General features: G+C 44.7%; 1 protein-coding gene across 1 annotated transcript; it reads left to right on the forward strand.

Annotated features, from left to right (window-relative positions):
• The first annotated feature begins 18,849 nt into the window (after positions 1–18,849).
• On the forward strand, positions 18,850–116,002 carry CROT (carnitine O-octanoyltransferase). Its single transcript, XM_029588808.1, has 17 exons — positions 18,850–19,181; positions 35,786–35,938; positions 37,996–38,120; positions 39,302–39,483; positions 39,660–39,784; positions 53,635–53,743; positions 55,518–55,611; positions 55,716–55,841; positions 64,679–64,780; positions 67,148–67,231; positions 67,612–67,719; positions 68,708–68,838; positions 77,710–77,833; positions 93,043–93,121; positions 93,224–93,317; positions 93,455–93,574; positions 113,535–116,002. The coding sequence occupies exons 2-17, from the start codon at positions 35,824–35,826 to the stop codon at positions 113,653–113,655; spliced, it is 1,839 nt and encodes a 612-aa protein (XP_029444668.1). The 5' UTR covers positions 18,850–19,181; positions 35,786–35,823; the 3' UTR covers positions 113,656–116,002.
• The last annotated feature ends 7,480 nt before the right edge of the window (positions 116,003–123,482 follow it).

Raw genomic sequence — 123,482 nt, forward strand, 5'->3', positions numbered from 1 at the left:
ACCACACACCTTATCATGCCAGATATGGCACACATTATGTGATGGAGTTAGTGATCAACACAGTGCACCAGAGAAGCAAGGAAAAAGCCACCTGGGCATGCATGCTCATGGAAAGCACACACACAGGCCGTCAGACTCTTCATGATATAGATGTCCCCTGTTGGGACACACAGCCACCATTTAATGCATGCTGTACATCTCCTGTCATAACATGTCACTTGTAGAAAGTGTTGCAGTGCTGTCTGCATGAGCTGTGACATGGGGTACCCACCCACATGTCACATATTTTACTACAAAGGTGATGGCCTGACTGTTGGCAGCCACCTCGCGGACAGGCCGTACCAGCAGCACAGCTGATCGGCCAGGCAAGCAGAGGGAGGATGCATGCATGTGTATACTGCTCTATTGAGTGATAGATGGCCATTACTGAGGAGTGAGCCCTCACAAGAGGACTGACAGGTGGATGTGACAAGGATGCAATGCCCCTCAATGTGGTGTCAGGTGCCCTTCGAATGTATATAAGGTGCGCAGAAAGTAGCTGGCTGCAATGTATTCAAACATGGAGATCTGTGCAAAATGGCCAATGCGGCTCTCAGGACTGTAACAGAGTGCCTCTTCGGCCAGGGCCTCAACAGATGGGCTGCGCAAGCGCCCACAAAAGGGTCACAGCGGCACAAGGCGCTGATGTGGGTGTGGCTGGTACCACGTAAGCCACTGCAGTTGGTTCAATAGCACAGAAGGCATGTTGTGGACAGTGGAAGCACCTCGGACCACCCATTGTACCCTATAGCACGCTCCTGGTGAGCAGACAAACAGTCATTGACGCTCGTGCAAACACAGCCCATCAGAACTGTATAGGCTCTACCAACGCCCTCATCATAGCAGCCATACTGATGAGTATGATGACTAATGTCACTAATGACAGATGATCACACAGCCCTCCAGCACAGGTCCTGAGGTGCAAATAAAGGGCGTCAATATTCACATGTGAAAGTGTCCATAGAGCCCAAGCCTTTGGCTGAACCCACATTACCCATGTGTCGCCCATATGAGGTAGCAGAATGCCGAACGAGGTTGCACAGGGTGCAATGTATGCATGAAGTGGTTCCGATGTACAGCTAGGCAGGTGATGAGGTATATTGATGTACGGGCCACTCTTCTTTCCTAACAAAGCTGGGTGTGGCATAGGAAGAATTGTGATCAATGAGCAGGAAACAATGACTGTATGCTAGGTGTCCGGAGATAGGCAACTAGCCTTTCAGCACACAACCTATGCATACCATATTCCAGAGCAGTTTGGTAACAACCAGCACGTGCATGGGTGTGGAGTGATAATGCACTAGCTGACACCCATGACTGCACAGCAACAGCGGTTTCCATGCTTGCTACTTGCAGTGATGAGGATGACAGGGGTTCAGACAGGGTGATAACTAATGTCTGGCTCTATCATAATACTGGAAACATTTGTGGCTCATAAGGTATGTAGGATTCCCTGCACTGTTGCCCTCATACTGTACAGTACAATGTACACTGGGCAGGGAAGGTGAACATTTGGGAGGATGTTCGGTCTGCACTCTGACCACAACCCTATCTCCACCCAGTCCGCCACAATATAGGCAAGCCCATCCCACCCAGCTTGTGTAAATGCCACGGGTCGGTGTATGTCGCAGCCATTATGACAACGATGTTGCTGCCCACTGCACCAGCCCATACCAGGATGGCATCTCAGGGTACAGGTGGTACCTAGCCTCTGCGTAACACACCCTCCCTCTGCACAACCGCTCTCAGGTTTGCCCCTCAACCATGATACCATGCAGATTTACACATAGAGCGTCCATGTACTGTACCTTATAAGGGTCCACCCTTCTGCCAGCATGCCACCTGGCTGCACCCAGAGATGTTCCTCCACAAGGGTATATAAGGAGGGCCAACATTGCCATGAGCCCCTGCCATGGCCGGCCCACAGTGTTGTAATACCTCACACTTGGCCAAGCACATGTGCATCCTTAACAATTGTGCTCCATGCTGCGCCACAGTTGTGTGGTCCAGGAGTTCCACTAGCTGGATGCGCAGATGTTAAACTGGCTGAACGCTTCATGCTGTATCCTCAGACATGGCAACCTGTCCTTCATGAGGTGGAATGTGCCAGGGAAGCAAGATGTGCCTAAGGGTGCTGACAAATAGCATTGCAATGTTCAGTGTTGCACTTGGCCTCTGAACCACTACATACACAGGCCACACAGTGGCGTGGACATGTAGGCAACAGCTTACACCATGTATGGCAAGAGGTCGACAGCTGACAGCTTCCTGATATCCACCTACAGTGGCAGACCATCAGTCAGGGATTGTGTCCTCTATGGGCGCACAAACTGAGTCATAATTGAGTACAGAAGTGTGTGACACCCGGTGATACAAATATTCATTATAATTGACTGACTCATAACAGAACAAACAATCATTAACATGCTGCAGAACCCCAGGGTACTTTCCTCCCTACAGGTGTGCTGTTCAGATGGTTACTTCTAAATACCATCATATTAGACCGAAGATGTTTGCCATAGCCTGTGTTATTTATGGACAGTGAGACCTCATATATTGTGGCGGGCTTGTAAAGCAATTGCCCCGAACGCCGTTATCAGAGATATGCGGTGATAAATTCAATGATACACCGTCTGAATATTCTAATCATTGGTCTCTCTGTCAAGTTTTTGAAGTCTTGGTAATGACAACTTATGTCAGTTTACACAATGTTAAAGGCAGTAAAAATGCACTTATCGTAGCGAGGTATGCAGCAGGGATATAACACTGGCGTGGCCCGACACGGCTCGTGTTTCTGTGAACCTTCTTCAGGGGCCGTGCTATGCCAATACGGTAAAATAATGAGAAAAAGGTTAAAAATCCTTGAAGGAACATTCTAAACACAGACGATATGCTGCTTGATACCTACGATTCCCAAAACTGCCTACTGGTTCTGCTACTTGGCTGCAGCTATACTCGGGCAGCAGGATCCGCCATTTTGGCATACTGGTTATGTACCTACCGCTGTGGGCAGAAACAATTAATTATGACGTCAGGATAATTAACTTGAAACAGATGCAATTACTAATTGAATTCGTCCAGTTTGCTGTTGTTTTTGTCTATAATCTCTTGAAGGTGTTCAGCCGAGAATTCTTGGGTGATCTGCTCTTTTAATGATGTTATTTTATCCGTGGTTTCATCAATAGATGCCTTTGTGCATTCCACTATTAATACCATCAAGTCTATGGAGCATTTGTTTAAAATTGAAATCCAGCGGGCTACAAATACATCATCTTCTCTGAAGACTAAAGGTGATTTATTCACCCGCAGACCGCGGGGGATAATCTGTTGATGTAGATACTGTACTCAAGTCGCTGAGTGAAGTTGAGATCTTATCAGTTTTTTATTGAGCTCCATATATTCCGATTCAGTGTTGAGTATAGAATGTTTCCTTCAAGGATTTTTAACCTTTTCTCATTATTTTACAGTATTGGCATAGCGCGGCCCCTGAAGAAGGTTCACAGAAACACGAGCCGTGTCGGGCCAACGCCAGTGTTATATCCCTGCTGCATACCTCGCTACGATAAGTGTATTTTTACTGCCTTTAACATTGTGTAAACTGACATAAGTTGTCATTACCAAGACTTCAAAAACTTGACAGAGAGACCAATGATTAGAATATTCAGACGGTGTATCATTGAATTTATCACCGCATATCTCTGATAACGGTGTTTCGGGGCAATTGCTTTACAAGCCCGCCACAATATATGAGGTCTCACTGTCCATAAATAACACAGGCTATGGCAAACATCTTCAGTCTAATATGATGGTATTTAGAAGTAGATTTATATAAGATTACATCATAATTTAACAGTTCTTATTCATACGTGTAAAATATTACTGTTCTATACAATGGATCCCGCCAAACTTAAAGACACGTTCAGCTACACAGCTGATTACGTGACTACATTAGTGCAAAGTCACTCATTATTATGTGAAGATGCCGGTGCGTCTAAACTCAACACTGAATCGGAATATATGGAGCTCAATAAAAAACTGATAAGATCTCAACTTCACTCAGCGACTTTAGTACAGTATCTACGTCAACAGATTATCCCCCGCGGTCTGCGGGTGAATAAATCACCTTTAGTCTTCAGAGAAGATGATGTATTTGTAGCCCGCTGGATTTCAATTTTAAACAAATGCTCCATAGACTTGATGGTATTAATAGTGGAACGCACAAAGGCATCTATTGATGAAACCATGGATAAAATAACATCATTAAAAGAGCAGATCACCCAAGAATTCTCGGCTGAACACCTTCAAGAGATTATAGACAAAAACAACAGCAAACTGGACGAATTCAATTAGTAATTGCATCCGTTTCAAGTTAATTATCCTGACGTCATAATTAATTGTTTCCACCCACAGCGGTAGGTACATAACCAGTATGCCAAAATGGCGGATCCTGCTGCCCGAGTATAGCTGCAGCCAAGTAGCAGAACCAGTAGGCAGTTTTGGGAATCGTAGGTATCAAGCAGCATATCGTCTGTGTTTAGAATGTTTCCTTCAAGGATTTTTAACCTTTTCTCATTATTTTACAGTATTGGCATAGCGCGGCCCCTGAAGAAGGTTCACAGAAACACGAGCCGTGTCGGGCCAACGCCAGTGTTATATCCCTGCTGCATACCTCGCTACGATAAGTGCATTTTACTGCCTTTAACATTGTGTAAACTGACATAAGTTGTCATTACCAAGACTTCAAAAACTTGACAGAGAGACCAATGATTAGAATATTCAGACGGTGTATCATTGAATTTATCACCGCATATCTCTGATAATGGCGTTTCGGGGCAATTGCTTTACAAGCCCGCCACAATATATGAGGTCTCACTGTCCATAAATAACACAGGCTATGGCAAACATCTTCGGTCTAATATGATGGTATTTAGAAGTAGATTTATATAAGATTACATCATAATTTAACAGTTCTTATTCATACGTTCAGATGGTTACAGCTAACCATGTTGGTCACACCTCATTATCAGCAGAATATTAGTGTTTCCACATACTGACAGCCTATATGTGGAGAACACCCCTTTACCTCGCTTCCCAAGTATGTATTCCACAGGAGCTGGCGGACAGTGGTTTTCCCAGTACTGCTAACTGCGCTGTGTGCAAGTATAGAGGGAATATGGGCCACACATGGGCCTACCTGTCCCTCCGCATGATATAGATGCACCCATATCGCTCCGTTGGGAGGGTAGACATCCCATCCACATGATGTCCCTCAAGAAAGGCTTGCAGGTACTGGAGCTTCACGACAGAGTATGTAGCACAACAGGGGTGAGGTGGGTATATAACCTGATGGTGACACAGGTCACACAGTTTGTGGAAAAACTCTGCTGATAATGATGTGTGAGCAACATTGTTTACCTGTAACCTTCGCAACTGCACACCTATAGGGAGGAAAGTCCACTGGGGTTCTGCAGCATGTTAATGATTGTTGTACTGTTAAGAGTCAGTAAAGTATAACGAATATCTGTCAACAGTGACAGATACCTGCGACTGCCCTGTACTGGTTGTCCAAACAACATGCGCTATCAACAAGGACACTTAACCTTGCAGAGTGGCTTGTATATGTGTGTGTGGCGAGCTGAAATATGTGAAGACACTGTAGGACTGTGGACCACACAGTGTTGGCCGTCAGATTGTGGGCCACATCTACCATGTGAACAGTTAACAGAGGCTCCATGCACACCCCACAGCTGGGAGACGGCACCGGAGGGATGTGTGTCACAACGGATGGTGACCCCTTCTTGCAACCCTTGCCCTTTTCTGACCACCAAATTATGATACTGGTGGCTAACACTGACTGCACACCAGCAGTCACCACATCTGTGTGCACATGGACACCACGTCAACACATTTTATGCCTGTTGAGCATGCCTTACATCGGTTGCACCATTTAAACGGGTATGACACATTAGCATTAATATCTTCACCTCTCCGTATGACTAGCAACAGCCTAGTTATCTGGCTACTGACATTCTGTGCAATTCCTTGAATACACGGCATTCGGCTAGCAACATTTATTTATTTATTTATTTATTTATTTAATACATTTCTATACCGTTTTTTCAGTAATACTACTGTTCAAAGCGGTTCACAATGGTCTTGTAAAATAGGAGTATAGTTAATATTAAACAAAAAAACCCCAAAAAAGCAAATAAATAAATAAATGAAGCAACAATAACAATAATAGGATAAAGTAAGAATAAAAATACAAAGGGGAGTAATATCAATAATATAAATTATAATGATAGAAAAAACAAATTGGCGATTATTTTATAAAAACTCAAAAGAAAGAAATCACTTAAAAATAATTGACTTAGAAAAACAAAACATCCCAATAATTAACAACTAATATATAGACTAAACTAATATTGGTTTCCCAAACTAGGAGTAGCCATGTCTTTGAATGCTATTTGGAATAAATGGGTTTTTAAAGCTTTCTTAAACTCCTTTGCGTTAGGTATTTGTCTTAATGAATTCGGCAACGCATTCCAAAGCGTTGGCTTCCCATGCCTCACCTTTCAGTGGCCCACAACGTTAATGCTAAGACAGTAGCTATAGGAAGCCTTCCCTGACACACAACAAATCCATGGACAGGCTGCCATGGTGGGGATGTACACTGATATATCAGTATGCACAGGGTACATGCTTAGCATGTGCAGCTGGGAAGGCCTACACACTATTGTATGGCAATGGTGCCTGGAAATTAACCGTATGCATGAGCCATCATTATCATGGATGTGCTGCATGGCACCAGAGGTTGGCAACCTCTCGGTCAGTCACCCAGCATTGGTGAAAGGCATCTTCCGTTTACCTGCACATGTGAGAGACCAATCTAGGAAGCAAACTCGGTTAGTACCTTAGCATCGTGTGTGTCAGGCAGAGATAGCTATCATACTGAACCCTGGTAAGAAATACGTGTCTGGACTCCTCACCGCCAACAGTGCCTGACATGAGCACTGCTATTGCAATAGACTGCTGGCCACCCCTTCCCCTTTCCACACAGATCAGGACAGCAAGCATACATCACAACGCTCCATTACTGTGCCTTCCCTGTACTGAGGAACAGTACCTCTTCTCCTGTCAGGGACATGTCATGTACTCCCCTAATGTTTACTCTGCAGGGTCCCCCTTAGCATCCTCCTAGTACATGAAGCTAACTGTACGGTATATCAATGGCAGGTGCAGATGTTGCTATACTGAACCTCAGACAGGGGGCAGTTGGGAAACTCTGCATTGGTGCAACGTGGGTTGCAGCATGCAAGGTGTGGCGGGTGTACACCAAGGACACATTAGGAACATAAAGAGGACACAAAAGGTGGCAGGTTAACCAGGATATTTATTCCTGACAACATTCTGCAGGGTATAGTAAACATTTAGGTCAGCAATTTAAGCAGACGTTTGATGTTCCTAGGTAGTCATTATCTGCAAGTACTAGATAGCTAATAGATCCAAAGTGGTCCAATTTCATGCTACATCACTCCACCATCAGCAGTATATACACATATGCAGGTAGTGGGTGTTATCAGTACTGGCAAAGCATGATTACCTAGGAACAGAGAAACAGGAAGTGGCACCCCAATAGCTTAGATACTGCAATACACAGATTACCGCTGGTCAGTATACAATGTGTAGACAGGCATAGGCCCCAGGCAGTCCATGTTGAAAGAGTGCACTGAAAGGGGACAGCCTGAGAGGCCAGCCAGCAGAGTGAAAGTTCAGGCCCCAGGCGGTCCATGTTGAAAGAGTGCACTGAAAGGGGCAGCCTGAGAGGCCAGCCAGCAGAGTGAAAGTTCAGGCCCCAGGCGGTCCATGTTGAAAGAGTGCACTGAAAGGGGACAGCCTGAGAGGCCAGCCAGCAGAGTGAAAGTCCAGGCCCCAGGCGGTCCATGTTGAAAGAGTGCACTGAAAGGGGACTGCCTGAGAGGCCAGCCGGCAGAGTGAAAGTCCAGGCCCCAGGCGGTCCATGTTGAAAGAGTGCACTGAAAGGGGACTGCCTGAGAGGCCAGCCAGCAGAGTGAAAGTCCAGGCCCCAGGCGGTCCATGTTGAAAGAGTGCACTGAAAGGGGACTGCCTGAGAGGCCAGCCGGCAGAGTGAAAGTCCAGGCCCCAGGCGGTCCATGTTGAAAGAGTGCACTGAAAGGGGACTGCCTGAGAGGCCAGCCGGCAGAGTGAAAGTCCAGGCCCCAGGCGGTCCATGTTGAAAGAGTGCACTGAAAGGGGACAGCCTGAGAGGCCAGCCGGCAGAGTGAAAGTCCAGGCCCCAGGCGGTCCATGTTGAAAGAGTGCACTGAAAGGGGACTGCCTGAGAGGCCAGCCAGCAGAGTGAAAGTCCAGGCCCCAGGCGGTCCATGTTGAAAGAGTGCACTGAAAGGGGACTGCCTGAGAGGCCAGCCGGCAGAGTGAAAGTCCAGGCCCCAGGCGGTCCATGTTGAAAGAGTGCACTGAAAGGGGACTGCCTGAGAGGCCAGCCGGCAGAGTGAAAGTCCAGGCCCCAGGCGGTCCATGTTGAAAGAGTGCACTGAAAGGGGACTGCCTGAGAGGCCAGCCAGCAGAGTGAAAGTCCAGGCCCCAGGCAGTCCATGTTGAAAGAGTGCACTGAAAGGGGACTGCCTGAGAGGCCAGCCGGCAGAGTGAAAGTCCAGGCCCCAGGCGGTCCATGTTGAAAGAGTGCACTGAAAGGGGACTGCCTGAGAGGCCAGCCAGCAGAGTGAAAGTCCAGGCCCCAGGCAGTCCATGTTGAAAGAGTGCACTGAAAGGGGCAGCCTGAGAGGCCAGTTGGCAGAGTGAAAGTCCAGGCCCCAGGCAGTCCATGTTGAAAGAGTGCACTGAAAGGGGCAGCCTGAGAGGCCAGTTGGCAGAGTGAAAGTCCAGGCCCCAGGCAGTCCATGTTGAAAGAGTGCACTGAAAGGGGCAGCCTGAGAGGCCAGTTGGCAGAGTGAAAGTCCAGGCCCCAGGCAGTCCATGTTGAAAGAGTGCACTGAAAGGGGCAGCCTGAGAGGCCAGTTGGCAGAGTGAAAGTCCAGGCCCCAGGCAGTCCATGTTGAAAGAGTGCACTGAAAGGGGCAGCCTGAGAGGCCAGTTGGCAGAGTGAAAGTCCAGGCCCCAGGCAGTCCATGTTGAAAGAGTGCACTGAAAGGGGCAGCCTGAGAGGCCAGTTGGCAGAGTGAAAGTCCAGGCCCCAGGCAGTCCATGTTGAAAGAGTGCACTGAAAGGGGCAGCCTGAGAGGCCAGTTGGCAGAGTGAAAGTCCAGGCCCCAGGCGGTCCATGTTGAAAGAGTGCACTGAAAGGGGACTGCCTGAGAGGCCAGCCGGCAGAGTGAAAGTCCAGGCCCCAGGCGGTCCATGTTGAAAGAGTGCACTGAAAGGGGACTGCCTGAGAGGCCAGCCGGCAGAGTGAAAGTCCAGGCCCCAGGCGGTCCATGTTGAAAGAGTGCACTGAAAGGGGACTGCCTGAGAGGCCAGCCAGCAGAGTGAAAGTTCAGGCCCCAGGCGGTCCATGTTGAAAGAGTGCACTGAAAGGGGACAGCCTGAGAGGCCAGCCAGCAGAGTGAAAGTCCAGGCCCCAGGCGGTCCATGTTGAAAGAGTGCACTGAAAGGGGACTGCCTGAGAGGCCAGCCAGCAGAGTGAAAGTTCAGGCCCCAGGCGGTCCATGTTGAAAGAGTGCACTGAAAGGGGACAGCCTGAGAGGCCAGCCAGCAGAGTGAAAGTTCAGGCTCCAGGCGGTCCATGTTGAAAGAGTGCACTGAAAGGGGACTGCCTGAGAGGCCAGCCGGCAGAGTGAAAGTCCAGGCCCCAGGCGGTCCATGTTGAAAGAGTGCACTGAAAGGGGACTGCCTGAGAGGCCAGCCAGCAGAGTGAAAGTCCAGGCCCCAGGCAGTCCATGTTGAAAGAGTGCACTGAAAGGGGCAGCCTGAGAGGCCAGTTGGCAGAGTGAAAGTCCAGGCCCCAGGCAGTCCATGTTGAAAGAGTGCACTGAAAGGGGCAGCCTGAGAGGCCAGTTGGCAGAGTGAAAGTCCAGGCCCCAGGCAGTCCATGTTGAAAGAGTGCACTGAAAGGGGCAGCCTGAGAGGCCAGCCAGCAGAGTGAAAGTCCATCCAGCAGACAAGGTATCCAGCAGTTCAGCATGTAGGCAGCAGGCAAACACATGACGGATCTGGCAACAGCAGTGACAGCCCAGGAAGACACAGCAGCGGCATGGCAACGGCAGTGACAGCCCAGGAAGACACAGCAGTGGCATGGCAACAGCAGTGACAGCCCAGGAAGACACAGCAGCGGCATGGCAACAGCAGTGACAGCCCAGGAAGACACAGCAGCGGCATGGCAACAGCAGTGACAGCCCAGGAAGACACAGCAGCGGCATGGCAACAGCAGTGACAGCCCAGGAAGACACAGCAGCGGCATGGCAACAGCAGTGACAGCCCAGGAAGACACAGCAGCGGCATGGCAACAGCAGTGACAGCCCAGGAAGACACAGCAGCGGCATGGCAACAGCAGTGACAGCCCAGGAAGACACAGCAGTGGCATGGCAACAGCAGTGACAGCCCAGGAAGACACAGCAGTGGCATGGCAACAGCAGTGACAGCCCAGGAAGACACAGCAGCGGCATGGCAACAGCAGTGACAGCCCAGGAAGACACAGCAGTGGCATGGCAACGGCAGTGACAGCCCAGGAAGACACAGCAGTGGCATGGCAACGGCAGTGACAGCCCAGGAAGACACAGCAGCGGCATGGCAACGGCAGTGACAGCCCAGGAAGACACAGCAGCGGCATGGCAACGGCAGTGACAGCCCAGGAAGACACAGCAGCGGCATGGCAACGGCAGTGACAGCCCAGGAAGACACAGCAGCGGCATGGCAACGGCAGTGACAGCCCAGGAAGACACAGCAGCGGCATGGCAACGGCAGTGACAGCCCAGGAAGACACAGCAGCGGCATGGCAACGGCAGTGACAGCCCAGGAAGACACAGCAGCGGCATGGCAACGGCAGTGACAGCCCAGGAAGACACAGCAGCGGCATGGCAACAGCAGTGACAGCCCAGGAAGACACAGCAGTGGCATGGCAACAGCAGTGACAGCCCAGGAAGACACAGCAGTGGCATGGCAACAGCAGTGACAGCCCAGGAAGACACAGCAGCGGCATGGCAACAGCAGTGACAGCCCAGGAAGACACAGCAGTGGCATGGCAACAGCAGTGACAGCCCAGGAAGACACAGCAGCGGCATGGCAACGGCAGTGACAGCCCAGGAAGACACAGCAGAGTGAAAGTCCATCCAGCAGACAAGGTATCCAGCAGTTCAGCATGTAGGCAGCAGGCAAACACATGACGGATCTGGCAACAGCAGTGACAGCCCAGGAAGACACAGCAGCGGCATGGCAACGGCAGTGACAGCCCAGGAAGACACAGCAGCGGCATGGCAACAGCAGTGACAGCCCAGGAAGACACAGCAGCGGCATGGCAACAGCAGTGACAGCCCAGGAAGACACAGCAGCGGCATGGCAGCAGGAGGTGGCCCAGGACGACACAGCAGCGGCATGGCAGCAGGAGGTGGCCCAGGACGACACAGCAGCGGCATGGCAGCAGGAGGTGGCCCAGGACGACACAGCAGCGGCATGGCAGCAGACGGAGGCTCCTCGGGGTGCTTGGGTGCAGAGCAGTGGGGGAGGTCCCCCACTTGATATCCTCCAGGGCCTCGCTCAGGGTAAGGGGGCTGCCTGTGGCTACTATTGTGGGCCGCACCTCTTCCTCCTCCTCCGATTCCGAACACTGTGTCATTGCGTCCATGTGAAAGGGCCTGGTTATCATCGGTGGGCGCCTTAGCCCTGGTGGATCCCTGCTGGTGCCTGGGCCCTCCCAGCTGGCATCAGAGGTCTGCTGCCTGGGACCAGAGCGCTCTGTAGAAGATTGGGGAAAAAAGGAGATACAGCATCAGTACCACAGCGTTTGGTTGAATTAGAGTAACATCAAACAGGGACACATAATGTTTGACCAACATGTCATTCTGCTTATACAGTAGAGTTATGTTGTTTATATGTACCTAGTGGCATGGGGGGGGGGGGGGGGGCTGGGAGATGGGCCCTGAGTGCTGGGCTGTGCACAGCACATGGCCAAACTGACACTGTGAACTGTTGTCAGCAGCGCTTGCACAGCTCAGACTGCCACTTGCTGACTGGGGGGGGGGGGGCAATACTGTTCTGGGGAGCACATGGGGAACGGAAACAGAAAACAGGACTAAACATTGTGTAGAAACCTTGAACAGGACAGGGGCGTACAGGGCAACTTACCATCTTCGAGGTGGGACGTATCAATGCGGGGATCCAATCCCTCGAAGACGTCTGGTCCCAGCCGCTGCATGAGTCGCCTCTCCATCTCCGTGAATCGGATGGGGCATGGTGACCTTCCTCCTGTGTCCCTCATGTACTGGTTCCTCTCGGCAATCTTCAGTTTCAGCTGCGCCTTTATATCTCTGTACCGGTGGTCCACCTGCTCCCCGGTCCGAGGGATGCCATTTTGCCTTCGGATGTCCCCATCTATAGTGGCCCAGATCTGTGCCTTGGCTGCCTTGCTGGTCTTCACTGCCAAATTCCCGAACAAATGAGCATAATGACGCAGGACGCCCTCTATCAACGGGTCATTGTCCTCCACGCTGAACCGCATGGCATGCTGCCTGACCCTGGCCTGGCTGCCTGGTTGGGGTGCCACTTCCGGAGGGGTCTCCTCCCTATGCTCTCTCTCCGACCCACCGGATTCCCCACTCCCCCCCCCCCCCCACCTGACCCTGCTCTTCCTGCTCCCTTCCCCTCTGCCCTGCCTGTCTAGCCCTACCTCTTCCCACCATTCTCTCCTGCCTCACCCTGTCCCCCTCCCCCTCCCTCCTATCACTTCCCTCCTGTCTATCTCTCCCACTACCCCTGTCCCTGCTCCTACTCCTTATATCCCTACCACTAGGTCCCTCCTCCTCCTCCTCCCTCCCCCTCTCCATCCTCTTCCCCCTCCCCCTCTCCCTACTCTCAACTCCCCTCTTCTCTCCTCTCCTACCACTCCTCTGACGCTCCATCCTCCACCACACTCCTCCTCCTCACCACCACCACCACCACCACACTCCTCCTCCTCCTCACCACCAGTACCACCACCACACTCCTCCTCCTCCTCCTCCGCCACACAGATAGGGATAAACAGGTAACTGACAAACTTTCACTCCAACACAGATTACAAAAGACACAGGTAAAGGGAAACAGATGACAACAATTAAACAATACACCGCACTCAGTAATCAAATTCTAAAGAACTACAACCTCCAACTACAACCTCCAACTCCTACCTCTCCAAAACTCCTTCCAAACCCTCAAAGGAGGAGGGGCAGGAAGTGACCCTTTATACATGAAAAATTATTGCGGGCCGCAGTACTTGGTTTCACTTTGGTTCGCGTACCGCGAAAACCTTGCGCACCGCGATGAATTTTTGGTCTTTTTATTGCGAACCATGAAAATAGTTTCGCGAATCGCGAAACTATTTTCACGGTTCGCGAATACTTCGCGGCACGCGATATTGGTAAATGAGGGCCAAAGTTAGAAACAATCTCGGGCAACTTTAGAATTGAGTCAGATTTTTATTTATATTTATTTTATGTTGACTAATCACTGTGTACAATTAAACTCATAGATAGTATTTACACACAACACTGCAGTAAGCACACTAACTTAAGACAATTTTGTTTGTAATTTTATTATTAGTGCTGGCAGCGTATCGTTTATTTACATTGGCTTCTAAGCACGTCCGTTAGATTGACAGTGTGTTCCATCTACCTCCTTTGTAAAGGTTCAGTTTTTAGTTTTTTAACATTAAGCCCTTATCATATAGGGGTAGATCTTCAAAGGGGTATGCGCGTAAGATATGCGAGTACCCCCCGAAAAACTATCCCAATCCCCCCCTGCGCGCGCCGAGCCTATTTTGCATGGGCTTGGCGGCACGCGCAAGCCCTGGGACGCGCATAAGTCCCGGGGCTTGCATAGAGGGGCGTGTCGGGGGCGTGCCGGGAGTGACGCAGCGTTTCGGGGGCATGTCGGGAGTGACGCGGCGTTCCGGGGACGTGTCCGGGGGCGTGGTTCCGGCCCGGGGGCATTCCGGGGGCGTGACAGTGGCCCCTGGACCAGAACATGGAGTGCAGCAGCCGGCCCGGCGCGCGTAAAGTTACGCCTGCTTCCAGCAGGCGTAACTTTCCGGATAGAGGTAGAGGGAGGTTTAGATAGGGTTGGGGCGGTGGGTTAGGTAGGGGAAGGGAGGGGAAGGTGAGGGGAGGGCGAAGGAAAGTTCCCTCCAAGGCCGCTCCGATTTCGATTTCGGAGCGGCCTCGGAGGGAACAGAGGCAGGCTGCGCGGCTCGGCGCGCGCAGGCTGCTGATTTTGGGCAGCCTTGCGCACGCCGACCCCGGATTTTAATGGATACGCGTGGCTACGCGCGTATCTATTGAAATCCCGCGCATTCTTGTTCGCGCCTGGTGCGCGAACAAAAGTACGCGTGTGCGCAGATTTATAAAATCTGCCCCATAATTTTTAGTATTATTCGTACAATCAAAGTCCATTCAAATGAAAATATAGATAGTGCACAGTTAAGAATGATGATATGGTCTAAAGCAATTCCATATAGAATTTGATTTTTTAATTATTTTTTATGGGGTCATTTAGCAAACCAGCTGCATCTTGTATGTACACCTTCTCTCGTTGGAGTCTGGAGCTTCTTTATTTGAAATTGAGAAATTCTAATGGTGGACAAATATAGACCATTTGAACAGTCACTTGGATATTGTGAATATGAAGGCTTACTAATTGTTTGTAAGGTAATTATCTTTTTACTTCCCATTATATTTGATTTTTTATTAGTATTAATACCAGGTTTTATATTGATATCATTTAATTTTTATATTGAAGTCCACCTATGAACCTTCTTGAACAGAGCACATCTATGAATATGCCATTTTAGTCTAAAATAAGGTATGACCATTTGGTATTTACATTCTGTTATTCTTTACAATTCATATTAATTCTTTTAATGTATGAAGAGTTTGTAAGACACAATTTGTTTTTCCATATGACATGATTAATTTTATTTGTGTTTTTATTTTGCTGTAATTGTGTTTGTTCTCCTTCTGTTCTCCTCCTGTGTTTTTTAACACACACATTTTTTAATTCATAATGTGTATATATATTTGTTTTTTGATTTGTTCTTTATGATTACCATTTCTCTGTAAGCTTAAATTGCTTAGGTTGAGCTGTTTTTGCGTCTGTTTTTAATCATATTTCTCAAAAAAAATTTTAACGTAAATTATTAATATGTATTATTTATCTATTTTATAGCCCCTGAAGCAGCCCTTTGTTGGGCGAAACTCAGGCCTAGAGTCAGGCAACTAATAAACGGATTTTCAAACGACTTTTGGCTATTCTTTGTTTTGATTCCTCACGGCTTTCTTAGACCGTCTTCCTCTCTGTTTTTTGGGTCCGTCCCTTGTAGCCATATAGCAGAACTATATATACAGATAAAGATATAGATCAGCGATTCTCAACCGATGTGTCGCTACACATCAATGTATCGTCAAGCACCAGCTGTGTGTCGCGGCTCCCAGTGTCCCACAGCCCCTTTACCTTTTTCCTGCCCCCGCGGGCCAATGGGAAACCTCCTCCCTTCTTCCTGTCCCCCACGGGCCAATCGGAAGCCTTCTCCCTTCTTTCTGCCCCCACAGGCCAATCGGAAGCCTTCTCCATTCTTCCTGCTCCCGTGGGCCAATTGGAAGCCTCCTCCTCCCTTCTTCCTGCCGCTGGGAGTAGGAAGAAGGGAGGAAGCCTCTGATTGGCCGGTGGGGCAGGAAGAAGGGGGGCATCCATAGCCTGGGGGAGGGGTGGCTTTAAGGGGGGGCTGGGAGGAATGGCGAAGAAGCCTGACCCTGTGGCTGCCACAGGCTGGAAGTGTCGAAATTAAACACAGCGGTGAGCCACAAAGAAAAGAGGCCAGCCGCACCAGGATTTCCTGCTTCCAAAGCGGCAGGGAACCGCGATAGAGTAGGGTTTCCCCAAAGTGGCAGTGAGTCGCAAGCACAAAGAGGCCGGTTGCTCTGGGGGTCCCTCCCCCCCCCCCCCATGCAACAGTGAGCGTGGTAGAGCCGCAATTAAAGTAAAAGTGGCATTCAGCCATGCTGATTATAGATGGGGCAATTGGAGCTCCCAGCGGCCATAAAAGCAGGCAGATGGGGGAGGGGGGGGAGGGTCTGCGGGAGCCTAGAGATATCCCAACAGCCAGAAGAAAGGCTTGAGTGCCATGGCATATTTTTCTAAAATAAATATTTGCTGCTTCAGTGCAGCTGAGAAGGCAGTGGCAGCACTAGGAAATCTGCCACTGCAAAATTAAAGGGGAACACAGCATTGGGGCTCTAAGCAAAGTGTGTGTGAGAGACAGAGACTGGGCAGGGAGGTGACTGGGGTGTGTGTGAGAGACAGAATCTTGGCAGGGAGGTGACTGGGGTGAGTGTGAGAGACAGAGACTGGGCAGGGAGGTGACTGGGGTGTGTGTGAGAGACAGAGACTGGGCAGGGAGGTGACTGGGGTGTGTGTGAGAGACAGACTGGTCAAGGAGGTGACAGGGGTGTGTGAGAGACACAGAGGCTGTTTAGGGAGGTGACTGGGATGTGTGTGAGAGACAGAGAGAGATAAGACTAGGCAGGGAGGTGACTGGTGTCTGTGTGTGAGACAGAGACTGGTTGTAGGGTTTAATTGGGATATGTGTGTGTGAGTGATTTGTTGTGGGCCCTAAAGAAGAGGACCGTGAGGACAGAGCTTCAGCAGCCACTGCTGCTCCTGGTATGTGCTTTCAAGGGAAAGGAGTAGAAGAGTTGCTGTAAGTAAAGGTAGCATTTTAAGTTATTTTTTTAATTTACTGCCATTTTAATTATTGAGTATTATGTGATGTGTCTGCTGTTTTGAAATATTTTATTGTTATTTGGTCAATTTTTATGAGTTTTAATTGTTTGATGTTATTCTGTTCATCAGTTGTTTTGAAACATTTATTAATATAGTTTTACAGTTATTTCTGTGTGGGAATCTATAGCAGCTTGGCTTGTTCTGTTTTCCTAATAGGAGGTGTATTAGTGTTTAGGTCCTGATTTAATATTTGTAGTGTTGCCTTTTCATAGATAGGGTTGTTGTGTGTTCCATAATGCAGGTGTAACTCTGTGCAGATTAGTTTTGTGCATTATTGCAGATCCTGGGACTGTGTTAGGTGCTATATTTCTCTTTCCATTTCTCCAGGTTTGCACTGCATGCAGAATGGCTTTTTTTTGTTGTTTTCCATTCAAGTTTGTCTCCAGATTTATAATGTGTGGTCTTCCTGTACTCGGTGAAGGTCAGTTCTGTGTGTGTGTGACCAAGGTGAGGTATTTTACTAGCGTGTAGGCATTTGTATCAATTTCATTTGTTGTGTTTTCTCAATAAGATATTTCAAAAGGAGGGCTATTGTGCCTGGTAGTAAAGGGAGTTTGTTTTGCTTTTACTGAGATGTCATCAGAACCAGAATATATTTATTTTTTTTGCATGGTGAGTTCTATGGGTAATACCCTAGTTCTGCTCTGCATCCATTGTTGGAGGTCAAGGGGGTTCCTGTGGATGCAGAGTGTATGTTTACATTTAGCCCCGTGATGGTCACATGTTCAGTGTGTCACACATGTGAGAACCATCTGTCAGGTGTGTCCAGGCCGAAAAAAGGTTGAGAACCACTGATATAGATATAGGAGAAATATGTAAATAGAGAGAGAGATTATGTAATACTAAAGTATGACAAGCTTGCTACAAAGTCTCAAAACCAACTTGCTACCAAAAACAGATACATTTACCACACAATGAGTTAAATGATACACACTTGATATAAAAAACAATGGAACACAATGCTAAAGGTGCACAGGAGTTGAAACACACGTTATTCTCCCTTATAGGGGCCAATGCCGGTTAATGCATGTGAATGAGGCTATTGCTCATTCACTCCAAATGCAAAAAAATAAATGTGTGTCTCAGACGCACATTTATCGCTCAGCTATTAACCCCTGCCTGGAGCAGGCTTTAATAGCTGAGCGCATTGAAAAAAAGCGTAGAAAAGCAGAAAAAACTGCTTTTCTGTACTTTTTTAAAAGTTAAAAAAAAAAAGAAAAAACAACCCTCTGCCGGCCGCTTTGAACACCAACGCCAATATGCTCGGTGTCAATTTTCATAACTGGCTGGCTGAATTATGAAAACCGATGCTGATAAGTGACCAGCAGAGGATTTTTTTTTCTTTCTTTTTTAACTTTTAAAAAAGTATAGAAAAGCAGTTTTTTTCTGCTTTTCTGTACTTTTTTCAATGCGCTCAGCTATTAACGCCTGCTCCAGCACAGGTGCCATGCAAGCATTAACAAAGCGGGCACTGAAAAGTCAGCGCCCACTTTCTGCATTTAATATTGCATCAGCCCCATAGGCTGGTTTGGATGCGCTAATCCCCTTATTGCATAAGGGTTTATGACCCCTGTCTAAAATGCTCATCTAACCGTGGGTTAAACTGTGCGCTAGCATAAGTGCAGGGTATTGCATCGGCCAAACACAGTGCTAGCTAGCCTGACCCCGCCCCCCCCTCTCTCTCTCTCTCTCTCTCTCTTCTGTTTCCTGGCTAATTCACCCCTGGTCCTGCAGTCCGGAAGTCAGCACTGGCTACAAAAATCACAGCTTGGGTGCTCTCTTCCTCTGTAGTTTTCTTCAGGTGCAGCTGAACTGAGCAGCTCCCACTGTCCCATATAGAAAAAGAAAAAAGTCTCCGTCTGAAAGTATTTGTAATTCTGTGGGGGATTACGTACTATTTCCCCGTTGGCACAGAATAGTGCAATAGTTATGAAAAAGGGAGTGAATATTCACTGTGTCCGTGCTTGGCAAGCTGGGCTCGTTGCACGACCATAGGAAGGTAGACTGTCACTTTAACTCGGGGCTTCCCAATGAGATAAACTTGCGAGTTGCCGGCAGGAAGGATTTTGCGGTGACACAGCAGCAGCAGCAGCAGCGACGCTGGTGCGGTGGAAGTGCAGGTCAGTGATGTTAATTCTCGAGAGCTGTGCTGAGCAAATTCTGCTGCTTTCTGATTCGGGCGCCGGGCTGCAGTAAGGAGACGGTGACTTTTATCGGCAGCACAGCCTCTATTGATGAAAGTCTTACAGGAACTGAGAGTGTTTGGGGGCCAGTCTGAAACGTCCAAGAGGTGGTTTTGTTATGGCCTGTGCCTAGTAAAGGATGTTTCCACCGCTTTGCTGCAATTGAGTGATCTCCAGGACCTCTTTTTTTTTTTTTTTTTTTAAGCAGTGCACTATCCTGCATTGTACACGCAGGGGGTGATACACAGACAAATGGCTGAAATAGCGAGTGGACGTTCACGCAGCTTTCCTAAACGTTGGCTGCGTTCTTAGGATTTATATATCTGGAAGGCGGGGGAAGCTGTCAGAAGGGGTAATATTTCTGGCTGGGCGACTGGTGTTGTGTGGCTAACAGTGGCCAATGCAGGAGGAGGAGCTGCTGCGACTGCTGGCCTGACCCGGAGAGGAGGGAAGGAGAAAAGACAGGGGCAGATAATAAGAAACGGGCCGATACAGTACAGTAAAACTGTACTGCTTTTCTGTGCACCCTCCGACTTAATATCATGGCGATATTAAGTTGGAGGTCCCGAAAGTTTCGAAAAGTAAAAAAAAACCAAACACATTTGAAGTCGGCCTGCGGCTGTCGGGTCGAAAACGGATGCTCAATTTTGCCGGCGTCCGGTTTCCAAGCCCGTGGCTGTCAGTGGGCTCGAGAACCGATGCCTGCAAAATTGAGCGTCGGTTGTCAAACCCGCTGATAGCTGCTGCTCCGGTCCAAAAGGAGGCGCTAGGGACGCGCTAGTGTCCCTAGCCCTTCCTTTTGCCCCCGGGCCTCATTTGAATAGAGAATCGCGCGCACAGGAGAGTGGCAGTTTCCGAAAGCCCATTTACCCCATAAAGTATATTTAACCATGAATATCCTATGGACAATTCAACTGCATAAATTATAGCGATTTCAAAAGCCTGCTTTTACATGGGTAAAGTGCATTTACATGTCAAAAACCCATTTTTAAGTGTGTAAATAACTGGACCCATTAAGCGCCCATTTCCTAATGTGTGCTTGATGCAGTATTCAAATGAGATTGAAATCAAAGCGGCGTAAAGAGCACACCGAGGGAGAAATGTGCGTTTGCTCAAAATTTATTGCATCGGATGCATGGGCTTCTAAATTATTTGTTCATAACAAAAATGCACTTCTAGGTTCTGTTGCTGAAGTTTATAGGTTTGCTGATCTTAATACTGGAACACATTTTGAAAACCATGCTTTCACCCCCATGTGGTGTTGGGAGCCTGCATGTTATAAAAGGTGCAGGCAGATGAAGCCTTAATTTACCACTTCTCTGGTTTCCCTGATCAAGTCAATGTATATATATTTTCAGCAAATAATATATATTTTTCTGTCCTTAATTTAATAAACACTGGTTTAAAAATGTGTTTTAAAATGGTTTAAAAAGTCTTGGCAAACCTGAAGGATATGTATAGCATGAGAACATTTTCTTCATACGTACATTTCCTTCAGGTATAGCCTGCACTCAAATGTTGCAGCTTGGGACAAAGCAAAACCTTATGTAAATTCCATATTTCAGTGGATGTTATGAGGTTGAAGATTCATCTAATTTTAAAGAGGTCTGGATAAATTGTCTGTTCACCACTTTATATGAACTCATTAACATGAAGTTATGGAAATCTGCTGTGCTTGTTTGGAGGAGTTTTAAATAATAAGTTGCCTTTTAATTGGGCTTGTTTGGTAGAGAGCTGGGTATTGGCTTGTTCAACTTATCGATAAAGTCTAGATAACAATAGTTTTCTGAACATACCCAGATCAGGCCAGTCCAGATAAGTGGGGTTATGCATCCCTGACAACTGATGGAGGCAAAGAACAAAACTTTGAGGTACAAAACCAAGAGTGCCACCCTCAGTCCCCTCAGTTTTTCTCTGTCTTCAGCGGGGGGCAGCTTGTGTAGCAGGCCGCGGTGGTTGGGCCTCCCTCTCTGATTTCCTGTGCGCCAGCTTTTTGTCGCGATTGTGCGTCCGGCTGACAGCAATCTGGAGGGCAGAGTTTACTTGCATGCTAGGCCCGTTTTCTAGCATGAACCACATGGCAGATAAACCGCACATGGAGGCCTGTAGGGTCTTGGGCTTTGGTCGGCCCGGTTGAATACGTGCTCCCTCTGCACCAGGTGTGCATTGGGAGGGGAAGGAGCCTCTCTCAAGCCTTCAAGATCCAGGAAGGCTGCCAGGGCCATGGGGACCATGGCAGGGCAAAAAAAGGGGGGGGGGGGGCTTTCAGCAGAGCTCCCTTCTGAGGGGGATGGCAAGCATGAAACTGCAATGGGCCTCCTCCACTACTTTCTCCTGCGGGGCAGGAATCAACATAGTCTAGGATGATGGGACTCTGGACTTAGGGCCCTCTGATTCCGAGTTTGAGGGTCTGAGGGATTTTTCCCCTGAGTTCATTCTCCTCATGCACGAGGCTTTTTTGGCTCGATAGACTGCAGGAGAGCGGGCCTCCTTGGGCAGTAAGACCAGGACCCGCCAAAAGACCCAGATTGGTTCTGGAGATTCCTGATCATGGATGAGTGTCCCAGGGGTCCCATCCTGTGGGTGTTGGGGGGTGACCTGAGGGATGACTCAGAGGATGATGCTGCATCACACTACAGCACAGATCTAGATGGGGATCAGACCCCGGATTAGGATCTCTCTAAGGACGATCCGGTCCTCCCCGAGACCAGCACCAAGAGGGATGACCTCAGGTAGACTTACCTATATAAGAAGGAAGAACTTCAACCCCTCATTCCACAGGATTTGGGAGAATTGGGGGTGAAACTGACTCAAGAAAAATCGGATAACAACGGCATCAGTCTGGTTCTGGATGGACTTTGGGGCCCTCCCAGAGCCTTCCCTGTGCCCAAAAAGATTCAGAAGCTCATTGGCCGAGAATGGGATTCTCCAGAAGCAGGTCTAAAGGTTGGCAGGGCAATGGCGAAGCTTTATCCCTAGATGGAGGAACATTTGGACTACCTGAATACTCCGAAGATGGACGTGGTGGTCTCTGCGGTTATTAAAAAGATGGCTATTTGAGTAATAGGGTCTGCCACCTTGAAGGACATTCAGGACCGCAAACTGGAGATGCAGCTGAAGTGCATGTTCGAAGTGTCAGCTCTGAGTTTGCAAGCAGTAGTGTGTGCTAGCATAATGCAGCATGCCTGCTTATGCTGGATCTAGAAACCTCAGGAGCAGACTTTGTCAGGGGTGCTATTCCTTTCCAGTTGGAGGCCGGGGTGGCCTATGTGGCAGATGCCTTGTATGACCTGGTGCGTATTTTGGGCAGGTCTACGGTCTCTGCGGTAGCTGCGCACCATCTTTTGTGGCTATGCAATTGGTCGGCAGACATGTGGTCCAAGACTTGGCTCTGCAATCTTCCTTTTAAGGGGAATCTGCTTTTTGGGGAGGACCTAGACCAGCTGATGAATCCCCTAGGGGAGTCCAAGGGACTTCATATGGCTGCCAGAGGACAAGACCACTAAGAAAGACTTTCTGCCTCTGTCCCATTTTTGGGATGCAAGGAAATTTCATTCTGACAGAGGATCTACCTCTTCCTCATCCAAGCAGTTGTCTGGAAGACAGCAGTCCTTTCGGGGTTCTGGCAGGTCCTCCAGAGGCAGTTCCGGTCAGGGGACCTGAAACAGCAAGTCCGTCCAATGAATCCAACACTGTCCACTCCTCCCTGACAGCCGTAGGGGACAGGTTGTCCCAGTTTTATGAAGAGTGGACCAAGATTACATCAGATCAATGGATTCTAGATGTTGTCTGGGAAGGTTATGCCTTAGAATTTTTGTGCCTGTTCAAGGAGGCCTTTCTGGAGTCCCACTGCATTTCTCGAAGCGGTGGAGGGGACCCTTCAAAGGCTAATAAGCCTAGAGGCTATAGTTCCAGTACCGCCAAGCGAGCAGGGGCAGGGAAAGTACTCCATCTACTTTATGGTTCCATAGAAGGAGGGGACCTTCCGCCCCATCTTGGATTTGCAGAAGGTGAATTTAAGTTTGTGAGTGCTACATTTCCAGATGGAGACATTACGGACAGTAATTGTGGCGGTCCACAAGGGCAAATTCCTGGCTTCTTTGGACTTGACCAAAGCCTATCTGCATATCCCCACTCGAAAGGTTCATCAGAAATTCTTGCACTTCAAAGTTATGGGCCGCCATTTCCAGTTTTGGGCTCTTCCCTTCAGGTTGGCCACAGCGCCTCGAACTTTCATGAAAGTGATAGTGGTGGCGGTTGCGGCCTTGCAACGGGAAGGAATTCTGGTGTACCCGTATCTGGGAAAAGACTGAGGAGTGCGGTCGCTCCATCCAGCGAGTGATGGCCACTCTCAGTTCTCTGGGGTGGGTCATCAATGTGATGAAGAGTCATCTAGTTCCATCTCAGTCGCTGGAGTATCTAGGAGCCCACTTTGATGCTCAGGTGGGCTGAGTGTACCTGATGTCCGACAGAGTATCGAAACTTCAGTCGCAAGTGACTCTCTTTTACGCTTTCCAGTTCCCAGAGTATGGGATTACTTACAGGTCCTGAGTTCCATGGCCTCAACATTGGATGTGGTTCTGTGGGCCTTTGCTCACATGAGTCCGCTTCAGAAAGCACTGTTATCCAGATGGAATCCAGTGTTGTCGCAGTTTTATCTCCCTCTGCCTCTTCTCTGAGTCCAGATAGTCTGTCATAGTGGCTGCCAAGGAACAATCTGGAAACTTTGGATTGGGTGGTCGTAACCATGGATACCAGCCTCAGGGGCAGTGTGCCTGGGACATTCTTCCCAAGGATGTTGGTCTGTAGGAAAGGCTGCTTGGTCCATCAATTATCTGGAGACGAGGGCAGTACGCAGAGCCTTGGTACAGTTTCTGTGTCTGATTCGCGGATGCATGGTCCGGGTGTTCGCCGATGATGCGACGATATGGCGTACATCAATGCCAAGGAGGAACCAAGAATCAAGCGATGGCTCAGGAAGCTCGACTTGTATTGGTGGGCAGAGTGCCACCTCGAGACCCTGGCGGCCTCTCATGCCTCAGGAGCGGACAACATGCAGGCGAATTTAAGTCAACAGCAACTTGATCCCGGGGAGTGGGAACTGTCCCCAGATGCCTGGAATCCCAGTTGTGCCAGATGGGGGTCCCCCAGCTGGATCTCATGGTGATGCAGGCGAATGCAAAAATGGGGAGGTTCTTTAGCCGCAGGAAGGAAGCCAGCTTTGTAGGACTGGATGCTTTGGTGTGTCCCTGGTTGAGGGGGAGATCCTTCTGTACGTTTTTCCCCCGTGGCCTATCATAGGCTGTTTATTACAATGGATAGAAGCTCAACCAGGAACGGTGATGCTGGTGGCACCAGAATGGCCTTGGTTCATGGACTAGTGCATCTGGCGGTAGACGGTCCTCTTCATGTGGCTCACCTCCTGGGGCTGCTGCAACAGGGGCCCATCTTTTCAGATCAGGAGGATCACTTTTCTCTCGTGGCCTGGTTTTTGAGAGGCGGCATATGCAGATGAAGGGATACTCAGTCAGTCATTACCACCCTTCTTCAGGCTAGAAGGCCTGCTACTTCTATGGCCTACATCAGGGTGTGGAAAGTTTTTTTGAGTCCTGGTGTTTACAGCAAGAACTCGATCCTCCGATGGCAACAGTTCCCCCATATTTTGTCTTTCCTTCAACTGGCCTGTCCGAGGCATTGGCCTACAGTTCGCTCTGTGTGCAAGTTTTGGCTTTGGGCTGCCTCAGGGCAGGGGGCAGGGTACGTTACAGGCTCCCCACCCTGATGTCATCAGATTCCTAAAGGGGGTAAATCATGTTCGCCCTCTGGTGTGGAAGACTTGCCCGGATTGGAACCTAAATTTAGTCTTGTGGGTTCCCTGTGAGGCGCCCTTTGAAAGATTTGACATTGGTTTTCCTAGTGGCTATTTGCTCAGCCAGAAGGATTTCAGAGCTTCAGGCTTTATCTTGTCACAATCCTTTCTTATTTATTTATTTATAATTTTTATATACCGATGTTCCTGTATAGAATACATATCGCACCGGTTTACAGAGAACTGAACTGACGCCTCAGGGGCAGATACATTGAAATAAGGTTGAAATTAAACTTACAGAGAACAAGTGGAATGCAATTCAAAACATGATTAGTTAAAATTAAAGTACAAATCAAAACATATTTACAGTGGGATTGGTGGACCAGCGACTGTAAAGCTTGATTCATCAGCTCTTAGCTCTCAGGGAACGCTTGGCTTAAATAGTATTTACAGTATCTTGGGTATTTACAGCAACAGAGTGTCCCTGTGCACGTGCCCTCCTTTTTGCCTAAGGTGGTTTTGGCCTTTCATGTAAATCAAACAGTGGAATTGCCAGGGTTTCCAGACTGGACTAGGGACTTGCTGGAGGAGAGAGATCTCCATTGTTTGGATGTCTGGCATGCTCTGTTACGCTATCTGAAAGTCACTAACTCTTTTTGCCGCTTGGACCACCTCTTTTTGTTTTTTATGATGGATCCAGGAAGGGAGAGAGAGCTGCTAATGCTACTTTGGCTCATTGTTTGAAGGAGGCTGTTTGCTCGGCCTATATTTGTAAGGGCTGTTCATTCCGACAGCTCATTCAACTAGAGCACAAGTGGCTTCTTGGGCTAGCAGTATCTCCCCAGGAAACCTGCGGTGTGGTCCTCTCTGCATACTTTCACCAGGCATTATTGCGTGGGTGTGTGCATGCAGGAAGATACTACGTTTGGTGAAAGTGCCTTGAGAGCAGGTTTTCGGGTTCCCGCCCGGTGTAGAGTGGCTTTGGTGCATCCCACTTGTCTGGACTGATCTGGGTATGTTCAAGAAAGGAAAATTTTGGTTCTTACCTGCTAATATTCGTTCCTGTAATACCACAGATCAGTCCAGAGGCCCGCTCGGGTATTGCTGTCTAAAGACTGAAGGTTTCTGTTACCTCTCTAGATCTTTTTGGTAGAGTTTTGATTCCAATTAATCAGTTCTTTGTTGTTCAATAAAGCGGTTGCTTATGGGAGCAGGTTGGCCTCCAGATTTGGGGTATCCAAGCCTAAGGGGGTTTGTGATTTGCCTTATAAGGAATTTTGTTGTTAGTTAATCTTGGCTTGGGTACAGGTCAATACTGAGGGGACTGCAGGTGGCACATTCGGTTTTGTAGCAGTGCCCCCAAAGTTTTGTTTTCTGCCTTCATCTGCTGGTAGGGATGCATAAACTCACTTGTCTGGACTGATCTTGGTATTACAGGAATGAAAATTAGCAGGTAAGAACCAATTTTCCTTTCTTTCCTCATTGATCTTGCAAAAAAAAATAAAAATCCCAGATATAACTGGTATCAAGGCAAACAAAAAAAACCTAATATTTTTTCCTTTTGAGGGTATCAGTTAAAATCCTGACCTTTTTCTTCATGCTATATATACATTTCCTTCAGACACATTTTTTAAACCATTTTAAAACACATTTTAAAACCAGCGCTTATTAAATTAGTTACAAGAAAACAAGGTGGAGAAATACATATACACACATATATATTTACTTGATCAGGAAACCAGAGAAGAGGTATATTAAGTCAGGACAGAGGAGGACCAATTTTTTAATGTTTTATGAGCCCTCGACTGTGAGCTAACATTACTTCACCTCCAGAGCTGGAGTTAATTTCCCTGTGTAAATAAAAATGTGCATTGGGTGCCCAGCCTTTGGATGCATGTCCTTGTATTGGCCTGAAATAGCTAATGCCTTCATTTACATGCATGGGCACTATTTAGTACATGCTTGTTGGAATATGCGTTTTAGGCACAGTAATGTCCTTAAGGCATAGGTGGCTATTACACATATATAAAACACGTTCAATTGCGAGTAAAACCGTGCTCTCAGCTGGACCACCTTATTGCATCGGCTTGTGAGTGAATTCCATTCATACGGAACCTGCATCCTGCAGCTTTCTCCCTAGCATAGAATGCCAACAATAGAAATAAGCAAAAAACACTTTTATGATTTGCTCTTCTTCCATAGTAATAACTAAAATCCAGCAGGTCGATTTTGAAAAGCATTGCTCACCCAAAAATGCTCTCATGTGAGCTGCATGCGAGCAACATGGATTTTAAAAAGCTGCAGATTTCTGCATATTGTGAGGGAAAAGGGGTAAGGCATGGGCGATCTGGGGCAGAGCCAAGACTTGCATGTGTACCTCTGTATTTTAAACCAAAAGTGCAGCGTGCGTATGCTAAATATCTGTTTTACTTTACTGCTGCTCCTAATGAGGATCAAGGCTGTAGATCTCGAGTTTTACGACTTATAGAACAGTGACGTGATCATATTTGCCAATGACACAAAATTTATTCAAAATTGTTAAATCACAAGAGGATCGTGATAAATTACAAGAGGACATTGCAAAACTGGGAGACTGGGTATGAAAATGGCAAATGAAATTTAATATGGACAAGTTGCAAAGTAATGCACTTAGGGAAGAGTGACCCAAATTATAGCTACAAAATGCAAGGTTTCACATTAGGAGTCGCCATTCAGGAAAAAGATCTAGGCATCATCGTTGTTAATACATTGAAATTGTCTGCTTAGTGTGCGGCAGCAAAGTAAATAAATATAATGCTAGGAATTATTAGGAAAGGAATTGAAAAATAATACAATGTCATCTTGTGTATCATATGCACTACTGGTCACCACATCTCAAAAAAGATATAGCAGAATTAGAAATGATACAGAGAAGAGCAACCAAAATGATAAAGGGATGGAATGAATTCCCTATGAAGAAAGGCCAAAGAAGTTAGGACTTTTCGTAGCTTAGAGAAGAGACGGCTGAAGGGAATATGATAGAGCTCTATAAAATGAGTGGAAAGAGTAAATGTTGTTGTTTGGTTATTTACTCTTTCAAAGAGTACAAAGACTAGGGGACATACAACAAAGATACTAGGTGCATTTAAAACTAATAGAAAAAAATTAAGCCACTGCTATTACTAGCATCAATAGCATGGGATAGACTTTGTTTTTGAGTACTTGCCAGGTTCTTATAGTCTACATTGGCCACTGTTGGAAACAGGATGCTGGGCTTGATGGACCCTTGGTCTGACCCATTATGTCATGTTCTTATGGAATTCTTTGCCAGAGGATATGATTTAAGCTGATAGTGTAACTGTGTTTTAAAAAAGGTTTAGAAAAGTTCATAAATGATTATTAAGGTGGGATTGCAGAAATCCATTTCTTAATCTTGGGATAAGCACCATGGAATCAATCTACCCCTTGGGATCCTGCCAGGTACTTGTGACCTGGATTGGCCACTGTTGGAAGTAGGATATTAGGCTTGATGGACCTTTGGTCTGATGTAGTATGGCAAATCTTATGTACTTATGTATATCAATCAATCCATCATATGGATTGATATTAGCCGCATGTTCTTAAAGAAGGAAGAGCCCTTCATATTTTAGATTATAAAAGAGCCTTCACCTCGAATAAGAAAGGAACTCCTCCCCATTATCATGCTTTGCAATTAATTGTTGCCTATGACCCTAACAGACTTAACGGTCAAATTTTAAATCCTCCGCCTGCATAAAAACCGGGGGTTATGCGCATGGCCGGGCCTTGCGCGCATCTTCAAAAGGGCCCAGCCACGCGTGTAGCCCCCATTTCGTGCCAAAGGGCCAGGCCCAGGCCCAGATAAAGGGCAGTCCAGGGGGAGGGGCGGGGCTGGAGGCGCTGTTACATTGGCCATTTGTTGCTGTGCCGGGGAAGCATACGTCGGCAGGGTGCCAGTGCATGCAACTTGCTACTGCTCCTGTTGAGGAGCAAAAGGTAAACAAAAACAGGGTTAGCTAGGATAGGAATAGGGGAGGAGAGGGGAAGGGAGGTTAGGGTAGGGTGTAGGGAAGTTTCCTCCCAGTCCGCTTCTTAATTGGAGTGGACTGGGAAGGAACTGGGGGTAATGCTGGGATGTCGCCACACAAATTTTGCATAATTGTACCCCCCCCCCTGTACACACAGATTACAAAATCTGGTGCGCATGGCCAATTTAATAAGATGCATGTGCTGGCACACGCATGTTATAAAATTGGCACATCCATGAATGAGTACCAGGAAACACACGCACCAATGAAAATCTACCCCTTAGCATTGCAGTCCCCAAGCGTATATGATATGCCTGGATACTGGAATGCATTCAGTGCCACTATTTCTTACCAGGATTGTGGCACATTGACTCATTCTCAGCTCAACAGGTCAGACCTATAGCTTTTATTGTGGCTCATCTTAGCAGAATGTCCCTTGAGGGCATTTACAAAACTGTAACTTGATCATCAGTTCACATTTTTATATCCCATTACTGTCTACCTTCAATCTCAAGGGCTGACAGTAAATTCAGATAACCAGTTTTGCATATCCTGTTCTAGCAGTGGTCTACTCTCCATGGTGGGGTCCAGGTTGCTTGTCCAATGATCGCTTTTCTGCAACCTCCAGTTTAGGACTCCTCACATATTTAATAGCCAATTCAGCCTGCTTGTCAATGGAAGAAGCAAGTTTGCTTACCAAAAACGGTGTTTTCTATAGATAACAGGATGAATTAATCATGGAATTACTCGCTCACCTCCCTGAAGAGTTGACCTCATAGCTAGAATTTAGCTCTCATATAGACTGAGGAGGTGTCCTAGGCCCTGTACATGCTCGGTAGAGCTCAGAGCTCTACTTGCTAGGAGAGATGTGTCCATTTGGTGCCTCTGGATGACTACATACATATGTAATGGCTAATTCATCCTTCTATCTACAGAAAATGTTTACGATAACCAAACTTTATTTTTTTTAAAGAGAGGATCTTCGGTATTCAGTCCTCATATAACTTCTTTCCTGATAAGGTTGATCTCAGGTGCTTGGTATGCCATGATTCCTCCTAGGTGGCATGGTGGCACTGCCCAGGAGTCTAGTATTGAAGTCTTGGTGCCATGGTATTGCTGGATGCTGGCTAGATGGCTGCAAGGAAGGAAAGAGAGGCTCCCTGACACTGGTGAATAAAATAAGCTTAGGAGTGAGTGCCAAGGTGGTGGCCTGGATTGCAAACTGGTTGATGGACAAAAGACAATGTGTGATGGTAAATGGAACTTACTCTGAAGAGAGAGCGGTGTTGAGTGGAGTGCTGCAAGGGTCTGTGTTGGGACCAGTCCTGATCAATATCTTTGAGCGACATTGCAGACAGGATAGAAGGTAAGGTTTGTCTTTTTGCGGATGACACCAAGATCTGCAACAGAGTGGACACACCGGAAGGAGTGTAGAGGATGAGACTGGCTTTAAGGAAACTGGAAGAGTGGTTGAAGATATGGCAGCTGAGATTCAATGCCAAGAAGTGCAGAGTCATGCATATGGGGTGTGGAAATCCGAAAGAACTGTATTCAATGGGGGGAGAAGGGCTGATGTGCACGGGACAGGAAAGAAACCTTGGGGTGATAGTGTCTAATGATCTGAAGTCGGCAAAACAATGTGACAATGCGATAGCTAAAGCCAGAAGAATGCTGGGCTGCATAGAGAGAGGAATATAGAGTAAGAAAAGGGAAGTGATTATCCCCTTGTACAGGTCCTTGGTGAGGCCTCACCTGGAGTACTGTGTTCAGTTCTGGAGACCATATCTCCGAAGGGACAGAGACAGGATGGAGGCGGTCCAGAGAAGGGCGACCAAAAAGGTGGAGGGTCTTCATCAAATGACTTATGAGGAGAAATTGTACACCCTGGAGGAAAGGAGGAGCAGGGGTGATATGATACAGACTTTCAGATACTTGAAAGGTTTTAATGATTCAAAGACAACAAAAAACCTTTTCCGTTGCAAAAAAATCAGCAGAACCAGGGGTCACGATTTAAAACTCCAGGGAGGAAGACTCAGAACCAATGTCAGGAAGTATTTCTTTACGGAGAGGGTGGTGGATGCCTGGAATGCCCTTCTGGAGGAAGTGGTGAAGACCAAAACTGTGAAGGATTTCAAAGGGGCGTGGGATAAATACTGTGGATCCATAAATTCTAGAGGAAGTGAATGAAGAGAAGAGGCATTGGGGTGGCTTGCAGGAATGACGGCTACTACCTGGAGATGAATATCCTTATTCAATAAACATACACACGGTTAATGCGACTCCAACATTGCTCTATGCTTCAACGGCAAGAGGAAATGTGGAAAAAGGATTTGCATCCACATAAAAGCAGGGGAGTAACTTGCTTGTTATGGCGGTTACTACCTCAAACTAAAAATGCCTGAAACTTCACTTTCAATGCATATTCAGCATAGCTCTATGCTTCAACGGCAGGGGGAATGAAGAAAAGATGTTTTATATTGACATCTACCAACAAGGACTGAATTGTATAGTCTGGGTAAATCAGATAAGCATGGGTGTAGCTTGCTTGTTATGGCAGTTACTACCCCAAATCAAGCCTGATACTTAACTTTCAATGCATATCCAGCGCAGCTCACTGCTTCAATGGCAGGGGGAATGAAGAAAAGAGGATTTATATTCAACCAACATGGACTGAATTGCACAGGCTGGGTAAACAAGCGCAGGAGTAGCTTGCTTATTACGGCGGTTACTACCCCAAACCAATTAGCTGGATACTTCACTTAGATGCAGCTCCAGCACTGCTTTCTACGATGGCGGGGGTGGGGGGAGAGAAATAGAACAAAATTATTTAAAGGGACAAAAGTAACAGAAAAGTATGAAAAAAAAAAGTGTGAAAGCTTGCTGGGCAGACTGGATGGACCGTTTGGTCTTCTTCTGCCGTCATTTCTAAGTTTCTATGTTTTCACCCCAGCTTCTAGCCTTAACTCCAAAGAATTGAACTCTAATCTAAAAAATCACCCCCTTATATTGGACTAGAGAAACCCCCTTGCTCCCCCAGTGGTTCGTCTTCATAAATTCCCTTAAAGCGATATACAAAATCTCTTTAATAAACCTATGGTATAAAGTACATCACCCTAACTCCAAAAGTAGAGGTTGAGTGACATCCTTTAAAATGTCTTTAAGGACAAATGTTCTAGTGACAGGGGCCTGATTTATGAATCTCCAGAACCAGTAATACCCATGTATTAGTATTCTGCACTACAGACAGTAGGAAGGCACTATTCAGTGATGATATTTCCTGAAAGATTCATCATGAACATGTGGGAATGTAATCTTAGCTAGTAAAGGAGTAGAGAAATCATGACCTGTGAACCACAAGCAGTATCATAGATGTTTGGAATCCAGGCTTGGGTTCCCTTGTTAGTTATGCTAACATCTGTCTTAAAGATATGAGACTGTGTTGTAGAATTAGGTTAAGATAGTTGCTGGAAACTGCTGAAGGCCAGAGAACTATTGATGACATATGGCTATTGCATGCTAGGGTTTAATTAAATATATATTTCTTTACAGGCTAAAGTTTTACCTTATGTAGAAGTAAGTAAGTTATTTACTGGTTAAATTATCCGATAAAACACACAGATAAAACTTAAGCTAATGCATAGGTATTAGAAACAAAAATTAAGTATAAATTCTTGGACTCTAGTAAATATTGAAATATTTGGTTGCTGATTGCTTGAAAGCTTATCAAAGTTTCTGGTTCATATTTAGTGTTAATTTCATCTGCGACACTCATAGCTCTGGTCAGTGACTGTAACCTGTTTATTACTTTGCATGCAAATTGATAAGATCAATAAAAGTTATGCTCCACTCATGCTTATTAAGTCTGATGTAAACCTAACTTTTTGTTGACTGTTATTTGTAATTATTTGCAATTATGGGTATTTATTTAGAATGATTTATAATAATTTAATTCTTGTTCTCTGCTTTATTTATAAGTTCTAAGTTCTTACGAAGTTAGCCCTGTTATTTGTACCCTCTTGTTTGATGTAATTTCCAACTTTGGTTCCAAGTAAACCGACGCGGTATGTACTAGTACATGAACATCGGTATATAAAAGCCTTTAAATAAATAAATAAATAAAAGGCTTTGGTCAGTGACTGTAACCTGTTTTATCAATTTGCATGCAAAGTAATAGATCAATAAAAGAGGAGCCTTAACCGGCCTCAGCTGATTGTATGGTAGTGTTACCGTCAGAAAATAGGCCCCAGAAACTGTTCCGAAAAGAAAGACTTTTATTGCATATGCTGAGCAAGCATATCCCAGCTGAGGGGCTACTGACCCCCTCCTTAGACAACTGTGAAGCTTCTGCAGGAGAGGCTGTCGGGACTTGCAGTTCTGGAAAGGAATTTGCGAGTCTGCAGCAATACAGCCCTTCACATAATACATCCATTGTTCTAATCTAGGTTACAGACTTGTGAAAGCTTATCAGAGAATAAGAACAGCGAAGCCAAAAAAATGAAAATGTGCTGACAGAGAGTTTCTCAATGTCCTAACTACAGCTGTATTGCAGACTGTAAGTAAACCCGTCATGAAGCAGGGAATTCTGGTACATGAAGTCCTGTTTGGCAGGAGTTTCAGGTTGTCCTCTGTCAGGTTGAAGCCTTCAGCCCCCTTCATTAGTACAAATTTTTCTTTTAAGTTAATCCCCTTGGGGTTTTTCCATAGCAGTTGTTTTGGTCCTGCAGGCCTGCTTCACTCTAGTACCATGCAGTATCTCCAGGGTAAGCTCTGCTCTTCAGACATTTGCCAGTTTAACTTCTCCTGCTTGATGCTGATCTCAAGAATGCTGAGCCCAGAAAATTGGAATAAAAATGTTCAAAGTCCCTGAATATAATGGGGACAATGTTGTGTTTTGTTTTGTTTTTTTTAAATCCAATTTCCTAGGTCTGCGTTATTGATAAAAATCCTCCTTGGGCGAATAGTGAAAGTAAAGACAGGTTATGGAGTTCCAAAAGATCAAATAATTACTGCTAGCTCTGTCCTTCAAAGAATCAGGGTAGTACTGATTCTTTGGTAATGTATGCCGTATTTTTTATTTGAAGATTCTGCGTGATCCTTTCCTTCAGGAGTTTAATAACTGTATAAAATACTAAGGAGGCAGAGCACAGTTCAGAATGGGAAGCTCTCTGGTACATCTTCCCCCATTACTGATCGTTGTGGTGTATTATATTTTCTTTAGAGTTAGGTAATCCACTCTGCTAGGAAGTTCAGGTACACCCATTTAATTTAAAAAGATTTATAACCCGCACTAGTTCAGTTTCAGTACGAGGAACAATATTTCATTCATAAAAATGAAAGAATAGATGTACTACCTTCATACCAGCCAACTTAATCCTATAATATACATCATATACACTCTGCTTACCAGAACAAGAAAATTTGATCATATAACTCCCACACTGATAGACCTTCACTGACTTCCAGTATCCTTCAAAATCCAATACAAAGTATTATCACTTATTTTCAACATTTGTCAACAATATTGACCCATCCCCTCCAGGAATTTCAGATCAACTCTACAATCCACTAACAGATCTAACATCTCAAAATAAACGCATTCTCTCTATCCCTCCCAATAATATTACACACACCTATCACAGATTAGAGAACGTACGCTTACTATTGCTGGACCTAAACTTTGAAACTCTTTACCTAGTATTCTAAGACTTTCAACTGAGAAAAAGAAATGCAAACAAGATCTTAAAACTTGGCTCTCTAAAAAAAAAAAAAAAAAAAAAAAAGTCTATGAATTAACTTTAAATTAATCTTTGATAAAATCTCTTCAGATATGTATATTCAAGAAAACAGATCATACCCTTACCTTATTCTAAATTTATTACAACTCCTGTATGAATTATCTCAAACTTTCTAATCCATTGTTGATGTAATTACTATTTTTCCTATCTTTGTTTGTTACTCTCTCATTTATTCTAATGCTGATTTGTAATTAAGGTTATAGGAAAATTCAATGTAACTCAATGCTGTATATGTAAACCGTTGTGCTCTTCCTCTGAAATGACGGTATATAAAAAGCATAAATAAGGAAGACCTAGCTGTGCCATCTTTGTACAAAGCAAATGATAGGAGTTTAGCTTCCCTGCATGAGTTGTTACCATTTTGGCTCTTTTTTCAACTTGATCATACCCGGATATCCCTGCTGTAAATCTCGTTTGTTCTGAATGGATTGGCACTGGTGAAATAGCATACAAATCCCTTGGCTTGGGATCGTCTGCGTCTGGTTGGGTGAGGAATTGGGATCTGGGATGCTGACGCTTGGTAAGATTGTTCCATTGCTGAGGCAGCCCCTACAGGTCAGGAGGGCTCCCTTATATCCATGATAGCTGGGAGTCTCTGCACAGCTGCTGATCAAGCAAAGTGCAATTCAGATTTGATGTAGGATGATTTCAGTTTAACATATCTATAACTGTGCTTCGTTTTCAGCTATTTTGTAAAAGCAAACAATAATAAAAGCCTAAGAGTGATAATTACCACAATTCAAATGTCTGATTAGGTATGGTAGGAGTTTTGTCTGATGTGATGCATTTGTTGAATATTCAGACTCTTTATGGTGTTTGCCTAATGAACTTTACTACACGTGTGAGCCAGGCTAAAGTGGAGTTTGATGTACATTTCTGGGATCTTATGGATTGTGAATCATTTTACTGCAGGAATTGTGCACTTGTTTAGCTATTCCCCGAGCTTGAGCATGGAGCATAAAACGTTTGAATCCACGGAAGAGCGAACATTTCAGTACCAGAACTCGCTTCCTCCGCTGCCGGTTCCTGCACTTGAAGAATCTTTAAAAAAATATCTTGATGCAGGTACATTGTATTTAATCAGTTGGTTTACATTGCCGCGTTTTCCTGTGAGCACACGTTTTAATGCCTATTGCATTTACATACCATTAGCTTATCTGTCAGGCCCATTCAGTAAAGTCCGCAGGAGAGCCGGCGCTCCCAAGGCGAGTGCCTGCTATCCTGACGTGCGTCCAGGCACCTCTCCTGGGCGCGCGATTCTTTATTTAAATTAGGGTCGGCGCTAATAAGGAGGCGCTAAGGACATTAGTGCATCCCTAGCGCCTCCTTATTGGCAGAAGCGGTGGCTTTCAGCGGGTCTGACAGCCGATGCTTAATTTTACCAGCGTCGGTTGTCGAACCCGTTGCCAGCACGGGTTTGGAAAACGGACACCAGCAAAGTCCGTTTTCCAACCCGCGGGCAGATTTTTTTTTTATTTAATTTTTTATTTAATTTTTGGGGTGTACAGAAAAGCAGTTTCTTCGGCTTTTCTGTACACTTTCCCATTTCTGAGAGTAAAATGTGCGGCTTGGCTGTACATTTTACTTTCTGTATTGCGAGTACTAACTAATAGGCTCATCAACATGCATTTGCATGTGATGGGTGCTATTAGTTTCAGGGGGAGTTGGCTGCACGTTTTCCTTACAGTATAAGGGGTAATAATAGCTCGTCAAAAACACATGGCCAAACGGGGGCTCAGCTGAGCGCACCGTTCTGTATCGGCCTGTGTGTGGGGAATGAGCTCTCTTTTCAGCTAAAATTTAGTGCATGATAATTACTTACGATTTAATTGCATCGGCTCCATAGAGCCATATTTCCATGGGTAAAAAGAGTGCTTTAGCCGGAGAAAAAGTGTCTTTTTATAAATTGCCCACCTGTATGCAGGTAAAATGTTGTGCGTAGTGCTGCTGGCCAGTTGGTGTGGATGCCTATGGCCTTCATGTTTCTGAATTTGATGTACGTCCATGAAAATCCCACACAGACCTTCCCGGGGGGGGGGGGGGGCAGGGTTGGGGAAGGGCTTGCAAGAAATGCGCACACTTTTTTACATTTTCAAAAGAACGCGTGTATCTTTACCCAGAGAAGGCATGTGCACAAAAAAGAAGGTGGCAGAGCTGTGCGACTCACTTTACTCCCCCTCCCCCCCCCCCCCCCCCAGACAATTTTCCCTTTGAATGAATATTGGTGCAAAGTCCATGAGTAAAAAGCACCCGCCAGCTGTGCACGTCTGTGAGTGCTTGGAAGATTGCCCTCCTAAAGATGTGTAGCTGATGGCATAGCACCTGTTAGTTTAACCCTCTGTTCTCCTGCTGCACGCGTGTTTCCCCCCCTACCCCTGCCAGCCCCTTCTTCCCATGCTTTAAGGAAGTCCCGGCCTCTGACCTGGTCGTGACTCCTTTTAAACATATCTTCTTTGTCCTCACTTATCTTCAAAGCAAAGCAACACTGGTTGAAAATGTGCACAAAGCACTGGCATTTAAGCCGCCCAAAAGAGACAGATCTGCTACGTGCAAGAAACTCAGGCAAGATAAGTCTACGATGAAAACTTCCAAAGAGAGAGAGGAAATCCCAGCCCATTGGCTTCCTTTCCACGCTGGTTTACATCTTCTCACCAGATCTATTTTAGTGCAGGGTAATAGTTTGTAAAACACTTTATTTAATAGATAATGCACACCTAAAAATACAATAGAATTATTGTCAAATAGACAACCAAGATCCAGGGTTTAAATATATTTGACCTTTCCAGCCATAAAAAGCAGTTCTTGCTTACATGCATGTCTAAAACTAGAATTTCCTGTTCTAAGAAAAACAGCTTTCCATTCCAAAACGAAGTTCAGTTATGGCAATTTTTGTTTTATTATTTGACATAAGGAAGTTAAAAGGCTTTTGTGTTTTGCTACCTGTCTTTTATGATCTGCTGCTTTTTCCCTTGGCTGATCCAGCTTCTGTTTTGCTCAATTCATAGTCCTGTTTTGTGGTCACTGACTTTTTTTTTTTTCTATTTAGTTCGTCACAACAGATTTGTTTTTTCTCTCTTTGATGCATTTTTAATTGAAACATTTCCACTTTTCCTTCTTTACAGTAAAGCCTTTCTTAAATAGAGAAGAATATTTGAGAACATGTGAAATTGTGCAAAAATTTGAACATGGGATTGGAAAAGAATTGCAGCTTAAACTACTAGAAAGGGCTAAAATGAAGAAGAATTGGGTAGGTGTGTGTGTGTGTGTGTGTGTGTGCCCTATTTCTACAGTCCTTTTAATTCATGTTTAATATGTGATATGGTGTGAAGTACTCAGAGAAGATCTGATGTGTCCCAGTAGGAGGCAGATGAAAGCACAGATAAACTGAGACTGTTAACTTCACTTGCCTGTCCCCATTTCCCCTGACCAGACTTGTGAAGCCAGAGAAAACATAAAAAAGGTTCACGCAGATGGCAAACTGGGGCAGGAGTTGGTTTACCCTGAGGCTCTTGGTGTGTATTTACAACAAATATTTATTTTGCAAGCTTGGGGGTGCTAGTTCCTCTGTCACCGTTTAGGCTCTTGGATAATGGTTGGTTTGTGCTCCCTTTGTGGTGGTGCAGTCTTAACATTTAAAAATCAGAAGCTTGGGTTACAAGATGCTATTCCTGCTGCTTTGATGGCTAAATTGGCGCTGCATTTTCCTGGCAGTGACCTTAAGCTGCTGGTGGTTAGTGCTGCATATTCTGGCACTGTCGGGCCAATTCAATAAACTCTGCAGGAGAGCCGGCGCTCTGAGGCGAGCGTCCTCCCTCCCGACGGCCTGGGTACCTCCTGGGTCCGTTTTCCAACCTGGACAGCTCTTTTTTTTTTTTTTTTGGGCCATGATATTAAGTCTGAGGGTGTGCAGAAAAGTAGTTTTTTCAGCATTTCTGTGCACCTTTCCTGGTGGTGTTCCTGAGTAACACCTGCCTTTGTGCTTGGCCGCACATTTTACTTTCAGTATCCCGCGGGGATAACTAATAGGCTCATCACATGCATTTGCATGTGATGAGCCTATTAGTTTCGGGGGGTGGGGGGGGGGGGGGGGGGTTGGCCGCGCGTTTTCCATGCACTACAGTATAAGGGGTAATAATAGTGCGTGTAAAACGCACGGTAAAATGGGGCTACGTTCTGTATTGGCCTGTGTGATGGCTGCGTTTTGCTAGATGACAATGAATGACATTGGACTCCACAATGATAAGACCTTATTTGATTATGACTCCATTATTTTGTAATATCCATGTATGAAACAGCAATAGGAAACCTTTTTTTTTTTCTTTTTGCAATGCTAGAGGAATGGTCACCATTACTGGGTTAGTGCTAAAATTAGATTGGTAGTCCTAAAAAAAAAAAAAAAAAAAATGTATTTTTTTTTCTTGCTCTCAGCTGGAGGAATGGTGGTTGAATTCTGCTTATCTTGACGTTCGCAGTCCATCGCAGCTAAATGTGAACTTTGGAGGTCCAGCTCCTTACTGTGAACACTTCTGGCCACCTAATGAAGGCACGCAGCTGGAAAGAGGAGCGCTAAGTGTGTGGAATACGGTACAGTTCTGGGATCTATTAAGAACGTAAGAGCAATTACAAATACACTTCTTCCTCACAATCTGTTTACTAGACGACGTACATAACTGGCGTGTATGCTAGGCACTTTTGGTGTTGTGATGTCATACACTTTACATTTTTTTGGATTCTGAAAATATCAAGCAGGTCTTTCTGTTGAGTGGAAAATGTGTTTCTGTTTCAGGGAACGGCTGGTTGTAGAGAAGGCTAAAAATGCACCTCTGGATATGGATCAGTACCGGATGCTTTTCTGTACCTGCAAGGTTCCAGGCATTACGAGAGACTCCATCACCAACTATTTCAGGACTGGTAAGCAGATGTACCGTTTTTTGGGATAAGATAAGAAGTCCGAGCACCAGGACAGTGAACCACAGGTTTTGTTTGTTTGTTTTATTACTTGGCTCTATAATCCCTCCTTTTTGAATACATAATTCACTTAAAGTGCATTACAGAATATTGGAAAAATCTGCTTATAAACAGATCATTTTTAGTTTTACATTTTGAGGGAGTATTACAACTTTAATAATAAAGTGAATACAAATAAAGTAAAATGCGCCTATAAATGTAAATCTGCCGCCATAACCAAGCTCTAAGCGACACATAATTACCAGTGACTGACTCGGAATAAATAGCATCATCCAAAAGTCTCAGATTGTGGCAACATGCTTAAGGCATTCAAGTGAAAATGCCAGACAGTTTCATATTCCATTCCATGTTTAGTGTTTGAAAGCTCAATAAAATAACCAAGCTTTTATTTGCTTCCTGAAGTGACTTCTGTATTTGTCCGAGCTCCTCTGGGAGGCAGTTCCATAGGGCAGATGCTTCTCCTGTGAAAGATTTCTTGTGAGTGCCTGTTCTTTTGTCAACAGAGTGGTAATGAAAGCTCCAAGTGAGGATCTCAGGTCTGAAGGATGTTTGTGTATTTCGCTCAAGTAGATAGGTTCATCTCCTCTTAGAGCCTTGGATGTCAGCATTAGAGTTTTAAATTTCGTTCTGTGAGATTTTAGCTGCCACTGAAGTTTGAGTAGTACAGAGTGATGTGGTCATGTGGTTTTCATTCTTCTATCAGTCGTGCTGCTGAATCCTATATTATCTGCAGTTTGTGTAGTGCCTTGTCTGCTTGACCCTTATAACTGTCCATTCCAGTAGTCTTACTGAGTGATTACTTACTGTGGCATGAACAACTGTGAGTAAATCTGATTTCTGAATGAAAGGGGCAGCTCTTTACTGTTGTCTGGATTTGTGGCAGCATGCTGAGTTCTGTATCTAAACGGACTATGAGGCGCTTTATCTGTGTTTTAAGTAGAAGCTGATAAATTCCAAATGGGATTTTGGGATCAGGGAGTTTTGTCTGTTTTGTATCCATAGTATCTCCGATTTTGTTGGGGTTCAAGTGGCATTTGTTTTTTGTCCAGTCTTAAATGGCTGTTTTGGTGCTTTCAGCATCCAATTGAAAAGTGTTATGGAAACAGAAATGATGGCAGAAAAGGATCAAATGGTCCATCTAGCCTGCCCAGCAAGCTTATGGTAGTACTACTGGCCGTACAAGCCTCCTTTATAATTATCAGTTTCCCAGACTATCAAAGTCAGGGCCCTTGTTGGTTGCTGATGAGTCCAACTCCCCATTACCTCTTACCATTGAAGCAGAGAGCAATGTAGCATCAACATATAAAGGCTTGTTGGTTAAGGGTAGTAACCGCCATATCAGCAAGTTCCTCCCATGCTTATTTGTTTTCCCAGACTGTGCAATTCAATGTCCTTGTTGGTTGCTGTCTGAATCTAATTCCTCTCTTCCCCTGCCATTGAAGCAGAGAGCAATGATAGAGTTGCATCAACAGCATAAAGGCTTCTTGGGTAAGGGTAGTAACTGCCACACCAGCAAGTTACCCCCTTACACTCTTTACTTCATTCTCATCCTCTAGCCTTTATGTTTATTCCATGCCCCTTTGAAATCTTTTACTGTTTTTGACTTCACCACCTCCTCTGGAAGGACATTCCAGGCATCCAGCGCGCTTTCTGTGAAGAAATGTTTCCTGACATTGGTTCTGAGTCATCCTCTCTGAGTTTCATTTTGTGACCCCTAGTTCTACTGATTTCTTTCCAACGGAAAAGGTTTGTCGTTGATTGTGCATCATTAAAACCTTTCAGGTATCTGAAGATCTGTATCATATCACCCCTGCACCTCCTCTCCTCCAGGGTATACATATTTAGTTCCTAAAACCTCTCCTCATAAGTCATTTGATGGAGACCCCCCACCATTTTGGTCACTCTTCTCTGGACCGCCTCCATCCTGTCTCTGTCCCCTTTTGAGATACGGTCTCCAGAACTGAAAACAGTACTCCAGGTGAGGCCTCATCAAGAACCTGTACAAGGGGATTATCACTTCCCTTTTCTTACTAGTTATTCTCTCAATGCAGCCCAGCGTTCTTCCGGCGTTCTGCCTTGTCGCATCGCTTCTCTGTCTTCAAATCGCTAGACACCATCACCCTAAAGTCTCTCTCTTGTTCCATGCACAACAGCCCTTCAGCCCCCATCACATACAGCTCTTTTGGATTACCACACCCTAGATGCATGACTCTGCACTTCTTGGCATTGAATCCCAGCTGCTATATCTTAACCCACGTTCAAGCTTCCGTAAATCATGTCTCATTTTCTCTACTCCTTCCGGCGTGTCCACTCTGTTGCAGATCATAGCATCATCTGCAAATAGACAAACTTAACATTTTATCCCTTCTGCAATGTTACTCACAAAGATATTGAACAGAACTGGTCCCAGCACCGATCCCTGTGGCACTCCACTTAACACCGTTCTCTCTTCAGATCAGGTTCATTTACCATCACACGCTGTCTTCTATCCATCAACCAGTTTGTAATCCACGCCACCACCATGGCACTCACTCCCAAGCTTCACATTTTATTCATGAGTCTTCTATGTGGGACCATATCAAAATCTTTACTAAAATCCAAGTAAATCACATTGAGCGCTCTTCCCTGATCACTAGTCACCCAATCAAAAAAATCAATCAGGTTCATCTGACAGGACCTTCCCCTGGTGAATCCATGTTGTCTCTGATCAAACAACCCAGCAGATTGTAGATAGTTCACTATCCTTTCCTTCAGCAGAGTCTCCATTAATTTTCTCACCCCTGAAGTGAGGCTAACCAGTCTGTAGTTTCCAGCCTCCTTTCTGGGATCCCTTATTCTTGAAGGCTGCTTTTTTTTTTTTTGCTTTTATTATGTCTGCCACTTCCTTTGAGAACCAGACTGGTTTCTTATTTCTCTTACTTTTGTTTACTTTCCTAACATATATAGATTTATTGTGTTGGTAATTTTTCCCTTTAGTTTGGCCCACTGTTGTTCCACCTTTCCCATTTTCTCCCAGTCTTCTAGTTCTACCTCCAGGTATGTCCCCATTTCAACAAAGTCTGTATTTTTGAAAGTCAAACTCGGGTCTTCGTGTGATTTCTCCGTATCCTGCTTGTGAAGTCCAACCATACGTTTTGATGATCACTGGTGCTGAGGTGAGCACCCACTCGGACATTTGAGACATTGTCCCTGTTAATGAGCACTAGGTTGAGTATAACTCCCTCCCTCGTGTGTTCCATTACCATTTGTTTGAAGAGAGCCCCAGGCAGGGCATCCACTATCTCTCTATGTCTGGTTGATTCCATGGAAGAGATTTTCCAGTCTACATCCGGCAGATTAAAATCTCCAACAATCAGCACTTCTCCCTCCTTTCCCACCTTTTGGATGTCTTCAACCAGGTCTCTGTCTAGTTCTTCCATTTGAGTCGGAGGCCTGAAAACCACACCAGTAAAAATGGATGCACAATCATCTTTTTTTTTTTTTTTTTTATGACGGCCCTTAATGTGCTTCTCTACCCCACATTTCTTGCAGTTTAGTAGTTTGGATATTGTGTTTGACATAAAGAGCTGTCCTCTGTCCTTCCTTAACAAGTTATAGCCCGGTATGTCTGTATCCCAATCATGGGAATCCATGAACCGTGTCTCTGTAATAGCAACAATGTCCAAGTCCTCCTCCATCATTAGGGCCTGCAGGTCAGAGATTTTATTGGCCAGACTATGAGCATTTGTACTCATAGCTTTCCAATTTTTCTTCCTTGATTTGTAGCAATTCCTAGGCACCTTTTCTGATTTTTTTTGGGCTGATTGATTTATTTTCACCTCCCACGTCCTTTATTGCTTGGGGGTGACATGCCACTTTCATTGGCCATTTCCCGCCACCCCCATTCTTTAGTTTAAATTATCTGAATTTTTTACTTAGCATCCTGGAGGCCATTGGTCAGTGCACTGTGCGGTCTCGTTGCTTCAAATTCTAAGCTCGGAAATTTGTCAAGCAAAAGCTTATTGCTGGATACTTGAGGCCTCCTAATCCATGTTGATGGTTAGTTTATATTTGAGAGTTCATAAGAAGGACCATGACTGTAAAGAGGTTAATGTGTTATCTCGGTGGTGGAGGGAGAGGTTTTGGATATGCTGGAAGAAGTGAACCCTAAGCATGGGAGTCTTCAATTATCAGTGCTGATGAGAAAAAGAGATTCCACAAAGTACATGGCAGTTGCAAGGAATTTTGAAGAAATGGCAGATTTTATAAGCTTTCCTCTGATATGAGTGATCTAAGGATAATTTTGGATTTGAGTGTAGTTTAATTACTAGAATGCAACTAACGAAGGAGCAAGCTGGTGTATTGTAAGTATTAATAAGTCACCATATAAACTGCTTTTATAAATGTATAAAATGTAGGCATTATGTACTATGAATAAAGTTTTCCCATTTATTCATAGTACATAAAGTAACTTATTTGGAGGGTCATCAACCCACAACTGAGTTATTAAATAATTGAATTGGCTTGAAGATGACCCCATTCTTTTCTGCTCTGCCTCTTGAGGTAGTGCTGTCTCCTCTCGGTTCTTCCTGTGGGTAAAAAGCATACAACAAAATGCTATTGACTATTCTATGTATATTTTAAATTTAATTTAATTTTGATTGTTTCAATTTTTATTTTCTATTTTATTTTTGTAAACCGTTTTGACAAAATTCATTTTTTATAAAACGGTATATAAATGCCACTAAATAAATAAATAAGAGGGAGATCTCCTACTCCAGCTAAGCAAATGGAGTTTAAAGTATTCTGATGTGCCCAGCAGGGGGAGAGAGTAAACATGAAACCAATGCTTTTGTAAAGAGATCAGTGGTAGCAGCCACTGCAGTAAAACCAGAGGCAGCACAAGGAAAGCATTGGTAATGTCAGGGATGCTGTGTATATTAATGGCTGGTGCTGTACTCCCAGCACCCAGTCAGGGTCACTGTTGTGTTTAATTCCTTGTTAGAATGCAAATCTTTTCAGTCGATGATGGTTAGCATTTTTCATGGCAGAACCTTTGCAAAGTGGCTTTTGCCCACCAAGAGGCTACTGTTCTTCCTCTTTTACTGAGAATCCATTATCTCATGTTTGTTGAATTCGGTCTAGATGAAAAGGTTTGTGTCTAGGTTTCAGATCAAATTTGAACAGTGATTTACCATACCAGAAGACTGCCCATGGTGTTTTTCTAGCAGTTTTTCAGATGAATTGTGACTTTCCAAAACCATAGTCTTTTTATTAATGGATTTTGGCATGGATGTACTTGGCTTCTGATCTAGACAAGAAATACAGGCTTGATAAAGGCTCCTTTTTTTCATGGGCTAAAACAAATTGGGTTGGCTTTTTAATTTTTCCCTGACTAATAAACTGTGATCTAGTGAGCGTGTTCCTATAATTTTTCCTGATTATGGTGATACAATATAGTTGCTAATGTATTTATTTATTTATTGCTTGTTTTGATTTTAATAATCTTAAATATATCAAAGTGATTTACAATAAAAATCTGTTTTTCACTTCCGGGTGTGCTCTGATCGAGGTAGCTGTGGCTGGCTTGAGCTCCCGCTAAACTTACCTTTTTTTTCACTTACTTTTCTGCCGTTCTTACTAATATAAACCAATAATGTCTGTCTAAAGAAGCAGGGAAAAGATCTATACCCTCCACATGGGCCACCCAGAAGAAAAAGCTGAAAAAAACAAGGGAAAAGATTGAGAGTGAGTCAGTGAGGCCTGCAGAGGAGACTCAGACGATGCTGCTGTAGATGAGGCTATGGACGCAGATGAGAATGCGGCTTAAATACACAGTTTTTGGAACGTTTTGCAGATAAAATCTCCAAAAAGTTGGATACCAGCTTGGGTGTGGTTTTCAACAAGGTTGTACAATTGGTACAAACAGTACAGGCGAATTTGGAGCGACTTGATGACCAAGATGTGAGAATAACTGGAATGGAAATGGTGGCTACCTTCTTGATTGCTAAAATGGAAAAATTAGAGAGAAACTACAGTCAGGTGATGGGAAAAACTTGATTTGGAGAATCGGTCTCGTTGCTGCACCATCAGAGTCCTGGGTGTTCCTGAGAGACTGGAGGGCAGTGATCTGGTCACATATTTTGCTAAATGGTTGCCTGATCTTCTAAAATTTGGAAGCAGCAAGGGGGCCTATTAAAATTGATGGAGCCCACATGGCTTTAGCACCAGTTCAAGGTAATCGCCTTTGGACAGTAATTATTCAGTTGCATAACTTCTCAGACAAGAGCTGTATCCCGAACGCTGCTAGAGCCATTAATAACTTGTCTTATCAAGGGAAAAAGATAATGACCTTTCAAGACACCAGCTGACTTACAACAAAAATGACAGGGTTTTGCAAACATGTAAAAGGAACTGCAGTGGCTCGACTTGAGGTACGTGATGTTATAACTTGCAAGACTGAGTATTTGGTAATGGTAAGCCGACTACATTTTGAATCTGTAAAGGAGGCCGAAAACTAGCTATGTGAGTGACCCCCGTGGCCGCATGGCAGAGGCCTAGTTTTGTCTTGTTTCCTCTTTGCCGTATCTGATGCGTGACATTATGGCGGGAGCAAAGGCTTGGCTGGAAGCTCACCGATACGGGAGTTTTGGCGGCTTTGCAGAACGATGTTTTGGTTCCTGCTGCTCCAGACCAACGATTCCTTTTTCTCTGTTTGCCTTGTTTTCTTTTTCTCTGTGGCCCTTTTTATGTGAGATGCTGCAGTCCCCTTTGGGTGATTTTCAAGAGGTCTTGTGGTAGAGAATGATGGCCACTTGGATTTGTCATCTGTGTGACCATATGGCCATTCAAATTGGATTTCAATCTGTCCTGCAACTTTAAAGGAGTGTATGGTATTCCGGATGTCTAAGAGGAAGACAACGAATGATTCGTTGTGTATTGCTAGTTGTGGCAGTATTGTTTGACTCCTTTTGTTCTCTTGCCACAATGGTGGACAGTTTTCTTTTTTTTTTTTTCCTATGTTTTTTTTTTAATTGCTACTTGTGCTTTTAAGTTCTCTGCCTTGTATCAGGAGGGCCCTACTGTTCAAATCCCATCCATTCTACCATTTATTTTGGTATGACTGTGGGCTGCTCCTGATTGTTTCCAGAGATTGCTGGCTTTTTTCTGTGTCCAGTGGGTGTTGCACTGGCCCCCAGTACTCACATTTTTTGTTGTTGCTTTATTACTTTCTTTCAGACCAATTGGATGCTGTTTTTGAGGGTGTGTCAGATCTGTAGGGTGGGAGGGACTTTATAGCTGCATTGGCCTATGTGGTGTGGTGGGTTTGGATTTCTGGGAGTTGTAGGGCATGGGGTAGGTCAGTTTAAGGTGGGGTGGTTTAGACATTTGGGGGTATGGTTTCAAGGGTTAGTTGATGGGGTCTTAGCTAGCATGGACTTTTTTTGTCGAGTCTCAATGGGAATCCCACTAGAGGGGTTTGGGATCCTTGAAGCTGGGAGGGTGGACAGACTCTGAGGGAAATAGAGGTTTGGGGTTCAGGAGAGTGGGATGGGGGTTATGGGGGTAAGGCAGGTTGAGGTTAGGTTGGTTGGGGTTTTTTGTTCAAATCAGTTTTGAGTTGGGGTAAAAGGCATTCTAAGAGAGCTTAGAACCCACGCTTTTCTTAGCTAGAAAGGCCTTATGCATTAACAGGTTAAATTCCATAGAAAATCCTATGTCATCCTCTCCCCCATTATGACCCAGGGCTGGCTGCCAGATCCTCCTCCCCCAGCTTTTCCCCTGATGGAATTGTCAGAGACGATGGGGGAGGGGAGTCCCTGTGCTCGTGGGGGTCAGCCATCCTACTAGTTGCTGCTTTCTTCCTGCCTGAGAGACTCTTCAGACCCACTGCAAAGTCTGTCACAGGGCCCTAAGACTGCGTGGTCCTCCAACCAGCCTCTGTCCCCCATGAAGGCCCCTTACCACTGAACGCACAATCGCGGCATAATGCCGCTGAATTAAGATGACCCCCAAGTCAAGCCGCAGGACTGGCATGCTTTCCCAAGCTGGGAACCTGCAGCCAGTGCCTGCATGTGGTCGGGCCTGCCTAAGAGCCGCAAAATCGGTGCAATCGTGGACAAGGAGAAGGACAACGCCAAACTCAGGCAGCAGCTAGTCACTGCCGAAAATACAGCTTCATTCCAGTGAGGAGCAGCCCTAATGTTAACCGCTTGAAGGATTTCAGAGCTGCAGGCTTTGTCTTGTATGGAACCCTTTCTGAGAATCATGGAGGAGGGGGTGCCATTGTTTACTGTTTCCTCTTTTCATCTGAATCAGATGGTAAAGCTTTCTGCCTTCTCAAATTGGACAGCCGAGTCGCCGGAGTCCAAGGAGCTCCATTTCTTGGATGTTCGGGTTCTGTTGCATTATCTAAAGGTTACCAACAAGTTTTCCGTAATTAGATCATTTGTTTGTATTGTCTGAAGGTGCAAAAAAGGGTGCAAGGCCTCAAAAGGCACGATAACACATTGGCTGAAGGAAGCTATTGTTTCGGTCTACATTTGTAAAGGCAGAAGAATTCCGGAGGACTTGCGTGCACATTCTACTAGAGTGCAGGCGGCTTCATGGGCTGAGGGTCAGTTGGTATAGCCGCAGGAGATTTGTAGAGCTGTGACATGGTCTTCTTTACACAATTTATCTCACCATTACCATTTGGATGTTCAGGCTCCAGGTGAAACATCCTTTGGCGAAAGTGTGTTGTGAGTGGGGGGGGTCTTTTGTGGACCTGCCTAGTGTAGGGTGCTTTGGTACATCCCACTTATCTGGACTGATTTGGGGTACGAACAGGAAAGGAAAATTGGTTCTTAGACCTGCTAAGTTTCATTCCTGAAGTACCCCAGATCAGTCCAGAGACCCATCCCCTTGTATTTTCCTCAAGACCTTTGCGGTAAGTCCATCTTATGACATGCTTTCTGGGAAGAACTGTCTGGTTGCATATATACAGAGCCTTCAGATGATTGCCTGGTTGTTGTTAACCCTTGGGTTGTTTGTGGTTATTCTGATTTCAGGGGGCTTTAACCTTTTGGATTTGGCATTCTCCCTCATTTAAGCAATTGTTAGTGTTGTTGCTCTCTAATTTGGCTTGGGTACAGGTCAATACTGAGGGATTGCAGGTGGCGCACTCTGTTATGTTACAGTGCCTAAAAGTCTTTTGGTTGGCTGCCTCCATCTGCTGGTAGGGATGCAAAACCCACTTGTCTGGATTGATCTGTGGTGCTTCAGGAATGAAAACTAGCAGGTAAGAACTAATTTTCCTTTTCGTCTGCCCACGTAATTTATTATCTCATATGGGTGCTTCAGACATTTTGAGTAACATTCTTTCGGGCCACCATTCCCCGTGGTTGCGCCTCTCCTAGAGTAGCTCTAAACGACCAGCCTTTACTTGGTGTTTAAATATTCACTTTTGGGGGACAAGCATTTTCCTACACTTTTGAAATCTGCAATGTGGGTGTATAATCCTTACAGGATTTTAATGCTTGCAATCTGGTGAGGATTATATGCTCACATTGTGCTGGGAAGATTTTAAAGTTTTCTTGAGGGGCAAGATTCAGTTATGCTAGGTTTCTGCAAAGGGAGAGGACAAAAGAAAGCAGCGGTGCTTATGGGTTAGATCAGAGTACTGAAAATCCAGCATAAAAAAAAGAGTGCTCAGATCATACGAGGCGGCACTTGGAGTCTTTGAGAAGAGAGCTCACAACTTTAGCGACAGGCAAGATTGGGAGAGCTCTAAAATACACGAAGCTCAAATTCTATGACTCTGGTAATAAGTCTGGAGTGTTTTCTAGTTAGGTCAGTCCATCGAAAAGCTAATCGTGGTCATATTCATAAAATTTAAAAAGTGAATGGGGGTGTTACATTAGACCCTGTGAAGGTGGAGAAGGCTTTTGTTCTCTTTACAGAGCTTTATAAGGATGCTGCTGGGCCTGGTTCACAGGCTGTCAAGGATTTTCTTTCTTTGAATTTGCCAAAGCTCACGGAGGCTCAGGCAGATTTGCTTTCGGCTGCTGCATCTATACTGGAGATCCAGTCTGCGATTAAGGCCCTCCCTGGTGGTAAATGTCCTGGCCCTGATGGATATGCAATTGACCTCTTTATACCTCAGATATTGTTCCATTCCTTTTCCCACTCTTTAACACAGCTGGCTCAGTAAGTGGGTCTTTGGGAGAGATGGCTGATGCTAAAATTACTTTGATTTACAAAAAAATGTAAGGATGTGACGGATTGTAGGGCTTACTGACCCATATCTCTTCTTAATTCTGATATTAAAATACTGGCAAAAACATTACAGATAAAATTGGAGCAGATTCTTCCTTCTCTGATTCATAGGGACCAAACTGGTTTTGTGAAGAGTAGGGTGTCCACATCTAACACTGGCAATTTTTTTTTTTTTTTAATTATTATTATTTCTGTGGCTCATAGATTAGGTATGCCAGGCCTAATTCTCTTCCTAGATGTGGAAAAGGTCTTTGATAGACTTTTGCGGGCTTTCTTATTTGAAGTTCTGACTCATGTCAGTCTTCTGAAGAAATTTTATCTCTTGGGTATTGACTATGTATGAAAGCCCTAGGGCCAGGCTCTTAATGGAATATTATCCTTTTTTATTTCTATACCACATGGCACCCATCAAGGGTGTCCACTTTCAGTCCTGCTATTTGATCTGGCCATTGAGCCTCTCACAGTAGCGGTGAGGCAGAACCTTGCTATTCATGGTTTGAAATTAAGGGGGGGGGGGGGGCAACAGTACAAAATCTCATTATACCCTAATGATGATCTGCTATATCTGTCTAATTTGCACATGCCAGATCCAGTTTTACTTGACCTTCTGACCTTCTATGGCTCTCTCTGTCTATAAAATAAACTTGGATAAGTCCAAGCTCTCTTTGGTCTTCAAATCAAACCCACAGAATCCGAGGCTAGCCCCCTCAAGTATACCCTTGCCCAATTCAACCTCCACACAGCATTTTGTACGTGATCTTGGTGTTGTTATTGACCATCAGATGAACTTCAAAAAGCACATCAGCACAGTTCTAAAAGAAGGTTTCTACAAGCTCCACGTCATGAAGAAACTTAAACCCCCTACTCTGTTCTCATGATCTCCGCACTGTCATACAAGCAACCATCTGCCCAAAAATGGACTATTGCAGTTACCTACTTCTGGGCCTCCCTTATGCCACTGTCAAACCACTTCAAATGCTACAGAACTAGCTAGAACCCTCACTAACACCAGAAAATCCGACCATATAACACCTGTCCTCAAAGGACTTCATTGGCTCCCCATACCCTCACGTATCCTCTTCAAAACTCTCACCATTATCCACAAATCTTTATACACTCACAATTACAATTGGCTTGAGGAACCATTGAGTTTCATCCTCCACAACTGCCCCACCAGAACTACCCACAAAGCTACCCTCCACACCCCCTCCCTCAAGAATGCTCATCTCACCACAACGAGAGAGCGAGCCCTTTCTGTTGCAGGACCCTCCCATTGGAATGCTCTCCCCACTGAACTTCGCACTGAGCCCTGCCAGTACAAATTTAGGAAAAAGCTCAAGACCTGGTTTTTTAAACAGGCATTCCCAACATAGTTCCTCCTTCCATTCTCCCCATAATGTCATCATTGTTACATCAATTATTTTATATTATCTTTGTGTTAACTTATATTCTACTTCTATTATGCACCATATTATATTGATATTTCTTATTTGCCCCCATTGAACCATCCTTTCATTATGCCTTTGCCTTGTCTATCCCCCCTTTGCTGTCACTCCCCGCCCCCCCCCCCCCTTCGCTGTATTTCTCTTAGTTCATTGTAAACCGATATGATGTATCCACGAATGTCGGTATAAAAAAGTTGTTAAATAAATAAATACTAGGTAGACCTTGCCGGTTTGTTTTTCAATCTTTCGTTGAGTGCATGAGGGGTTTAAGTATTTAGGTATCTATATCCCTAATTCATTTAAAGATCTGTATGCAACAAACTTTGCCAGGCTGGTGAGTATAATCCAGCAAGATATGTTGGATTGGGATCATTTAAATGTATCATGGGCTGGACAAATTTAGTTTATTGAAAATGAACATTTTGCCGAAGCTGCTGAATAGGTTTCAGCATGTTCCCTGTCTCGTACTGGCTTGTGTTTTCACTGATTTACGTAGCTCCATGATTAAATTTATTTGGAAGAATGACCAGCTAGAATTAAGATGGATCAACTATGGCTACCCAAGAGCCAGGGGGATTGGCCTTACCCAATATTCGTCTCTATTACTGGGCTGTGTGTTTGGTTTGTCTAAAAGCCTGGTTTTGCAACCATGCAGATTCTTGGGTGGCCTTAGAGAGAGAACAGGTGGATTTGGCTAATCTGGCTACTTTAATATTTTTACCTTCAGATTCTGCACATAGCCAAAGGGCTTGCAGAACCAGCCCAGTGCTAGCCCATATATTGCAGATTTAGAAACAGGCCAATAAATTCTTAGGTAAGAATCATAGGAATTTATTTCATGTTACCCCTATTTATGTTAATCTGGACATTTCCAGTTGTACCTTCATGCCCATGGTGTGAGAGTGGCGAGATAAGGACCTCCTATGTATAGCCTGGCTATGGGACAAGAATGTTTTTATATACTTTAGCAAGCTTCAGAGTGATTATGAACTAGATCGGGGTTCTTGAGCCTGCTACTTCCAATCACGGTGGGCCTTAGATGGCCACTTGGACTTGGGGCAGCCTATCCATCCCTTAAATGGCATACACAGTTTCATTACTGGTGAGGGTTTTCTTAAGAAAGGTATAGTGGTCATTTATCGGGGTATACTGGCTGATACATTTGGAAAGGTTACTTCCCAAAGGTTGATTGATGATTGGAATGCTGACTTGGGTCTGGCTCTTGATTCTAGAGCTTGGAAAATTATTTGGACCTCTGCTTACCATCTGCAATAGACGTACGGAGCTTATGGTCCATTTACTGCCTAGGACTTGCTGCCCCCTGTTGTTTTATGCAAGGTTTTCTGCTGATGCTAGTTCGGATTGCTGGCAGGGATGCAGCCAAACAGGATCTTTTATGCTCATGTGTGGGTTTGTCCGGTAGTCCGAACGTTTTGGTCCCGAGTTGCACAAGAGATTGCTGATATTATTGATACTGCTGGGTCTTCTTGGAAAGTGGGATGGATCCTTGGTATCTGTGAAGTGCAGGAAACTAGTTGGACAGCTGCTGTTAGTGGCACTATTCACCTTCGCCACCTTTTGGAAATCCACTCCCACCTTGGCACACTGGACGACTCAAGTCCAAGATATTGCTGATCCAGAAAAACTGCGCTTTGATCTAAAAGGGGAATTTTATAAATATGAAAAAGTATGGGGTTTATATCACTTGTATTATGGGTTTCCTCTACCTACTGGACCCTGATTTCCTTTTTGTATTATGCTGTGTATTTGATATATATTGGACCTAAATGTATGCCAAAAAAGTATGATAAACTGAAGAGTTATAAAGAAAGAAATCTGTTTTCAACTACACAGCCATTCGTAATTCAATTTTTCTGGGGTGGTATTTTCTTTCTTTGGTTGGCTGTTTTCTGTATTGACCCCCTTCTCCAGGTATTGTGCATACTGTTTCTTTGCCTAGGAAGGGTGCCCTGTGAGGTTGAACACATACCTGATATCTTGTTTTGTTTTCTTGTTCTACTGATTTGAGTTAATGTGTCCTTTTTTTCCCTTCTTTTTTTTAATATGTAGCTTTTATATAACACACATGTTTCATTTTCTTTTCCTTTTTAGAGCGTGAAGGTGACTGCCTGTCCCATGTAGTGGTCATGTGCAGAGGTCGCGTGTTTACTTTTGATACTGTACATGAAGGTCATTTTCTGACTTCTCCTGAGATTTACAGGTTTTTACACTTTTTTCTTCTACTGGTGAATGAGATTGGTAACAGGATTAGGACTGGGAGCAGGAAGTATATTTTAGTTTTATTTTTATCCTGGAATGTTTTCTCTCTTCTGGGGGCTTTGTAGAATAATTTTCCATAAAAAGGCAACCCTGTAAATAAATTAAACAATTTATCATATTTTCTTATAGCTAGTGAATGGTCCAGAATCTACTAACTCTGGCACTAAGGGCAGTTTTGTTGTGTATTAAGTCTACTTAATACAACCCAGTCCTTGGGACAGATCCAGCCGGTCTGGTTTTCAGGATCTCCACAATGAATGTGCATGAGATAAATTTGCATTCACTGCCTCCAATGTATGCATATTCATTGTGAATATCCTAAAACCAAACTGGCTGGATATGTCCCAAGGACTGGGTTGAGAACCCCTTGAGCCAAATTAAGTCAGAACTGTTTCAGCACCGAGGGTGGTGGTGTTTGGGGGGATCCAGTCTCTGTGCTAATCTGGGGTACTTTTATAATCTTAATTTGAACTTCCAAACTGGGCTGCCACTTTTTGTCTCTTGTCAAAATGTATGGATTTAAGATCTGTTTTATGAGCTGTTAAATTGTCACTCCTGTCAACTATAGAATGTCTTTTGCATTTAAGAGCTCTGGCAAAAAAAAAAAGAGAGAGAGCTCTTGGGCAGAAAAGGAAAACATAGAAAATGAAAGAAGGTGAACATAATGGAGAGAACCTAAGCACAAATCTTAAAGAAAATGACATAAAACATCGAAGTAAAGTCTCATGCCACTCGAATAAAAGCTGAAAACAGAGCCTTTCCTCAGTCCCATGCTTCTGGGAAGTCCAAAATTTTATATTCATTTAGCAACGCCTCATAAGATGGAGCCTGCAAGCCGCAGTTTCTCCTCGGTGATGCGCATATTAAGATCTTTCACAGAGAAATTGAAAAGACAGCCGTTACACCTTCAAAAGTTAAAGAAAAGGGCTTCACGCAGATGTTCTGAGCGTGTCCTCAGATGGGAGGCTTTACTGTTAATTTCAGTCCCAAAACCAAATGGGGGTGGTTGGAACCCTTCTTTTAAAATACTTCCCCCCTTCTGATCAGTGAAGCCCAAATTCCAGGTGATTGTGGGCCCATTTCTGGCCTGCAGCCCTTTTGGGTTTCATGTAACTTCTGAGCTTCCAGATTAAGATTATAATCGAGGACCTAATTTTATCATGAGCGCAGTAATTCGCAAAAGAGAAAAGCAAATGACCACATCTGCTGACACAATGCCAAATTAATGGCTGCTGTGGCAGAATGGTCTGGAGAGGGAAGGAGAAGTAATCATGTATTTATTTTTTTATTTAGCCATTTTATATATCGTCGTTCCAAATACAGATCACAACTGTTTACCACATGACATACATAAATTGACGTGAACATTGACTTAATGAGGTCAAACATCATACATTTTAAAATCGATAGCAGCAGCAGAGCAGGCCTGGGGGGGATGGGGCTGGAGGAGGTAGCAGTGGCCAATTGGGCTCGAGAGGGAGGGAGGATTTGGCAGCAGTGTGCTGCATTTTGGGCAAGAGGAGGCAGCAGATGCGACAGCACATTAAGGCTGGGGGTGTGGAGGTTGCCATGTGTTGTTGGTAAGCCATAAAAAGAAAAAATAAATTTCCTGTGCCATTTGACAAAATTACTAGAAGAGAAATGCGAGTCTGGTCCCTCTCTCTACCCCTCGGCTTATGTTGTCTGTTATCTCTTCATCATCTTTTATCTGTAAGACAACTTGCCTTTATCCAGAAGAGATGCCACAATGAGTCGAGAGGACCAGGAGTGGCCGCACTAACTACAGAAGAGAGAACCCATTGGGCTAAGGTTAGAGACTCCTTTTTTTTTTTTTTTTTTTTTTTTGCAGAAGAATATTTATTCAGCACAATTCAGATTTATGAGATCTTGTGATCTATGTTTCTGTCTCTTAGGCTCGAGAATACCTCATTAACCTGGACCCAAAGAATTTGTCTGTGCTAGAAATCATTCAGAGCAGTCTGTTTGTAATCTCATTGGATGACGCCAGTCCTGATGCAACACCAGAAGATTATAGTCAGGTAATTGGTAGTCCCTAGTCATTTCCCTCCAAATAATTGTTGGTTTATTTGTGCCAGTCCTTTGTATTTTTTTTTCTTTAAAACTAGTCATGCGCTTAGCCGCCAATTGCATGCTACGTGAAAAGTACCCAAGTAGTCGCTTGGACCCCTTGGGAATATATGAGGACTAATCAGCTCTAAGAGATGCTGTGGCCTGCCACCTGCCATTTTCTGTAAATATATCACACAATAGAGAGATCACATATAAATTAATGTGTAACCATTTATTGAAATTCACAACATACTTCCCTACTTCAACATGATAAAAACTAAGCTAGCACATTCATTCCACACTCACATACATCCCATCATTTAAAAACATGTATATGCACAAATGTTTCACACAATTTTTCAATTAAATACATTCAATTAAATACATCAATATAAGGTGTGTCAACTCCTATTCAACTTCAATAAGGATCTTTTTTAACTATTAAATTCTTTATCCTTGTCCAACAAAAGATATCTTTGTTTCGCCTATTAATTCAGGCTTCCTCAGGGACTAATAGATCACACAATGGATGATTTATCCAAAAACCTTCATATTCATGTATATCCCATACACAGAGGCTTTCTTTTAGATTAATTAATGAACTTTCATCATCCTCACACTGAAAATTCAAAACAAACATCTTTATTAAACACAGCTCACATCCCTCTACATAATCGCACCCCACTCATCACATCGATTCCTTACCTTATATCAATCCCAAATAACTCCCTATGTCTCACCATGATACAATTGTATTAGGATAATTATCTTCTGAATACATACCCTTCAAAAAGCCTACAGCCAATGACCCTCATCTACAAAAGACAACAATGTTAATCACGCAATGCATCCAATGGTAATTTTCCACAAATACCTCCACCAAGGACAAGGATAAAGAATTTAATAGTTAAAAAAGATCCTTATTGAAGTTGAATAGGAGTTGACACACCTTATATTGATGATTGTAAACAGATTGATGTATTTAATTGAATGTATTTAATTGAAAAATTGTGTGAAACATTTGTGCATATACATGTTTTTAAATGATGGGATGTATGTGAGTGTGGAATGAATGTGCTAGCTTAGTTTTTATCATGTTGAAGTAGGGAAGTATGTTGTGAATTTCAATAAATGGTTACACATTAATTTATATGTGATCTCTCTATTGTGTGATATATTTACAGTACAAGTAGAGAGTGTTTAAAAATAATTTACCCTCTGTGATATTTACCGTGTTGGTTATCTGCCATTTTCTGGGCATTCATTTTACCAAAATAAATGAACAAGAACATAAGAAATGACATGCTGGGTCTGAGCAATGATCCATCGGGCTCAGCGTCCTGTCTCAAACAGCCACTATTCGTGATCACTAGGAATTACTCGGCAGATCTTAATGGGAGAAGTCCATATCTTGTTGCCCACCACCAGAAGTAAAAGATGGCTATTTCCCCCCAGAAGCACCTGGCTAAGCAAATGCTCTGTCTTCTAGAAACATGTCCAGACCTTTTTTAAATACTACTATGCTATTAATCATGACCTCATTTTCAAGGCCACAAATTCTAAAACTTAATAGTATGTTGACTGAAAGAATACTTTATTAAATTTTAATTTGTCTGCTACCGGTTAGTTTCATGAAGCATCTTCTAGTTCTAGTACTGTTTGAAAGGATAAATAACTATTCCTTGTTAACTTGTTCCACACCATTCATGATTTTCTAAACTTTTATCATAAGAACATAAGAACATGCCATACTGGGTCAGACCAAGGGTCCATCAAGCCCAGCATCCTGTTTCCAACAGTGGCCAATCCAGGCCATAAGTACCTGGCAGGATCCCAAAAACTAAGTCTATTCCATGTTACCGTTGCTAGTAATAGCGGTGGTTATTATCTAAGTCAACTTAAGTAATAGCAGGTAATGGACTTCTCCTCCAAGAACTTATCCAATCCATTTTTTTTAAACACAGCTATACTAATTGCACTAACCACATCCTCTGGCAACAAATTCCAGAGTTTAATTGTGCGTTGAGTGAAAATGAACTTTCTCTGATTAGTTTTAAATGTGCCCCATGCTAACTTCATGGAGTGCCCCCTAGTCTTTTATTCGAAAGAGTAAAAAAACTGATTCACATCTACCCGTTCTAGACCTCTCGTGATTTTAAACACCTCTATCATATCCCATCTCAGCCGTCTCTTCTTCAAGCTGAAAAGTCCTAACCTCTTTAGTCTTTCCTGATAGGGGAGCTGTTCCATTCCCTTTATCATTTTGGTCACCCTTCTCTGTACCTTCTCCATTGCAATTATATCTTTTTTGAGATGCGGCGACCAGAATTGTACACAGTATTCAAGGTGCAGTCTCACCATGGAGCGATACAGAGGCATTATGACATTTTCCATTTTATTCACCATTCCCTTTCTAATAATTCCCAACATTGTTTGCTTTTTTGACTGCCACAGCACACTGAACCGACGATTTCAATGTGTTACCCACTATGACGCCTAGATCTCTTTCTTGGGTAATAGCACCTAATATGGAACCCAACATTGTGTAATTATAGCATGGGTTATTTTTCCCTATATGCATCACCTTGCACTTGTCCACATTAAATTTCATCTGCCATTTTGATGCCCAATATTCCAGCCTCACAAGGTCTTCCTGCAATTTATCACAATCTGCTTGTGATTTAACTACTCTGAACAATTTAGTATCATCTGCAAATTTGATTACCTCACTTGTCATATTTCTTTCCAGATCATTTATAAATATATTGAAAAGTAAGGGTCCCAATACAGATCCCTGAGGCACTCCACTGCCCACACCCTTCCACTGAGAAAATTGTCCATTTAATCCTACTCTCTGTTTTCTGTCTTTTAGCCAGTTTGTAATCCACAAAAGGACATCGCCACCTATCCCATGACTTTTTTTTTTTCCCTAGAAGCCTCTCATGAGGAACTTTGTCAAATGCCTTCTGAAAATCCAAGTACACTACATCTACAGGTTCACCTTTATCCACATGTTTATTAACTCCTTCAAAAAAGTGAAGCAGATTTGTGAGGCAAGACTTGCCTTGGGTAAAGCCATGCTGACTTTGTTCCATTAAACCATGTCTTTCTATATGTTCTGTGATTTTGATGTTTAGAACACTTTCCACTATTTTTCCTGGCACTGAAGTCAGGCTAACTGGCCTGTAGTTTCCCGGATCGCCCCAGAGCCCTTTTTAAATATGGGAGTTACATTAGCTATCCTCCAGTCTTCAGGTACAATGGATGATTTTAATGATAGGTTACAAAGTTTTACTAATAGGTCTGAAATTTTATTTTTGAGTTCCTTCAGAACCCTGGAGTGTATACCATCCAAGGGCCGGATTTACGCGCACAGGGACCTTGCGCGCCGGCACGCCTATTTTGCATAGGCCTCCGGCGTGCGCACAGCCCCGGAACGCGCGCAAGTCCTGAGGCTTCGTAAAAGGGGCGGGGAGGGGGGGTGTCCGGGGCGTGTCTGGGGCCCGGGCAGTTCGGGGCGGGACTGGGGGCGTGGTGCCGGCCCGGGGGCGTGGTCGAGGCCTCCGGACCAGCCCCCGGGTCGGGTGATGGCACGCCAGCAACCCGCTGGCGCGTGCAGATTTACGTCTGCTTTCAGCAGGCGTAAATCTGCCAACAAAAGGTAGGGGGGGTTTAGATAGGGCTGGGGGGTGGGTTAGGTAGGGGAAGGGAGGGGAAGGTGCGGGGGGGTGGAAAGAAAGTTCCCTCTGAGGCCGCTTCAATTTTGGAGCAGCCTCAGAGGGAACAGGCAGTGCACGCCGGGCTCACAAATGTGCACCCCCTTGCACGCGCCGATCCCGGATTTTATAAGATACGCGCGGCTACGTGCGTATCTTATAAAGTCCAGAGTACTTTTGTTCGCGCAAAATTATAAAATCTACCCCAAGTGATTTACAACTCTTCAGTTTGTCAATCAGGCCTACCACATCTTCTAGGTTCACCATGATTTGGTTCAGTCCATCTGAATCATTACCCATGAAAACCTTCTCCAATATGGGTATCCCCCCAACATCCTCTTCAGTAAACATTGAAGCAAAGAAATCATTTAATCTTTCCGCGATGGCCTTATCTTCTCTAAGTGCCCCTTTAAGCCCTTGATCATCTAACGGTCCAACTGACTCCCTCAGAGGTTTTCTGCTTTGGATATATTTTTTAAAGCTTTTACTGTGAGTTTTTGCCTCTTTGGCCAACTTCTTTTCAAATTCTCTCTTAGCCTCTCTTGTCATTGTCTTACATTTAACTTTCCAGCGCTTATGCATTATCCTATTTTCTTCTGTTGGATCCTTCTTCCAATTTTTGAATGAAGATCTTTTGGCTAAAATAGCTTCTTTCACCTCCCCTTTTAACCATGCCGGTAATCGTTTTGCCTTCCTTCCACCTTTCTTAATGTGTGGAATACATCTGGACTGTGCTTCCTGGTGGCTCAGTCTTGTTTACTTCTCTTCAGGAAGTCAATGAGTCTTGTGTGAATTCCAGGGCAGTGATGGAACTGGCAGCCACCTTTCTGGCAGATGCAGGCTGCAATTTGGTCCACACTTTGGCCAGAGGGGTGGCTTTGGTAATAGCAGCCAGGTGTCAGCTTTGGCTCAGGAATTGGTCAGCCAATACAATTTCGGTCTAATCTTATTTATTTATTTATTTAAGGCTTTTATATACCGACTTTCTTGTTTGGGATCATTCTTGTTTGGGAGTGAGTTGGGGAAAAAAGACCAATAAGTAGGGTGAGGCCCATGTTCCTCAGTTACCAGCAGATAAGAAGCAGACATCACGCTCCTTCAGCACGAGAAGTCTTGCTAGGAGTTTGACTATTTTGACCCTACATAGGAGCGGCTTCTCAGAGGACTCTGCCTTTGGGTAGGTCTCAGTCCTTTTGGCCCAGGCAGCCCAGAAGGGGTGCAGGGTCAGGTAGCAGTGCCCCCCTGAACCTCTCAATGAAGGTATGTCGACCTACCCCCAGGAACAGGAGATAGGGGACGTCTGTGTCTCTCTCTCTTTTTTTTTTTTTTTTTTTTTTTTTTTTATCAGAGGTAAATAGCGATCATATCAGAGCAGTGGGTTCTGGAAGTGGTAAGAGATGGCTATGCTCTGGAGTTCCTCAGTGTCCCTCGGGACATTTTCATTGTGTCTCCTTCCAGCTTTCCGCAAAAGAGGCAAGTAGTGGAGTGTACATTGACAAGGCTCCTCAGCCTGTGGGCTGTAGTTCCCAGTGCCCATGTCACAAGAAAATATGGGCCGATCTTCCATTTATTTCATTGTGTCCAAGGAGGAGGGCTCCTTTTGCTCCATCCTAGATCCCAAGGGAGTCAACCATCATTTGCAGGTGACTCATTTTTTGCATGGAAACCTTAGCTCAGTGATAATGGCAGTACAATCGGGGGAGTTTCTGACATCTCTGGATTTGTTGGAAGTTCCAGACGGATGGAACATCCGTCTGGAGCATTATTGGTTTCTGCATTTCTCTGTTTTGGGGTGACATTATCAGTTTCAAGTGCTTCTTTTTGGGTTGGCCACCACGCCCAGAACCTTTTCCAAGGTTATGGTGGTGATTGCGGCAGTGTTGAGAGAGGATGGCATTTGGCTCACCTGTACTTAAGATGATTGGCTGATTCAGGCTAGAGTCTGGAAGAGAGCCTTCGGATCTTACGCAAGGTGATCTCCTTGCTGCAGGAACTAGGTTGGGTGGTGACCTTGGCCAAGAACAATCTAAAGCCATCCCAGACACTGGAGTTATCTGTGTTTGCTTCATCATGAAGCAAGGCAGGGTGTTCCTGCCGTAGGGCTGTATTCAGAAGCTAATAGCACAGGTGCGACTATTGACAGAAACAATATGCCCAATAGTGTGATCTTATCTATAGGTATAAGGGTTGATGGAGGCCACCCTAGAGGTTCTATGGGTAAGGGTGCATATGTGCCTTCTTCAGCGCATTCTTCTGGCTCATTGGAGTCCACAGTCTCAAGACTGTTTGGTATGGTTTAACCTACCAGTGGAGTTCAACATACAACTGCAGTGGTGGTTGCAAGCGGACCATCTAAGGAAGGGGTTTTCCCTACGATCACTGAACTGGCTAGAACTCACAATGAATGCCAGCCTCCAGGGTTGGGGGACTCACTGTCAGGAGTTGACAGTACAAGAGCGCTGGAGAACAGAAGTATTTCTCTGGAGCATCAATCGGCTGGAAGCCCAGTCCTTCCAGTTGGCATGTTGATTCGTCAACCAATTGTGGGGTCGAGCAGTCCAGATAATGTCAGACAATGCAACGACAGTGGCTTACATCAATTGCCAGGGAGGAACCAAGAGCCAGCAAGTGTCACAGGAAATAGCCCAACTCATAGAATGGGTGGAAGTGCATCTTCAGGAGATCTCACATTGCAGGAAAAGACAATGTAAGAGCCGACTTTCTCAGCAGAAAGTCTGGACTCAGGAGAATGGGAATTTTCAAATGAAGCATTCCAGCTCATAGTGGACCACTGGAGCCTCCCATTTTTAGACCTGCTGGCGAAATGCAAAGGTTCCTCACTTCTTCAGTTGCAGGAGAGAGAAAAAAATCTTTGAGCATCGATGCCGTCATGCAGGAGTGCCCGGAGGGCAAGCTCCTATATGCCTTTCCCCCCCGTGGCCTGTGTTGGGCAGAATGATTCGGAGGATCGAGAGTCACATGGGGATGGTGGTTCTGGTGGCACCAGACTGGCCCAGGAGGCTGTAATATGCAAATTTGCAAAGGTTCCTGGTGGACTTTCCCATACAATTACTGGTTCAGAGGAATCTTCTATGACGGGGGCCTGTTCTTCACAAACGGGATGACTCTATTTTGTCTTACAGTATGGTCCTTAAGGACTCTGTTGCTAAAGCGAGGATATTCCATTGCACTGATTGTCACCTTGCTTCGAGCGAGAAAGTTCTCCACTTCCTTAACTTTTGTGCGGGTTTGGCGAATGTTTAAGACTTGATGTGAGGATCCGAGGGGGTTCATCCTCGTTCAGTTAAGATCCTGCTCATTTTAGAATTTTTGCAGGATGGATTGAGATAAAGATTGGCCCTTAATTCATTGAAGGTAAAGGTGGCAGCTCTTTCCTGTTTCTCAGGTCAAGTAGATGGTAGACCCTTGTCAGCTCATCAAGATGTGGCTCATTTCGTAAAAGGGGTGAAGCATCTTCGTCCTCCCCTATGGTTGCCAGTGCCCTTGTGGAGTCTTAATCTGGTTTTCGATTTTCTGATGGGTCCCACTTTTCAACTGCTGCATAGCCTTTCTTTGCAGTTACTTACCTTGAAAAAGGTGTTTCTTGTGGCAATTTGTTTTGTGCATAGGCCTCGTCTTGCCGGGAACTGCAGGTCTCATCTTGCCGGGAACCGTTCCTGTGAGTGGCTCTGGGGGCAATCCAGTTGCGTACTGTTACATCTTTTTTGCCAAAGGTGGTCTCGGATTTTCACTTGAATCAGTCAGTTTTCCTGCTGATTCTGGGCAGGGAGAGAGATACAGTTGAATATAGTCTGTTATGCCCCTTGACATCCAAGGACCATATCTTGAGGTATTTAGAGGTTTCTGAACCTCTCAGGAAGACGGACCGGCTGTTTATACTCCATGGTGGGACTAAACAGGGTGAGCTGGCATCACAGGCAACAATAGCCTGCTGGATTAAGGAGGTAGTCATGGCCGCGTATGTGGATGCTGAGCAGCCATTGCCTAATCAGGTTAGGGCTCATTCTACTAGGACTCAGGCAGTATCATGGGCAGAGATTAGATTGCTGTTTCCCATCAAGATTTTCCGAGCTGCGACGTGGTCTTCCTTACATACCTTTTCCAGGCATTACTACCTGGATGCTCAGGCCCAGGAGGATGCAGCTTTTGCACATGCAGTATTGATTGGACTGTGGACAGTCTCCCGCCCTGTTCGGGAATAGCTTAGGTGGATCCACGACCGGGGGGATGTACCAATCTGAATGCTAAGAAAGGAGAAATTACTACTTACCTGATAATTTCCTTTTCTTTAATGAAGATAGGTGGATCCACTTTCCCACCCTCGGCTGCCGGATAGTTGTGCTATTGTCCTCCTGCATGGCTGCATGTTCCAGGGGTTACTGGTAAGTGTCAGTTTAATCCCTAGACTAGCATATTACACTCCTTGTCTGAGTTTAGTAGTTTCCTGTTAGCTGAATGCTGGAGTGGTAATCTGCTAATAATTACGTTTTGTTACTTTGTCCACAGTCGGCTTTTGCAGAGAATACTGGCAGGCTGATGTCATTGCAGGGGTGTATATATTCCGTGATGTCAGCTTTGCTCTGTCTCCATCTGCTGGTAGAGATGCATAATCCACTGGTTGTGGAACCACCTATCTTCATTAAAGAAAGGAAATTATCAGGTAAGTACTAATTTCTCCTTTCTTACCATCTGGAATAATTGCTTAAGGCCATTTTGAGCCTACTTTGTAGAAGAGGTCATTTTCCATAGGTGAAATTCCAGAGCCATGGCTAGTGTTCATCCCAAATTTGATCCTGCGGAAACTTTATTGTAACGATAAATGGATTGAATCACTCCATAAGCTCTCTTCTGCTGTGTGGTTAAAAAGCAGGGTGGGAAGGGGGGGCACAAAAACATTTTAAAAATAGCATATCTGAAATCTTCTTTGCCCATAAATAACAGTAAATTTCTTGGAGCACTAAGTCACTGCATCCATAGACGAGATAAGTATCTCTTATTTAAGAATCATTAGAAACATTCTTTCCTACATATGTAACATTGTTTGAAAGTCCATATAATTCTCTTCCTAGGTTACCTTGTTGTCACTAACAGGAGATCCAACGATACGCTGGGGAGACAAATCCTACAACTCTATCATTTTCTCTAATGGTGTATTTGGCTCAAACTGTGATGTAAGTGTTTTTACCTTTCTGTCTGATAAATGTTACTACTGATTTAGGGGACTGTGTGCAACAATGCACTAGCATGCATTGCCAGTAAATGGCCCTCATTGAGAATAATGGGGTTTATTTACTAACAACACCTATTAGCGTGTTTTTGTAAAGAGACCCCTTAGTTTATGGTATATTTTTGTGGGAGGATAAGGGCAGATCTCATTTTGCTTTACTGAGGGAAGAAGACTTATGAGATTGCTGTGTGTGTCCGTCTGCACCTCCAAATAACTTTTGTGTTTAGTGTCCTATTGACACTAGATTTTCAGGATGTCAGGGGATTCGAGGGGATTCTGACCTATTCTTTATTTTTTATGCACATATACACAGAAATTAGCGCCTACCCAAAGGTGCACGATCCGACTTAATATCTTGGCAATATTAAGTCGGAGGTCCCGAAGAGTGAAAAAAGTAAAAAAAAATAAATAAAAATTGGAAGTCGGCTGGCGGCTGTCGGGTCGAAAACCGGACGCTCAATTTTGCTGGCTTCCGGTTTCCGAGTCTGTGGCTGTCAGCGGGCTCGAGAACCGATGCAGGCAAAATTGAGCGTCGGCTGTCAAACCCGCTGACAGCCGCCGCTCCTGTCAAAAAGGAGGCACTAGGGACGCGCCTCCTATTGCCCGTTTCTACTGCCGGGCCTCCTTTAAATACTGTATCACGCGCACAGGTGAGTGGGCGTTCGCCCGCTCTTCCGCGGACTTTTCTGAATCGGCCCGATTGTCTGGCAGGAGCTGCCAAATTAGCGACCACGAACTTCCATCCCGTCCCAGGCCCGGGTAACTCATTTCCCATTGCTCACCCAGACCTGTCAAGGGTCCCGGATTTAGGTCCCTTGAACCACATGGCTGGCTCTAAATATTTTTTAATGGAGCATTTTGCAAGCTGCGGAATGTTTTGTTTTCATTTATTGAATGGTTTCTTTGCAATTTAGTGACATGCATTAATTCACAATGTCTCACACTTGGGGGTAGATTTTACAAATTTGCGCACACGCGTACTTTTGTTCGTGCACCAGGCGCAAACAAGAGTACGCGGGATTTTAATAAATACGCACATAGCCGCGCATATATGTTAAAATACAGGATTGGTGCGCGCAAGGCTGTGCAAAATCGGCAGCCTGAGTGCGCCGAGCCGCGCAGTCTGCCTCCGTTCCCTCTGAAATCGGAATGGCCTCCGAGGGAACTTTCCTCCCACCCACCCCCTCCTACCTTTGTTGCACAAGTTGCGCCTGCCCAGCCGCTGGCGCGTGATTCCCAGGCCCGGGAGCCATTTCGGAGGCCTTGGCCATGCCCCCGAAATGCCCCCGGGCCGGAACCACTCCCGCGGCCCCGCCCCCCCAATGACGTGCCACCGCAACACGCCCCCGACCCCCCCCCCCCCCCAGGAAAGCCCCAGGACTTATGCACGTCCCGGGCTTGCGCGCGCCGCCGAGCCTACTCAACACGTGCAGGGGGAACTTCGGGCAGGTTTTCAGGGGGTACGTGCGTAAGATAATCTGGCCCTTGGTGAAAAGTAACAAAGGAATAAAAATTAAGAAGCCAAGAAATAAGGCTGCCATGGAAAAGAGAAATGATACCACACACTGAGATACTAACTCTGCAGGTATTTGGTTGCTCAGAGGGTGTTGAATAATTATGAAAAGTGATAAACAAATATTTTCCTCTTTCCGCTGCTTCATATCATATTCACTCCAAATAGAATGGTTTGGATTGCCACAGAATTTTTGGGAGTAAATGGGGTCTTGAGTTACAGTAACTTGGTGAAAATGTACCATTACCATTTGGTAGTTGATTGGTATCATTTGTGAGCACAGACTGGATGTTGACATCCTCTAGGCTTGTGGCAAATGTTTCTAGCAGGGATTGGAGCTGGCAAGATCTTTTCTCATTTTTGAGATGAAGTTGTCTATGTGGAAAGAGGAAAAACTACAATGCGATGTCAAAAAGATGAGGCTAATAGTGACAATCAATGCTCCTGGTTAAAGTAAGTCTTGATCAAAGTCAAGAAGCAGGTCCAGGTTATGTTTAGTTTTATAGTGAGATGACAAACTTTGGTGCACCAAGGGTATGGGACCAAGAATTTTCTAAAAATGTTGCCCTCATGTACATGATGTGTTATGCAGATGGTGCCTCTGCCCGTACAGGATGCCTTCCTCATATATATATTTTTTTTAATGTTAATTGTGCACTTTTCAAGGACACCCGGGCTTATTTTAAAGTTTGAGCGGTGTAAGTGGTACAATATATTTCATGCTTACTTATGTGATGTATGTTTCCTGTTGTGACTGCACTGTGCTGGCTAATCGATCCTATCTTGTGTGTGTTGTAGCATGCACCCTACGATGCTTTGGTCTTGATATCCCTGTGTGAATATATAAATCGGAAAATTATGGAAAATGAAGGAAAATGGAAGGTGGGTATCTGGGGGGGGAATGCCATCTAAGTTGGTGGAGCCTTGGGATATACAGGAAACCAGATGCTCCCAGAGAGCTGGAGAATACTTCTAGGAGACTGAATCTAGTATCCAGGGAGAAATATACATCCTTTAATTAAAACTGCAGCATGCATACGATGTACTGGATGCTGCAGTTTTACACCCATGAGAAAAGAATTCCCTGACCATTCTGATCCCTTTGTCAGGGGGTCATATTAGCATTTTGTTTCCTCCAAGGAGGTAACTTTTCTTTTTTTTTTAACATGCTAAGCGTTTTTCCTTATTGCTTGATTTGCAGGTCTCCTGATGAGCAATAAGTATTTCTTGACACAGTATTTAAGAATTCTTTCCCTCAATAGGGTTCAGGTGAAGTCCGGGATATTCCATGGCCAGAGGAGCTCGTTTTCACCGTGGACCTGAAAGTGCTGGATGACATTAGACTTGCCAGGGAGCAATATCAGAAACAGGTAGTCTTGCCCTGTCTTTCTTTGGTTTTGTGTTTTTTTTCCCCAGTTATCAAATGAGTTTTAAAGGTACAGTTAGCAGAGAAAGAAAACTGAAAGTTTTTCATCTGGCAAATTGCAGGCATGGGTCACCTCCTCCCAGGAGGGTTTTTCACGCACATGTCGCACACAGTCTGTCCTGTCCTGCTGCCTAGGATTACATCGGACCACACTCACGTTTTGGACATGCTTAAAAAAAACACAATTTCAAAGATATTTTGTCCTTTCTATGGAGGTTGCAGCAGTACTTGGTACAGCTGTTTAACTGCAATACAGAGGCTTAATATTAATGCCCATGCTTTTGAAGGGACACCAGCCTCCTTCTGTCCTGTGTACATTTGTCCTTTTTACGCCCAGTAATGCCCTAGCTGTGCTATGGTGGGGTGATGGCCTTGTTCTGCTTGTCTCCCCTGCGTTTTTGCATTTTCCTGTGGTGAGACAAACCGGGCTCCTGGGGGGGGGGGGGGGGGGTAACATTTCTGGGAGCTAAAGGTGTGCTCTAAAGATGCCCCTGTGGGATGACAGTGTGCCAGTTGTGGTCAAGAGAAAAAGTCTCTGGGGTGATATGCAAGAGACAGCCTAGAGCTGTTTGATGAAGGCAGAAAGAAATTAAACAATGAACTGTACCACTTCATTCACAACAGCATCCTAAGGAGCTTATAGTGATTATTGTAGGGTCCAAAGACATAGACTAGAGAACAGAAAATACATTTTTTTCACACCATCCTTACTCTAGCTGTTATTTTAAGTAAATTCAGGGTTCATAAAACAAAGCGAGGAAAGGTTCAGGGATTCAACCACAAAAGAAGAAGCCACAGCCTCTCATATACCACATTATGATAAGGCCAAGAGACAAAGGAGAGCGGAATGGGGAAGAAAATTCACTTATTGAGGGCAGTAATGTGTTTATATCTCCAGTGTCTTCTGTAATTTATCTTGCTTTGTTTGTCAGGCTTCTGACTTGCAGGTTGCCAATTGTGCCTTCATATCTTTTGGCAAGAGACTTGTCAAAGAGCTGGCACTTCACCCTGACACATTTGTTCAGCTTGCTCTTCAGTTGGCTTATTATAAACTTCATGGACGGTAAGTAGTATAGCAAACTGCTTATTATGGTGTAACTATTAATTGTTTGTTTTTCAGAAGTGCTTCTCGGCTAGTGTGCTTAATAAAAGTCCTTCTTGTGCTGTGGTGGTGGCAGCCAGAATTATGAGCTCTTAGGGCTCTCGCGCCAACTCTGTTGTACAGTTGCCAAATCTCAGGCATCAGAGAACAGCTGTCTGCTTCCTACTTCAGCCCCTCCACTCCTAGACAGTGGCAGGAAACAGGAAGGGAAGAGCTAAGCCTGGACAGGGAAAAAAAAAAAAGAGACACTCTGCTCCCTGATCCAGCCTCTCCCCTCCTGTCATCCAGGGACAGGAGGGGAACGGGTGAGAGCTTCTACTTTCCCTGCTCCATCCCCTCCCTCTTCTGTCCCAGAGGCAAAATGCAGCAGGGGAGGAGAGGAGCTGGAGCAGGAGGGCTGCTCTTCGCCAAAGTGAATCAGCTCCAGTCTCTCTCTTCCTTTTCCCCATAGGACTCTGCTGTTGCCAATAGGCACAGGAGGAGAGGAAGGGGAAGGCTGGAACAGAAACAGTCCTAAATCACAGCTGTGACTCCTGTGAGTGATTTATGGGGAGGGAGAGGAGGGTCATTGCTGAAAGGGGAGTGAGAAGTTAGAGGGGAGGTAATGAATGTCTAGTGAATGCTGTCTCCCCCCATCTCCATGAAATCAACAATGCAAACTTGGGACTTTTTTGGCAACTTTCTTCTCCATGGTCCTTCTGCCATGCGTTCTGAACTAGGTATGACAGGCCCAGGACTAGGATTTGGGAATATAATCAGGGGAGGAGGCTGCATAAGAACCCCTGTGGGGAGAGGGGGGCAGGGGGCTGTGTGTGAAAGCATGACAAGGAAGTACAGGGGCGCAAGAGGTGGGGAAGATGGTACAAGAGAGCTGGTGGAAAGGGGGTAGAAGGGTGGTGATTATAGAAGTGGAAGAGGTGTTGTGAAAGAAAGCCAGAGATGATGATGTAGTGGGACAGACTTTCAGGTCGATACTGTAAGACCGCGGGAGAGCGGACGAATGCCCGCTCTCCCGGCGCCCGCACCGGCCCTTCGCCGGTGCGGGCGATTCAGTATTTAAATGAGGTGACGCGGGAAAAACGGGGAAAAGGAGGCGCTAGGGACACTAGCGCGTCCCTAGCGCCTCCTTTTTGTCAGGAGCGTCGGCTGTCAGCGGGTTTGACAGCCGACGCTCAATTTTGCCGGCGTCGGTTCTCGAGCCGCTGACAGCCACGGGCTCGGAAACAGGACGCTGGCAAAATTGAGCGTCCGGTTTCGGCCCGACAGCCGCGGGCCGAATTCAAATTTATTATTTTTTTTTTTTTTACTTTTGGGGACCTCAGACTTAATATCGCCATGATATTAAGTCGGAGGGTGCACAGAAAAGCAGTTTTTACTGCTTTTCTGTGCACTTTCCTGGCGCCGGAAGAAATTAGCGCCTACCTTTGGGTCGGCGCTAATTTCTTAGAGTAAATGTGCGGCTTGGCTGCACATTTTACTTACTGGATCCCGCGCGCATACCTAATAGGGCCCTCAACATGCATTTGCATGTTGAGGGCCCTATTAGGTGCCGCGGGTGGGCCGCGTGTTTTCCTCCCCTTACTGAATAAGGGGTAAGGGAAAACACGCGTCCAGAGCAGGCTGACAGTGCGCTCCGACGGAGCACACTTTACTGTATCGACCTGTATGTAAGAGAGACCCAGGGTGTTGAAAAGTGAGAGAGGGTGACAGAGCTAGAGTGTTAAAGCTGGTTAGGGTGACAACTAGAGGGGGTGCAGATGTGGTGATTGGGAAGGGAGAAAGGTTTGACACACACACACATGGGTGATGGAAGATAGATGGAGGGGTGTGATAGCTGAAAGGGTGATGGGGGAAGGTGTTTGAGAGAGAGAACCAGAGAAAGATATTTGGGGGAGGAAGGAGCGATTATGTAAGAGATGATTGGGGCTCCAAATGAATCAGAGAGAGGGTGATCGGAGAAGCATGTGAGGGGATAATTGAGGTGAGGAGTCACACTGGAGGAGATAGAGGAACGAAAGAGGGGATGAGAGTAAGATAGAATGGCTGAGGAAGAGAAACTCAGTATCGAGTTGTGAGAGAGCCAGAGAGCAAGGTGGCTATTTAGGGAGAAGAGAGCTAGAAGGCAGGAAATCAATGGAAGAGCAACCCAGTAAAGTGGGTTTCCTAGCGAGTAGACAGATGGACTCAGTGGGTTATGCTCCTCTGCCAGCAGATAGAGACAGAGCGAGCTGACGTCACAATATATATACTCCTGCAGTGACCCCAGCCTGCCAGTATTCTCCGTCTCCAGCAGATGGTGTACGTGCATCTCCCTATAGGGATTGCTTCAGATTTTGGAAGGAGAATTTAAAATGGAATAAGGAAAATCCCTGCTGTCCTGCAGTGATAACCAGATGGTCCCTCCCCCAGTTGAAAATTCTTGAGGTGATTTCTGTGGTCCCTCAGATGTGTGCCTTGGTCCGGTATCTGGGTTTCTTGGCGTGGACTTAGCTGATTGTACAGTTTAAAGGCAGCAGTTGCAAGAGGCCACATGTGGCAGTGACATCACATGCCCCCTCTCCCCCTGCAGCCAGAGACCATCTCTGTACTCAGCCAGTAAAGCTGAGCTCGGCTAAGTTAAAAAAAAAAAAATCGTAAAGACAGAGACAGTGTAGAGGGGTTTGCAGGACTTTCTCCAGGCTCTATGCTTAGCGCACCATTCCAACATTCATTCCCATTCCCGTGGGGCTTAGGGGAACTGGGCAGCCCTGGTGGGCTAGACCCTGCAGTTATGCATTTTGCCTGTGTGCTAGGCTGCAGTAGTGTTTTCGCACGCTTCTGTGCATATTTTTCTGCCCTCTACAGGATGTCGGTGTGCAGAGTGCGTTGGGTCTGTGCTCAGTTTTTGGCACGCATTTTGTGCACACAACTTTTTAAGTGTTGGCGGTGCACTCAGGCCTTGGCACTCAGTTTGTGCATGTGCCTTTTTGTGGTGCTTACTTTTGAGGCGCCTGACTTGTGCGCATAAATTTTGTGTGCTTGAAATTTTTTCACCGCAAGCCAGCTGAACTCACATTCTCCGTCATCTGTGCACTGATAGCGCCGGTGAGCAAGAAACCTAAGCACCTATCTTTCTGTGTTGCCTGTCATATTTGGGCATCTCAGCCTGACGGGTCTTCTCACATGTGTCAGTGCTGTTTAGAGTCTCAGGGAGGGTTGACTTCCTCTGATTTCACTAAGCCTGGATCCTCCCAGCCTTGATGATGGTCTGGTTAAGGATCTGTCTGGAGGTACGCTGGATCTCGGAGCTTCCTTGACTGGTTCCTCTGCAGGAGATGGCAATTCAGTGGCCCACACTCCAGTTCCTTCTGGGTTTGGCCTGGATCCGGCTGCCTTTTCTTGGGTTGAGTTTTTTCAAGGTTTGCAATCCTTTCTTCAGGCGAAGTTCTCAGCTTTACCCACTCCTGTCCATTTGGACTCTCAGCAGGTGACCCCTCCTTCTTCCAGTCCTATGTTTAAGTCCCAGAACACTCCTCAGTTCTCTGTGGGTAATTCCAATAGGAACCCAGATGAGGCAGATCCTGATTCCCTAGAAGAACGGGGAGTTCTGTCAGGGTTGCTGATGAATAGGGGCACCGGAGACTGTGTATCTCCTCTGGATCGCGGATGCCAGGTTCATAGTCTTCAACCTTGGCCCCGGGGAAAGATGCGGACGAGCATTGTGCGAAGACTAGCATCAGCTCCGGTCACCATCGATGCACGGTGCCAGGCATGGATGTGTACCGGCATTTGTCGCAATGCCCCCAAAGTGACCCCATGGTGAGAAGCACCAGTCCTCCATTGATGCCCTGGAAACACGATGATCTCCACCGGTCCTGGTGCCAGTTGCTGATCCACCTCGAGGGTCCAAGGAAGATCTGGTCACCCCTCCTTCCTCTCAGTTGGTGTTGGATTCAGCAACGCTTGAGGAGGAGGAGATGGAGTGTTGAGTAAAACTGGAGGTGGAATGGGCACTGCAGGGCCATGATCCTGTGGCACTGATGGAGCCCGTACTGCCCATTCTTGTACCACTTCTGGAGAAGCTCAATGTGCTCATCGGTGCCTTACCAACCCAGCTGACATCTGGTTCTTGGGCTGGCACTAGGTCCACCTCCGACCGGTATGGTTGTCATTGCCGGTTTCTCCAAGAAGGAAGCTCCACAGAGGTGGCATCACCGAGGCTTGTAGCCCCCCATCCAGTTCCATTGGTGCTTGCACTTCTGGACATTAGCCGAGTACCTAGGTTTCCATTCCCTCTGACATACAGTGAGAATGAGGGTTCCCTTTGACTCCTGGGGGGAATGATCAGACAGTTTTACTCCGAGGACTTGGATGGTCTCCCGTCAGACCCTTCTCCTCCAGAGAAGTGAAGGAAGTCTCCGACTGAGGACTTTAACCTAAAAAAAAACCTGTGAAGGTTGATGGCGGAGGCCATCCATCTGTTGACTGAGGACGATGCCAGGCACAAGATGTTTGAGATCCTTCAATTTGTGGAGGCTCCTAAGGAGATTGTGGCAATCCTAGTACATTTATTTATTTAATAATTTTTATATACTGAATTTTCATACGAGCATATCAAATCGGTTTACAGTTCGCAAATATTCATTTAAAAATATTTGCATTTCCAAAAGAAGATCTCGTTGGAGTTGCTGCTGAGGATTTGGGAATACCCACTCAGTGTCTACTGTCAATAAGAATTTGGACGGGGAAAGAACTCAGAGTGATGGACTCTCTTGGGAGAAAGGTGTTCCAAGGCACCATGCTTTTTGCCCGCATTGCTGCCTACTAGCATTACGTGAGCCAATATTCATGGGACATCTGGAAGCAGGTGCAGGAGGTGGCTGAGCAGCTGCCTCAACAGCAGCAAGACATCCTCATGTAGCTGATGTCCAGCTACGATGTTTTCGAAATGGCATCGAGAGTCTCTGCAGTGGGAATAGATGCCCGCAAGATGGCATGGCTGCGGGCTTTGGATCTCCGAGCGGAGGTATAAGAATGACTTGTTGACGTGCTGTGTACAGGAGAGAATCTCTTTGGAGACGGGGTGCGGGACGCTGTGGCCCAACTTCAGGACCATCATGAGACTCTCCATCAACTCTCCACCAGTGCTCCAGAACCTGTCTTCCTCTTCCAGGAGATTGTCGAGCAGGGGCACAGAAGTCTTTCTTTTGCCAAAGGAAGTACTATACTCTGCCTCCTCGATCCCATCATCATCAGAGCTCTTGTGGCAGTCCCAGACAGCAGCGAGCTCTCAAGCCCCAGCTGGCTCCTCTGTCAAACCCAGGGATGGGATTTTGACTGGGCCGCAGGGAGAATCAGCCAGTCGCCCATACCTGGGTTGATGGACCCACCAGTTGGGGCAGGCTGCAGTTCTTTGTGAGCAGTGGGCTCTGTTCATCGTCCGTGAGGGGTACTAGTTGAATCTATTGGGTTTCCCACCAAATTGCCCACTGTGCCCATATTGGGGGCCTGTAGTACATCAGGAAGTACTGCTAGTGGAACTTTCCTCCCTCTTAACGGCCAAGCCCTTTCCACCATGGCAAAAAGGGTGGAGATTTTACTCCAGGTACTTCCTGATTCCAAAGATAACAGGAGGACTTCATCCTATCCTAGACCTGAGGCCTGGAACAAATTTCTAAAAAAAAAAGAAAAGTTCAGCATGGGCACCTTGATCTCCCTTTTGCAAAAAGGGGACTGTCTATGCTCCCTCAACCAAAAGGACACATACTTCCTGTGACCTGGGAAGATCTCGATATAGGTGTATCTCAGATTCATGGTGAGAAAACAGCAATTCCAGTAATGGGTGTTGCCTTTCAGGCTTGTGTCCACCCAATGGATATTCTCCAAATGTCTGGCCGTGGTGGCAGGGCACGTCCACAGATTTGGGAGTTCATGTTTTTCCCTATCTGGATAGAAAATCATTCAATAGAAAGTTCTATGGACTGAAGTGGAGGAGGTTTCCATGTGATGTGAACAGAAGACCCTAGATTCGTTCTCCTGTCCCACACAAAAACTACTTGATTACCTTCTACACCTATCAGAGGCTGGCTTAAAAAACAACTCCATCAGAGTTCATTCTAGTATGATTGGCGCATACCCCCACAGTGTAGAAGGTTATGCCCATCTCTGTACGGTCTATAGTTGTAAATTTTATGTGGGGTCTGCTTCAGTTGAAGCCTCCCGCTGAGTCTTGGGACATCAGTGTGGTATTAGCTCAACTGATGAAAGCTCCTTTTGAGTCACTGCACACCTGTGACCAAAGGACCTGACCTGGAAGGTTATATTTTTTTGTGGTGATCACTTAGCACGCAGGATCAGCGAGCTCCAGGCCTTAGTGACTTATCCACCTTTACTAAGTTCTATCATGACAGGTGGTCTTGCATATGCACCCTAAGTTTCTGCCTAAGGTGGTGACAGATTTCCATCTTAACCAGTCAGTCGCCCTGCCAGTTTTCTTTCCCAGGCCCCATTCGCAACAAGGCAAACGAGCACTGCACAGTTTGGACTGCAAGTGAGCCTTAGCCTTCTATCTGGATCGGACAGAAGTCCATAGACAGTCCACCCAACGTTTTGTTTCTTTTGATAGGAATAGGTTGGGCGTTGCCATTGCTAAACAGACAATATCCAATTGGCAGGCAGATTGCATCTCCTTCTGTTATGCCCAGGTGGGACTGCATCTTGGAGGTCATGTCAAGGCTCATTCTGTCAGAGCCATAGCAGCTTCGGTGGCCCACTTGCGGAGCAGTTCTTGTGCAGGAGATCTGCAAGGCTGCGATGTGGAGTTCTCTTCACACAGTCACATCCCATTACTGTCTGGATAGGGATGGCCGATGCAACAGTAGGTTTGCCCAGTCTGTCCTCCAGAACCTGTTTGAGGTGTAGAAGCCAACTCTCCCAACCTAGGGCCTGTTGTTTGAGTTCAGACCGTCTCCCCCTCTGTTACCAACAATACCAGTGACACCGGGTTAGGTGTCTGTTGGTCCTCTTTTCTGTTGGGGAGCAGCCTATAGCTAGGGATTCACCCATGTGTGAGGGCTACCATCCTGCTTGTCCTCAGAGAGAGCAGAGTTGCTTACCTGTAATATGTGTTCTCAGAGGACAGCAGGATGTAAGTCCTCATGAAACCCGCCTGCCACCCTGTGGAGTTAGATTTTTCCTATTTTTCTTTGATTGTAATTCTGTTATGAGACTGAGGAAGGACCCTATGTGGACACAAGGTATAGGGCATGCTGGGCATTCTCAGTGTGCTTAGTCAAAGTTTCCCGCTTCAGCCGCCATCTGATGATGTCACCTATGTGTGAGGACTAACATCCTGCTGTCCTTGAACACCTATTACAGGTAAGCAACTCTGTTTTCCACCCTCTCAAACTTCCCAGAACCCCTCAAAACCGTAGATGCCCAAGGAGGTGGTACAGAGTCTAAGCGCGCTTCCAGCGGCATCCTACATTGCTCTGATAGCAACACTAGTAACATGTGCTACTAATATTGCTGTCAGTCTACCTGTCAGCGATGTTTGTAGCAAATGTTACTGGCCTCCAGAGTGTTTTTTTAACTTAACCAGCTATCATATAGCTGGTTAAGTTTAAAGTTTTATATGGATAAACTTGCTAAGATAACTTTAGCCATAAATATTTGCATGAATATCTGCAGGAGTCTTGTCCAGCTAAATATCTGTGGCAGGTTAGCTGGATAACTTGTCTGCTCTCCAGTTTATTGAATATGGACTTTTCAGCTCACATATAATTTACATATAGTAAATAGTTGGATTTTGTTGGCTAAGCTGATTTTTTTTTTCTTTTACATAATTAATTCTTTTGTATGCAAAATATACTGCCAGCCCTGAGACTTTTGTATCTGGCCCCAGAATAGTTTGTGGTAAAAAAAAAACCAAACTTAAGCATATGCTTTTAAGTATAATTTAAAAGTAGATTACTACGTATTTCCATGGCGACAGTCCTCTGGAATTCCCCACCCCTCCCCAACCACTCACTACTAGCATTACAGAGAAGTTGTAACTTTACTCTCCCTCCCTCCTTCCCAGTGGCAGGAGGAGAGCAGCATTTTTTTCCTGTATATACCTTCTTCGCCAGTTTCGATCTGATGTCTGACAGGCGTAGGACCCTGTGATCTCCTAGGACCCACAGGCCCCACAAGTTCCAACCTCAGATTGAAGCCGGCAGAATGAGGCAAACACAGGTAAGAAATGCTGCTCTCCTCCTGCCTGTGGGTGTGGTGCAAGGAAGGGTGAGAAGCATGCAGAATTGGAGTCAGTGTGCCACAAACCTAGATAAAACTTGAAAAAGGCTGAGAAAGCATTACTTTACAGTCCGAGTGCTGGGTCACAGCAGGTGACGAGCTCTGCATTCCAAATTTATTCTCCTTCTTCTCGCACGATTAATTCCCTGTTTTCAATCCCTGACAAACAGAAAGCATTCTGTCTTTCAGTATCATGACACCTATGTTGTGTGTAATCAGGTAGCCCCCCCTTCCTACGGTTTAAATCATCCCTAGGATGTGCCAGCACCACCTGATACGACGCTCACGAGGCAATATTTTCAGCTCGGGTGTTATAAAGTGCCAAACATTGTGAATCGCCAGGCTGGTGTTTACCAATGGACTGCTTCATTTGTAGGTGGGAGTTGTCCCTACACCTCCACCAGAGATGATGATGATGATACGAGCCACAGATTGGCTATCAGTGTGCTAAGAGACCCAAACCCATTCTCCCTTGCTCTGCAGTAGACCTAGTCACTGAGTCAGTCAGACACTGACCTTTTAAAATGTTTTGGTCACTGCAAATGTATTTCTTTTCAGCCCAGGTTGCTGTTATGAAACTGCTACCACCAGGATTTTTTATCATGGTCGCACAGAAACTATGAGATCCTGTACAGCAGAAGCTGTGGAATGGTGCCAGGCCATGCTGGATCCCGCTTATATTGTAAGTGTTGAATGGTGCTCTTAAAGTTACCACAAACAGACCAGGTTAGATCTGAATATTAACCCCTTTACTTTGGGAGGCAAATTGCCTTGAGCCTCCAGACAATGCTGGCATAGGTGAAGCAAGAGGTAAGGCTGGATCGCCCTTATATGGCAAGCCGCACAAATATAAAGATGCTTAGACATTTTAGCCTCCAGCTCCATTATCTGTCACTAAAAGGCTACTCTCCTGTCCACGCTGTCTCCAGCATGCGCTCCAATGTGCATGGTCGTACCTGTACAATTATGCACTCAAGTCTAGGCCACGGGCTTGCATATATACACACACACACACACACACACACACACACACACGTGTACATGTGCGCTGACTCTAGGCTACAGCCCCACTGAATGTATCAGTGCACAGAAAAAAAAAAATGCCCGCCGTGGCATAAGCACATTCCGCAGAGGCCTAGTCACCCACCATGCAGCTGACAGACAGGACCTGTGATGCAGGGCCTAGGAGCAAACAGTGTTTGTCGCCCATCTGGCCAAAGAAAGTTGTAATTTTTGGGGTTGGTTTGTTTTTTAATAACATTTTCAGATCCTAAAATCTTATTAATTATTCATGCCTACCTGAGCAAATCATACATTTTGTGTTTCAAATGTTTTTATTATCTTTGTCATTTTGATAACACAAGATCATACAGATATACAGCTACAACAACAACACTTAAAATTTGTCATCCAAATTCTACAATTAAACCAGTATAATACAGTGCCACAAAAGACAACGGGGTAAAGCTAAAGATTCCCCTGCACACAGGCAGGCCAATCCACACTGGTGGATTATGCACCCCCACCAGCAGATGGAGATGGAGAAAACTGACTCACTGACATCACAGACATATAACCCTGCCTTGACATCAGCCTGACTGTACTCTCTCTATTTCCAGCAGATGGTGGAAATGTATCTCCCTAGTGGGGATTGCCGGTGTTGAGGAAAAAAAAAAAGTGGTTGAGCTCCTGAGGTGACACCAGGCTGCTCTCTCCCTCAGTTGAGTGTTTGAGCCTGGTCAGATTTAGGCTCTAAAAAATTGTCTGAAGCAAGAGGTAGCTCAGGAGTGAAGGCTTGTGCCCTTCCCCCCCCCCTCCCCCCCCACCACCGTAGCTGCTGGCCCGATTGTGCTTTTAGCCGGGGAGCGCTGAGCTCAAGTAAAAGAAAGGAGGGAAGGTGATAGGTCGTTTCTCCTCCTCAGCGTGAACCTCCCCACACACCCCTCTGGTGAGTCAGTGGAGAGTGGAGGCGAGCAGCGATCTGGTGGTGTGGGTCAGCAGTTAAAACACTGTTTGCTCCTAGGCCCTGCATCACAGGTCCTGTCTGTCAGCTGCATGGTGGGTGACTAGGCCTCTGCGGAATGTGCTTATGCCACGGCGGGCATTTTTTTTTTTCTGTGCACTGATACATTCAGTGGGGCTGTAGCCTAGAGTCAGCGCACATGTACACGTGTGTGTGTGTGTGTGTGTGTGTGTGTATATATGCAAGCCCGTGGCCTAGACTTGAGTGCATAATTGTACAGGTACGACCATGCACATTGGAGCGCATGCTGGAGACAGCGTGGACAGGAGAGTAGCCTTTTAGTGACAGATAATGGAGCTGGAGGCTAAAATGTCTAAGCATCTTTCTATTTGTGCGGCTTGCCATATAAGGGCGATCCAGCCTTACCTCTTGCTTCACCTATGCCAGCATTGTCTGGAGGCTCAAGGCAATTTGCCTCCCAAGAATTTTGCTGCCAATGGGGCATCCCCCTTACTGACAGAGGACTCGGTGGAGGGGGCGCAGTGGGTGACACAAGGGAGGGCTCAGTGTGTCATGTTTGGTTATATGGGTCCTGTTATGGATTCAGCCTCCTTCTCCTGGGTCGAGCTTTTCCAGGGATTACAGGCCTTTCTGAAAGGGCTTTCAGCAGAGGCTAAACAGCCCTGTAAGGAGAGGATGCATCCCAGGTCTTTGCACTTGGCATCCAAGTTGGGCAAGCGCCGTAAAAGAGGCTGTCCCTGGTGAGGTAAAGGAGGATGAGGATCGTAAACTATCAGATGATTCCGGGGGCGACTCAGATTCCACACCTCTGGAAGAGGGGGAACTCCACCTGACGTGGAGTCACAGAGGACTCTACTCTGCTTCTTTCATAAGGACAATAGGGATGTGAATCGGGCTTCGGACGATTTTGAAAATATCGTATGATATTTTCAAAATCGTCAGAAATCGGGGGCTCCCCGAAAACGATAGGAAAACCCCACGATATTGTTCGTGGGGATTCTCTTATCATTTTGGGGGAGGGCGGGAAAAACTGCACCCAAAAATGCCCCCCCCCCCAAAAAAAAAACTTTTTACAGTACCTGGTGGTCCAGTGGGGGTCCCGGGAGCGATCTCCCGCTCCCGGGCCGTCGGCTGCCACTAATCAAAAATGGCGCCGACGGCCCGAGAGCGGGAGATCGCTCCCGGGACCCCCACTGGACCACCAGGTACCTGTAAAATATTTTTGGGGGGGGTCGGGAGGGGTGGGGGGAAGCTAAGGGATTAGTTTTAAAGGGTCGGGGTGGGTTTTTTGTTTATCGGCTCGGGTGCAGCTGATAAACAAAATCGCGATCGGGCCGGACGAAAAAAAACCCACGATGTGAATTGGAACCGGAATCCGAACAGATTCCAGTTCCGATTCACATCTCTAAAGGACAAGTTGCCAAGTCTGATTCGGATCCTGAAAATGCTCTGAGTAGACTGGAGTGATGCTGTGGGAGAACAGAAGAAAGATCCCATTTTGGTCATCTTGCACATGGCTCGTCATGTTTTCTTCTAGTCCTAGAACCAGTTCAGGGTAAATTGATCTAGAGTGGAAACTCCAGAAGCAATTTTAAAAGTGGGTTTTCCTTGGCATGCCTGTACCCTTGAATCTGAAGGCAAGAGGGTCAGTTGCAATTCCCAAAAGTTGATGCCCTGATGTGCGCTGTCACCAAGTGAACCATCATCCCAGTCGAAGGGGAAGCAGCTCAGAAGGATTGAGGCTATGCTCAAGCAGGTGTCTGAAGTGATGGCAATGAATTTGCAAATAGCTACTTGTAGTTGCTTGGTGGCCTGAGCAGGTTTGCGTTTCTCTCATAAGGCTCAAGGAGTGAGAGCCAGGCTGTGACTTGGTGCCTACGGCTGCTAGAGGTATAGCTTCCTTGATAGAGGCAAGATGCCTGCTGAAGCTGTAGAACTGGTTGGCGGATATGATTTCTAAGTCAAATTTGACAAGGTTAACGGTTGTCTCTTGTTTGGGAGTGAGTTGGAGAAGATGGCAAATAAATGGGGTGAATCCAAGATTCTGCAATTGCCAGAGGACAAGAAAGTGATGTTGCCTTCTTTAGGGGCAAAAGGCCATTCCAGGGACTCGCATGCTTTCACCCTTACAGAGGTGCAGTGAATTGGAAGTCATGTCCCTTTGAACGATCTCAGTTCTTTTGGCCTAAGAAGCCAAATAAGGATGCAGGCTCCAGGACCAGAGCATCTCATTTTTTACAATGAAAGTGCGAGAGCCCGCCTACCAGTTCCAGAGGTAGGTGTCTATCTTACTTTTATCTCAAGTGGGCCCAAATCACGATGGACCAGTGGGTCTAGGCTGTAATAAGAGACAGCTAAGCTCCAGAATTTCTCCAGATTCCTCCAGATGCCTTTATGGTCTCCTCATGCAACTCGCTAGCTAAGAGAGTGGCAGAGGAGGCTATATTGAGAAGGCTGATAGACCTCAGGGCCACAGTTCCTGGGGCGATATTCTATTTATTTTGTCATTCCCAAAAAGGAAGAGGTTTCCTTCCGACTGATTCTGGATCTGAATGGAGTTAACTCGCATTTGCACATGACTGACTTCAGAATGGAATCCTTACTCTCTGTAATAATTGCAGTTCAGAAAAGTTCCTCAAGTCTCTTGATCTGATGGAAGCCCATCTACATTCAAAAGGAGCATCAGCGGTTTCTTCATTTTGCTGTTCTAGGGCACCATTATCAGTTTCAAGCCCTACTGTTTGGTCTGGCTTATAGCACCCAGAACCTTCCCCAAGGTCATGGTGGTTGTAGCGGCATCTCTCCACAAGAAGAGCATTCTAGTCCATATCTGGACTGATTGATTTTGAGCCAAGAGTGCGGAAGAGTCAACTGTCATCTCGCAAAGTGATCTACCTCCTTCAGGAGCTAGACTGGATGGTGAACTTAGCCAGAAGCAGACTACAACCAACACACACCCTGGAATACCTTGGAGTGTGATTCAGTATGGAGTGGGGCAGAGTGTTCCTGCCAGAGAAACTTATCCAAAGTTGGTGACTCAAGTTCAGTCCTTAAGGGGTAGACTTATCTGCAAGTCTTGGGATCAATGGCAGCAATGTTGGAGGTAGTATCGTGGGCGAGGGTGCATATGCAGCCACTTCAGTGTGCGGCACTCTCATGGTGATATCCACAATCACAGGGTTTCACACTTGCCGATGGAAGTGAACAGCAGTTACAGTGATGGTTGCAAGTAGACCACCTCAGGAAAGGAGAGCCCTTGGAGACACAGGAGTGGTTGGTGCTCAGAACAGATGCAAGCCTTCTGGGTTTGGGGGCTCACTGTTGAGATCTGATGATGCAAGGTCGGTGGAAGGCCAAGGAATGACAGTGGACCATCAATCATTTGGAAGCGCATACAGTCACTTGGTATGTCTATCGTTCGCTGAGTGGTTAGCAGGTCAAGTGGTGAGAGTAATGTCAGACAATGCCACAACAGTCAACTAAATAAATTATTAGGGCAGAACCAGAAGTCGGCAGCTGTCAGTGGAGATAGATGCTCTCATGGTTTGGGTAGAGCAATATCTTCAGACATTATCTGCCCCTCACATTGCCAGGAAGGACAATGTGAGTGCCATCTTTCTCAGCAGACAGGCCTTAGACCCAGGAGAATGGTAGTTGGCAGGATGGGATTGCCCGTATCTGGATTCAATGCTGAGCTAGAGCAAAGTGAAGGTGCCATAGTTCTACAGTCGCAGAAAGGACCAGAGAACGTTGGGAATCGATGTGCTTGTCCAACAGTAGCCATGGAGCAGGGTGTTTTGTTTTCCCTCCTTGGCTGATGATCAGCATAGGAATTCGGAAGAATGCGAGTGATTGAGAGACCATGCTTCGGGTGGCGCTGGATTGGCCACAAAGACCATAGTACGCTGACCTCCAATGCCTCTTAGTGGGCAGTCCTATCAGACTGCTGGTCAAGAAAGATCTTCTGCATCAGGGGTCAATCGTGCATGAAAATCCGGGTTGGTTCTGTCTTACAGTGTGACTCTTGAGAGTGCTCATCTGCTGAGGCATGGTTATTCTCTAGCAGTGAGAACAACCACATTGCTTCACGCTAGAAAGTTTTCTGTATCTCTGCCTTATGTTGGAGTTTGGAGAGTATTTGAGAACTGGTGTGGGGTTAGAGATTCTTACCCTCTGAGTAGAGATCCCATTGATTTTGGAATTTTTGCAGGAGGGATTGTTTAAGGGCTTGGCCTTAAACACTCTGAAGGGGTAGGTGGTAGCTCTCTCACATGCTATAGAGGGTGGATTAACCCATTATGTCCCAGTGTCCTATTTAGAGAACAGCTTCTTAAAAAATTTGGGACATAATGAGTTAATGGTAGGCCCTTGTCCTCCCATCCAGATGTGTCTAGGTTCTTGAAGTAAGTTGGGTATCTATGTCCTCCCTTTCGTCTAATTTTGCCTCTTTGGGACTTTAATCTACTATTGAGATTTTTGGCAGGGTATATGATCTCTCCTTGTGGCTACTTTAAAAACATTTTTTTCCTGGTGGTGATCTGTTCGGCGAGGTGAATCTTTGAGTTGCAGGCTCTTTCTTGCTGTGAGCCATTTTTATGAATATCTCCAGGAGTGATGCAGCTCAGGACTGTACCTTCCTTTTTGCAGAAGTGGTATTAGAATTCCATTTGAATTGGTCTATTTCCCTACCCACATTATTGAACAGAGATAGTGATGAGTGGGATTTTTGGTTGTTACATGCATTAGATATGAAGCAGCATTTGATGTGGTACGTGAAGGTTTATTGCTCTGAGGAAGATTGATCGGCTGTTTGTTCTCCATGGTGGAGGTAGAAAAGGTGAACCGACGTCGCAGGCAACGGTAGTCCATTGGATTAAAGAGGTCATCACGACTAACTGTGTGGATGCAGATTTTCCATTAACTAGGCAAGTCGGGGCGCATTCCACTAAAGCACAGGTGGACTTGTAGGTGGAGATTCGGTTGTTGTCTGAGGTCAAGATTTGCTGGGCAGCAACAAGGTCCTCCTTATTTTCTGCAAGCATTATCGCTTGGATGTTAAGGCTCAAGAGGATGTGGACTTTGTGCGGGCGGTGTTGACGAGAGCACAGGCAGCCTCCCACCCATTTAGGGAGTAGCTTTGGTGTGCACTGGCCTGCCTGAGTTCAGAGAAAGGTGAAAGTAATTCTTACCTGATGATTCCCTTTCTTCTAAGGAAGGCAGGCCAATCCAGAATCCAACCCTGGGCTGCCTACTTAATTTTGGTTTGTTTGTCCCTTGTTCGAGGACAATGAAGAGTTTTCTTTGTTGTGAGTTGTTCAAAGGGCTGGTAAGTGGAGAACCAGCCCCTAAGATGTTACATTTTTTACTGAGCTCAGTACTTCCAAGTTGGCTGGTAGTAATGAGTCATTGGCTGTTAATAATCATGGCTCAAGTATAATCATTTTGTCCAAGGTTTGGCTTTTCTAGAGATACTGGCAGGCTGATGTCATTAGTGAGTCAGTTTTCTCCGTCTTCATCTACTGGTAGGAGAGATTAACCCACCAGTGTGGATTGGCTTGCCTTCCTTAGAGGAAAGAAAATGTTCAGATAAGTAATTTCACCTTATTTTACATGTAAATGCAGCCACAAGAGAGAATGAGCAATCCATATATAATAAAATAATCCCTCTGTCATCACCCAATGAGAGTGCAAACACTAGGTTGAATTCCACATCCAAGCCTCAAATTGATAGAGAGCAAACAAGAAAGATAAGGAAAGCAAAGGTTGCTAATTCCTAATAAAAGGCTGATTATTCTCAATTTATAATTTAACAAAATTAAGAAAAGAGTCCAAATGTCCTCCCAAAAAGAAGTTTTCTTCTTTAGTCCCAGGTTAACTTCTTTGTATCAACTATATCCCAAATCTTTTGCATGCATTCAAACCCAAGTAGGAAGAGTAACTCTTTCAGTATCTGGCCAACACACATCTTAGTAATGTATCTACATCAGACGTTCTTATAATAGTTTCCTGCACTTCATTCCAGATGTTTGTTATTAGAGGGCAACTCCACCAGTAGTAATCAAAAGACCATAACATCCCACAATTTCAACAACAGAGAGGGGAATTTTGGGATCCCATTTACTCATTTTCTGAGGAGTAATATATAATTTCATTAAAATCTTTGTACTCACTAAACTCAGATGTAGCATTTGACTGTGTATTTCCAAACTACTGGCTAAAAAGATTTCAAATCTTGCAATCCCAAAATGTCTTCCCATCTCCTTGAGTTCTCGATTTATATGCTTAACATATATTTGTAAAGCTCTCTTATAGCGTGTGTTTAAGAAATTGCCTTATAATTCACATATAATGTATCTTATTCCTTCTTAGGGAAATAACAGAAACTAAAGTATTATGAAATTTATTTATTAATTAACATTCATTAATCACTTCTATTAGCCTCTCAAAGTGATGTACTAATAACATTATAAACATTGTACCAATCACAGTAAACAAATCATAGCCCAACAATCGTAATTAAACATCGCCACTACTACAATAAGCACACCAACTTATTAAAATGTCCACGCCCTCCACCCTTCCTCCAAAAAACTGTATCTGTCAGTGTAATCTGTAATTCTTGATAAAACAGTTATCTGGCATTCTTTAAGAAATTTATTCCACAAAGTGGAATATCACAAGAGCTATCACAAGAAAGCCCTTCCCCTAATAATTGGACTTCCTTCATTGTAGGGACATATAACAATTTCTCTTGTTGAGGAGTGTAATTCCCAAGACAGAGTGTAAACTCTTAAGCATGACTGTAGGTACTCAGGATTGAGTCCATTCAATGTTTTATACATCAGTCTAAAGATCTTAAATTGCACCCGATATTCGATTGGTAACCTGTGTAATTGTAACAGCAGAGGAGTACATGCTCCCTGTAACCAAGCTCTCTTAAGATCTCTGCTGCCATTTTCTGGACTAATTATAGCCTTTTAAGAGCTAACTGACGAATCCCCATTTAAACGGCATTGCAATAGTCCAGATGGGATATAAACACAGTGCATGGGTATTAGTGGTTAAATTCTTAATAGAAAGAAAAGGACTCTAAGTTGATAGATCATACGAAGATTTCAAAATATGAGTACCGAATGATGTTAGAATTCAGTCATCAGCTAAGGTTCCGCACTTCATGAGAAAAGGCCATTCTCCACCAATTGAAAATGCTCCGGCAGTTTTCCTGTCTTTATCCAAACAGATGCAGATTTGCTCAAATTTAAATTTATTGCTATCCAACTGCCAAGCCACTGCTTCTAATCCCTTATTTTTACCCTCTCTAAATCAGCCAACTGATTCTGTGTTACAGAACAAAAAAAATCTGAATGTTGTCAGCAAAGATTTGGAATCTGGCTACTGATCTCAGTACATCATACAAAGGGGGCCATAAAAATACTAAACAAATAAGGAGAAAGTATGGAACCCTGTAATCCAGTACCCACTAGAGGCTGCGCCTGTCCCAAAATCACCTTTTGAGGAATGGTTATGGAGAAATGAGATAAACCATTGAAAGAGAGCAATCCCCTCTGCTCTCATACAGGACAGCAACAACTTGTGATTGACCGTATCAAATGCCACAGTGAGGTCTATTTACCCTATGTTGTCACCACGTGACTAACAATGTCCAAGCCCTATGAAAACCTGACTGAAACATGTCCAAAACAGAAAATTCATCCATGGAATCTAATGGCTACAATACCACCTCTTTTTCTATGATGTTACTCAAGAATGACAAATTAGAGACCAGTCTAAAGTTATCCTTAAAAGTAAGGTGGGAAGGTACTGATTCTCACAAACTACAACCCCAAAGGTGAGGCAGAAGAGATTTAAACAAATATTGAAAATCCACACCAAGAGACTTGTAGAAGTGTATTTAATAAACACAGCAATCCATGTAACAAAGATTCAAAAACTGTTCATCCCTCAACACATCCGTTTTTCGCTATACAGCTGCTTCAGGCGGGACAGCCAACAATACACTCAATAGATTCAACAGATCAGAAGACCTTTCGTGGGGACCAAAGAGGCCATATGCTCAAGCAACAGACTCGCTAGTTTTGGTAGATATTTAGATTATTACAAAGCTTGGTGGTAAAACATAGGGGTGGGGAATTAGGTGTTGGATTAAATATAGAACCTTTATATGCTCATCTACCCAACAAGGTAGAGAACCCAAAAGGAAGGCAATAACAACTGACTCAAAATAAGGAGCAGGGCTGATGCAAGGTTATTAGGCGACCTAGGCTAAACTTACAGCCTGCTGCCCCCCCCGGTCACATTCTCCTTACATATAAATAAAATAGGAAAATTGGTTCTTACCTGCTAATTTTCATTCCTGTAATATCGATAAAGTGTTTAAAAAAGGTAGGACACCTGAGTAGGTTAGCACGGCCAGCTTCCTGCCTCTAAGGTTGTGGCAGCTGGGGAGGCAAAGTTGCTTTTTCCAGCATCGGTCGGCTTGCTCGTTGCTGAGGTAAGCTTCCTGCCGACAGGGTGATGGTGAGCGGATCAGTTTGCCGTGCCTTAACCAACTCAGCCTGTGCTCTGGGTGTTCTTCCAGAGGTGATGGGCCATCCGGTGGTCACAAAAAAGAGAAGGCTGTTGTCCACCCCTGTTCCTCCTGTGCGGTGGGGTTCACGCCGGGTCAAGGATCCTTTTCTTGTCAGTGTGGGAACAGCTTTTTCGCAAGAAAGAGCTAGGGCCGTTGATTCCTCAGGTTCCGGAGGAGCTCAGGGTCAAGGTTCCATAGGAGGACTCTGATCTGGAAGGGGCTGATCAAGTCCTGGATGGGCCACAGGGTCCAGCAAAAGCCTTCCCTTATGTCAGTGAAAAGCTGGTGGATTGGGTATGGGGTACTCCCGACGCCAGCTTGAGGGTAGGGAGGGAGGTGAAGCTTTATCCTTTGCCCGAGCAGATGTTGGACCTCTTTCCCTTCCTAAGGTTGATGCGGCAGTATCAGCTGTTACCAAGAAGACTACTATTCCAGTTGCGGGGTCTGCTGCATTGAAGGATGTTCAGGATTTTAAGTTGGAGGTATCCGCTTTGAAGTTACGAGCAGCCATTTGTTCCAGTTTTATGCAGCGGGCTTTTCTGCATTGGGTGCAGCAGCTCCAGGATGGCCAGTCAAATTTGGCGAGGAGGCAATTAAGACTGAGTGTTTAGAGGCAGCAGTGGCTTATGGGGTGGATGCTGTGTATGATCTATTAAGGACCTTATCTCGGATCATGGTATAGGCGGTATCAGCCAGGAGATTGCTATGGTTGTGTAATTGGTCAGTGGATGTGTCATCCAAGTCTCAGTTGGAGTCTTTGCCTTTCAAAGGTCGACTCTTGTTTGATGAGGACCTGGAGCAGTTGACGAAGAATCTAGATGAAAATAAGGTGCATAGGTTGCCTGAGAATAAGCCTAAGGGCAAGAGGTTTTCTTCAGACTCGTTTCTGCTTTCGGGATAGTAGGAGATCTCGCCCAGCAAGGGGAGCTCCAGGTCCACAGAAGTAATTCTCTGGAGCCAGTCTTGGGGTCAGTCTTTTCAAGGACACCACAAGTGGTAGTGTAGCTGGGACTAAGTCCTTGCAGTGAGGTGAGGCTGGTCCACTCCGTCATTCCTGTCGTAGGAGGTTGCTTGGCGCAGTTTTACGGGGGAGTGGGCCAAAATTACCAAGGATCAGTAGGTCCTCAGTGTAGTAAGAGACTGTTACGCATTAGAATTTTCTCAGCCCGTCCAAGATTTGTTTCTAATTTCCCCTTGCGGGCCCTTAGATTGCAACTTGTGGTTCGGGAAATGCTGGAGTGGTTGCAGAAGCTAGGGGCAATAATTCCAGTTCCCTGCAAGGAGCGAGGCATGGGAAGGTATTCCATTTACTTTGTCATTCCAAAGAAGGAAGGCACCTTTTGCCCAATTCTGGACTTGAAAAGGGTAAATGCAGGGCTCATGGTACCGCGTTTCTGGATGGAGACCCTGAGGTCAGTTGTAGCAGCAGTTTGCAAGGCGAGTTTCCTGCTTCTCTAGACTTGACAAAGGCATATCTGCACATATCCATCCATCCAGACCATTGACAGTTTCTGCAATTCATGGTTCTGGGTCAGCATTTTCAGTTTCAGGCCCTTCTCTTTGGTTTGGCTACGGCACCTCGCACCTTCACCAAAGTTGTTGTGGTGGCGGTGGCTTTGCGTCAGGAAGGAGATCTGGTGCACTTCTATCTAGATGAATGGCTTATCAGGGCAAACTCGAAGGACCTTTGTCATCAGTCGGTTCAGAAGGTGATCTGCACACTCGAGTTGCTCAGCTGGGTAGTAAACTTGGCGAAGAGTCACTCGGTTCTGTCACAGTCCCTGGAGTAGCTTGGAGCTCGGTTCGATGTTCAGAGGGGGAAGGTATTTCTCTCGGAGGAGCGTGTTCAGAAGCTACAGGAGCAAATTCATTGATTATTGGGGTTGCTGATGCCCAAGGTCTGGGATTATTTGCAGGTACTAGGCTCGATGGCTTCGATCCTGGAGTTAGTGCCTTGGGCATTTGCACATATGAAGCCCCTGCAGAGAGCTTTTTTGTCTCAATGGAATCTGCTTTTGGAGGAGTTACATCTTCCCTTGCCACTCGAGGGTGTTGGCAGAGACAGCCTATCTTGGTGGCTACTGAGTTCCAGTCTGGTTCGTGGTGTGGAGCTGGAGGTTCTGGATTGGGTGATTCTTACTACTGATGCTAGTCTGACTGGTTGGGGTGTGGTTTGTCAGCAGCAGTCGACTCAAGACTTCTGGTCTGCAACAGAGGCTTCCTGGTCTATCAATTGGTTAGAGACCAGAGCAGTGCATTTCGTGTTACTTGCCTTTCTGCCATTGGTGAGAGGTCGGTTGGTGAGGGTCCTGTTGGACAATGTGACGACAGTAGCCTACATCAATCGGCAGGGAGGAACCAAGAGTGGGGCAGTGACTCATGAGGCTCAAGAATTTATTCTTTGGGTAGAACATCACCTGGAATGGATAGTGGCATTGCACATCGCAGGTATAGAAAATGTCCAAGCGGAGTTTTTGAGTCGCAGATTTATTTCTGGGAGAGTGGGAGCTGTCAGATGGCAATGCAGTTCATCCACGAGAGGTGGGGCTGTCCCCACATGGATCTAATGGTGATTCGTCAGAATGCCAAGGCAGCTCAGTTTTTCAGTCGAAGGAGGGAGCAAGGGGCCAAGGGCGTCTATGCTCTAATGGTGGCCTCGGGAAGTTCTGCTTTACATGTTTCCTCTTTGGCCTCTAGTGGGCAAGGTGTTGCATCTGATATAGAGACACCTGAGCGAAGTAATTTTGGTGGCTCCGAGGTGGCCAAGTCGGCCATGGTTCATGGATCTAGTCAACTTGATCGTGGATGGTCTGCTACCATGCGGTCATATAACAGGCATTCTTTGTCAGGGCCCCATATTTTCAGTCCAGGCTGCTCACTTTTTGTCTAGCAACATGGCTTTTGAGAGGCGGCGATTGAGACACAAGGGGTACCCCAAAGCAGTTATTGCTATGCTGTTGCAAGCTAGGAGAAGGTCTGGAAGGTTTTTGAGTCCTTGTTTGTTGTTAGAGTGCAATCTCTAAAATCTATGGTGTCTCATATCTTGTCTTTTCTTCAAAAGGGTCTGGTCAAGAGTTTGACTTAGGGTCCAGGTGGCTGCTCTTGGCTGTCTTCAGGAGAAAGTAGAGGGTTCCTCTCTTTTCGCTCATCCAGATGTGGTTTGGTTTCTCTGGGGGGGCAAAGAATTTGCGTCCACTAGTAAGGAAATGTTGTCCATTCTGGAATCGTAATCTCGTCCTCAGGGGTTTGTGTGAGGCGCCTTTCAAACTACTCTCTTAAGGTCATTTTTTTGGTGGTCATGTTCCGCTAGGAGGATTTCTGAGTTACAGGCTTTGTCTTGAGGTGATCCATTCTTTCAAATTTTGGACTCAGGAGTGTCATTGCAGACAGTCCCTTCTTTTTTTTTTACTGAAGGTGGTACAGGCGTTTCATGTGAATCAGACTATGGAACTTCCAGCTTTTCCTGTGATGGATTCCTTCGCATCTCATGTGAGGGAGCTTAAGCTGTTGGACATTCGGAGATCGTTGAAATATCTCAAGGTAACAAATGACTTTAGGAGATTGGATCACCTCTTTGCTTTGTGGCGTGGTTCAAATAGAGGTTCCCAGGCTTCTAAGGCTACTATTGCATGGTGGCTCAAGGAGGCAATTGAGTCAATGTACAAAGTTAAGTCATCCGGTTCCTGAAGGTTTGCGGGCCCATTCTACGCGCTCTCAGGTGGCCTCGTGGGCGGAGGCTCAGCTGACTTCATCGCAGGAAATTTGCAGAGCGGCGAATTGGAAGTTGCTTACTTTCACAAGACTCTATTGTCTGGATGTGGGAGATCCGAAGTCCCGGTCTTTTAGCGAGAGTGTTTTATGAGCTGGACTCTCCAGGTCCCACCCTAAGTAGGGAGCTTTGGTACATTCCAGGAGTCTGGACTGATCTGGGTTCGTACAGGGAAAGGAAAATTGATTCTTACCTGCTAATTTTCATTCATGTAGTACCACAGATCAGTCCAGAACCCGCCCAGTCTGTTGAGATGGAGAGTAGTCTGCTCATTCTAGTTTCTTGGTATGGAATACAGACTTGTTTAAAAAAAAAATGGTTTGAAAGTTTGTTTGTTTGCTGTTTTTAAGCGTGGGTGCAGATCAATACTGAGGAACTGCAGGTGGCACACGTGGCTATGTAGCAGTGTCAGTTAAACTTTCTCTGTCTGGCAGCGATGCAAAACCCAGGAGTCTGGACTGATCTGTGGTACTACAGAAATGAAAATTAACAGGTGAGAACCAATTTTCCTTTACTTTGCTCAGCTGAGATCTTTTTAATGCCTGTTACAAAAGGGCCTAGGCCAGTTATTCAGGATGAATGCTAGAAGTTTTTCCCCTCCTTTTCTTCAATGGGGAGCTCTTTGAGGGGATGCTTATGATCTTAAAAAGGGGAATACATTTTACCAGTTGGACCTGATAATGTGGTTGCTCCCTAGTTTTCAGCCTCATTTTGTCTTATATATGTGTCTACAAACATTTAAATATATAGTATGGTTGTTTTATTGAATGATTCTGTTTGTTATATTCATCTGTTCCAAACAGTATTGCTCCAGTCTATTAAAAAAATAGAAAAACGTTTAGTTGACTCCAGGAAACGAAGGTGGGGGTTTTTTTTTTTTTTTTGTTTTTGTTTTTTTGTTAAATCAAAAAACTTTCTAGTGAATTTAGTGCTTGTGAAAGATGCCAGGTCGACAGCACTGGCGAACCCTCCCCCACTCCTTCGTTTATCCATAGAACAGGTGAAGGTTGGGCATTTCCACTCCCTTCGGTTCCCTGCCAGCATACTTCAGCCCTGCTCTGGGAGGAAACTCCTCTGAAGGAGAGAGGATAATTCATGCACTCGGTGCAATCTTTGGCTTCTTTGCTGAGACTTCCAAAAGAGGGATACCAAACTGGAATGTGGTTACAATTTGGGTCAATTAGGAAATAGACAGTTACTAACAATTCATTTCACAAAGGCTACCAGTTGACTTCAGGTGGTGTTGACTGTTGCTGCTGACCTGAGCTAGGGTTGAACCAGTGACCTAAAAGTGGAACACACTGTCACTCTGTGCTAATTCCTTTGAACCCTGAAGTCCTCCAGTAATAGCAATATCAGGAAGAGCCATTATGGAAGAAATAGGCCAATTGTGAAGGGTTTCATGTGACAGCGGGGATGAGAAAAAACACAGCATTGTTGCCAAATACCTTTCCCTTTTCATAATAATTAGGAAATAGCCTTTGAAGTTGGGAGTTACAGGTAAGAGAAGTGAATAAATTTACTTTTTTTTTTCTTTTCCCTCTACAGCCTCACGAACGAAAGGAACTCATGTTAAAAGCCTTTGCAAAGCACAACAAACTGATGGCTGACAACCAGAATGGAAAAGGTTCCTTTCACGTCATTTTCAATTGTTAGCTTTTACTGGAAAGATTTTGTTTGATTTACTGGTTTGTGTTAATTTTGTCTTTTATGTGTGCTTCTTGTGTAGGTTTTGATCGTCACCTTTTGGGACTTCAACTTCTGGCAAAAGAGCAAGGCCTTCCTACACCTGATCTTTATACAGACCCTGCTTTCACAAAAAGGTAATGCTGGAGCTCTTTTTCAGTTTTATGTCCAGTTTAAATCATTGTGTCCTAGTGAATCAAACACGTACAACAATGGTAGTCTATTTCCTCAGTTTTTAACTGCTCTAAAAATGTATGATTTTTGTCCTTCACAGTGGAGGAGGTGGAAATTTTGTACTTTCAACCAGCCTTGTAGGTTACACGTCCGTTCATGGGGCTGTGGTCCCTATGGTACATAACGGTTATGGTTTTTTCTATCGAATCAGGAAAGACAGGTAAGAATTACTCTTATTGAGTCTGAGCTTAAGTAGTTTTGTCTGTCTTGACACTACATTTTTGTTGCTCATCGCACTTATATTTTCTCTAATGCTTAATGGAAAGTTCCCTGGTGACGGTCTCTTTTGAGTAGTAATTTAACTGGCCCTCTACTTAGGGTAGCAAAATTGTAAAGATTGCAAAATGGTACAGTGAATCAGAGCCGCAGCACCCCATTCCAGTACGTACCCAGATCAGTCCAGACTCCTAGGTTTTGCATCCCTGCCAGCAGATGAAAACAGAGAAAGTTTTCACCGACGCTGTACATAACCTAGCGTGCCACCTGCGGTCCCTCGGTATTTCTCTGTCTCCTGCAGTCTGGAGTGAAAAAAAATAGAAAGAAAGAAAAGAGGATAGAATATTGGAAGGGTCCTCCCTGAAGGTTGTCAGGTTCTGGTGGGGCCATCCTTCCTGGTCGAGGTGGCCAGGCAAGGGGGTTGGTGACCCTTGATTGTAGCTCGTGCCCGAAAATTCTAGGGGGTTTAGGACAGCTGGTGGGCCAGTTCCCTCCTTCTCCTGCTTCGCCCTATGGATCCAGCAGCTGGCTCTGCTACCGTTCAGGAAAGTATTCTTTTTCTTTCTTCCTTGTCAGGAGCCGTGGTGGGGCTGCTGAGATGCTAGCAGGTGTCCCTAAGCCATGTCTGACCTTCCAGAGAGTGGGGGAGAGGGGAGGGGAGCAGCATAGTAACATAGTAATGGCGGCAGAAAAGACTAACCAGTCCATCCAGTTTGCTCGGCAAATTTCTTATGGTAGTAACTGCCACTCTGTTCAGGTTTCCCCCCATATTTCTGTCAAGGGTAATAAGTGCCACACCGTGCAGGCTACCCCCAAACCTTATGTATGGGTATAATAAGTGTATTGTATCTTATTTTGTATTTCTTTGTATTTTTTTTTTTAATATTGTACATCGCTTAGGGAGATTTTATCAATGAAGCGATTTAATAAATACATTTTAAATAAATGTTAAGGATAGTAACATTAACAATCAAAACCAAGCAAAATTACTGCTAGCAACATTTTTACAGGGCGAGCAGCCTTCTTGATAATTCAGACAATGCTGCTGTTTTGAATGTGCTTTGCTTTTGGACTTGGCTGTAGAAGCAGTCCTGTGCTTTTTCCCTGATGTCTGCATATCAGTACCCCTACTGTAAAAGTCAGGGCCCCGGTGTTGGCTGTCATCTGAATCCAATTCCCCCCCCCCCCCCCCCCCCCCCACCCAAATAAATCTATGGCTGCTTTGCCAGTACTCCCTTGTCTGTGTCTTGTTCACCTCATCACAACAAGATCTGACCGAAGGGGAGGATCAGCTAAATTTGTAATGTGGTCAGAACCAAACCAGAATATAGTACTGTGACTTGTGTGACCTGTATTGCAGGGGATTTTGAATTGCAGATCTGCTGTTTTGAAACCTATTGGTAGTGATAGCTGATCAGGGTAGTCAGAACCCACCCTGCCTGCTAAAATATTTAGGATCTGGAATATGTATTTATCTTATTTGGATTTTTTTTGTTTACAATTTTGTAATGGAGAAACTTGGATTGATGCTTTGACAAGCTTTTACTACCTATCGACTATTAGATGACTTTTTAAATTTAACTTTTGCCTGGCAACTCCCTACAACTTGTTCTTCTATCCAGACTTACATTGAGTCAGCAGTTTAAGAAAGCCAGGGCAAACAAGTCTGCCTTAAGCAACCGCGTATCTGCGGACAGCCAGGAGGACTGGGCTAAGCTATCATCGTAACATCGTAAATGATGGCAGAGAAAGACCATCCAGTCCTTCCAGTCTGCCCATTGATTGTCAGCAATAGAGCGTGACCATCTGCAAGATTCCTCCTTATCCAGGACAGTTGTCTTGTCTCCCTTCTTTGTATTCCTCCATCTTGGGTAGAAAAGTATGCAAGATCTCTGCTTATTTCCCTAAGGCACCCCCACCTTTCCCATGCCTAAACATAGGGCTCTGTAACATCTGGCCTCTTAGGTCTCCCGCATACCCTGCCAGACAGATCTGGCTATGTGAGCACCTGCATTTCTGTGAGGACTTCTAGTTAACTACATAGCTTGTAACCTGCCAGACAGACTCGGCAGCTAGTTTGATTCGAACATCACAGTTTGATCTAAATGACTGCGATTACTAGGGAGCCTCCCAGGTTCCTTGTGTAGCCTGCCAGACAGACCTGGCTACATAAGTGCCTGCGTTTTCTTGCATGACTTCAAGGTAAGTCCTAGAACATGCAGCCTGCCAGATAGATCCAGCTGCTAGTAGATTCTAACATTTAGTTTATCTATTTATTTATTAAAATGTGTTTTTCCATGGATCACAAAATCAGGAGCATAAATATATAAAACAGGACAAAAACATTAAACCTAAGTAAACAATACAAGCTTATTTGCCATCACAACCTGTTCGACATCCTGGCCACGTGGATGCCTTTGTTACCACTAGGCCTACTAATCTTACATATTAAGCTCTTTGCTTTCTGCTCTCTCTCCACTTTTAGCAACTAAGGAGCCATTGTGCCCTTATTTGGGGAGATTCAAGATAGCTGAGTACTAACTAGATAATTGTCATGTGTTACTGTCTGTGGTCCTCATGTGGGTGAAAATAAACCCATACTGCTACAAAGGTGATCTCACCTGGAAGCAGTCTTTTCACAGAGTTAGCCAGAGTCTGCCTGATGCAGACAGTAGAGCATCACAATGATAACAGGAGCAACTGTTTCTGTCTTTCTTGAAATACAGAATAAGAACATAAGAACATGCCATGCTGGGTCAGACCAAGGGTCCATCAAGCCCAGCATCCTGTTTCCAACAGAGGCCAAAACCAGGCCACAAGAACCTGGCAATTACCCAAACACTAAGAAGAACCCATGCTACTGATGCAATTAATAGCAGTGGCTATTCCCTAAGTATAATTGATTAATAGCCAATTGATTAATAGCCAATACAAACATAAGATTGCCCATGCTGGGTCAGACCAAAGGTTCATTGAGCCTAGTATCCAGTTTCCACCTAGAACCAATCCAGGCCACAGGTACCTGGCAGGATCCTAAATAAATTCCATACTGCTTGTCCCAGGGATAAGCAGTAGATTTCTGCAACTTCATCTTAGTAATAGTTTATGGACTTTTCTTCCAGAAACTTGTCCAAACCTTTTTTTAAATGCAGCTACACTAACATCTTTTACCACATCCTCAGGCAAAGAATTCCAAAGTTTAATTATGTGTTTAATAAAAAAATATTTTCTCCTATTCATATTAAATGTTTTACCTAGTAACTTCATTGAATATCACCTAGTCTTTGTACTTTTTGAAAGAGTAAACAACAGATTCGTTTACTTGTTCCATTCCACTCATTATTTTATAGACCCCTATCTTATCTTCCCTCCGCCCTCTCTTCTCTAAGCTGAAGAGCCCTAACATCTTTAGCCTTTCTTCATAAACATCATTAAAATGATTACAGCATCAGCAGTATCCTGGGAGATAACATGAAATCTTTCTAAGTAAAGTCAAACATGATTCAGGAAGCAATTAGAGCAGCAAAATTAGGGAAATGTATTCAAACAGAGATTCTTTTAGATCAGAGCTTTCCAAAGTGTGTGTCGCGACACTTTAGTGTGTCGCCTGCAGTTTGCCGGTGTGTCGCGCAAGCCCGGTGCATGTGACACACCGGCAAGTGGGAGCCAATGCAGCCGCCGGTGGAGCTCATCCCACTGGCGGCTGAGCAGTGAAATATCGCTGTGCTGTGTGCCGGAGACACATAGCAGGAAGATCGGCATGGCCATGGTGGAGCTCACCTCACCATGGCCCGAAGAAGAAAAAGGGATGGGCCCAAGAAACAAAGAGGAAGGCGGTCTAGAAAAGCCGTGAGGAACACAAAAGAAAGTAGCCGGAAGTCCTTCGAAAATTCTTTATTGAATGCCCGACTCTAGGCCTGAGTTTCACCCAACAAAGGCTGCTTCAGAGGCTGAACAGACTATGAAATGTCTTATTCATGAGTCAATTAACTCGATTGGATAACATCACAGGCTTCCTTAGTTGTCTTCAATGGACTTGAACGTTTATTGTATTCATTGATGCAAGCAAATGTCATGCATCTATCCATCAATCGGAAAATCCTCGATTGTGGTCAAGAGCAGTTTACAAATTCAATTTGCGTATGAAATCTCACAAAATTGAACCGAAACGTGCAGGTGCTCCTCCTCCTTCCTGCCCACGCGGCCCCGTAAGAAAAATGTTGCCGGAGCCGCATGGGCAGAAAGGGGGAGGAGCGTCAGCTGCGTGCAGAAGAGGAGCAGCAGCGTTGTTGCAGCGGGCGAGAAGAGGAGGCGGCCCGTTAGCAGGGCCCCCACCCGGAACGATCCAAAAAGATCAGGGCCGCTGCAGAGCCCATCCTGCAGCGACCCGTGAAGAGGAGGCCCAGAAGTAAGAGAGAGGCTGAGGGCCCGTAGAGTGCGTGTATGAGATGAGTTGAGCGATTGTGTGCGTGTATGAGGTGAGTTGAGAGATTGTGTGTGGGAGTGAGGACCTGAATGTTTGCAGAGACAGCATGTGAGAGAGCCTGTGTGAGAGAGAGAGAGCATGTGCCAGTGAGAGCCTGTGTATGAATGATTGTATGAGAGAGAGCCTGTGTGTGTGAGAGAGAGAGAGCATGTGACAGTGAGAGCCTGTGCTTGAGCAAGACAGCATGTGGGTGTGAGAGAGAGCCTGGGTGTGTGAGTCAGACAGCATGTGCAAGAGAGAGACTGTATGAATGATTGTATGAGAGAGAGCCTGTGAGAGTGAGAGCCCTGTTGTGGTGTGAGAGAGAGAAAGCATGTGAGAATGAGAACCTGACTGAATGTTTGAGGGAAGAAGATAGATGGAGAGAAAAGAAATAGAAAAAAAGACAATATGAAAGGAATTGGCAAAAAAATAAGAAAGGGGAGGTGGAACAAGCCTGTGACCAACCGATTAGAAAACTAAGATCAGACAGCAAAGGTAAAAAAAAAAAGAAATAAATTACTTTTTACTGATTGGCACATGTAATCTTTGGTAATGTGCAAGAGTAGCACTTTCTCTATGCTGATTTCACAATGTACGAGATCAACATGGAGGAAGTGGAAACCCACGGGGCCTGCACAGAGGAGGCAGCAGAATGGGCTTCATTGCCAATAGCAGCAATCAGCGCCTCCCCAATAGCCATGCGGCATCAGTAACGGTGGCAGCAGAGGAATGAGAGAGGCTCCGAGGTTGCTGGCAAAAGAAAGAGAGGGGGTTTGCCTTTAGTGTGCATATGTATGAATGGGACTCTGCCCGGGGGTGTATGTGTGTGAATGCATGGGTGCCTGCCTGGGGGTCTGTGTGTGTGAGAATGAATGGGTGTCTTCCTGGGGTTTGTATGTGTGAGAATAGGTGCCGGCCTGTGTGTGGTGTATGTGTGTGTGAGAATGAATTGGTGCCCGCCTGGGGGTCTGTGTGTGTGAGAATGAATGTGTGCATGCCTGGGGGATGGTGAGGGAGTGGTGTGAAAATGAATGGAAGCCTGCCTGGGGGTCAGTTTCAGTGTGTGAGAATGACTGGGAGCTTGCCTAGGTGTGTGTGTTTGTGTGAGAATGTTTGGGAACTTGCCTGGGTGTGTGTGTTTGTGTGTATGTGAGGGAGCCAGAGAGAGTGAGAGCATGAGTGTGTATGAGAAAATCCAGGGGAGTAAGAGTTTGTGTGGAGGGGGAGAGAGTGTCTTAGAGCTTGAGAGTGTGTCAGTGTCTGTGAGAGCGAGAGGTTATGGTGGGTATAAGAGCATGAATGTGTATGTATGTGACAGTGTATATGTGAGAGAGAATGGAAATGTGAGTATGTGTGAGAGAGAGAGGATAACCTCCTAATCCTTGACAATATCAGGGTGACTGGAAATCAAGAGCTGCCACGTATGGACAGCAGGGGCTTTTTAAAATCCTTATTAGTTTTAATTATTGGGTGTTATTTGATATATGTGCTATTTTGAAATATTTTATTGGTGTTTGGGAAATTGTAAAAAATGTATATGATTTTAATGAATAGAAATTCTATTTATCAGTAGTTTTAAAATATTCTTTTATTAGTATGGTTTTACTATTATAACTGATGCTTTATGTTTCTTGATTTTATTTGTTTTATGAGGAATGGTGGTTCTGTTTTTCCATTATTAATACACAGAGTCTGGCTTCTTGGGGTTTCCATTTCAGTTTTTGTCTAATTTGTGCTCCTTTATTTTGTATTCTGTATTTGGTGAGGGTCTGTCTCTGCTCTGTGTGTGTGACCATTATGAGAGATTCTGCTAGCATAGCGATCTATAGCAATCTGGTTTGTTTTGTTTCCTCAGTAGGTGGTGTATTGGTATTCTAGGACCCAGTGTAATATTTACCCTTGCTTTTTCACAGGTAGGGTTATTGTTGTTTGAGTCCTTGGTGTTATTACTGTTATGTTACAATGGGATTGCAGTATAGATTTTGAGTGTCTTTTTTTTTTTGCGAGGTTTTATTTTCGTTCACAATGTGCCTGGCAGTGGAAGGTGTTTGTGCTGCTGTTACTGTGAGGTGACACCAGCATTTGAAAATATCTTTTAGTATGATGAGCTGTAAGGGAAACATCCAAGCTCCATTGTATGGGGGAATTTCAGTGGATGCACAGTTACAGAACTGGAGGTGCAGGATTTATATTGACATTCTGTCCCTTCCTATAAATTCCAGACTTCACTCTCATAGCCATATAGAATTAGTTGAATGAGGCTATCAAATAATTTTATAGTGTGAAACTGGCCAGCTTTTTAAAATTACGCAGAAGACCCTTTGGACTTTCTTATTAACACCAAATATTCAAAATCTGTGTTCATCCCATCAAGCTCATATATCTCATTAAAGAGGTAAATTGAATAACACAATAACTTTGTTTTATTATTGTTACTCATAAATTATAAAATAACATTAATCTTGGAATATTATATATTTTTAATATAAATGAAAGGTTTTCACAAGATAGGTTGTGTTGTGAAACATTTTATTATGTATATAGTTAAGGAAACATACATAAATTGTCGAAATACATTTTGTTCATTTAACCTTTAACCTCTGGTTTGCTAGTAGACTGAATTACTGTGTCCTGAAATTATGTTTGTCTAAAAAGTGTGTCACCAACATGAAAAGTTTGGAAAGCTCTGTTTTAGATATTAGCCAAGGCATGTAAAATATATTTTTTAAAATGGTTTAGAATTGTGTGATTAGTGGCATGTTTTAAGAACTGAAAGAAAATGTCCCATTGAGCATGGTTTTAGCACCTTTTAGAATATGAACTTGATATATGGTGTATGTATATAGAGGCAGATACTCATAGCTAAAATCAAACAAGCACCAAAGAAAAGCAAACTGCATGGAAACTACAGCAAAAGCAAAAACTTGAAGGCTTCAGTAGTGATACACCAAGCAGTATGTTTTTATTAAATAATTTTGTCTCTTCATGTTGGGCAGTCTTGTTTTCTGGTGTTCATGGGATATGTGTGGTCTCTGTATATTATGCAGTAATTCCACCTTGTGATATTAAGGTTATTTGGATTAAATAACTTAGATTTATTAGTACCTTGCTCAAGCAAATGGGACGCATAGTAGTTCATCCACCACTGGCTGTCCATAGCACTGATTTCCAGAATAATTTTGCCTGAAGCATATTGTCAAATAAACTTCTTACTAATCATAAATTAGTCTCATAAATAGAAATCTTGCTGAAAAATTTGGATAAGAAAATGCCTTTATTTTTCCCAATGCACTAGTTTCAACTAAGAGGAAAATCCACCTAGTGGAAGAGACAATATGTCGGTCCTTGTTGTTCTGCCACACCAGTCCAGACAGATGGGTTATGCTCACCAACCAGCAGATGGAGAGACTAAAAGGCTTGCTGATGTCACTCCTTATAGGCTCCCATGCTGCCCTCAGCCTGCCAGTATTCTCTGTCGCCAGCAGATTGTAGGCGAGCATCCTGTGTTGTGATTTGAGATCTGGTTAGGCCAAGTGAAGAGGATTCAATTTTGGAAGGGGACAGCTCTTGAGGTAAAAGCTTTGGGTTTCCTCCTCAGCTGCGCACAACCTTAGATCAGGGGGCTTCCAGGTTTTGGGGTTTTTTTCTAGATTTATAGGCTTCAGACTCTATTCAGTGTTAGCCCCCCCCCCCCCCCCCCACCCCCACCCTCCTCAGCTCTGCTCTTTTTTTTTTTTTTTTTGGGTGGGTAAAAAAGTCAGTGAGTGAAGCGAGACAGTCTGTCCTCTGTTGGATCAGTTGGTGGATTCGGCAGTTGGGGCAGGAAGGGAAAGCGATGGTGGCTCCTTTTGAGCACGGGGAAGAAAACAGTGCTCTGCATCACGTGTGGTACATGCTGACAGGAATGAGGAGGAGCTTTATGCAGGGTGCGTGGGGAGGACAAGTTGAATGGGCAGCGAGCAGGAATTGCTGTCGAGGAGGGGGGGGAGGACTGCATTGGCAGGGTTGGTGGCCCAGCCTGTTCCCATCAGCGGGCTGACTGCTGTGGCGAACTGTGGCCATTTTGGAGCGACAGCAGATCTGCAATTCAGATCCTGGGTTGCCTCCTTTGTTTTCTGTGCTTAGAAAAACAGCATCTGTTTTCTCAGGGGCTGCACTGGCTGTACCTCTTAATTTCCCTCTTCTGCTGCAACTGCAAAAACAGTGCCTTCCTCTGCCTGGGCTTCTATCTGTGAAGTTCCTGAAGTGTTAACGCCAAGCTTTCTGCAGAGCAGAGGCTCCAGGGCCCCTCTGCTATGGTTCTCCTCCCTCCAGCCCCCAGAATTTGAGTTCTGGGAGAAATAGAGTATGGGGAGAGGAGGAGGAAGAGTTGAATGAGAGAGAATCTTCCAAGTCAGAGGAGTCCCTGATGGATTTTCAGGTCCTAAGAGAAAGAGGCGGTGAAGGAGAGTTACAGGAAGGGGAAAACCCCCCTGCGGAGGAAGATGGGTCCATCTGTTTCACAGGGAAGAGCTCTTTGTTAATTTCTAATTTTTTAAAGATGTTAACATTACAGAACACAAAGGAATGAAGGGTCCTAGTTCCACAGAAGACCCAATTATAAGTTAATGTAGGCCTAATAAGTCTTTTCCTTTATGTAGATCAGTAAAGGTCGCTTGATCGCTTGATCGCTTGGAATGTACTGTCCTGAAATAAATTTTAAGGGGAAAGGGACGGTCTATGGCTAAGCTATAGCCCCTGGTTTTCCAGGAAAGGGAGAAACCAAGATTTCCAAAAGTGTACGCGTTGGTGTGTGCAGTCATAAATAGAACTTCTAGCCCTGTGGAGGGAGCTGCTGCTGCCCTGAAGGATGCACAGGCCTTTGAGACTTCTAACATGGCTTTACAGATTGTAGCCTGTAGCTGTTTAATAGCAAGGGCAGGCTTACGCTTACCTCAGCATATACCGGAAAGTGCCTTAGAAGGCACGGGTTCAGTTCTGGAGGAAACCTTTCAGATGGAACCAGGAGTAGTCTTTTTGGTGGTGCCTCTTTTGATTTGGTACACATTTCCACTGGGAGCATGGCCTCTATTGTGGCTATAGAACTGGTTAATATTCAGTTTCTAAGATTAATTTGACCAAGCTTCTGTTTAAAGGGTCCTTACTCTTTGATAAGGAGCTCAGGAAGATGGTGAAAGCCTGGGGGGGATTTAAGGTGTTCAGGCTTCCAGAAGGTAAGCAGAGAGAGTTGTCCCATCAGGTACCTTCCTGGAATAGTTTTCGTGAAACCAAAAGGAATAAGTCAGTTCGCTCTTCAGCTGGGCAGAGATATAGGCTTTTTAGTAGATAGTCCTTTCGGAACTTGAGGAGACGAAATAAGGAGAGGAGGTTCAGTGTCTGCAGGAACCTCCAATAACTCCCAATGAAGGTTTAAGGGCCCAATCTCTATTGATTATCAGACTTTAAACCAGAAAGGGGTCCACAGCACTTCAGATCAGAGGATCTTGAGCATAATCTGGATGGTTATGCCTTGGAGTTTTCCCATCCTATTTCTCGCATGTTTATGATTTTCCTTTTCATTCCGACCAGAAGGAGGAAGTAGTCTGGGCAAAGCTCAATTGACTCCTTTGCATAGGAGCTATTGTTCTGATCCCAGTTGCACAGCGAGTACCTGATCGATATAGCAAAATTTTGTCCTATTCTGGACTTGAACCAGGTTAACAAGGCCTTGAAAGTACTTCATTTAAGGACAGAGATGTTGAAGTCCCCTGGCGCATAGTGGCAGTGAATTTGTAATATCCTTAGGTTGGATAGAGGTGTATCTCTACATTCCCATAAAGCAAAGTCATCAGAAGTATCTTGATTTTGCTGGGTTGGGAGGACATTTTCAGTTTCAAGCCTTTCCCTTTGGGTTGGTCATGACCCCAAGGACCTTTTAGAAGGTTATGGTGGTGGTGGTAGTGGTGTTGGTTGTCACTCTCTGCATCGAGAAGGTATTTTGGTTCATCCTTATATGGATGATTTGTTAATCCATGTGAAGACCACCCAGGTAAGTGAGGGCAGCTACAACCAGTTTCTGGAATATTTGAGAGCTCAATTCAACATGAAGATAGGTCATATTCAACTAATGGTGTAGAGGTTCCAGAAACTACAGAGTCAGGTGTGGCCATTGTTAGGGACTAGGAGACCAATGGAATGGAGTTATCTGCAGTTGTTGGATTCCATGGCAATGAGGTTCTTGTTTCAGAACAAGCAAGGTCAAATCTGGATTGTTGGCTCATCACTCAGAATTTGGAGAAAAGAATGGAGCTGTGTAATAGGATTGCTTAGCGTATGTTTGACAAGCTTGCTAAGAATGTATTTAGAAAGTAGGCCTCAGTATTCTCCTAGTAACCCCACATCATATAATTTTAAAATAATTGTGTGAAAGGGAGAGGTAAACAGATATACAGGCTCATTGCTGAGGAAGTTGATCACCTGAGAAAGCAACTGTTCTTACTCTGGGCTATGTTTGGGAAATGATATGCATCGCTCAAAACATACTTTCAAATGTGTAGACAAAAAGGGTATAACTAACACAAGCATGAAAGAGAGGGGACATGCATGTGGTGTGTGTTTGAGAGAGAATCTTGAATTTCTAGAAGTAACAGTCATGCTGCTTTACTGGGTCCTTTTAACATCAGTAAAAGAAAGTATTATACTGCATTATTGTTATAACCATTGTCTTTGCTATATCTGTATATCATCTCTGCTGCATAAACCTATTATTGGAATCTACAGTTGTACTAACTCAGAATGTGAGCGTGGCATGTTGTGTTTTGGGTAGTAGGTCCAGTTTGGGTATCCTGAAAGCATCTCCCTGTCTTTTATATTGGGGTAGTGGATCTTGCCAGGGAATCCGCATGGGGGATACTGGCATTGTCTTACCACACTCACACAGTGAATCTGTAACAAGCTGGAATCCCCCTCTAAGGCAATAACATTGTCAGGTTGCGGGGCCCATTGTCAAGGTCTGGTGTCTCAGGGATCTTGGACAGCAGAGGAGGCCAAGTGGTTCATCATTTGCTTGGAATCCAGAATCATTTCTTTCTTTTGTGCGTCTCCTTTTAGGTGAAGCAGCAGGCATTTTGTCAGACAAGACAATGCAACAGTGATGACATGTGTAAACCACCAAGGAGGGACCAAAAATGTTCAGGTGGCAGAAGAAGCAGGTCTTCTGTTGGCCTGGACAGCAAACATAAGAGCAATTTCTGCATAGGAATTGAATAGAGAATATGCAGGCAGATTTTCTTAGCCGCAGTTCTCTGGATCCTGGACTATGGACTTTGTCGCAGAATGTGTTTGTTCCGATTGTGCACAGGTTGGGGAAGCCACAGATTTCTCAGAAGAAAAGAAAGGAGATCCTCCAGATTAGATGCCTGGTAACCAATATGATGTATGTGTTTCCTCCATGGCCCCTGGTGGGCAGAGTCCTGCAAAAGATTGCAATCATCAGCGGCTCATGATTTTGGTGGTTCCTGACTGGCCATGTCATATTTGTTATGCAGATCTAGTCAAGTTATTGGACAGAGACCCATTGCTGTTGCCTCAGGAATAGTCTGCTGTTTCAGGGTCCAGTGAAGCATGAAGATCTGGCTCAATTTGTCTTAAAAGGCCTGGCCCTTGAGAGATCTCATAGGTTGCTGCCAGAAAGATTCTCCTGCCTTATATCTTGGACAGTTTGAAAAACATTTTGGCTCTCAATTCCTTGAAATTGCAATTATTGGAAATTGCATGTTTCAGAGCTCAAGGTAGGCCTTTATCCTCCCACCAAAATGTCTTGCTTCTTTAGGAAAGCAAAGCATATTAGGCTGCTAAGTGACCTCATTCCATCCTGCAATTGGAATTTGGGTTTGACCTACTTGGTGGGGTGTCCTTTTGAGCCTTTGAGGGGAGGCCTTGATCAAGCTGCTCACTCAAAAAACAGTGTTTTTGGTGGTGATATGTTCAGCTTGACAGATTTCAGAATGGCAGGTTCTCTCATGTAGCGAACTCTTTTTGGGTTGTTTTCTGAGGAAATGGTGAAAATTCCTACAGTACCTCCTTTTCTGTGAAGGTAGTTTCAGCTTTCCACCTTAATCAGGTGGTGTGACTTCCCTCATTTTGTAGGGAGTCCTACTGGAAGGCATATGCTCAACTGTTTGGATGTGAGAAGAATCCTTTTGTGGTATTTAAAGGTCACTAATGGAGTCACGTGATGCCGTGTTAGGAGCAGGATGCAATCTTGTTCTACTCTCTGGGCCTACTCACTATTTACCCTGACTCACTGGTATCCTAATGGCACAGAAATATATTTTCATCCTGCTGTCTTTGATGCTTGTTTTTGAGCTGCTTTAAGAGGCTTGAGCACTGGGATGACCACCAAAACCACCCGTAAAGAGAAGGATAAGGTGAAGGCTGGAGATTCTAAGATGGCGGAGTGGGAGGAAGATAGACTGCCGGGGGATTGTTCATATACTGCAAATTTAATTGAAACTGTGATCATGGCAGTGTTGAAAACCCTGGATACCAAATTTGAGCAAGTGTTCAAAAAATTTGATGAGTTTGCGGTTTCGATGGTGATGTGCCGGGTGAGAAAGGTGGAGCAACATGTGTTCGATGCTGAAGATGGAGCGCAAGGGACAGAAACAACCATTAAAGATCTGCAGCTAAGGTGGTGCAGTTGGATGATAGAGTGGAGGATCTGGAGAACAGATCCTGTCGGAATAAACTGAGGTTCGTGGGTATTCCGGAGTTGGTCACAGATGTGGAGCCATGTGGCTTTCTCAAAACTTGGCTAGGTCAGGCGCTTCATCTGGATTCTTCTTTGGGCCCAATAATAATTGAAAGAGCACAAAGACTGGGGCCACACTTAAACACTCAAGGGAGGCCTCTGATTGTAATAGCCTTTTTTTTTTTTAAATTTCAGTCACAAAGTGGCTATTATGCAGGCAGTCCATAGAGGCTGCCAGCAAAAGGTGAGTGAATGCAAGGTCCTAATATTTCAGGATTATTGGGTGAAGTTGTTGGGCCTACGTCAGGCTTTTTCTCCCATATGTTCTCTGCTATTTGAACAGAAAGTCCGTTTTGTCTTACATTATCCTGCCAAGCTGAGTGATTCAATTAGGGAAAACTTCCTTTTACACTATGCCTAGTGAAGCCCAGGTTTTTGTGGACTACCTGTCTTGAGTCTGTGAGTAGCGGTGCTGCTGTAACTGGCCCTGGAGACTGATTTTGTTATGACAGGGATGTTAAACTTCGATGGATGAACATAACACTGTGATTCAACATTGTTATCGTTTTTCCCTGCTTTGGGTCATGACAGGCACCACTGTGCTGAACTGCATATGTGAATGGAATGCCGTATATTTTGTGTTCTTCCTTTTTTTTTTTTTTCTTCCTTGCAGAGTTTTGCTGGTATTGATCTGTGATTCTGGTATCCCTTATTGGACTTGCTTTCTCTTGGTCTTTGAAGTAGATGATGGGGCATTATTTTGTTTCTGATCTTTTCTCTTTAGATGCAGGATGGTTGGGGAGAAACCCTTTTTAAATTTTTTTTTTTTTTAATTTTTTTTTTATTCATTTTTCAATACTTACACCAAAGTAAATATCATACAGTGTGTAGAACCAATAAACAATTTCCAACAAATAAACCATTTATACAAAGTCATTAAAGCTATCTACTGTTCCAAGTAATCCTTGGGGGAATCTTATATAGGCGGCAATATAAGAAACAATATAATAAGCATTAAGGTTCGTCGCATGAGTGTAGCAAAAGTCATTTAATTTAGTCGTTTAATAATGATTTTTTTTTTTTTTTTAATTGGAAATGTCCTTTGTGGTGGTTTTCTTTTTACGGGGTTTATAATTGAAACACTTACTATAGAGGGTGGGCCCCATAGCAGTTATCATGTGCTTCCCTTCTCTTTGGAGATGTGGGGATGGAAGGGGTTGTGGAGAAGAAACTGGCAGAGGACAGCGGAAGGGGGGAATCTGGTAATGGAGGGAAGAGGTAAAATGAAGCAAAGTTTGTTTTGGGTGTTTTTGTTTTTTTTTAATGTTCCCTTAAAGGTGGTTGGTAGTTGGGGGTCCATGTGGTGGTCTGTTGGTGAGAAAGGGGGTTTGACCTAGGCTGGGGGGAGGAACTCCTGTTACAAAACGATTGTTAGTATTTTAGGGTGTCTTTCTGTGTTCTTAATGCCTAAGGAAGGTTATAGAGTGACTTCATGGAAGATAGCGGGGTTGGTTTCCCCAATTAAGAGACAAAAGGTTTTAAAAGCACTGGCAAAACATCAGGCAGATATTGCCATGCTATAGTAGGAAATGCACCTAAGTGATCAAGAACACAGTAAACTGGCCAGATGGTGGGTAGGGGATGCCTATTTGGCCGCCTCTGGCTCGAAAAAAGCTGGGTTGGCTCTTCTGATTCGTAAAAATGTAACATTTCAACTTCAAAATCAAATTATGGATCCCAGAGGCAGGTTTTTGATCCTTCAGGGTTCTCTGAATGGGAAGCCTTTAATATTGTGTAATGTTTATGCACCAAACGTATATGATCATGATTTCTTCCAGGACATTCTTCACAAGTTTCAGGCTTTGAGTGGGGGTTTTATCTTAGTGGGGGGAGACTTAAATCTAGTTTCTGATCCCTCTATAGATAAATCACTTTGTCCTGAGGGAGAGAAGATGATGAAGCAGAAAGGGGTTCCTTGGATTTGTGAACGTTTGGATCTGTTAGATGCGTGGAGGATCGTGCACCCTGCTGAACGGGACTTTACGCATGTCTCTCGAGCGCATGCCACACAATCCCGGATAGATTACCAACTGGCCTCAAAATCAATGGTTTCTCAGATCACGCAGGCGACAATTGGCCCATTAGAAATTTCTGACCATGCCATCACCTGGCTTGATTTTCATTGAGGAGAGCAGAATAGAGGGAAAGGGAGGTGGCGGTTTCCTGCGCATTTATATGGCGATGTAGGGTTTGGGGCTTTCTTTCTTTTTTTTTTTTTTTTTACAGGAAAAATGGAAGGATTTCCATGAAAATAAGGAACATGTTTCTAACCCTGCAGTTTATTCGAAGACAGCTAAAGTTGTCCTGCAGGGAGAGATGATTGCTTATGTGAGTTGGTAGCGGAAAATGATGGACAAAAAAAACTTTTTTTGTTAATTAGAGAAACAGGTGAGGTGAGACAAGTTGTTGTTTGCTGCCTCTCCCACACCTACCACTAGGGCAGCTTTTATGTCTTCCCAGGTGGCCCTGGGTTCTCTTTTACATCCGAGGGCTCAAAAATCTGTGTTTTACTATAAATATCAATTATTTAAATTTGGTGATAAATCCAGGTGAAATGCTGGCTTCACTGGTTAAACGTAGGGAAGGTATCCACCGCATAGAAGCCATTTGGAATAGTCAGGGTAAGGTGGTCAGTTCTGTTGTTGGGCTTTGCAAGGTATTTTGGGAATTTTTTCAATCTTTATATGCTAAAGGAGAGGATGACTTGGGAAATAGGGATGATTTTTTTTTTTTCAGCCTTTTCTTACCTTCTCAGTTGGAGGCTTTGAATGTGTCCATAACATCCATGGAGGTCCACGTGCAAATAGGACAGACTGCTTTATATAAGACGCCGGGCCTAAATGGATATGGGGGGGAGGGGGGGTTATAAAATATTGAAGGAGCAAGTTGCAAAACCTTTGCAAGCCATGGTCACTCAATTGATAGAGGCAAGACAGTTCCCCTTTGATACCAATAAGGCTTTGATCGCAATACGTCCAAAAAAGGGGAAAGATTTGCTACTTCCAGAATCTTACGAACCAATTTCTTTGTTTAATTTTGACCACAAACTACTAGCTAAAACATTTCTGACCATCTTGCCATTCAACTGCCTACCCTTATGGTGGAACATCAAGTGGGATTTGTGAGAGGGAGGCGTACCATCTTTAATGTTTGTAAGGTTGATGGTCTCTATATCCTGAAGTATACATGCAAATATTCCTTCTCTACTTGTCAGTTTTGATGCCGAGAAAGCGTTTGATAGGTTAGATTGGGAATATTTGTGTTTTGTTTTGGAAAGATTTGGGATCTCGGGGTAGTGAGGTTATTGTATTCTAATCCCAAAGCGCAAATTTTGGTTAATGGCCAATTGATGGATGAGTTTGAGATTCAGAGAGGGGGACACATCTGGCATGTCCTCTCTCACCACTGTTATTTCTCCTGGCTCTGGAGCTGTTATTGCTGTCAGTACAGATGAATGAGAGGATTACTGGAATCCCAGTTGGGGAACAGGTTTTTAAGATTGTAGTTTTTGCTGATGACCTGTTGGTCCATCTCTCTCAGCCTTTGGGGTACTTGGCTGAGCTACTTAAATTGATCTCTGTATATGGATCCTTTTCCGGTTTTAAACTCAATATAGAAAAGTCAGAGGCTTTGGCCTCTGATCCTCAAGTGGAATCTTTGTGGGGAAGTGAATTCCTGTTAAGAGGGGCTAATGGTTCTTTTGATTATTTGGGGATAGTTCTTACTTTGGATTTGGCTCACTCATATGACCTGAATGTCATACCTTTGTTGAAATGTATGAAAGATAAGTTTTTGTGTTGAAATTCTCTGCTGTTGTCATAGTCTGGGCATATTAATCATTTCAAAATGATGCTTTGGCCTTGGTGGCTTTATGTATTACAGGTATTGCCAATCTGTTTACAGAAACGGGTTATACAGCTTGGTAATGCTATGATTTCTAGATTCTAGTGGTTGGACAAGTGTGCTCAAATTCCCTTTCATCATTTGTTGGGTGGTTGGAGTGAAGGAGGTTTGGGTGTTCCTGGAATTGAGATATACAATAGAGCTTGTAAAATGGAAGGTCCAAAGACACAGATCGGAAACTGCTCCAATATTGCAAGTAGTGGATTGGTAAAAACACCAGGGATTCTTTATTATCACAATCTTTACAAACTGCCGATCCACTACTCTTTGGTCGCTACTTGCAGTATAGCTTGTATTCTTGTCATTTGCAGGATTGGCTATTTGACACTTCATTATATACACCCCGGGCCTAGGCAGTAGACTGGGTGGTGCCATTGGCACTGCATTGTCTTACATGCAGAAAATTGTGCCATACCAGCCAATTTGTGGAAACATTGGATTATAATGTCTTTTAGACGGGCTTGGAGGTCTTTGTGAGAGACTCCATCATAGCTACAGGGAAACTATTTTTTTTTTATCTTTGCCGGGGTAATGGGAATTTTTTGCTTGGGTTATATACAAAACCTTTTGTAGAATGGGGATCGTAAGGGGATGTGTCATAAGGCACAGATAGTGCATATGGATGGGCAAATTATTTTTCCTCAGGATATAGAACTTCAATTTGGAATGACCATAGGGCAGCGCTTTCCCTTTCAAGCAATCATCTTAAAGAAGAATTTAGGGCACAAGTTGAGGAATTCTTTCAAATTGGCAAACAACAAAAAATGGGTATCTCTCATTTATATAAGGCATTATTGAAACTGAGATATTGTCTTCACTTGGACCTTTATTGGATAAATGAAAAGCTGAGCTCCCAATTCAACTAGAGGAGAAGTAGTTGATTTCAATTTTTGCTAGGATTCCTGGATTGATAGGGAATTCTAATTTAAGAGAATTACAATATAAAATGTTAATGAGCATACTTACCACCTGCCAGATTGTTTAAAGTAGGGATGTTAGAGTCTGATTTGCGTCATAAGGTGCTCTAATGATAAAGGAACCTTGGGGCACTATTTTTGGTCTTGTTCGGTAGTACAGGACTTTTGGGATAAAATGTAAAGGTATCCACAACAGATTCTACAGAGCTCTATCTCCTTCTTTCTGGAGGAAGTATTATTTGATTGCATGGCGGTGGAGGGTAGGGTGGGAAAAAGAGATCGTCTTTTTCTTCGAAAGGTGTGGTTTTTTGGGGAAAAAAGCAGTGCTTTCTGTTTGATGTAATGTGGATGCCCCTGCATATTGGGCCTGGAGGAATAGTCTGCATGTGTTAATGCAAATGGGAAAATTTGGATACTACCAGATCTCCGAAAAGTAAATTATGGTTTGCTTCTGTATGGGACAAGTATATTCAATCTCTGTCTCCAAAGGCAAGAAGTATGGTGCTTAATTATCCTTGATGAATGGAGGATGTATATACTCAAAAGAAGGGATTAATCTTTGAAGTACATTTTATTTATTTCTCTTGGCTTTGTTGTTGTCGTCTATATGAATATTGAAAGGTGGAGGAAAATTTGTAAGTTGTAATTATCTCATATAGTTGCCCTGGAGGGCGTAAGTGTCAAGTGCATGCTAGTGTCTGTTTGTTGCGTCTTGCTTACAATAAAATGATTTCAAATAATAAAGGTCACTAACGGGTTCAGAAAATCAGATCATCTATTTATGCTATTCAGGGGACCTAGAAAAGGAGACGCAGCTTCAGCTTCAAGGCCATCTATGGTGCACTGGATTAAGCAAGTGATTGGAGCAGCCTACGTGGGTGTCTGCTGCTTCCCAGGAGGATGCGGGTACATTCTGCTAAGGTGCAGGCAGTATGTGGATGGAGTACCAGTTTTAGTTTTGCTGTTGGAAATTTGCAAAGCATCCGCTGGGTTTTCCTTACATTCCTTTTCAAAGCATTATTGACTGGATGTTCGGGCCAGAGAAGAGGCTGCCTTGGCTCAGATATTTTGCGTGATTTTGGCAGTATCCCGCCCACTTAAGGGGAAGCTTGGGTATATTCCATCTTTCTGGACTGGTCTGGCTAGATGAGTAAAGAGAAATTTAGGCTTACCCGATGATAATTTCTTTCCTTGAGTCCAGCCAGACCAGTTCAGAACCCTTCCTGTTCTACCAAATGTTATTTCAGCTGGTTCCTTTTTTAGAAAGTGCTTCCTATATGTTTTTATTGTGAACGATGGTAAATCTGTTAATTTTATTTATTTATTTATTGATTTGCCCAAGGTCACAAGGAGCGACAGCAGGACTCCAACCCTGGTCTCCTGGTTCGTAGTCCACTGCTCTAACCAAGTCAATTTCATGCTTTCATACTTCTAGTTTTCTTTTATTGATTCTCTCTGAGAAGTCCCCTGGTTGAGAGGAGAAAGTTTGGTTAATATATGCTTAGCTTGTTACAGAGGATGCTGGCAGGCTGAGGTCAGCACGGAAGCCTATAAGGAGTGATGTCAGCAAACTTGTTAGTCTCTGACTCCATCTGCTGATTGGTAAACATAACCCATCTGTCTGGATTGGTCTGGTTGGATTCAAATAAAAGAATGATTAGTTAATCCTAAATTTCTCCATCCTGATGAAGGGAGAATGGCTCAAAATACTGGGTCACTTCCCCTTGATAAAGGATACTAATGTACCGTGAAAAATAAAAAGCTGTTTAGTAGCCATGTTTTTCTGCTATCATCACCTAAAATCCTCCTTCTCTTTACTGGACAGGTTTGTGGTGGCTTGCACAGCTTGGAAATCCTGCCCAGAAACTGATGCTGAGAAGTTGTATAAGACCGTATTTCAGAATTTTCATGAGATGGCACAGTTAATGGCTACTGCTCGGCTATAGAGACTGAAGAGAGACCTCCATTAATATGTAATGGTGCTTTATCAACTGCTGAACTACTTTACTACTGAATAAGACAGACAGGGAAAAAGTGCTAAAAATTTCAGTATAGGGCAAACAATTAAATTGCAGAAATGCAGGTGAATTTTTTTGTTCTATTTTTTAAGAATACTTACTGTAGCAATAATTTAAACATTTTAACATATTCTTTACAGTGCTTTAATAATGCAGTAGCAATGCAAATCCAAAGAAAAAAAATCTTTGCATACTACAATAAAATATAGCAAATATGCAACAGCAATGCAATATCACATGAAAATCATGATTGTTGACAAGTCAGGTTTTACTCTGCCATGTCTTTAGCATGGTAAGAACGCAGTACCATTCCTGTTTTTTTTTAAACTTTGGTTAGCAAAGACAGACATGGTTAATTTAGGTTTCTTAATTTTCTTTACACAGAAAAATATGTGCACATGTAGAGAGTAATTTTTAAAGGGACTTCTGTGGATAAAGTAGGATGGTGTCCACAGAAATGGCCCTTTAGAAAATTGCCTGACCAGCATGTGTGAACAATTACACGCATACACTCTAGACGGTGGATTTTAAATGCCTGGCGCGCACCAAAATTGAGATATGTGCGCGGCGCACTCGCCATATTTTAAAAGCCACCCAGATGCGCGCGCATTTCCATTGCATGTACATCTCATATTCAAAAAGGAGTAGGGTGGGGGCAGGACAAGAGATGTGTGCGTAAAACGTGCCCGGGCGTATGCCCAGATCTAGTGCTGCATAACTTTACTTCTGCTACTGACAAAGTGTAAGTCTAAATAAAACCAGTTCCAGGCATTGCAGAAGGGTTTGAAACCGGGGGGGGGGGGGGGTCTTGAGGACCTAGCTCTACACTGGGTGAACTGGTGGATGAACTAGTGAAACTGGTCATGGCGTGGACGCATGCCTGTTTTAAAATTCCCTGACTCATGTGGCAGGGCGCACACAGGCTTAATATTGGGCACTCTTGTGCATGTGCCCAAGCTATTTTATAACATGCGTGCAAGTTATAAAACCCCCGTTTTTTCTGGGCGCACGCCAACATAGGCATGTACGCCTGTTTGAAAGTTACCGTCTATATGCATGTATTTTTATGTGCATAAAAGGGGTTAAGCATTCTCGGGGGAAGGGCAGAGTCTACGTGGAGTTGGAACTTAGATGCATACGTTTTGATTTTATAAAAGTCTGCACGTAAATTCTCTTTGCAAAACCGCGTAAGCCAAACAGCAGGTGGGAATGTAGCTTTTCTGGGATAATTTTCCAAGTGGAAAGCTCGCTTTGAAGATTGGCATAACTTTTATGCACAGATTCACTGTCTTGTCTTGTGCGTGATGTCATCTTCAAACAGCCTGTATAAGAATGTCTGCAAGGTGCACCACCAATTTTCAAAGTGGGCTTGTGTGCATAAGTCCAAGTTACACCCACTAAAATGCGTGCTCACTTTTTTTTTCTGAAAATGTATGCACATACTTTTTTAAAATTGAAAAGTATGTGCATGAAGTCCAAACCATGGCCCAGCTCTGTCACTGGGAATACGTCTGCTCACCCAGTAAACTTATGATTGTATATGACACACATGCAGAGGTTTAGTCGCATTTAGGGTAAGCGGTTTGCAAAAGTCTACTTCTATGCGTAAAACACTGTTGCCCACATAAGTCCCTTGGAAAAAATACCCCCATCTTGAACACACAGTAACAGACACAAAAGGAGGTTGATTTAGCACAAGTTTGAAACTTGTGAACGGTTGCAGCAGTCGTCAGGGCTTCAGCATTGGTTACACTGGCCATTATTTTTCTTTCATATATACATCCATAATTCAGTCATCTTTTAAAAATGGTATCTAAAGCGAAGAATATATCTCTCTTTACTTACCTCGTGCTCTGAGCAGAAATGGCTCTGAGCATTCAGGCTGAAAAACTCTTTAAAGGAGTTTCCTTGGGAAGTTTAAATATCAATAAAGAAAAAGGTTTGTAGATGAATGTTATTGTCTGGGGAAGGGAGTCAGAAAAGTGGGCTGGGAAAGAAGCACTTTTTTTTTTTTTTTTTAAATAAAATAGCTGGAGCATTGTCCTGGAGATTGAGGCTGAAATCACAAATCCATACATAGTAATTGTTCCTGCCTTTATCCCCATCCTCTTCCTACATAAAATTTAAAGCTTGTTTAAATGTATTTTTTTAGGCTTCTGTTTGGAATTTATGTATGAAATCAATATGTCATTTGCTGTTAACAGGTGACTATAATCCTTCCGACTAAAATGTTTATGCTAATTCCGTGGGTAAGAATAAAGGTGCTCTATCAGTATTTTTGGATTGTGCTGCTTCCATCAAGTTTGTCTTCCATTTCCAAGATGAGCACTCCTGTCAGCCTGAGCTTTTCCTGAGATGAGACGAATGTCTCACGCAGTGAAGGATAATTGTAACTTTGTTTCTAAAATCCTGAAAATAAAAGGTACAAGGATTACACTCTTGATTTTTAACATGTTCATCCACCGGATGTTGCTGGTGTTCCCCCCTCCCCGTGGTAAAATTTCTAAAACAAGTCATGGCGTGGAGTGATAGAATCCAGGTATAACACTAGGAAATATTTTGTCACCAAAAAGGGGGTGGATACATGGAACAGCCTCCCAGTTGAAATGATTTGGGAAGCTTTACCCAAGCTTCCCCCACTGCAAAGCCAGAGGACAAGCAAAGTCTGCAGCTAGTAAGCAAGTAAGGACAATAGCGGAATTGAAGGGTCCCACGGGACTTTATCTGTTGTCATTTTCTCAGTTTGTATTACAAGAGCATGGTTTTAAGAGTTGCATCTGGGTCAAACAGGAATTTGTGGGAGTAACTTGCAGGATTACATCAAATCACAACACTCATACTTAATTGCAGTAAAAGTTGCCCTGCTATGAAATGTGGCGTTGTAGCAGTCATATTTGGTGCTGGATAAAAGTAGAGTTTTAGTAGGCTGTGATGTTTTTTTTAAAGAACCAAAAAAAAACCCCCAAACCAAGATTTCTGGTATTACCTGGACTTTTGAGATCTCACAGGCCTCTTCTTTAGATGGTATAAAAGAGTGACTCTTATATAATTTATTGAAATGAAATAAGGACCCCAGTTCATTCCACATGGGGGCTAATGCTTTTTTCAGTCCTGAATAAAGTAGGGGCCAAGTTGGCTCGATCACAAGTTTTTGTGAAAATGTTAACTGAAGTGCTATGGATTGAATGTGAGTGGACGATAATCGGAGAAGACTTTAATATTGTGATTCACCCTTAAGTGAATAGCAAACTTGCATTGAGGCATGCACAGACTCACTAAGAGGGGGAAGAGTACTTTCTTTTTTTAGTAATATAAATTTTCAATTATTAGATTTTTTTTTAGTGCTTTCTAACTCCAGAGGAGTCAGCTTTTGTCTTTTTATCTGAACACCAGAATCTTGGTCTCCTTTACTGGCTTTACGTGTCAACAAGTCTGAGGTTCTCTTTGTTTTTAATTTTTTGAACAGAACATGTGGTGGAGCCAGGTGCAGGTTGAATATTCGGGCCTGCATTTCTCAGCACGGCAGATTCTATGATCTTAGCATGCTAAGAATGCTCACCAGAATTAAAGACTTGATGATCACGCTGCTAATGCTGGATGCTGCTGGAAGTTCTATGATCTTACCGTGCTCCGGTGGCCTGGGGTGTGGGGTGGGAGAGTTATAGGTGGCAGGGGGAGGATGGGCCTGAGAAGGGGGCATAGGCTACATATAGTTGGTTAAGTGGCTAAGAAAGGTTTGGAGGGATTGCAGGTACAATGCCCACCCCTACCCTATTAAAAAAGTGATATGGGGACTAGCATCAGAACCCCTCCCACCCCAAAAGAAAAAAATGTTGTGGGCCTATCAGTTGAGGACCCCCCTCCCCCCCCCTGCCAGAACTGGAAAATGAATGTCCTGCATGTCCCCTCCTCACACCCACCCTTCCTCTCCCTCACATAATCCATCCACCCCATCTGGCATCCCCTAAAATCCCTCAAGCTGTGGGAACATAGGATCATAGAAACATGATGGCAGAAAAAGACCATATGGCCCATCTACTCAATTAATTTAACTTTATAATTCTCATCATTCCCTTAAAGATCCCTTGTATTTATTGCATGCTTTCTTGAATCCAGATACTGTTTTTGTCTTCACCACCTCCACTGGGATCATAGCTCTCCCAGCAGCATCCAATCTTGTTTTTAAATGTTAACCCCAATTTATAATAAATGTAAGCTGTAGGCGAGTTACAAATTCAGGCATGTTTTGTAAGTCCTCTGGGGCAGGGACTTGCCATATAAATTTGTACCTGAGGCAACAGTGAAATAATAGTGGGAGCAAATTACGCCTTGTGTGGCCCACCTCTCAGGGCGCACACACACACACACACACACACACTTTCCCCGCACAAATACAACTACCTGCCTCCTTCAATATCTATCCCCTCTCTTCCAGTATCTGCCCCCTGCCTCTTTCCCCTTTTGTATTTGTGGAATTTGTTACCAGAGTCCTTACTATGTGCATCAAAACATTTAAGAAAATTCTGAAGACTTTTTTTTTCTCTCGCATTTTCTGATATCTGTGAGCATTAGTAGGTGGCTAGTATGTGATTTTGTATTGTTTGTTTATATTTTATTTTGCTGCTGTTTTATGTTTTAATGTACTGTTGATTTTTTTTTTTTTTTTTTAATGAATGGGGTTTATTTTTTAAGCTGACCAGAGCTGCGGTAATTCTGGCAACACATAATAAAGTTTGCCCCCCCCCCTTGCTTTACCCTCTTTCATCGGTATCTGACTCCCCCCTCCCCTTCACTAGTATCTGCCTTCCTCTCCTACCATTTCCCAGCAGCTGCCCCTCCTCTTCAGTATCAGCCCCCTGTCTGTTTTCCCCACCCTACCCCCTCTCTGCTTCTCTTTTTCCTTCCTTCCCTCCCTCTGTCTGTGCCTTACTGCAGCAGTTTTTAGACCACCTACTTGCCCCATCACAGAGTCCAAGTGTGGAACCGAGAAGTCCCCATACTACTGGAGTGGTGGGAGGCACCAGGAGCTGTATTAGAGGGCTGTGCCTCCCCCCCCCCCCCCCTTCTCCCCATGGCTTCTTACCAGAGCAGCGCAGGGGGCAGGAGACACTGCACAGCTCTGTTGGGAGGTGCTGGCCCTCTTGCTCTCAAACTAGGAAGTGTTACTGAGGAGAGCCTGCTGTATTAACTAAGCATGGACTTTGTGTCCCAGTATAACTGGGCTTACTTCCCAATGTCACATGACCTTCTGCTCTGCACACACACTTACATACTCCATATCCACCCTTGTACACAAATCCAGCTTACGCACTTCACTTCCCCTACATAGATGGGGACACACACTCCACTTCTCCTTGAACCCTTATATGGATGCACAAACCCCGCCAATCAACCCCAAGCCACATGTGTATGCACAGGGACACAGATACATCTGCGATTTGTCACTTCATGTCTCTGTGTGTATATATCTGTGTGTAACCCACCATTCCTTGCTTGCTTTTTAAAGTCTGAATTTTCACCAGAATATTTTGTGACGATTGAGCAAATTGTGACGGTGCTACAGGTTTTTGCTCTGGGTCAAGCTACTGGAGGAAGAGGAGAGGGGGCTTCTGGAAGGGAGCATTTGCCATCATTCTGCAGCATCTGCCTTGCATAAGCCCCACATTCATATCTAAGGACTTACGCACATACATCTCTATATACAATACCCGCCCCACACGCACAACCAGCCATAAATTCCCCTCCCGCACCTATACATCCTTTCATGCACCCTCACTTGGGTTCCTCTCACACACACTCCCCTTCATACTGTCCGACACTGTCTCCTCCCATACTCATACCCCATATACACATACCATATGTACCTATGCCATCGCCCCCCCCAACACACGGTCACATGTGAAATGTATCGCTGCTTCTGTGTATTGGATGTGTGTGTATGTTTATGCAGCCTGCTATTTGCTTGCTTTTAAAGTATGAATTTATATCTCTGGTAACTGAGCAATTTGGGATTCTGCTTCAATTTTGCTTTAGGTTAAGTTATTAGAAGGGGGTTGAGGGAGCTTTTGAAATGAAGCGTTTAACTGTTTCCCATCACGATCATAGCTAAGGCCATAAACCCACTCTCCCCCCTCCTCCCATTCCATGGTTGTAGCAAATAAACCATACTGACGTTGGAGCATGCACTCGCTATGTAATATCAGAATGCCCCCCTTCTACACCTCCATGTTGGAAAGCATTCCTGAAGCCATGCCTCTCTATGCTTTCCTCACTTGTTTTAATTTAATTTTAATTTACTGTTCGTACCCCAGATCAAGTGGGTTTTGCATCCCTGCCAGCAGATGGAGGCAGAGAACAAAACTTTGAGGCACTGCTACATAACCAAAAGTGTCACCTGCCAGTCCCTCGGCATCTCTGTCTCCCAGCAGATAAGAGGTGCAAACCTGCAGTCTGGAGTTTTGATAGATAAAAAAAAAAAAAAAAGGAACTGAAGATTCCTGGAAGGCTCCCCAAGGTGTTAAGTTCCTTTGTGGGCCATCCCTTGGGTTGAGCAGGGGTTTGGTGATCCTTGAGCTAGATCAGCCCTTATCGATCGGGGGGGGGGGGGGGGGAGCCAAGGATACTGGTTCCCTGCCTCCAGAGTCTGTTCCCTCCGCAGGGAAGCAGCTCTTTTCTTTGTACTTTAAAAAAAAAAAAAAAGTAAAAGATGACACTGTGAAGGGAACTGCTCAGGTGCTGATCGTCCGAGCTGCTGGGAGGAAGGACTGAGTGAGTGAGGGCAAAAGCCTCCCCATTGCTGGGCCGGGGTCTCGCTTAGCATCAGGGACTCGCCGGCGGGAGTGTTTGTTCAGCAGCAGGGGCTGCTTTTAGGCCCAACCGTGTTTCAGGCCAATGCCCGTTCAGCGCGGGAAGAGTTGCCATGGCTGTGGTTTGAGAGGTGTTTGCCTCAATACAACCGCGTTTTGCGTGGAATGTGCCTCGAGAGGGGCTGGGCCCTCCGTGGGCAAACCACGAGGTCGGCTGGGCTGGTGCTGCAGGCTCCAGGGTGGTCTGAGGCACCGGTGGCTATTTTGAGAGCACATGTAGGAGCCAAGAGGCTGCTTCTGACTTTTGGGACTACCCTCCCCCCACTTCTACATGTCAATTTAAGACCTGTTGGTGGCAGGGAAGGCCAGGGGCATGATGGGCAGGATTAGGCGTCTTCAGATTTGGAGCAATTTTCAGCGGATTTTGTCCTGCTTCTTTACAAGGCCTATTTGGCTGAGGAGGAGACAGGGTCCAGCCAGCCACCTCCCAGGAAGCCCCTGTGGCTATGAAGCCTTGGGGGAAGGCGGGCGGGAACACGCAAGCAGGTTCTGGAGGGATCCAATGGCTCCTTGGTTTGGGTCAGTCCACAGCTGCAGATGGGGACATGTCAGAATTGGATGGGCCCAATCAGCAGCAGGGTACTGCGGTGGACCCGGTCAGTGATTTAATGGATCCTACGGAAGATGTCAATGAGGTCCTGACAGCGGAAGTAACGACCCTCGGGTGGTTCGGTTGTTCCGCGGGGAGGAACTAGGTCTGCGGATTCCCCAGGTATTGGAGAAATTGAGGATTAAGGTCATGCAGGAAGATTCAGACAATGAAGGGGCATTTCCTTTGCCCAAGAAGGTGAAGACGTTAGTGGATCAGGAGTGGGAGTCTCCCAAAGCAGGCCTGAAGGTAGCCAGAGCTATGGATAAGCTATATCCCTTGCCGGAACAAACCGTGGAGTCTTGGAAGATTCCAAAGGTGGATGCAGTAGTGTCCGCAGTGACCAAGAAGACAACCATCTCAGTGGCAGGTTCGGCCGCTTTAAAAGTTATCCAAGATCGGAAGTTCGAAATTCTGTTGAGTCTGCGGGAGTTTGATGCAGAGAGCCTTCTTGTGCTGGGTGCAGAAGGTGCATGAGAAGGTCTCCAGAACGACTGCGGAGTCTGCTCAGCCTGCCTGTTTGCAGGTTGGTGTGGCCTATGTGGCGGATGCCCTCTGACTAGAAGGACTAGGGGGCATTCCATGAAGTTAGCAAGTAGCACATTTAAGACTAATCGGAGAAAATTCTTTTTCACTCAACGCACAATAAAGCTCTGGAATTTGTTGCCAGAGGATGTGGTTAGTGCAGTTAGTGTAGCTGGGTTCAAAAAAGGTTTGGATAAGTTCTTGGAGAAGTCCATTAATGGCTATTAATCAATTTTACTTAGGGAATAGCCACTACTATTAATTGCAGCAGTAGCATGGGATCTTCTTAGTGTTTGGGTAATTGCCAGGTTCTTGTGGCCTGGTTTGGCCTCTGTTGGAAACAGGATGCTGGGCTTGATGGACCCTTGATCTGACCCAGCATGGCAATTTCTTATGTTCTTATGACATGATTCGGACTTCCGCCAGGAATGTGGTCTCTGCAGTAGTAGGCAGAGGCTGTTGCAAAATTGTGCCCCTAGCGACTCCTTGGCAGCGGATGCCCAGGAGAGGTGGCTGTCAGAGGGTTAGGAAAATGGACACTCAATTTTATGGGCGACCATTTTCCTAACTGGTGCACAGCCAAGGGTTAGGAAAAAAGACACTTGTTAATTGAATCTCCATTTCCCTAACCTGACTGCCAAGCACTTTAAAGAAAAAAAGTTTTTAACCTTTTGGTTCCTCTGCCTTAATATAGTCAAAATATTATTACTTTTTCTGTACATCCTCTCTTATTTTCTGCTTTTCTGTACACTTTTTTGGGCTGCTCCGAAATTAATGCCTGCAGTGAGCAAGTGGTCATTTCTGAGCATAAAAATGTGCAGGTTGGGTGTACTTTTGTTTGTTTTTTAAGATCTGGGAAGAATAACTAATAGCCTCAGTACTCATTACATGCAAATGCATGTTGCTGTTAGTTTCACGGGGGTGTTGGAAGTGCATTTTGGATGCGCTAATCCCCTTGTACTATAAGGGGCTGTGGATGTGTGTCCAACCACGGGTTAAAGAGCGTGTTCGGCCCAGCACCCTATTTTGCAGTGGCCCCAAGAAATGTGCATACAACTGAGGCTAAAACTGTGTGCTCAGCTGAATGCACCTTATTGTATGGGCCTGTGCTGCAGTGTTGTGGTTTACAAACATGCATAACTGCCCACTTTTAATGCACTATTTTATAATTCTGTTATCCCCCCTCTGTTACCAATTGTTCCATGTAAATAGTAGTGTAACATTTATAAGTGCACTGTTCCTTGTAAACCGATATGATGAGTAATTGGCAATCGGTATACAAAAGCCCTCAAATAACCAAAATGCCATTTATTTTATTTAATAGGTCTCAAAGAGTGGTATAAGCTTTAGAAAAATATCCATCTCCTACATTTGTAACACTGTTGCAAGTGTATTTCATAGGTTATATTGTTAGAGGCAGTGCAGATCCTTATTAATTATAAATAATAATAATAATAAAAGTGGCTCTTTAGGAGTACAGCGACGTGGGGGAAAGTTCTGGGTGTTTCAAATTCCACAGAAACGTACAAAATGGGGAAGTGCACTAACAATAACTATTGCAGAGCAAGAAGGGACCCTAGAATGTTGGCTTAAACAGAGAAGGAGAGGAACAAACGATTTTATCCCCAGCAGTAGGAAAGCGAGCATGCTTCCTTCTCCTCTTTTCTAGATCAGTGCTAAAGAAACGGTGGTGGATTTTTTTGGAGCAGTTCACATCTTTCACCTGGACGAAGCAGACGATAAAGGGTTAAGGAGAGTGTTTGATCCGGCTTACG

The sequence above is a fragment of the Rhinatrema bivittatum genome, chromosome 2, assembly GCF_901001135.1.
Source record: "Rhinatrema bivittatum chromosome 2, aRhiBiv1.1, whole genome shotgun sequence".
NCBI lineage: Eukaryota > Metazoa > Chordata > Amphibia > Gymnophiona > Rhinatrematidae > Rhinatrema > Rhinatrema bivittatum.

Bases quoted from the DNA above. Each gene is read 5' to 3' on its own strand.
- CROT (XM_029588808.1), top strand. From the start codon at position 35,824: ATGGAGCATAAAACGTTTGAATCCACGGAAGAGCGAACATTTCAGTAC. The intron at 64,781-67,147 runs GTAAGTGTTTTT...TGTGTGTTGTAG, and splicing joins TATTTGGCTCAAACTGTGAT to CATGCACCCTACGATGCTTT. The intron at 93,575-113,534 runs GTAAGAATTACT...TTTACTGGACAG, and splicing joins TATCGAATCAGGAAAGACAG to GTTTGTGGTGGCTTGCACAG.